We start from the raw sequence: 106,339 nt of genomic DNA on the forward strand, positions 1-106,339 counted from the left end.
ATCTCTAAGGCCAGGACAATCGGGTCAGCCAGGTGGTGCAGTGGACAGAGCACCGGCCCTGGGGTCAGGAGGACCCAAGTTCAAATCCGGCCTCAGACACTTCATAATGACCTAGCTGTGTGGCCTTGGGCAAGTCACTCATTGCCTTGCAAAAACCTTTAAAAAAAAAATGATTTTCACAGCTGAGGAGGAGGCTGTGGTAATCGTCTTGGAAAGGGGCATAGAGGGAAGACCGTGGGTAGAGAAAGAAAGAACTGGTTTTGACAGATGGTGTCGCTATAGAACTAGTAAGATTTCAGGTTCCCCAAAAGCCTTAGGCAGCTGACGGGAGCAGTGGATAAGTGTTGTGTCTGGAGGCGGGAAGACCCAAGTTCAGATCCAGCCTCCAACACTTCAGGTCACTTCACCATGTTTTACTCAGTTTCCTCATCTGCCAAAGGAGCTAGAGAAGGAAGCAGCTAACCACTCCACTCTATAGTTGCCCCAAAACCCCAAATGGGGTCGAGAAGAGTCAAACATGATTGAAACAAGTGACCAACAACTAAAAGAACCTCACATCTAGCCATGAAACAGCATACCCGTGGGGAGACATGTCCAAGAAGGGAGCTTGTGGGGACGTAGCCAGAGGGATGAGAGAAGGCTCCAGGGAAGAAGTAACCTTGACTTGAGGGGTTTGGGTTTGGGGTTTTTGTTTTTTTAGGTTTTTGCAAGGCAATGGGGTTAAGTGACTCACCCAAGGCCTCACAGCTGGGTCATTATGAAGTGTCTGAGGCCGTATTTGGAGTCAGATCCTCCTGACTCCAGGGCCGGTGCTCTATCCACTGCGCCACCTAGCTGCCCCTTGAATTGAGTTTTGAAGACAAGGAGGGGTTCTTAGAGGTGGCTGGTGATTGCACTCCATGGTCAGTCTCAGCCTGAGCAAAGGTATAGAGATGGGGGGAGAAGTGTGGACAGGTCTGGAGAACAAGAGATCCGTTTGACGGGGTGTGCAAGAGGTGAAGCCTGGGAAGACCCCTTTGAGACGGCAGAGTCCGGGAGGCTTCCCCAGGGAATGGTGGACCTAGGTAGTGGCCCAACCTAGATCTGCTTCCTAATGTTTTATTTTTTTATTCCTTTGTGTTTTCTTTGATGCTTGGTTTTTTATTCTTTTAAACATTTTCTTTTGCTGCTTCCTCCACTTTAGACTCAGATGGCTCCATTGATGCCAGTGAGTTCCTGAGGGCAAGGGGCCTGCTTGGGGTGGGGGGCATGGATGGAGAGAAGCAGGAAGCTCATTCCACTCAACCTCTGGGGACTCAACTTTCCAGGTCTGTAAAATGGGAGTAATAATACCCCTCCACTAACTAGATCTCAGGGAAGGTGTGAGGCTCAAGGAGCAGCAATGTCAGAATATCCTAAGGGTGCCAGGGCCTCCCTAGTGAGAAAGTGCTATGTGGTTTTTATGAGATTATTATTTTTTCTCTTCATGGTCATTATTCTCTTCCTGCCCTGGCCCTGCCCACAGATCTCCAGGATGTGCCCTGGCTTGCCTGTTCCTTCACTGCATCTTGGATGATCGTCCTCCTTGCTTCCCCCTCCCTCTGGTATTTTGGGTATTCCTTAACCCTGGAGAAACATCAACTCCCTTCAACTCGAGTCTTAAGCACCCTTGTGGGATCACAGGACTGAAAACTGGAAGGGATCTTGGAGATCATTTTGGCCAGTCCCCTCATTTTACAAAGGGGAAAACTGAGGCCCAGAAGGGAGAGGGATTTACTCGATGATCATACAGGTATTTTAAAATTCTTTTTTTAAATCAAAATCTGTTTTCTTTCCCTCCAACTTTCACTATCACTGAGAAAGCAAGAAAAATGGGAAAACCACTCTCAAAACTAGAAACAGTTAAGAAAAACGTATCCCCACTTTGGTCAAGTTAGAAGAAAAAGTCTCAATCTGCATGAAGCTGAGACCTTTTTGTCAGAAGTTCATATATTTTTATTTTTTTAGGGTTAGCAAGGGTAACCCCGGGTCTGTTGGTGCTTCTGCCCAGACAGAGGGGCTACTTTCTTTTTGGCCCTTTCCATATTTTCCTTTGATTTGGGTTTGCTTGTTGTTTCTAGACAATCAGATTTAAGTGACTTGCCCAGGGTCACACAGCTCGTAAGTATCTGACATCAAATTTGAAATCAGGTCCTCCTGAGTACAGGGCCAGTGCCCTATTTACTGTCACCTAACTGCCCCTTGTATTTTCCTTTGAAAGACTGCTTTTCATGTCCTTTTCAGTAAAAGTAAGGAATTTCCCCTATTAACTACACACACACACACACACACACACACACACACACACACACACACACACACACATATATTTAGTCTCCTAGAGAAGCAGATGGAGAGTCAATCTCAGAGCCCTGTCTTTGCCTCATCCGAGGCTGTGCTACCTGGGCAAGTCATTTAACTGAGCTCCTAATGAATCTATAAGACAAGGTTTTCAAGTACAGGTTGGTACCTGCATCGGCTGAGGAAGTTTCTTTACCTGATATTCCAGTACCAATGAGTTCATGTCTTTTTTTTTATGTTCATTTTTAAATTTCTTTTTTGGTGTTCAACATTTTTTAAAATAAAAAGTTTGAAATCCATTTCCAAGTATTAATTTAATGCTTACTAGATAGCATGAACTTGAAGCTATGCCGGGGTGACCAAAGGAAAAAAAAGACAAAAATAGACTGGAAGGAGAGGAAGGGACCAAGTTGGGAAGGCATTTCAATGCCAATCAGATGACTTAATGCTTGATCATAGGAGACAGAGGCAGCTCCCTAGAACTCATTGAATATGGGCTGACCTCCACTTCAGAAAATTCACTTTAGCAACGGTGGGGGAGGGGACAATGCACTGGAGAGACCAGAGAATTGAGGCAGGGAAAGTACAGAGTGGACTTTTTTTTTTAGATTTTTGCAAGGCAGTGGGGTTAAGTGGCTTGCCCAAGGCCACACAGCTAGGGAATTAAGTGTCTGAGGCCGTATTTGAACTCAGGTCCTCCTGACTCCAGGGCCAGTGCTCTATCCACTGAGCCACCTAGCTGCCCCTAGAGTGGATTTTTTAATTGAGAAAAATAATATATTAAAAATTTAAAAACAAAGAGCAACAAAACTCTCTTTTTAAAGATTAGGAAATGAATCGCCTCCTAATCTTTAAAAAGAGATGTTTTGTTGCTCTTTGTTTTTAAAGTGTTAATATTTTATTTTTCTCAATTACATGTAAAAAACAATTTCATTTTTTTTATAGTTTTTGAGTTCTAGATTCTCATCTTCCCCTCTATTTCCTCCCCCTCCTTGAGAAGGCAAGTATATTGCTATAAATTATACATGTGTAGTCGGTGTAAAACACATTTCCATGTTAGCAAAAGAAAAGAAAAAGAAAGGGAGAAAGTTTTTTAAAAATATGTTTTAATCTGCATTCAGACTCGCATCAGTTCTTTCTCTGGAAGTAGGTAATAGTGTAATAATAAGGATTAAAGTATTATAATAAAGAGAAAAAGGATAATAAAATCCTTTGGAATTGTTTGGATCATTGTATTTTTGAGTACAGCTTAATCATTCACAGTTGATCACTGAACAATATTGTTATCGGGAGCGATGTTATCTTGATTCTGCTCATTTCACGTTGCATCAGTTCATAAAAGTCTTCTCAGATTTTTTTTGATAGCATCCTGCTCATCATTTCTTAATATAATAGTATTCCATTACAATCATACCAGAATTTATTCAGACATTCCCCAGTTGATAGGCATTTCCTCTTTGCTACCACAGAAACAACTGCTATAAATATTATTATACATAAAGGTTCTTTTTTTTTTAAGTTCTCTGAGATACAAACCTAGTATGGTATTGTTGGATCAAAGGGTACACATAGTAATTTTATAGCCCTCTGGACATAGCTACAAATTGCTCTACAGAGTGGTTGAATTAGCTCACAACTCCACCAACAATGCATTAGTGTCCCAAATTTTGCTGCTTTAAAAAAAAGTCCCTATCATCTTGTAATGACTCACCCTCACCCAAAGAACTCTTCCTAGTGTCAAAAAAAAACCAGTTAAGCAAAATCAACTAAATTACTGTTTCTAGGGTGTACTGGTAAATGTTTAACAATGGGTTCTTTTTTTAAAAATGTGCTCAAGAAACATTTTAAGCTCAATTCACATTGTGAGCATTTTCTCCATCTCTTTCTTAAGTCTAGACAAATAAAGCACCACCAAAACTGTTAGCCCCAGAAAATGCCCCCATGGGAAGTTGAGCCAGCTCTAAGCATGGGGGTGGGGAGAGGGAGGGTCTCCAGCACTGGGGCAGCTTCTTCAATTCCTCCCCTCCAAATACTTTTCCCAATCTCATCTCCTCCTTCCCTCCAGCCTCAGGAAGAGTCTTTTCCTGTGCCCTAGAAGCTTTTTCATTGTCTTCCTTGAGGTCTTTACTCCAACTGTCATATCCCTCCCAACCATTCTCTTTAGTCTTATTGATCCTCTTCCTAAAAGATCTTTGTTACTTCTCAGTGATTCACCAACAAATAACCAAATACGAAAACAAACCCAGAGTCCTCCCCTGCAACCAAGGAATTGTGTTTAGCCAAACAAAGTCAGAAACACAGGGAAATGAGATATACCTATTTTGAATCCAGAGCTGACCCAAGGCTAAACAATGCTTCCTCATTGGTCTTCTAAAGTTATATTTCTCAGTTACTTTCAAACTGTCCTTTTTTAATGACTCAACCATCTGCCCACAACCAAAGCCATGTCTCCTCAATCCAAAACAAAAGAATCTTAATGTCACCCATTCAAATATGTCAAACTTAGCCCTCTCCTCCCCCTTTACACCATGATTTCTTTTTTTTTTAAATCAAATAAAAAAGTTGGAAGTTCTAGCTCATCACCCCATCTCTTCCCCCCCATCCCCATTGCAATGAGTCTTCTGTCAACCATCTGATTGAATGCTCTTTTGGAACCTTTTTAAGGTTTCTAGTGACTTCCCAGTGGCCACTTCCCAGTTGCCTTCTTCATTGCTTGTCTTCACTCATCTGACTTTCTCCTTCTCATCCTCCCCCCATGCTGGGTGCTTTCCCTTTTCCTCTCCCCATTTTCAGCTTCCTTTTTCAGTGTTGTCTTCTCCATTAGAGTGTAAACTTCCTGAGAGCAGGGGTTGTTTTTATTTGTTTTGCCAATGTTAATTTAGTATAGCACCTATCACACTGTACTAAATAATGCTCCATCTCCTTGCCCCCTCTGCATCCTTTGACACTGCTGATCACCCTATTCCTCCAGAATACCCTCAGAAACGCCATCCTTACCTACTTACCTTCTGCCTCTCTCTCAGGGAATTTCTCAGTCTCTCCCTGGTTTCTCTTCCTTTTTCTGACTCCACAAATTGGATGCTCCCCAAAGTCCGGACTCTCTCAGCTCACCCCTCCACCCCCTCAGTAATAGTTCTCCTTCCCAGGGTTTCAAAGCCACCTCCATTCAGATGCCTTCCAAATCTCTCCAGCCCCACCCTTTTAAAACTTTAAACTTTCTTTTTTCCATTGTTACAATCATAAAGAACTGTCAAACTTCCATTATTGTTTAGTTTCTCTCTTGAAACTATACAAAATTTAACAAACTACTAATTGCTATTTGTGATCCCCCCTTTTGAACAGTTTTCTTCAGTGTATCTTTTTAAATGCTTTATCAATGCTTTTTTCTTTTTCCTTCCCTCCTATCTGTCTTGTTTCCTTTTTTCTTCCTATCTTTCTTTTTTTACTCTCTGCATCTGTCATTACTCCCTAACTCCTTAGCTCTCTTAGAATAAATAAATATATAATCTATAGGACACATAAGCCATTGTCCATATTTTTACCTCTCTTTTGAGTTCCAGAAGACCACATCTGGATGCCCCACCCTTTCTGTATCTCAACCTGCAGAAGTCAGTCCCAAAACACCTATTGCTTCTTCCAACTTCCCAGTTACTGTGTATGGTACCCACCATACAGCCAGTCTTGGCTGCCCATTCCGCCTTTGAATTCTTCAGACTACAAATGCAGGCAGATAACTCAGAATCTCTCTGGAAGGACATAATCTCTAGAAGCTACTGTGTCTGAAAATGTTCTCCCTCCAGAGACTGGGGGGAGGCAGGTCTGATGTATCTCTCCCTGCTGAGGAGACCAGTCCTAGTTACAATAGAAATTCAGTTGTGGCTGGGTTCCTCCTCATAGTCACACCAACTTGGTAAGACCCATGGGCTAATGTACTCTGAGTATCCAGGATCACTATCATGCCAGGCAAAGAAATAGGCGCTTATCTCCTCCAGGAAATGTCCTAATCTAACAGATAGTAATAATCTCTTCCCTTTTGCTGCCTCCCATAGCATTACCCCTTCTCTAATGATGTCATCTCCTCTAGAAGGTAAGCCCTACATGACTTAAGTGGACATTTTCCCCTCTCAGCCCTTTTATCTAGTAAAGGGTTCTTGACTTCATCCCTGATTTTACTAATTCCCCCCCTCCATTAAAGCACATTCCAACCTCTCCTCCTTGAGAAGATGGTCATCATACTGTCATAAGATCATACTTTTGGAACCTGAAGGACCACAAAGGCCATCAGATTCAACTCCTTTGTTTTACTGATGAGGAAATAGGGGCCTGGAAAGGAAAAGAGTTTTTGACTATTGTAACAGATAATAAGGAACCGATTCTGGATTTAATTCAGATCCAGGGATTTCAGTTCAGTGTTCTTACCATCACAACATGCTGCCTGTCTGAGGGAAAATTTTATCAACACTTCATAGTCAATGAGGTTATGATGAACTTAATTGGCTAAGCTAGTCTGAAATGGGTCATTCCTGGAATCATTTCAGAACTAGAAATACTAGGGGCAGCTAGGTGGCGCAGTGAATAGAGCACCAGCCCTGGAGTCAGGGGGACCTGAGTTCAAATCCAAGCTCAGATACACTTAATAATTGCCTAATTGTGTGACCTTGGGCCAGTCACTTAACCCCATTGCCTTAAATTAAAAAGAAAAACAAACTAGAAATACTATAGGTACTGTCTAAATTGATTGTTAAATGAACTGAATATAGGCTGGGAACTAGAGATGAGTTCTGAGGGAAGGAAGAGCAGAAATTAGAAAGGGGGAGAAACCCATAGAATGGCTGATCTGGGAGGGACCTTAGAACAGAGAAGGATAGAACATAAACTATCAGAGATGGGAAGAAGCCTAGAGTGGCGGCTGTGAGGCCCGGAAGGTCCAACCTGAAGGTTCGGCTGAAGGGTCCAGTGACAGAGCTGATCTCTTTCCTCCACATAACCTCCGGGAGAGGTCTTGTTTGCCAGTGGTACACCGAACTTTAGATGAAACTTGGTCCCATCAAGTTTATTTATTTATTTAAGGCAGTGGGGTAAGTGACTTGCCCAAGGCCACACAGCCAGGTAAGTGTCTGAGGTCCGATTTGAACTCAGGTCCTCCTGACCCCAGGGCCGGTGTTCCATCCACTGCCACCTAGCTGCCCCTGTCCATCAAGTTTCTATTTTACAGAAGGGGAAATCGAGGCTCAGGGATGGGAAGGCAGTTGTCTAGGGGCAAACAGGCGCTGCCAAGGCCAGAAGTCCAAGCTGCTCGGGTGCACTTTCCACCAAGCTACACCCCAGAATCACACCCCCCCCCATTTCAGGGGAGGGGGAGGACAGGGAAGGGGGAACTGCCAATTACCTGCACAGGTGAGGGGATCAAAGGGGAGGGCAGGCTGTGCCCCGGAGGCCCTCTCTCCTCCCAGCCCCTCCGCTGGGGGACCCCTGGGGGTCGCAGCCCCTGTCCCAGCGGCCAGCCCCAGGCCCCGCCTAGGCTCCGCCCCCGCCCCAGGACACCCAATAGGGAGGCCAGCATGCAAATGAGTCTCCTAGAAGGAGCCAATGGAAGGCCGGCGAGGGGAGGGGCCTCTCTCCTTCCCCTCCCCGGGAACCTTCCGATTCATTGTGTAAAAAAAAAAAAAGAAAGAAAGAAAGAAAAGTGGGGGGGGGGGGAGAGAAAAAGAGAGGCTTGGCCTGGGCGCGAGCTCCCAGACAAGTGCAAGGTAGGGGGACCAGATGCAGGGATGCTGGGATGCAGGGATGCAGGGAGGGATGCAGGGATGCTGGGGTGCAGGGATGCAAAGGGAGCCCCTGCAGGATGGGCAGAAGGGGGTCCCGGGCGCAGCGAGTCAGGGTCCTCTACCATAAAGCTCACTCCCTCCTGTGTCCGGAACCGATTTCTCCCGGGCGGGGGCTTTTGAATAATTCATTGCAAATCCCCAGTCCTTTGCAAAGGTCGCTTAGCAGCCGGCATTGCCACTGTGCGAAGCCCTTTTTCGTTCATCGGGGTGGGGGTGCGTGGGGCGGCGGGCCCTAGGGTGACCCAGGTTCTCCCCAGAGAGGAAAGGACAGGGAGGGCGCCTTCGGGCCGCAGCCCGGGACTAACCTAGAAGGACAAGGGGGGGATGGCCTCCCAGTCTCGGCGATGGCCCAGTAGGGGGGACAGGGAGAGGTGGCAAGACATCCTGGCAGCAGGAGGACTGGCGTCCGGTTCCACCCTCGCCCTTCCCCATCGCTGCTCGGATGCTAACCCGGGGAGCCTGGGGAAGGAAGGCCAGTCCTTGGGGCCTCCCAGGCCCAAGAATTTGCCCTGAAATTCGGCAGGGGGTATGGAAAGAAGCTGACTCTGGAATGAGGAGAGGCCTGGGCATCTACTGGCAGAGCCATCCTGGGCAGCTGGAAAGCTGGAAGAAAAGAAGAGGGCATCCAGCCAGCCCCTGACTTGTGTTTGGTGCAGGAGGAAACTGAGGCTGAGAAGGAGTGACTTCCCAAAGTCACCCGGGTAAGTCAGACTCCAAAGACAACGATTTTCAATGGTGACAATAATCCTCACTCTGCTCACTTGGTAGCTTGAGTGGAGGCCAGAGCTTTATCACCCTTGTAGGCTCTGGAAATCGAAATCATTATTGATCGTAAACAGTTGAGGCAGCAGGGAAGTAGCCTTGTAGTCCTGGTGCCCCCGGTGTCCTCTTGTTGGCAAAGGGGCCTGTCTTGTCTAGGTCCTTCTGAGGGAGGGAAGTGGGCTGCTCTGGCTCTCCCCTGCTATTACCCGGCAGAGTGGTTCACAATCCAGCCCGAGTTCCCTGTACTGCTGCCTGGAAAGGAAAGGGGTTTAAAAGGTGAACGGCTCTCCTCTCTCGGTGGGGGATGCAAGGGGCAATCTGATCCCAAAGACCTCAGGCTAGGAGCTCTGGAGGCTGCAGGCTGGCTCTGGGAGCTCCCAGCTAATCCCAGCAAGTCTCTGAAGAATTTCTGGGCTTCTTCTTGGGCCTGCTGGTCCATGACCCTGCCTCTGCCAGAGATCTGGGATTGACAGGACACAGATGAGGGAAAGGGGAATGGGGAATGGGTGCTGCTGTTTAGGGAATTCAGCTCTGGAGCTACCAGCTCTGTGTGACTTCCTGCTGTTGGATCTCAATTTCTTTCCCTGTAAAATAAAAGAGGATGGGGGTAGGCAGGAGACTATTAAATAATCCCTCAGATTCCTTCCAACTCTGATATTCCATATTCTCAGTGCCCTCCCAGAGCTGACATTCTTGGTTCTACGTTCCCTCTCATCTTCCAAGCTCTGACATTGCATCTTCTTCCCGTTCTGTTCTGAGATTCCTTTATTATAATGCCCTCCTAACTCTGACCTTTCCCCATCCTTAGGTCCCTTTCAGCTCTGACATTCTCTGTTCCAAAGTCCCTCCCACCTCTGACATTCATCTTTGACATTCTTACTTCTCAGGTCCCTCCCAGCACTGACAACTTTTGGTTCTAAATCTGACCATCTCTGTTCTGTCCCCTCCCAGCTCTGACATTGCACTTTTAAGACCCTCCCAAGTTCTGAGATTCCCTCCTAACTCTGACCTTTCCTGTCCTAAGGTTCCTTTCAGGTCTAACCTTGCCTGTTCTGAGACCTTTTCTAGCTCAGACATTCCCTGATCTAAGTAAGGCCTCTCCCACTCTGACATTCTCTGTTCTAAGTGTCTACCCAGCCCTGCTAGTCGCTGTTCTTAGGTCCCTTCCAATTATGACATTCTTGGTTCTAAACTCGATCCCAGCTCTGTCATTCTCTATTCTCAAGCCCCTTCCAGCTGACAATCTTGGTTCTAGCTCCCTCCCAAGACTGACATTTCTTGTTCTATCCCCCCCCTCCCAGTTCTAAGGCCCTCCCGGCTCTGATACTCTCTGGTCTAAGCTCCCTCCCAGATCTGACATTCCCTCTCCCAACTCTGATATTCCCAATTCTAATCCCTCTTCCCCAGATTTAACATTTCCTGTTCTCAGGTCCCTCTCAGAAACTAAGTTCTAAGGCCCTCCCAGCTCGGAGATATCCCTTATTTATAATGCCCTCCCAGCTACCATCTTCCCTGTTCTAAGTCCCCTCCCAACTCTGACATTCCTTATTCTCAGACTCCTCCCAACTCTGATTTTGCGTGTTCTAAGGTCTCTCCAGCCCTGATCTCTGTTCCAAGATTTCTACCAATCCTAACATCCTATGACTCTGTAGAGGGCAATTCCTTTCCATGGACTCTACTTTCAAAGGAACTTCAGTTCCAAATGCCCCTACAAATCTGTTCTTGTGCAGGGATGTGGGTAAAGTGGCTCCATTTTTGTCTGAACTGAATCTGTGTCCTTGATGGTCACTTTCTCTCCCCGCCTGCCCCAGCCATCCTCCAATCCCTCATCATAGTCCAGATGTGAGCCTAGGTTCTAGAAGGCTCCACCTTCCAGGTACAAGTGTTGACTAATTCTCTCACAGTTGAACAGCTTGGCACTGGGGCCAGCTTATCTAAGGACCAACCTAGTGAAGTATGAAAAGCCTCACCCATAGAGGGCTGGCTCCCAAATGGGGCCTTTTTTTTTTCTTTTTTGCACATGCTGATTCACAAAGTCACCTTCTAAAACATGAAGGTTAATTTTGGTGAAAATTATACCTTTGGTGGTTCAATGGAAGACCTGTTGTATGTGTATGGGGAGGGAGGGGAGTGGATGGGTGTGTACATGGATCAGTTGGAGGAGGGCATGCCTTCTTTCCTATTGTTGGGAGCATGTCTTCTTTCCTTCTAGGTACCCACCAGTGAGTGGGTCCCATCCTGGGGAACAATCCTGAACTGACCTTTTCCATGATGGAGAAGGTGACAGGCAATGGCCCCTGTGAACACTTAGAGGTCAATGTGTTTGCAAACAGTCACTGCCAAAGTTGTTCTGAGGCCCAGGAGACTCACTATGACCCCAGCATACACCAGGTAAGCCAACCCTATCAAGTCAGTCAGGTGAGAAGGATTGAGGATGGGAAATAGGGGCAGATGACTGAGTCAGAGGACCTGGATGCCAGCCTGAGCCTATCATCTAGGGGCAATGTGACCTTGGGCAAGTCTGTGGTCTAATTTGTGTTTTCTCCTCTGCAAAGTGGGTGGAAATTGGGGAGGTTAAATTAGGTGATCACAGCAACTTGAAAAACAATTCGAAAGGAGGTCATGTAATCTACCCTCACCTCCACCCCAAATTTAAGGTCCTTGAGGGCAGAATGTGCTTGAGGGTTTATCTTTATATCACGAGACCTGTACTCTTGATCGATTGGTTGTGTGATTGACCCCAAACATCCCCTTCTAAAACATCCCTGTCTCTATCCTGTTGGCGCTCCACGTTGTCTATGATAAGGGTTTGGTCCTTGCCCATTGGAGTCTGCCAAAGTCAGCTGGCTATTGGAGCAGGAACCTGGGACTTTGGTCCCATAACTCCCTGGATTCCAGCCCAAGAGGTGGCAAACTTTGAAAAGTAATGAATCTTTTATGGGGAGGGGGGTATTTTTAAATACATCAAAAAAACCCTTAGCAGGGCACCAAGTGTAAAGAATGCCTAAAGTTCTCTCTGCTGTGGTTTGTGATAACACTTGCGAACAGATATCCAAGTTTCAGGCAAATGGCCCTTGAAGAAGAGAAATTAATCTGATTCAGGAAGAAATAGTTTCAGAGAAATTTTGAATGGAAATAAATGGATACTTTTTAGAGGGAGACGGACAGCTCTGTGTCTGAGCTTCTGCTCAAATGGCTTTGGGGAAATCTTGTAAGGGGTCATGGGAACCCAGTCAATCTCTCTGAAATCCTGGCCAGGTCTATAGGACCCTAGCAACCCAAGCACTAGGCTCCAAAGCAAAGAAGCTGAGATTTAAAAAATGGCTCAATTCTGCAAATAGCAATAACAATAATAATGTTTGCCCTTCATTCTTGGATAAGACCATGACATCAGGGAGGGGATGCTATGGCAAGTGAGTGTATTGGATTTGAGAGAGGGGTCTATACTACGAACCCAGCCTCACTATCTCCTCCAGAGCCATCTGGTCCAGGATGAATGGAGGGGGCCCTGGATGCTAGGTAATCAGGGTGAGTTTGAATCCAGCCTCAGACACTTGTCATTTAACTACCTGTGTGACCCTGAATAAGTCACTTCATCTCCAGTCGTCCTGATTCCTGTCTGGCCACTGGACCAGATGGCTCTGGAGAAGAAAGTGAGGCTGGGGACTTAGCACAGCCCCCCCTCAATCAAACCCAATTCGTGTGCTTGTCATGTCATCACCTCCCTGGTGTCATGGCCCTGCTGATCCAGATACATATTAGCACAAGAGAAGGTGGAGAGGGATGCGGGTGTTAGAAAGATGGTGCCAATGGGCCCTTGGGAAATTTGAGGAGCCCGCTGGGGCAATTTCAGCCAAAGGGAGAAGTGGGAATCAGGAAATCTGTACAGAAAGGTGACATCTGATAAGGATTCTAAGAGCTCCAGGTGAGGAGGGCGCACGCTTGAAGGGAGGAAATGGCAAGCTGAGGTTCGGAAATAGCAAGTATCAACTGATTGGATGTGGGGCATGAAGGAGGGTTAGCTTCCATAGAATTATGGGATTTGGGGCCAGATTGAGAAATTCTGCTCTAACAATCTGGGCTAAACTGCCAGTCACTAAACCAAACGGGAGATTTGAGTACAGAACATGGAGGGGAAACTGAGTCTGCCTGGGTCTTGTGGCTGCCCAGGTAACAAGTGCTATCAGTGGCAATTCTTCGCTTCCCTGGCTAGGAGGGTAGAAAGGTGTCCGAGAAGCCAGCTTCTCTTGGGGAACTAGGTCATGGCCCCAGAAGAAAGACTTTGGATTGTTCTTAGGAGGGGAGGGAGGGGAAATGAGGAGAGAAGAAGGCTGAGGTGCCAAATCAGTGAGAGAGAACTGAAGGTCAGATTGGGCATGACAGGGCCAGGACAGAAGGAGAAGAAAGGAGAGACGGTAAGAGGGCGAGCTGTGCATCTGGTTAACCTCCCCTCTGGCCTCTGGGGACAGCCTCCCCCCATTGACCTGATCAGGCTCTGATTAGGACAGTCTGTCCCCAGGCCTAGGCTCTTGTTGCCTTCTCCCCGCCCTGGAAAGGCCTATATGGCCCTCACTCATGACTGTGGAGCCAAAGTGGGTCCCAAAGAGCCAAATCTACTCTGGCATCCATGGGGATGGAAGAACCTCCCTCCTCCCCATCAGCCTCCAGGAGAATGAAGCCAAGGGGAAGGGACTGGCATTGCCCTCTTGCTCAGTTGGTTGGGCCCCACTCACTGCCCCTTCCTCCCACACTGGGAAGACCTATACGGCCCACCCTTATGATGATGAAGCCCATAGTGGGTCCCAACAAGTCGGTTCTGCTCTGGTATCCATGGGGGTGGAAGGCCCTGGAGCTCCCTCCTCCCCATCAGCCTCCGAGAGAATGGAGCCAAGGGGGAGAGGTTGGCATTGCCCTCTTGCTCAGTTGGTCTGTCACTGCTCACTGCCCCCTCCTCCCATGCTGGGGAGGCCACTGGCTCCAGCCCTTTGAGAACTGGGCTTTGTCCCCATGGGGAGCTGCACAGTGTGTATCCCTGGGCCCCTCTCCCTGCTCCCTGGGGCCCTCAGGTGAGCTCGGCAGGTGTCAAGTTCCTGCCGGTTTCATTTGCGGCATTGTTCTTGGCCCGGCTCCGGCTTATGAAAGAGTAATGAGGGCCCCTCACTCCCTCCTGGCCAGCCCCTCTAGGGTTACTACTGCCTCTGTTGGGGCTGGGAGTCAGGGCCTCGGCGTGGGGGCCTGAGCATCTCGCCCCCCGGGGGGACAAGGGCGCTGACAGCCGCCCTGCCCGGAGCCCTCCAGCGCATCTCCACCACCAAGGTAACCAGAGAAGGGGCGGGCCAGGGGATGGGCAGCCCAGGGAGGGCGGCTCTTCCCCCACTCCTCAAGGGCTTGGGGCGTGATGGGGGAGCCGAGGGGGGGCACTCCCCTAGAGATGATGAATGATGGTTCCCCCTGGCTGAGCCCAGAGCTGCCACACCTCAGGTCTGGCCCAGCCCAGGACCTGAGGATAGGAGACGACTGGACAGGATGGCAGAGGGGGACCCCGGTCTCCTGGCCCTTCACCTCCATCAGCCCTAATCTTCACACTTCCATAAGGTGCCCCCCCATGTCCCGCCCCCATCCCTCGCCCTGCTTCCATTTTTCTCTTCTGACTTTATATCACCTTTAGAGCACTCCTTTCCTTTGCCTCCGCTCCTACTGTCACTTTTTCCTTTCAGTGGTGGACTGGAGCAGGAATGATTATCCCGGCCTCTCCGAACTCGGGCCATGCTCTCAGAGCTGTGTTTCAAAGTCTTTGATTTCCCCTGTCATCTTGTGCAGTTTAATGAAGGCACCAGGACTCAGAAAGGCCTAAGAGCTCGATTCTTTCCAGCTCGGAATGCGTCTGACTTCTAGTGTTCTGTGTCCCCAGACCCCTTCCAGCCCTGGTAGTAGAGGCTTTAACATTCTCCCTTCTAGGACCCCCCCGCCCCCAGATTCAATCCGCCAATTTTCAGTTTGAAGTTCCATGCATTCCTAGCCGATGTGCAACTTTCCTTGTTCTCTGTTCTAGGGGCCTTCCCAGTTGTCGGGTTTTATGTTCCACCCTTCTTTGAGCTAGCACACCTCTCAGCTCTCACATTCTAAGTTCTTGAGTTTCTTCTAGTTCTAAGAGTCTCCACTGGGGGATTCCTCCAACTCTGACTCTGTTCTAAAGTTCTGCCTAACTCGGATACTTTCTGTTCTAAGATACCAGCTATCAGCACATGGAATACATCTCAATTATTATTTATTTGTCCCTGCATAGCCTATGTTCTAAGATCCTCCTTAGTTCTGATATTTTGTGATCTAACATTCTAAGGTTCCCGTCTCCCCAGCCTGAATTCCCCTACTCCAAGTCCAAGTTCTGATGTCCTATGTTCTACCATTCTATGTTCCAAGGTCTCTTCAGCTTTGATGTTCTCTATTTCTAAAATGCTGTTTTGAAGTCCTTCTTAGCTCCTACATGATCTATTCTATGGCCATCCCGGTTCTGACACCCCCTGTCTAAGATCCCTCCAAGTTCTGCCTTTCCCTAGTCTAAGGACCCTCCCCAATCTTGACATTTCCTATTCCAAGGTCCTTCTGTCCTCTGAACCTTCTTTTCCCTATTCCCTCCTTCTGTCCTTAATAACCCCGTCTACCTTTGGCTTTCTCTTGCCCCTCCCCACCCCAAAAACACATCTATGCACCCATAATAACAGCACACTACAAGTATCTCCTGGGTAAGAATAGCACCCTGACTTTGGGGAAATAGGAGGTAGAGTCAGGAGGTACCATAAAGACCATGCAGTCCCATCTTCTCATATCAGAGAGGGAAAGCAACTTTCCAAATATCACACAGCAAGAATCACACACACACACACACACACACACACACACACACACACACACACACAATCACTCGCACACAATGTCTCACCTTTGCTCCCATAGGAGCTAAAGCAGGGTAGGGGAACCTCTCCATTTGGGTACCTGCCCTCCACGTCTCAGGAGCTACTCCTCTCCTCTCCTCTTTCAGGAGACAGGGAGACCTTTGGGGGCTGAGGCCCCTTACTGTGACTTACAGCAAGGTTCCCACCACCCAAGGAACATCCTCTGCATCTTGACCCCCAGTTGTGAGTTGGTGGTGCCAGCTGGCCCTGGGCAAAGGCCTGAGAGGTAGGTCCTGGTCCAGAGACCTGCATATCACCATGTGGGGAGGGAGGATGCACGTCCTGCTCCCAAGTCAACTTGAACCATTCTTTGGACTGGCTGCTCTAGCCATGCCCTCTGAAGATACTCACCCTTGTGTGTGATGCCCTTCCCCATGTCCTCACCCAAGGGGTACCAGGTAGCCCTATCCTGTGTCCACATTCCTGCCATCAAAAGTGCCATACTTATCCCCCCCTTCCTCCTTGACCACTCCTTTGGGAAAGGTGGTAATATACTGAACTCTGCCCTGGGGTTCAGAGACCTGGGTTCAAATCCTAGTATCTACTTCACCACCCCTAAACCTAATCTCTAGAATAGGAAGTGTAATCTTGGTCCGCCCAGACTCACAGTAATGAGGAGGACACCCATTTTGTAGGCTCTGCAACACTCCAGAGACCTAGAGAGCTTTAATTTTCTCAGAGTAGATCTTCTCTGATTCAGGGCACTGCCCCTCCCTACCTCCACTAATGTTCTTCATGAGTTGTTGTGACCAAAACAAATCATTCTCTAGTGACAAACTTTGCTGGTATCTAGGCAACTTGAAAGGAGAGTGCTCTGAAGATCTGGGTTCAAATCCTGCATCACTCCTAAGCCAAGTCTCTTTATCCTCAGGTTCCTCAACTGAAAAATGAGGGAAGTGTGCTTCACCCCTAGGTGAAGTACCCATACCTTGTAAGGTGTATCTTGCAAGGTTCATGAATAAAATGTACATTTTTCTCTCAAAAAAAAAAAAAGAAAAATGAGGGAAGGGGCATTGGATTCAGTGGTCTTGGATCCATTTTGACTTGAGAGTTATGATCCTCCAATAAACATGTCTCCAGATGACACTGGGCTTCTTCATCTGGGTGGGACCTTTCCAATCCCAGGTTCTCTTGGGCCTTTCAGAATTCAAGGTCACCTCTCCTAATGATAAGCCTAGATAAGGCCCTTGGACCGAGAGCAAGCATGAACCTCAAGCATCCAGTCCTACCCCTTCAACTTACAGATGAGGAAACTGAGGCCCCAAGAAATCATAGGATTCTAGAGTTGGAAAGGACCTTAGATACCATCCTATTTAATTCATTTAAAAGAAGAGGAAATTGGGGCCCAGGAAGGAGATGAGTCACACAGATTATATAAGTGGTTGGAACAAAATTTGAACCCAGATTCTTTAAGTCCAAATTCTTTCTCTCACACTTCCTTGCCTCTTTTATGAGGATTGTTACCCAGTTATTCCATGGCACAGCTAAGCCTCCCCCCAACCCCTATGTGAGGGCATTTCCAGGTACAAACTCTAGACACCTGAGGTGTCTTATACAGCCAGTATCACATTTCTACATTCCCCTTACCTGGGTTCGCAGCATCAGATGGTCTCCCCCAGCTACTCCCTTTGCCACCCACCCTTGTAAGGCCCCTATTTTGGGCCGTTCTGCTGCCCAGTGACCCCCAGGGCTGAACTGTCTACTTGTTGGGTCTCTGGAGGCATCGGCTCCTTTCTTTTAGTGAATTCTAGGAACATCACTGTTGACCTCTCCTCAAACTGGAGAGTTTAATTTCCATATTCCTATCCCTCATCTGCTCAGCTGACCCCTTCCCTTTTCTTTCCCTTTCTAGTCTTTGAAAGTTTTGACTTAAAAAAAAGTGTTCATGATTGTTTTAATACTTTTGACCCTTCTCAGAAAAAGACAGCCAAAGCAAGACCAGTGGGCTCAGCCTCCATACTTGTCTGAGCAACATTTCCCATCCAGCCTCCCTAGCCCCCCCACCAAGAAAAGTGAGGTGTGTTCATCACCTTTATCTGGAACAAGATCATTTACTACATTTGATCTGGGATCAGTTAAATAGTACTTTCCCATGCTCTATTGTGGTCCCATAATACCATTCTCTTGATTCTGCTGACTTTTCTTTTGTCCATGAATTCCTCACAGTCATTATTTCTTAAGAGGTTGTGATTCCCACGATTTGGTCAGCAATTCTTAATGGATGGGCATTCACTAGGCTTATATTCTGGGGGGTTGGATTTTAGGGGGGCTACCACAAATATATTTTGCTATAAATATTGTGCTCAGTTGGGGACCTAACCTTCTATTTCTGACTTATAGAGGATATGTGTTCAGCAGGGAGATCTCTGGGTCAGAGCCTCTTAACATTTTGGTGATTTTGCTCACACAATACTCAATTGGTGTGCTGAAACATTGGGCCAATGGGCCTCTCCACCAGCAGCACAGTAGGGACCTGACTTCTCCGAAGATCTCCAGAGTTGACTATTTCCATCTTTATCATCCTAGGTGACTTAGGAGGAGTGAGGTTGCATTTCCCAGAACTAACTATCTGGTCCATTTTTTTTTTTAGGTTTTTGCAAGGCAAACAGGGCTAAGTGGCTTGCCCAAGGCCACACATTTAGGTAATTATTAAGTGTCTAAGACCAGATTTGAACCCAGGTACTCCTGACTTCAGGGCCGGTGCTTTAATCCACTATGCCACCTAGCTGCCCCCCATTTTTTTCTTATGATTTTTTAACAGTTTGCAATTCTTTTATTTGGTTGGCTTTGGGAAATTTTTTAAGGCAATTGTGTCTTGAGTGTCTGAGGCTGGATAAGATACAATTCTCCTTTGGAAAACTGTTTCGATTCTCCGGTCATTTATTGTTGGAAACTTTTGCTGTCTTGAGGATTCCATCGATATATGAATAAAGTCATCATCCTAGACTCAGAGCCCTCACCCTCATTATCCAAAGAAGGAAACTGGCAGACTGGCCTGTGAATAAAATTAATTCAGTGCCCCCTGTCCTAGGCACTGTGCCAAGCAAGAAAATACCAATGCAACTAAAAGAAAATCCCTACCCTTAAGGGGCTTACAATTCGTAGGAAACTTTTACAGATAAAATTAATAGGGGAGGACAAAGCAGAAAAGGAAACTGAAAAGAGGGGGAAGGGAAGGTGCCCAGATCGGGCATGATGATAACTGAGTTAGGAACCTAGCTGAAAAAGGAATGAATGAATCATGGCCAGCCTGGTCCTGTCCCCCAAAAATAGAGGTCCTTAGAGGAATCACTAATGGGAGAAGGGAAATGGCATGAAGGAAGAGTGAGAAGTCAGATGAATCATGGTGGCAAAATCCCCTATGAGTCAGAAACAGCTGATATAGAAGGATAAATATAATTATTTGTAGGTAGCTAAAGGGTGGGATAGAGCTTTGAGACTTTGGATTAGGAAGACCTGAGTTCAAGTCCTGTCTCAGAAACTTACAAGCTGGGGGACTCTGAGCAAGTCCTTTAACCTTTCTAAGCCTCAGCCTCCTCATCTGTAAAATGGGGTTAATTAGGGGCAACTAGGTGGCACAGTGGATAGAGCACCAGCCCTGGAGTCAAGAGTCCCTGAGTTCAAATCTGACCTCAGACACTTAATAATTCCCTAGCTGTGTGGCCTTAGGCAAGCCACTTAACCCCATTGCCTTGCAAAAAAAAAAAGAAAGAAAGAAAATGGGGTTCATTATACTACCTAAGATCAGATAAAATGCTTTGGAAATACTAAAGCTTTACAGAAAGATTGGCTATGAAATGAGAAAGTGTTAAAGGCAAGCCTCTCTGGTCCTAGGGAGTCCTCATTAACTATTTAAAAATAGGTTTTAAAAATTGTTTTAACTGCTATTTTTTATGTTTACATTACCTTGATTTCCCCTTCCCGGAGAGTCATCCCCTAGATTTTTCTTTAAGAAGGAAGAAGAGGAAAAGGGGAAAAAAAGACTCATCGAACACATCTGACCCCTTTTAAGCTTCACTATTATATATATATATATGTATATATATATATATATATATGTATATATATATATATATATATATATATATGCATATATATTAGTTTTTGCAAGGCAATGGGGTTAAGTGACTTGCCCAAGGCCACACAGCTAGGTAATTATCAAGTGTCTAAGGCCAGATTTCACTATTATATTTTAAAGTCCTGCTTGCCCCCACTAGAAAAGTGATAGAACGTTAGGCTTCAAGCCTCGAAACCCAATTCCAGTTTTGACTATGACCTTTCCTAGTTCCTTGCCCACAAGCACACCCTCGAGCCTCTATTTCCTCATCTGTCAGATGGGGGCAGTAAGATTTGCTCCAACCCACCTCACTGGGTTTACAGATGAGTAAATTGGGGTTCAGAGACGGGATTGTTTTTGAATAAATTTGAAACACAGATTTCTGGCCTCTTTGTTTCTCCCAAATCACTACTTTTTTTTGGCAAATGGGAGAGACATACAGGATCTGATTTAGAATAGTAAGGGATCCAATGAATCATTTTACTTTTTATTTTTTTTATTTTTATTTTTATTTTTGCAAGGCAAATGGGGTTCAGTGGCTTGCCCAAGGCCACACAGCTAGGTAATTATTGTCTGAGACCAGATTTGAACCCAGGTACTCCTGACTCCAGGGCTGATGCTTTATCCACTTTGCCACCTAGCCACCCCTCAATGAATCATTTTACAGATGAGAAAACTGAGGGTGAGAAACTAAATGATTTGCTCAGTCACACAGCTATTACATGCCTAAGTTGGGATTCAAACTCAGTTCTTTCTAACCCTAAATCCAAGGCCCTATCCCTTATATCACAGTGCCTTTCATGGCTTCATTGTGTCTGTCTTTTCTAGTCCTGGGCTTCCAGGGGAGTGGCCCTTGGCAGAGAGCCCCGAAGCCCAGCCTGGGGGCCAAGAGATCAGGGGTGGGGTGCCCTACCTAGAGAGCCTCACCTGCACACAGCTGCGAAACTCCTCAGAGGACAGCCAGACCAGCAGAGCTACTGCCAGCATCGGCCCTGATCTCAGCCCAGGCACCCACTGTCCTGATGGTACCAGCACCCCAGAAGCTGCGGTGAGTGGGGACAGGGAGTACTGGGGTGCAAAGTGGCCAACCCCTGTGTCTCTCCCATCAGATCACCAAGCCCAGCTTGATCTGGCTGACAGACAGGGGACCAGGGGTGAAACCTGGCCTTGGGCAAATCACTCACCCTCTCTGAGTCTTTCCTCACCTTTAAAATGGGGATGATTGAGAAGCAGCGGTAGAGTGGACAGAGCAGAAGGCAGGGAGGGGAGGAGAGGCTGGGGGCTTGGAGTTACAGAGACCCAGGTTCAAGTCCCTTCCGTGACACCCACTGGCTGTGGGACCATCGGCAGCAAATCCCATACCCTCTCAAAGGCAACTCTAAATTTCCCAAGGGAGGCTGATCTGCTTCAGGAAAGGGTGTTTCCTCACCCAGGAGTCCTCTCTCCCAGTGAAATCACAGGACCTGTGCAAAAGAAAGGATTTGTACCTCCCCTTTATGGGGTTTGGTGAGTGTAAAAGATGAGAAATGGAGACATGCTTTGAAAGAGGCTCCAGAAACATGAGCTCTTGGCTGAATCCCAGAGCCAATGGGGCTAACCTGACGGGTTCCCCTGCCTCCAGGCCAAGTTCATTCTCAGGGCGAGTCTGTCTGGTTCCCTTTGGCTTGGAGCCTTGCTCTTCAAATTAGGGGGTTCTCTCCAGTGCACAGACAAGACTTTCTTATCTGTAGACAGGGGGACAGGGGCCTGAAGCAGTGGTAGAGTGGACAGAGCAGAGGTCTGAAACCCTTGAGCAAACTCTACCTGTGGGCTTCTGAGGAATCACAGAGGGTACCTAAAGGATGATCTAAGGCCTAAACATATGGAGCAGGAAGGGGCCTCAGGACCATCTATTTACAGATGGGGAAACTGAGGCCCGACTGAATGACAAGATCACAAAGATAAAAAGTATCAGAAGTTGGATTGGAGATGAACCCAGGTCCTCTGACTTGGGCTGAGTTCTTTCACACAATGAGATGCAATCTTCAAGGGGCTTCTCAGATGGCCTCTTTTTTACCTCTCTTTTTTTAATTTTCTTCCAAGGGCATGTAAGCATTGAGAGGCCTTCATGAATCATCTTTGGTTTGTGAGAAAAGCCAGATGACCATCCTTTCATTAATTATTCACTATCCATAATTCATAAAATGAATAATTACCCAGAAAAAAAAGCTGGGAATCTATTCTTTCCAGTTTCTCATTACTTATTCATTTCATTCTTTTTTTGTAACTGGATTTATTTTTTTTAGTTTTTTTTGCAAGGCAAATGGGGTTAAGTGGCTTGCCCAAGGCCACACAGCTAGGTAATTATTAAGTGTCTGAGATCAGATTTGAACCCAGGTACTCCTTGACTCCAGGGCCAGTGCTTTATCCACTGCGCCACCTAGCTGCCCCTGGGTTTATTTTTTAATTTTTTAGATTTTAGATTTTTAATTTAATTTAATCGGCATTTCTTCTTTTATATCATCTTTATTTAAAAATATACCCCCTCCTGCATCTACTCTCCACCAAGTCATCCCTCATTAAGGAAACAGAATTTAAAAGCACCTAGCAAAACCAGCCAAAACATCACTTTAGTCTCCACACATGTCCCCCACCTCTATGAAAGATCATAGGGTTCAGACCTTAAAAACTTTTAAATATACCCCCTTCATTTTACAGATGAAGAAACTGAGGCACAGAGAGATTGTCCAGATTCATATAGCTAAATAACAGGATTAGAATTTGGACCTCATTCTTTCTGATTCTAAGGCCAGCACTCCATTGTTTTGAAAGGGAGGTGTATGATCTCATCAATTCTTAACACTCCAAAGGGCCCCAAATCTCCAGCTTAGGTCCTGCTCCCTGACCCAGTAAGAACCTGGAATCAGCTCCCCACCCCATTTCTTTGCCCCTTGTGCCCATGCAGGACTTGGATGCTGTCAACCAGCCTGGTAAACCTGGGGACTCGGAAGAGCTCATCATGATGTTTTCCAGACATCAGGAACGTGCTCAAGCTGACAGTTCCCGGAGGGCTCCATCCTCAGTGTCCAGGGCATCGGCCACAGGTGATACTCTGGGACTCAGGAGGGAAGGTAAGTTCTCCTTCTATCTCTTTCTGTCAGGGGATCCTCCTGGGTGGGGAGGATGTGCCTGTTTGGAAAGGGAAGCACTATAGGATTCCAGCTTGGGTGGGTGGTTCTAGATCAAGAGTAGAAATCTGGAGGTTCAGGGGCACAGAACCTTAGATCTGGGAAGGATGTTGGAAAACTGACCAGAAATCTCATGGCAACATCCATGACAAGTGATCACTATATCTTTGGGTTCTACAGGATTTGGGGGGGATCATTAGTTCATACAGAACTGGAAACAGAAAAATGTCAAAACTGTGAGGGGCCCTAGAACAGGGAAGGTCAGAATTGGGAAGGAGGTTAGCACAGGGAATATCAACAGGGTCTCTGCTTCCAGCTCTGACATTCTTTGTACTCAGGTCTTTTTCTCCTCTAAATCCTATGATCCTGGGACAGCTAGGTGGCACAGTGGATAAAGTACTGGCCCTGGAGTCAGGAGTACCTAGGTTCAAATACGGTCTCAGGCACTTAATAATTACCTAGCTGTGTGGCCTTGGGCAAGTCACTTAACCCCATTTGCCTTGCAAAAACCTAATAAATAAATAAATAAACAAGCAAACAAACAAACAAATAAACAAACAAGCAATTAATAAATAAATAAATAGATAAATAAATAAATGAATGAATCCTATGATCCTAATATAGAAGTCTGTAGATATGGATAACAAATGAAAGTATTGGACTCAGATCAATCTCACCTGCCTCCCCAGATAACCAACTCCAAGTCTCCAGTGATTCCAATATGTTCTAGTGGGTCTCTTCCCTGAGAAGTCAGCAGGGTAGGCAGCCCACTGCCTCACCTTGTTGTACTGTGTTTCCCCCCTCTTCTTTTTCTAGATCCTAGTCATGGGAACCAGAGTTTCAGAGAGAGCTGGGCTAAGTCTCGTGGGGAGAGTGGTTATGTCTCCTTGGAAAGGAACAAATTCGATTCAGCCCAGGCCTCCCAAAGTCTACAAAGTGGACTTAGAAGTACGTCATGGAACCCTGGTCCTGCAAAACCAACACACCATGACACACCCCAGGCCTCCTCTGTCCATAGATCCACCCAGCGAGACATAACCAGGGCCTCCTCTCCCCATCGAGCCCCCCAACGGGACAGCACCAGGTCTTCCTCTCCCCATCGATCCACCCAACGGGACACTACCAGGTTTTCCTCTCCTCATCAATCTACCCAAAGGGACACTACCAGGTCCTCTTCTCCCCATCGATCTACCCAATGGGACACTACCAGGTCTTCCTCTCCTCATCAATCTACCCAAAGGGATACCACCAGGTCTTCATCTCCCCATCGATCCACTCAAAGGGACACCACCAGGTCCTCTTCTCCCCATCGATCCACCCAACAGGACACTACCAGGTCCTCCTCTCCCCATCGATCTACTCAAAGGGACACCACCAGGTCCTCCTCTCCCCATCGATCTACTCAAAGGGACACCACCAGGTCCTCCTCTCCCCATCGATCTACTCAAAGGGACACCACTAGGTCCTCCTCTCCCCATAGATCTACTCAAAGGGACACCACCAGGTCCTCCTCTCCCCATCGATCTACTCAAAGGGACACCACCAGGTCCTCCTCTCCCCATAGATCTACTCAAAGGGACACCACCAGGTCCTCCTCTCCCCATCGATCCACTCAACGGGATTCCACCAGGTCTTCCTCTCCCTATCGATCTACCCAATGGGACACTACCAGGTCTTCCTCTCCCCATCGATCCACTAAAAGGGACACCACCAGGTCCTCTTCTCCCCATCGATCCACCCAACAGGACACCACCAGGTCTTCCTCTCCTCATCGATCAACCCAACAGGACACCACCAGGTCCTCATCTCCCCATCAATCCACCCAAAGAGACACCACCAAGGCCTCTTCTCCCCATCAATTTACCCAACGGGAAACTGCCCGGGCATCTTCTCCACATCGATCATCAACTCAACGGGATCCCATCCAACACTCTTCTACCCAACGGGACAACTCTAGAACCTCTTCTACTCAACGAGACAATCCCCGGGCTGTGTCTCCTGCCCGGCCCACCCCAAAGGACAATCCTCGAACCTGTTCCAGCCAACGAGATAATCTTCGGTCTTCTATTCGAGACAACCCAGGCACTTCTACCCGCTGCATCCAACGGGACAATCCTAGACCTTCTTCTACCCAACGAGACAATCCCCGGGCCTCATCTCCTGCCCGGCCCACCCCACAGGATAATCTTCGGGCCTCTTCCGGTCAACGGGATAATCCTCGATCTTCTTCTATTCAACGAGACAACCCTGGGTCATCCTCTCCCACACGATCCAGCCAACGGAGCAATCCCCGGACCTCGTCTCCCCATCGCACTAACCGTGACATTCCTTGGGCCTCCTTCCCCCTCCGCCCAATCCAGAGTGATGGACCTCGAGCTTCTTCTCCCTCCCGCTCTAAACAAAGTGAGGTCCCCTGGGCCTCCTTTCCTCTCCGGCCAGTCCAAGGTGACAATTCTCGGACTTCCTCTCCCACACGCTCATCTCAGCTTTCCTCTAAAACCAGCCAACATGATACCCCAACTCGGAGTTCCAGTTGCCATAGTGGCCCTCGGAGCTCCACCCCACCTCTCTCTTCTACACGTACTGCCTCCCAGACTTCGTCCCTCTCACGCTCTACCTCTCTTGATTCTCCTAACCCCCCCTCAGTTGTGTGCATTGGACACCGAGATGCACCCCGGGCATCCTCACCCCCCCGATTCTCCCAGCATGACCCTTTCTCCTTTTTTCCTGAACCCCAGGATGATGAGAGCCAATCCCCCCACCACGAACCCCCCTACATCCCTCCAGTTGTCTGCATAGGGCACCGGGATGCCCCTCGGGCCTCCTCGCCCCCTCGCCATTCCCAACATGACCCCTTTCCTTTCCTCCCAAATACCTCAGACAATGCAGAGAGCCAATCACCTCAACATGACCCTCCCCAGATGCCACCTCCTGTCTGTATTGGACACCGAGATGCCCCCCGGGCCTCCTCTCCCCCACGCCAGTCCCAGCAAGAACCTTCCCTCCTCTATCAAGATCCCCCTGGGGCCAGTTCTGAGAGCCTGGCTCCTTCCACAAGCTCTGGGCATGATCCCCCCCAGATGCCACCCCCTGTCTGCATCGGGCACAGGGATGCCCCTCCCTTCTCTTCTCCCCCACGCCACATTCAGCCTGAGCCTTCCCTTCTTTACCAGGATCCCCCTGGGGCCAGCTCTGAAAGCTTGGCCTTCTCAATGGATTCCCAGCATGATCCTCCTCAGATCCCCACTCCTGTCTGCATTGGGCATCGTGATGCCCCACTTTTTACTTCCCCCCCACGCCAGGCCTACAATGACCCTTCCCTCCTCAACCAGAACCCTTCAGGTGCCAGCTCTGAGAGCCTTGCCCCCTCCATGGACTCCCTACATGATACCCTCCAACCAACTCTCCATGTGTGCATTGGACACCGAGATGCCCCACGTGCTTCCTCCCCACCCCGTCATTGGGACCCTCCAGGTGTCGCTGGGTATTCCTCCCTCCAATCAGGGCCTTCTTGTGCCAAGGGGTCTGGCAATGGGGAGGGCAGACGTAATCTGGAACGGGAAGAGTACACAGTGATGGCTGATCTCCCCCCACCCAAAAGACTGAACCAGAAAGAAGCCATGGGCAAGCAAAACAGCAATGCCAGTGATCGCACCCGCAGCCCTGGACGAAGTGAGGTGGAGCGAATCTTTGGCTATGAGCGCAGGTGAGCCCTCAGAAGGGCAGGTCTGGCCCAACCATCTGCCCCTCTCTCTATCACCCCAAAATAGAGGTAAACAGCCCCAGGACTAACCTGACCTTTGAGGGTTGATGGGGGAACAGCTGCAATGGGAGGGCATTCTTAGTGTGGGGAATGGAGCCAGTGGGGTGTTCTCCATCCAAGCTGGATGGTATTAGATAACTTCATCCTTCTGAACCTATGAAGAGGAAATTTCATAGGGATAAATATGAAATCCTCCTCTTAGATTCAAAAAAATCAACAAACAAGTTGCAGCGAGATGGCACAGTGGATAGAGCACAAGCCCTGGAGTTGGGAGAACCTGAATTCAAATCCAACTTCACATATTTATTAGCTGGGTGACTCTGATTGTCTCCAAAAAAAATGAAGTCAGCAAGACTGAATAAAAGATGAGCAGCTAGGTGGTGCGGTGGATAGATCACTGGTGCTGGAGTCAGGAGGACTTGAGTTCAAATCCAGCCTCAGACACTTAATAATCACCTAGTTGTGTGACCTTGGGCAAGTCACTTAACCCCATTGCCTTGCCAAAACAAAAAATAAGAGAGAGAGAATAAAGGAGATAAGAGGATGGGAGCAGAGGGAGAGTGAGGAAGAGGGAGAGAAAGAGCGAAGAAGAAAGAGAAAGGAAAGAGAGAGTGTGTAAGAAAGAGCAAAGAGAGGAGAAAGAAAGGGGGAAAGAGGAGAAAGAATAATAGGTAATATTTAGATTTCACCTACTACATAGCAAACTATGTAGAGCTACTATATAACAAACATGTTACTAAGCATATAAAAATATTATCTCAACCCTGGGAGGGAGATGTTTTTGTTATCTCCATTTTACACATGGGGAAACTGAGGCAAATGGAGGGGTTTATGTTATTTGCCCAAGGTCACAAAGCTAGTAAATGAGATTAGATCTGAACTCAGGTTCTGGGTCCAGATGCCTATGAGTCACTAGTATGACAGGGTAGCCCCAAAGGCTGACTCAATGCCCGTCTTTAGAGAGCAGGTGCCCCCACCCCCACTCAGATCACAGAGCAAGCCCTGGTTAAGTTGGAGCTCAGTCACAAGTGGCCAGCTTGAAGAAGGGCCTCAGGAGCACATTCATAAGAAGATTACTCAGAAGTAGGGATGTTTCTCTGAGGGGGGTGCCCTAGGCACTGAGGGGCTTCCGATGGAAGACTTGGTCCAGGAGAGCAGAGTCAGAAGAGTGCAGTTGCAGTTGCAGATGGGGGGCTGACTTGATGTAAGGAAAAAACCTCCCCCCCAACCAAAAGTCAGAGGGTTAGGGCAGTCTATATTTAGAGTTGGAAGGGACCTCATCCATCCCATTGCCTTCATTTGACATGGGAAGGAAGAACTGGCCCAGAGAGAGGGCTCTATTTTGCTTTGATCAAGTCTTACAATTAACCAGAGAGCCCAACCAACTGGCCACGTGAGGAAGCTAGCTAGAGGGGGTGGGCTAGCGAGGGAAAGACGGATGGAGGAGGACCTCAGAGATGGTGGCTCCCCTTGGTTTATAGGAAGTCTGAAGCCCTGGAGACCTACCAGGCCCTGGAAGCTGGGAAGTCCCAGAGAGGTGGGGGACGAGCATCCGGGCAGCTACAGCGCAGACAGTCCAGCCCAGCCTTGGGCAGAGAGGTGAGCTTTTGTCCAACTTGCCCTTCCTCTCCCTGCATCTGACCCTCAAATGAGTCCCAGGCAGCCAGTAGCATCCCTGCTCTCCTGGGGATGGGGGATGGGGGATACAGGGAAAAGGGGTGACCCAGAGACATTTCCAGTGCTTGCACTGGCAACATGGGCAATCACTATTCTCTCTTTCATCCTAGAAGACCTGTATATATATATAACTTCTTCCTCTGTATAGGGCATGATACGTAATGTGGCCAAAGCTTGAGACCCTAGGGCAGCTGAGGTGGGCATGGGGCCCTGGTGAGCCCCCCCCCCATTCAGTAACCAGAGCTGACCCTTTAGGTGGTGGGACCCCTTGTATGACTGACTGTACTACTGACCTCTGTCTCCCAACCTCCTTCACCTGGTGATGCTTGCATGCTGTAGCTCTCCTGGCCAGGGGTTCCCTCACAGTAAGGGAACATGATCAAAGAATGGAAAAATCATCAAGAGATGGAGACCTGTTCCTAGAGTCAGAAAGTTCTCTTCACCACGGAACTACTTGGCCTTTGGCGATGAAATGGATGGAGAGGGTAGCACATTCACCTATTCGCTCCCACATGATGATCCACCAGCCCCCATTTCCAGTGGAATCACCTTGGGTACTCTGTGGGAACATCCCAGTGACCCTCAGATCAAATCCTACAGACCACCTATCTCAATTAAATTTAATTCAGAGTCAGAGTTATTTAGGAGATATAAAAGTTATCCTTGAAGTAAAGAAAGCCTCTGTTACAGGTTAGTTGTGTGACTCTGGTAGAGTCACTTAATCTTAGTACTCTCAAAATTTGGTTTGGGGACCCTTGGGGGTCCAAGAGACTCTTTGATACTCAAGGATAAAATGATTGTCATAATAATAATAATATGTTTTAATTATTAATACAGTATCAGTAGACCATATAAACAAAAGTTCTTGGGAATCCTCAATAATTTCAGGAATATAAAAGGGTCTTGAGACCTCAAGGTTTTGAGAACCATTGTTTGAGGTACTCTTTAATAAGTTACAGAGAGGGTGCCTAACTTTTCTGCATTAATATTGGAAGAAGGAGTTTCTCTTATAAATGGATAGATGGAGTTTCCTTACTGGGTTAGTTTCCTTATAACAATGAAATCGCAGGCCCAGTCCCTCTCATTATCCTAAATTAAAATAAAAATTAAATTAAAGTTAGCTCCCACTGAATAAGAAGATGACCTAGCGGCTAAAATGATACACCAGAAGCTTGCCAAGCGACAGATCTCCATAACTACTCCTAACTACCACAAGAACTCAGCAAATATGGTACAGGATCCTCAGCAGGACTCCAGATATGATGGTTGCTCAGATACTGATCTACTAAAAAACATAAGGACAGTGCTTTTAATAGAGGTCACCCTACCAAAGACTCAATCTCCAAGCTCACCAGAAAGAAAAGTTTTCAAAATATAGAGACCTAGTAGATGAAAGCCAATCCCGTAATGAGCAGAAGGCGGTGCGCCGCAACATCTTCGTCATCCTGTCTGCAGAGGAGCGGTCCTGAATGTGCTTTTCATTCACAAAGAATGAGCTGACATCCCAATACTTCCATTCGGTTACAAATTACCTCCATTTTATCCACTGGGCATCTGTCCATGTAATACTAGGCATAAAAGAATATTATAAGGGCAGCAACTTGTCTGGAAAAAATTTCTATGTGAAGTTGATTGAAAAAGAATGAGACAATTATGAAAATTCCCCCACAGCGTGATGGATGAAGATGACCTGGCTTCTGGAGCATCCTGATGATGGGACCCCAGAGGATTCACTCCCTAAGATTTTAAGCTGCCTATCTGTGTTGGGAGAAGGAGTTTCCTTCCCGAAGAGTCACCTGTTATACTGACATCTCAGGTCCAGGCCCCAACTCTAATAATTCTCTTAAACATCAAAGGATAATAGCAGGAGAATGACTTATCCCAGGACCAATTCTATCTGAACTCATATGAAAAATAAGGTGATGATGATGATGATGATGATGATGACTGACTGACTGACTTTTTATAGTTAAACTCTACAAATCCTTTGGGCCCTTCTCTCATTTGAACCTCAGAACAACCCCATGAGTCAGTCTCTGTAGGTCTTTCTTCATCAGAATCATCTTCATAGGGAACTCCTCAGGGAGGAAATACTCTCCTCCAATGTAAGTCAGCCCCTTTCTCTGTGCCTTGTAGTCTTGGAATTGTCTGGGGTTCTGAGAGGGTAAGTAACCTGCCCAGGGTCACACAACCACTGTGAGCCAGGGGCTGGACTTGAACTAATCAAATCAATCAGCCCTTCAACAAACATTAATTAATTCTGTTAAGTCCCAGACTCTGTTCCAGGTTTGTATCCAGGTGATAGAAGTTCAAAGAATGAAATAATCTTGAAAGGAGATTCTATTCCCAGAACCTCCTGGCTCTGCTCATGCCCCTCACTACAGGTACAATTAAATAATCATTTTAGAGATGAACCCACTGAGGATCAAACAGATAAAGTCACTTATCTAGGATCCTCCAACTCATAAGTGGGTGAGGCAGAGTTTGAACCTGGGTCTCTCTGACCTCAAGGTCTGATCCCGTCCCTCTGCCCAAGATCACATGACTTTTAAAAGGATCAAATCAGGATTTGAACCCAGATCCTGGAAGAACCTATATCCTGTTCCTGATAGGGCTACATTCAAAGGTTCTCTTTAGACCAGAGCTTCTTAATCTTTTTTTTTCTTTTCTGTCATAGACTCCTTGAGTAAAATTCCTTCTCAGAATCATGTTTTTAAACATAAAATAAAATATGAATAAGATTGCAAAGGAAACTAGTTATATTGAAATGCAATTCTTAAAAAAAATCATTTTTTAGACAGAACTCAGATTAAGAATCCCTCTCTAGACTCAGCCGGTCACCCCTTGGTTCAACACAAGAAACCTGGCTGAGTGGGGGCTTCCTTGTAATACAGGCCTTGCTAAGACCCCAGTCTCTGAGCAGCCTGGAGAAGGGCCATTTTTCTTTGTTTGTGATGCCCCCCATCTCACCTGCCCTTTTGCCCCATCCTCAGGTGACCAAGAAACCCCTCCAGCCTTCAGAACAGGCTCCAAGGGGCCGAGCGGAGCCTCCTCACACCAAGAACCCAGAGAGACGCCCCGAGGGAGACCGGCGGAGCAAGGGGGGCTCTGCACCCCCCAAGAATCTAGTCAAACTCCCAGAGAGGGAATGCAGAGCCCGGGGTCAGCTTGTCCACTCCAAGAGCCTAGACATCCCCCCCGAGAATGATCGACTAGGCCAGAGGCAATCTCTGGGCCTTAGACACTTAGGAAAGTCAATGGAGGAGGAGTGGGGTCCTCCAGAGGAACCGTCCATCTCCAGGTCTCCCAAGAGACACCTGGAGAGGGACTGGGGCGGCCCAGGCCAGGCTTATCCAGAGGGTGGGTTGGAGAGGGACCTCAGGGGTCTTGAGGGGCATTCCTGCACCAGGTTTCTGGACATGTACCCGGACAGTGAATGGAGGGGCCCCGCCAAAGAGATCGTGGGCTGCTGGCGCACACTGGCAGAGCAAGTTTGCTGTCGGCGACTGGAGAGGCTTCGTCAGAGTGGACAGCTTCTGGACTGGGAGGAATTGCCCCAGCCCAGGAGGTCTGAGTGGGACTGTAATGGCCTAGGGGAGCTCAGCCTACCCCCTGTTCCAGAAAGACCTGCCAAGGTGTCCTGGGGAAGCCTGGGAGAGCTCCCTCATTCTCAGAGACTGGAGAGGGCCGAGGAGATGGACTGGGGGGGCCTGGGGGCCATGGGCCTTCCTCGGAGGCCAGAGAGACCTTTGGACACAGACTGGAGGGACCTGGAAGAACTCCCCCGTCCTTGTGGCCCTGAGAGACCTGTGGGAGCTGACTGGGGAAGCCTGGGGGAGCTCCTCAAACCTAGAAGCCCAGACTCCTGCAAAGAGATCCATTGGGGAGCCAGGGGGGAGCCCATGTTTCCAGAGGGATCCTGGCTAGAGAACGGGGAGACCAGGCCCCCCAAAGACACCGAGGAGGCCCCAGAGAGGGAGTGGCAGAGCACCTCGGAGCCCGCTGGACTGGTCATCCATGACAGGCAGGCAGAAATGAATGGGTATGGTCCTGGGGAGCGACTACTGAGCCCCATTCCTTCAGTGGAGGAAAATGGGGCTGAGCTGGGACAGCAGGTCGGCTCAGTTCCATGGCCAAAGACAAAGCTGGAGAGCTGTCATAGGGCCTCGGAGGCAACCGGATTGCAGAAGGAAGAGGACGAGACAGCCAACAACCTTCCACCGGGCCCCCACCCATCAGAGGAGGTAAGCCAGAGACCCACAGGCCAGAGCCCCCTGGCAGACCCTTCATCTGAACCCGCCTCCCACCAAGGGTTCATCTAGGAAGCCCAGGTCATGGCCACAGGATTGGTAATTTAATTGGGTGGTCCCATCATGTGCCTCACTTTCCCTATAGACACAATAGGCTTATCATTGTCCTCTTTCCCTCCCTGGGACCTTTTTAGCACACCTATGCCAGAGGGCTTTCTTCAATTCAACAAAAATGTGTGTTTGGGGGGCTGCTAGGTGGTGTAGTGGATAAAGCACCTGCCCTGGAGTCAGGAGTACCTGGGTTCAAATCTGGTCTCAGACACTTAATAATTACCTAGCCCTGTGGCCTTGGGCAAGCCACTTAACCTCATTTGCCTTGCAAAAACCTAAAAAAAAAAATGTGTGCTTTAAAATTTTTTAATTTCTAAATTTATATATAAAATTATTATAAATTTATAATATACATTTATAAATATATAATTATATAGATTTATAACATATTTTAAAATTTTAGTTTTCCCCATCACTTTAATTTCCTGACCACTAGGTGTCACAGTGGACCAGCCTCAGACAGCTTGCTAGCTGTTTGACCCTGGGCCCATCCCTTAACTCCTCTGCCTCAGTTTCCTCAACTGTAAAATGGAGATAAGGACATCACCTACCTCACAGGGTTGTTGTGAGGGTCAATGAGATAATTGTGAAGTGCTCAGCGCATAGTAAGCAATAATGAATAAATGTTTGTTCCCTTTCTTTCCAAATTGATCCCTTCCCCTTGGAATAAAGAATACAAAACCCAATTCTGCAAAACCGACATAACCCAGTCTGGCAGAGCAGCCCACGTTCCACACCCATAGGCTCCCACCTTGACAAAGAAAGGCTGTGTTTTCTCATCCCTTCAAGGTCAAGGTCAAGCCTCATAATAACAAGGGATTGGTATTCAGAAACATTTATTAAAGGTTTACTGTGTTCTCGGTACTGGAGATGTAGACCCCAAAGAAACCGGCCCTCCACCTTCTTAGAGGAGCTATACTCTGCTAGGGAGATATAACACACGTGTGAGGAAGGGACTGTGATGTGCATTGAGTGATTGGGAGACGGCAATGATTACCGGGGTGGGGGTCAGGAAGGACCCAGGCAATGTGGCCATTGCTTTGAAGGGAACTGGAGTAGACCCTGACCCACCTGAGGATGAAGAGGATGTGGGACCTGGAGAAGAGACTGGGGGAGGCCTCATAGAGTGTTTGAAAGAGCCATTCTGGGGGGGAGGGGGTGTTTGGTTCTGCTTGACCCCCAGAGGGCAGAGGCACAGGTAGGGTAGAACTGTAGAAACAAGGATTTGGGCCGGACTTTGGGAAAAAAAACAATCAGGGTCTCCGAAAGGGAACGCGGCCCCAGGAGGCAGTAAGCTGTCCAAGCCTGGAGGTCTTTGAGTGAAAAGGCCAAAGAGCATCCGGGATTCAATGGCCCCCAAGACCCACTCCAGCGTTTTGGAAACGAGGCCGCCTTGAGATTTTATTGACATGACTCCTCACCGGCACCTGGGGAAATAAAGGATTATCCAGTAGAAAGCATTCCTGGTGAACAATTTTTAATCCTCCAGAGATGGTGAGCTCACTACCTCCCAAGGTGGCCCATTCCACCCTTGCAGCGACTAGGAAGAGTTTCCTGACCTCAAGCCTGGTGGGAGATAGATGAATGTGTTGGGGTGGGGGGTGTATGGGGGGGTATTGTATCTGGCTGTGGATCAGAGAGACAGAGAGACACGAGGAGGGGAAGAGAGGCTTCCAGTGAGGAAGAGTGGTGATCCAGCCCGTTACCGATGAGGACACCCAGGATCTCGGGCTCTTGGAATTGGGGCACAAAGGTCATCTGACACGACCTCTCATTCCACAGATGGGGAACCGAGGTTTGGACCAGAGCTCGGGAGAAATAAGCACAAGTCATTGGAGGACCCCCTTCACAAGGCCCCTGTCCGGCGGGGCTGGGGGACACACTGGGGGTCCCTGGGCTGACACTGGTTTTCTTTGCTCATTTAGCCTGCGGCAGCCGGTGACTCCCTCCTTGAGGCCGGACATCCAGGAGTGGCCACGGGCCCAGCGGAGTCCTCGGTGACTGACCAGGAGAAGGCGGACACGGTAGTTGGGGCCCTCTGGGGGGCAGAGCGGTGGAGGCGCAGGGGCCTTCTAAGGGCAGGGCTTCTTCCTCGGGGACCCACAATTTTAAAAAGCCATTTTAATAATTGTATCTCATTATCACTTGTTTCCTTTGGATTCCCAAGTATTTGACACTTGTAAAAACATGATTCTGAGAAGGGGTGCATGGGTTTCAGCAGGGATTCCTGTTGCCCACAAGGTTAAGGGTCCCTGATCCGGCTGGATGGGGGGGCAGATCAGCCCCCCAAGGTGATGATGTCAGCAGGCCCTATAAATGGGTTGTAGACAGGACCTGGTTTCCAATCCCAGCTCAGCTCTGCACCACAGGGGTGATCTTGGGCAGCCTCAGTTTCCTCCTCTGTCAGGGTCAGACAACCCTCTAAGAGGAGATTCGGGCCCCTCTGCTTCTTGTGATCATTCAGCAAGACCTGGCTAAGTGGGCACGGGGCACTGTGTCAGAGGAGAGAGTGGTTTACAAAGCTTAGGGAGACCCCGCTGTCCGCTCCCATGAAGCTAAAAGTTTCATAGGGTCTATAAGACTTCCTGAGCTCACCGAGGGCTGGGGATAGTGAACATCCGAACCCCAACCTCCCTGCTGAGCCCAGCTGCCTTGCCAGGACAGGGCAGGACTGGACCAGAAAGGGGACAACCCCCAGCTTGGTCCCACAACTAGCCGGCTGTGACCTTTCCCTATGCTGTAAAGTGAATGTCATGAGCTAGGGGTCCCTAAGCCCCCTCCCACCACTCTCCTCACCCCAAGTCATGATGTCCCTCATTCTAATCTTCTCCCTCCCAGATCTGCCTCTCCTTGTCTCTCACCCCATCCTGCTACTCTGGACTCCCCGACATCCTCTTTTGTCCTCTGTGGTTATTGCTTCACACTTCCTGGGGCCCACCTTTTGCTTGGCCCCAATGTAGGAGCCCAATGAGAGCCAAGCAGAATCTGGCTCTATGGAGTCGAAGATGTGCCAGGGAGAGGGTGACCCTCTGCCAAAAGAGAGCGCCCCTCGTCTCAAAAGGACTGTGTGGGGGCAGCTAGGTGTACAGGGCAGATGGGTGGAACAGTGGATAGAGCACCGGCCCTGGAGTCAGGAGGACCTGAGTTCAAATCCAGCCTCAGATACTTAGCAATTACCTAGCTGTGTGGCCTTGGGCAAGTCACTTAACCCCATTTGCCTTGCAAAAATAAAAAAAGGACTGTGTGCTATAGTCAAAAAGACTCAAGTTCAAATCTGGCCTCGGACCCTCACTAGTTGTGTGACCCTGAGCAAGTCACTTATAAGATCTCCCTGTGCCTCAGTTTCTTCAACTGTAAAATGGGAATAACAATAGCCCCTCCCAGGATTGTTGTATAAAAAGCACTGTAAACCTGAAACCAATATATAATGTAGGCTATGATGATTAATTATTATTATGATCATAGCAGCACCTTAATGCTCACAGAGGTCTCCCTCTGCTCCCAGCATCTGGGAAGGCAAGCAGACTATAGGACTAAGGTCAGGTGGCTCATACCTCTGCCTGAGATCCAGATTCCAACAAGGGGCTTAATTAAGGCTTAACCCCTTCAATATAATGTGGCCTCCACCATTTATAGACCTAGGGACTAGATTTAAGATTTCATTGATTTAAAGGAAACTCCCAAGCGAGGGAGCGCCTTCAACTGTTGCAGGTTGCCACTCTCTCTTCAATTTAGAAGCTTAGATCCTGGAGAAATGAGAGACTGAGGGCTGTGTCCAGGGTAACAGAGCCAGTACGCATCAGAGGCAGAATCTGAATTCAGGTCTTCCTGACTTCAAGGCCAATTCTCTATGATGCCCTGCTCTTCAATAATTTATACTATAGTGTAAATGACTTCACCAGTGCCTATCTCAGAACAGGTTCCTATCTGGTTGAAAGGACTGAGAGAGGAAGTCCCTAAGGGTCCTGAGTATTTGAAGGAGCCACCATGGGCTGGGGAAACTGCCTTTAATCCCCACTTTTTGCCGAGGGCCTCCCCTGCCCCACAGGGGAGACCAACAGAACAGATCCCTCTGGACCAACTTGACCCTGTTTGACAGGCAGACAACATCCAAACGAAGGGAAAGGCCGTGAGCCCCACCAAGGGCCGACTGGTGACTTCATGGCGCCTGCCCGGAGACCAGCCCACGCTGTTCAACCCGTTCCTGATTTCCCTGGGGGTCCTCAAGTGGCGAAGGGTAGGCTGGCCTCCAAAGGATGGGAGGGGCTGGACCAGGGAGGGGCTGGCTGCCTTGACCCTAGCATCAGAGCTTTAAAGGGGAGCTGGAAGACGGACTGCCTGGGCAGGTGCTTCAGCAACAGGTTAGACTAGATGAGTCTGAGTCGCAGGTTCCAACCCCAAATCTGCAAGTGACCTGGAGGGCAGTCACTGAAATTCTCATAGACTCAGTTTCCTCATCTATAAATTAAGAGGTGGGGGCAGCTAGTGGCATAGTGGGTAGAGCACCAGCCCGGGAGTCGAGAGGACCTGAGTTCAAATGTGGCCTCAGACGCTTGATACTTGTGTGGCCAAATAAAAACCACAAAATAACATGAAATAAGAGGCTTGGGTTAGAGGATTTCCAAGGATTTCCCTTTCACCCCCAATCAAATGGTCCTACTGCAGGTAAATCAAGGCACAGTAGAAAGAAGGAACACAGATTATTGGGGCAAAAGACCTGGGTTCAAATCCTGCCCCTGTTTATTCCCCAAGTGTGGGGGTCTCATTTTCCTACTCAGTAACATGAAGAGGCAGGGCTGGATAGGTATATGTGACCCCATATTTGATTTCCATTTCTGAGCTTCTGCTATGGCCAGTCTTTCCCTAGGGCCTCCCAGGTAGGGATAGAGAAGGGAGGGAAGACGACATGGGGTGGGGCGCCCCAAGTCGGCTGACCTCTTCACCCCTTGACTTCCAGTCAAGGAAGCCAAGTTGAGGGGGTCTAGATGGGGAGGGGCCAGAGAAGACCCAGAGGCAAGCCAGCTGATGGGATGGGGGTGGGGAGGGGGCAGACTCCAGCCTGGGTCAGGGCCAATTGCATAAACATCTGGCCTTACGTAATGGTTCCTGCCTGAGGAAGGCTGTAAACACTCAAGATGGACGGTTTGGAGTGTCCTTGAGGGAGGAGAGGGACAGGCCAGCTTTCAGGAGTTGTTTTTTCTTTTACTCATTCAACAAGGAGGGGGGAAAATGAAATCAGCCCATTTCTGGAGGCGGGCTAGCCTTGGAGCAGATGTTCGGTCCTCCTTGGGCCAGGCCTGGGCTGTTATATATTGGGTGATGACAGAACTCCACGTCCTTGGCCCCCTTCTCCATTGGGCTGCATTTAAAGTCCTCCCCAGTCTTATTGGATAAGGTGTTAAAGGCCTTTAATGGCAAATGTGTTATTGGGCACAAGTACCTGGGACAGGTTGAGGTTGATGAGGGTGTTCAATGGAAGATGAAGAGGAGAAAGAGGCGGTAGCGGATCTCAGATCTCTTGGAAGCCCTCATTTGGGGATGAGGAAGGAGAGACCAAGGTCCCATGAGATGGTTGTGGCTGTCTGAGGAGGGATTTGAATTCAGGGCTTTGGCTTCAGAGGCAGTGCCCTCCAGGAATGTGGCCAGTCAAGTTGGCTAACAGGATAAACAGGGCAGTACCTTCTTAAGCTTAAGGGGTGTCAGAGATGGAAGGGAATGGAGAGGTCATGGTATTTATCTCCTCCCCACTTACACAGGGGGAAAATGAGGCCCAGATGGGGTTCAGACCTCTAGGCCAGAATGTTTAGAGTTTGTTTCTTGACCTAAGAGGAAATTACCCTTGGTTTAAAATTGAAAGGCCTTCTTTCCAGTGTCAGCTCAAGCCCTCATTGAACTTGGGCAATGTTGTTTGTGAGCCTTTGTTGCCTCATCTGTGAAATGGGAGATGATAGGATCCCAGATTTAGGCCTAGAACGGATTTGGGAGGTCATCTAGTCCAACCCTCAGTTGTACAGAAGAGGAAACTGAGGAGAGGGAGGGAAGGTCTCCTGAAAGAGATCTCAGAGGTGCTTTTGTCCAACCTGCGCATTTTACAAAAAAAAGAAACTGAAGCCTAGGGAAGGAAGAGACTTGACCATGGTCACACGCACAGAGAATGTTGGAGGTAGGACAGGACCACATCTGGTAATGATCTAGAGTGACCCCCAAACTAGCTGGTGGGGGACTACATCAAGGGAAAGGGAGCCATCCCCCCTCCCACTCATGTGTATCTGGGCCAGAACCCCAAGTTCTAGCCCCCCAGCTCCCACCTCCTAATGCCCAGGCAGGATCACACTGTTAGATGCTCAGGGGTTCCCAGGGTTTGCTCCCCCATCCAGAGGATCTTAGCTCAGCAGTGAGCCAGAAGGACCCTGGAGATCCAAGAATGTTCCCACTCCAGGAAGGTCACCCAAGAGCACTCATATCTCCAACTCAGATTCATTAACTCCAAGGCCCTAGTGTTTTCATTGGACCTACACCTCCCATACACTGTTGGGGTGAGAAAGCCTTAAGGGTACCCACTTCCCTATTTGTCTCATAACCTTCAGAGACAGAGAGCTGGCTGGGGAAGCTGCCCTTTAACTCTCCCAGCCCAACATGCTGGGAAGTCAAAACAATCATTTCCCCTCCGAGGGGAAACTCAACCTTCTCACCTGGAAAATGAAGAAGTTGGACTGTGGTCTCTAATATCCTTCCCTTCTGGGATGTCCCCTGTTCTCAGACCCCTCCCAGCTCTGACATCCCCTGTTCTAAGACCCTTTCAGTTCTGACATTCCCCAAAGCTCCTTTAAATCTCTGACCTTAGTCTATCCTATCCGTGTGTGCTTCCACACAGATTGGCCCCCTCTTTACCATGGTAAAAGAAACTTTAGGATCAGGTCAAACAGGACTTGAAGCCCCCAGATTCATGCAAGAGAAGCCCTCAGCCTCCCCCACCACCACCACCTCCCTCCCTCTGACTGGCTTAGATCCAAGACAAGCAGGACATTAGTCCCCGGATCTCAGAGGGATAGGAGATGCCAAAAGCTCCTTTTCCTCCTCAGACTGATCTTAACTGACTTACCTGGAGTCACCGAGCTATTAAGTGTCTGAGGCAGGATTCGAATTCAGGCCATCCATGGCGCCATCCCACTGCTCTGGAGTTTGTTGTTATTCCTACTAGTGAGTCAGATCCGGGCAGAGTGGAGCCGGATCCCGGCCTCCTTATTCCTGGTGCCTAGTCTCTCACTGCAGTCCAAAGTGCACTTGCTCTTTGATCTTTCCTGTTATTCTCACATGGAGCTGGCAGTCCACTCAGGCCCCTGGGACTTTTTCAGGGCCACACTCCTTGTGCAGCCACACCTCTTCCACCTTGCCCTCATCTTACTGATTTTCTTGAACTCATCTGAAGATCTTGGTATTCCTCTTGCATTTCATTTTGTTAGCCTCCTTCCAGCATCTTGTCCCTCTCGAGTCTCCCTGTCTCTCTCTCCTAGCTCTGTGTCAACCTGCAGATTCTCCAAACATGCCAGATCCTAGATAAAAATGCTGAACAGTACAGATTTGAGCAAGGTATCCAGGTGGTTCAGTGGTTAGAGTGCTAGACCTGGACTCAGGAAGACTCATCTTTTTAAGTTCAAATCTGGCTTCTGACACCTGTGTGAACCTGGCCCAGTCTTTTAACTCTGTTTGCCTCAGTTTCCCCATCTGTAAAAATGAGCTGGAGAAGGAAATAGCAAACCTCTCCAGTACCTTTGCCAAAAAATAAAAAAATAAAAACCCAGAACCAAAGACTCATAGATGACTCAACAATACCAACCACACAGAGTTGAGGATAATTCCCTGGGACACTCCACTGGAGACTGGCCTTCATGTCATCCACCACTAATGACCCTGCTTGGGGTCCAGGCATTGAACCCGTTCTGAATCTGCCTTACTTTCTCCTGACCCATGTCTGTTTATCTTGCCCACAAAGACAGCAGGAGAGATTTTGACAAATGACAAATGGTCTGCGGTGTCTACCTCATTCCTCTGACCTACCCCATAAATAGAAGTAAATGAAGTTGGTCTGGTATGACCTACTGCTGGCTCGAGGTAGCCCCACCAACCCTGACCTGGAGCGATCACCTTAATAACATGGTCTCCATGAAACCATCCCTTTAATAACATGTCCCAGAATTCTAGGGAAACCAAGGTCAAGTTCATTAACCTACACCATGTAGATGTCATTCTTCCCTCTTCTTGAAAATTGGGGTATTTGTCCTTTTCTGGTCCTGTAGCCACTCAGCCGATCTCCAGGAACTTTTTTCTTTCTTTTTTTTAATCTCTTTTTTAATATTAACAAATTTTGCTTTAGATAAAACGATATTTAAAACCCCTCAAATATGTCAAGCAAATAGGGCAGCTTGGTGGCACAGTGAATACAGCACAGGCCCAAGAGGACCTGAGTTCAAATTTGACCCCAGACACTTAATGCATATCTAGTTGTGTGACTTTGGGCAAGTCACTTCAGCCTATTGCCTTGTAAGAACCTAAAAAAGAAAAATAGTAGAGCAAAGTAGCACCCAACAAGGGCAGCTAGGTGGCACAGTTGCTAGAGTACCAGCCCTGGAGTCAGGAGGACCTGAGTTCAAATCCGACCTCAAACACTTAATAATGACCTAGCTGTGTGACCTGAGGTAAGCCACTTAACTTCATTTGCCTTGCAAAAACCTAAAAAAAAGAGATTCTATGGGCAGCTAGGTAGGACAGTGGATGGAGCACTGGCGTCAGGAGGACCTCAGACACTAGATAGTTAATAGCTGTGTGACTTGGGCAAATCACTTAATCCTATTGCCTTACAAAAGGATTCTAAGATGAGAGTACTCCCTAAATTCCCATTTTTTTTTGGTAAGGCAATGCAAGTAGGGGGGGGGGGTTAAGTGACTTGCCCAAGATCACACAATCAGTGTCAAGTATCTGAGGTCATATTTGAACCCAAGTCCTCCTGACTCCAGGGCCAGTGCTTTATGTACTTCTCCCTTTTACTTAATTACCCAATTCTTCCTTGTTGTTCAGAGTCAAGCCCACATTCCATTTTGCCTCATTACTTCCCACACCTTTTTTAAGGATAAGCTTATCATTAAGGTAAAGTAAGAGTTTATTGCCTGGGAGAAAGCTATGACATCTCTATCACTCCCCTGTGTTTGGCTTATACCATTTTTTTCCATTATTATTTCCCACCTTTTCCTCTATTTCTTCCTTCTGCCCAGGTGGTCTGTAGTATACTCTCATTATAATTTCACTCTTACTTTCTAGGTTCACTCTCTCTGTTTCCTGGATTTCCTCAACTGGCTGGATTTCCTTAATTTTCCAGTTACTATATTATCTCTCTAATCATTCCATTCCTACTTGAGACATGTAATCAAATTTGCTCCTGGCATTAGAATCTCCAGTTCCCCTTTGTGTATAGATATTTGAGGCTTTGTATTAGAGCTAAGAGCAAGCCGGGATTTATTAAAAGAACATGATATTGGGGCGGCTAGGTGGTGCAGTGGATAAAGCACCGGCCCTGGAGTCAGGAGTACCTGGGTTCAAACCCAATTTAGCTGTGGGACCTTGGGCAAGCCACTTAACCCTGTTGCCTTGCAAAAACCTTAAAAAAAAATATGATATTCATAATGAGGAAGGCCATAAGACCCAGATGTTTAGAAAGTCATTGAATCCAATGCCTGTTTTACATTTGAGGAAACTGAGGCCCAGAGAGGCTAATCAGCTTACCCAGAGTCACACAGTGGATTGCAGGGGAGAGAAGTGGTGATTCCCAAACTAGTCAGTGCCTTTTGAGCTGATGATTTTATAGTCCTGAACCCTGGAGTCCCCAGCTGGATTACTGTGGTCTGTTCAGAGCAACCCACTTCTGGAAGGAAGGTGCCCAGGGGAAGGTGATCAGGATGGTGAGGCGTCCGGAAACCAGAGGGTGGACAATGCTGGGGATCTGGGAGCAGAGAAGATCATTTCACAGATTGAAAGCTGTTTGGTGGAAGCAGCCTTCACCCTGTTACAGACAGCCGGACGGGCATAACGGGCGCAAGCCTCAGAGGCAGCTTTTCTTAGTCTGTAAGAGCCCTTGAGTATAAGACAAGGGTTACTGGGCACCGAGGCCCCCAGAGACGAGGGTGGGGGGCACTCTGGGTGTCTCCGGCGTCCCGGGACCCTTCCAGGGTGGAGAAGGAACGATTCTGGCCTGGTCACCGCGGGGAGGGGGAGGGCTCCCGTGCCAGGCCGCAGGGCCTGGAGGCTGAGCTGTGCTTACAGTCAGTTGGGGTTCGGGGGGTCGGTGGGAAGCTTGCCCGGGCGGGGAGGCCCAGTGCGCCCCGTCCTCCCGGGCCTGGCCCTGCTCTGCCCCCGGCGCATCGAGGGGAGGGCCAGGAAATGTCTGCGAGGCCCGAGGGGGGCCGGGGAGAGGGCAGGGAGCGGGGGCGCGGAGCCCCCCGGCCTCAGTTTCCCCAGCCCCGCTCCGGGGGCGCCCGGTCCGGGGGGCCCCATTAGCCAGACTGAGGCCCGCGGGGTCTGGGGCCGGACTGGAACCCAGATCTAACGGCCCCCCCAGGCCAGGGCGGGCTCAGGCCCGCGGGGGGGGGGGGGAGGACACGCCCCGCCCCCACCGCTCCGCGCCGCCCCCCTCCCGCGGAGGGGAGTCACCCGCCGCCGCCTTCCGGCCTGCCCGGCCCGGGGCCACGCCCCCGCCGCCCCGCGGCCCCGCGCCGCCATTGGCCCGCCGCCTCCCCGCGCCCGCCCCCCCCCCGCCGCCCCGCCCCCGCGCCCTGCCATTGGCCGGCCGCCGCCGCCCCCGCCCCCCGCGCGGGCTCCTCCAATCGCCGGGCCCCCCGGGCCGCCGGGCCCGCCCCGGCCAGCGCCCGCTCGGCCCGCCCCCGGCCCATTGGTCCGGCCGGATCCTCCCAGGAAGTTTGAAAAAAAAAAGAAAAAGAAAAGGAGAAAAAAGTTTGTCGGCGGCCGCAGCGGCCGGCCCGGAGCAGCAGCGCGGGGCGGCCGGCATGCTGCCCCCCCCGGGCCGCTGACGCGGGCCCCGCCGCGCCCCGGATCCGCCCCGGCCCGGCCGCCCCCCGGGGCCCCGCGGCCGCGCGGCTGCATGATGACGGTGAGCGCCCGAGCCCCCCCGAGCCCCCCGGGACCCCGCAGCCGGCGCCCTCCGCGGGGGGAGCCGGGGACTCGAACCCAGACCCCCGCCGCGCGCCACGGGAGGGAGCCCGCGAGACGGGGGGGGCCGCGCCCCGCCCCGCGCAGCCCCGCGGACCCCCAGAAGCCCGCGCCCCGACTTCCTTCCTCCGGGACACGGGGGCGGGGCCGCCGGGCGCGTCCTGGGGGGGGGGTGGGGGAGGGGACCCCCAGGCAGCGCCCCCCGCCCCGGCACGTGGGGGGTCTGGTTGCCCGGGGGCGGGGCCTTCCCCGCCTCGGGCTCCCCAACAGTGAGAGCTCGGGGTTCAAGCCCCCCTCATTCCCCGGGGGTCCTAGGCCAGCCCTCTCACCAGGCCCCCCGCCTGCCCCTGGTGCCGCCCCCAGCCTTGGGCCCCCCGGGGCGGGAGCCGGAGGAGGGCCTGGCCTGGGGACCCCCTCTGACGCCCCTGGGTGGCCCCCAGCAAGTTGGGGCTTTTGTTGCTTTTTTGCGAGTTAATGGAGTAGGGACCTGCCCAAGGCCAGGCAGCGAGGTCATTGTCAAGTGTCCGAGGCCGGACTTGAACTCAGGGCCTCCCGACTCCGGGGCCGGGGCTCCCCACAAGCGAGTTGTTTGTCCTCTCTGGACCTCAGTTTCCCGGTTTGCAAGATGAGAGGTGGGGGCCTACCAGACCCCCAACTCTGTGCGGGGCCCCTTGGGTCAGCTTGGCTGGTTTCTCTGTGGCCCCACCCAGAAGCAGAGGGGATGGACTCTGGGGCCCGGGTGACCCCGGGGTGCCCGACACCCACGCTCCAGCGGGGCTGGGGGTGCGGAGGCCTGGCCTGGGTCCGTTTCCCCTTTTGTGGGGCTCTTCCCATCCCGTCCCCATCCCCCCCAGTTGCTTCATCTGTAAAAGGACGGACCTGGTGAGACGACCTTTGGGGGCCCCCGGCCCAGGAACCCTGCCCCAGGAGGGAGCCCCGGCCTTGCTGTCTCTCCCCATGGGAGGGCCCAGGCCGGGCCAGCATTCCTGGGTTCACTATCAGTCAGCACATTTCACCCGCTCCCCACTTCTGCTGACTCCAGGTCCAGAGTAGGGAGGGGCAGGCCCGGGGTCAGCACCAGGCCCAAGGAAAGAAAGAAAGGAAGAAAGGAAGACAAGGGACTGATTCATATCAAATCTGCGGCCTCCCGGGATGGCCGAGGAGAGGAAGGAAGGGTGGAGGCAGAGAAGAGCCAGTTTTGCCTGGGCTTACAGCCCTGCAGCCCGGGCCGGGGCAGCATCCTGGGGAGAAGAAGGGCTAGGGCGGCCAATGCGATCCGGGGCCAGGGAGGGGGCAGAGGGGCTCAGCCCCAGGGGGATGGGATAGACTCGCCTAGGACAAAAGTGGGAGCCCTGGATAGGTTCCCTTTTATCCAGTGAGGAAGTGTATTTCTTTCCTAATTGCCTTTTACTTAGATTCCCACTCATCTCGCTATGCCCCCCCCCCCCAGCCAGCCCTGCCTCATCTGTAGACTTGGGCTCTGGGGCATCCCACCAAGTCCAAAGGCTTCCCGGAATGACTGGCAGGGGTCGGTCCTGGCACCCCTTAAACTGACTTCTAAGGTACAGAAAGCCTTCAGGCTTCATCCAAGGCCCAGGATGAAGTTAGGAATTCTCCAATGATGACAGAACAAATAACTGATTTTTTAGGGTGTAGACATTATAACAGGGGCTGGGCACTGTTGGCTCTATTAGCATCTTGAAGGCCAGGATAGGCTTGCTTTTCTTCTTTTATGTTCCCAGTGATGAATGAATAAATGAATGAATGACTGATGAGCTGTTGTAGACAGGATCCATGCTTTGGGGAAGAGACTGGATAACCCCTGGCTCCCTTTTATCTGACACTTTTTTCAATCGATGCAAATCTGTTTTATCCTCCTTTCCTGCTCCCCTCCCCCATGGGTGGTTATTTGTCCTTCCTTCTTTCCGAGGACCCTGACACATCAGGGAGGTGATGTCAGGGGGGCAGCTATGGCTTGGCGGCCCTGCAGGCAGTGGGAGGCCTTGGCTTTCTTATGCTCAGCTCTTTGCCTGCTTTAGTCTGAGGCTACACCCTTCAGTGATTAAGGGTGGCTTATTACCACATTTACTTGAGGTCAACAGCAACATCAAGGTTAGGTAAGAATTGAGGCAAAGAATGGCTTTTTGTCTGGTCAAAAAAAATCTAGTGGGAGAGCAAGATCCGCAGGTTTCTGGCTAAAAGCAAAAAAAGGAGACCAGAGTACCTGGGTCCAAGTGAAAACAGGACCAGGGCAGGCTAGAGCCAACCCCTCCTGTTGGCCAGTCTTTGAGAGCCAGAGTGATTGGGTTTAAGGCATGGTCCCCGAGAAGGAAATCTAGGGGCAGCTAGGCAGCACAGTGGATAGCACACCAGCCCTAGAGTAAGGAGGCCCTGAGTTCAAATTCTGCTAAAGACACTTGATACTTACTAGCCTTGTGACCCTAGGCAAGTCACATAACAACAAAAAAAATCTAACCCATAAATCCCAAAATAGCTTGGAAAGTTCCAGAATGTAAATTGTTGATCCCCAGTGAGGAAAAAGAAAAACAACCTTTGTAATAAATGTGATGTTCTGTTTACATGAAAGGCCAGAGGCAGAGGGATGCCTCATCGGGGGCACGTCTTGGGCAGGTCTCCATGACCCATGAGGATTGAATGACCCTGTCCATCCCCTAACTCAGATTCCATTGTGGATCTCATGGGGGCACACTTGACTGGAAGTCAGATGACTTGGGTTCCAGTCTCTCCTTCGACAGTGACTTTGGGCCATCATGGGCACCCTGAAGGCCTGTTTCCTCAATGTTGTACTGGATGGTCTCCTGGTCCCATTTTTCCACCCCATTAGAACAAGAAGAGGCGAGCTCCCCAAGTTACAGTGCTCAGGTCATAAAATTCTATTCTCCATCTCACTCAGCTTCTTCTCTTAAAAAAACAAAACTTTTGTAAATGAAAGAGGTGAGTTATCCGGTGGGTGCAGGTGGTTCTGGGGACCCTGCTCTCTGAAGATCAAGGGGGCCTGTTCTTGGGGATTCCTTTGGGGAGGCTTAGGAGGATGCAGGGAGGCTCCCCTAGAAACATGACCTTGTTTTTGAGCCTGAGCTTCACTGTGGCCATTTGATTGTCTTTCACCTTCCCTTTCTGTGCCTCAGTTTCCCCCCTCTGTAAAAGGGGGGGCCTCCCAGGGCCATGGTGGAGGAAGCCCTGCATAGAGAAGGGGGTGGTCCTGGGATGTGGCCAGAGGCCTCCTGTCTAGCGCTTCCTCTGCCCGACAGAGCGGTGGCCTCTGGGAAGGAGGCAGGAGCAGGAGACCAGGTCAGACAGCTCAGGTTTCCAGCTGCCTCGGAGGTTTGGCCTGCCGGCCTGCCTGCAATTGGACACCTGGGCCCAGGCGGGCGGCGATGGGAGGCCTCCATAGGCTAGGCTCACGGCCATGGCAACAGGTGGCCCGCCTTCCCCCAGGCCTGGCACCCCGCCTCCCTGGGTGTTGGGAGCCAATGGTCTCTCTGGCAGGGAGGGCCTTCCCCAGGCTCCCCGGGTAGCACCCCGCTCCTGGGACCCACCTGCAGAGTTTTCTTGGGCTGAGGGAGGAGGCACCAGGGTCATGGTGGGCAGGATGCTCAGCCCGGCCTCCCCTTCTCAGGGGAGCCCAGAGCCCCCACTGGGCTGCTGAGGTCCCTCAGAGCCTCCCTCCCACCGGCCATCTCACCCGGTCAGAGGATGTGGCAGGGAGGACCCCCCACCCATCAAGCAGGGCTGACCCCCAGCAGCAACAGCAAGGTATGGTTTTAAACCCAAGCTGCCTCTGTCTCCTCCTCGGCCCCCAGCTCTAGGGCTGATGGAGGGATCAGGTTCACCCGAGCCCTTCCCCTCTGGGCTTCTGTCTCTGAGCTGGCTCCCTTCCACTTGGGTGCCCAATACTTCCTCCGGGGGATGGTGGTGTGGGAAGAGAGAGGGAGGTGAGCATCCCCACCATCCCTTGGTACCAGGTGAACCCCTCAGCAGAATGATGGATTTGGAATGAAGGGACTTGAGTTCAAATTCCAACGGTGTGATCAGGGGCAAGTGACTTCAACCCTCTGGGGTCCGTTTCTCGGTCTGTAAAATGTGTTGCCCTCGATGATCCCTGAGCTACCCTCTAGCCCTGTCAGGGGGAGTTCTAATCCTACTACTACCTTCAGCTCGGATGGGACAGGGAGGCAGGCTGGGGGGGGGGTATCTGCAGCCCTGAATAATAAAGGCTAGCCTGGGTTCCCTCCCTCACCTCAGTGACGGATCATGGTCTCCCTCCAGATCACCGTCCCTCTGGGTCTGCCCACAGGTCTGACACAAAAACCACTCGAGGCTTTCCGGTTTCCCCCTGGTCTCTGTATCCTGGACTGGGTGGACCCTCAGGAGCCAGGACTGGGGTTGTGGAGGGCCAAGAGCTGCGATGGCTGGCACAGCCTCCTGGCTCCCCTCTCCTTCCCAGACCCAGTCAATTTGGTTTTTATTTTAAATTAACTAGCATTTAATTTTCTCCCCTCCCTCCCCCCCAAACCAGTCCTCTTTTACAGATGTGCAGACAAGCAAAACTGATTTCCAAATTGACCCTGTCTAAAAATGGGGTTCTCATTCTGCCCCCTTGCAGAGGTGGGCATGCCAGTCAGGTTCTGCCCCTGTTGACACCTCTCTCTCTCTCTCTCTCCTCCCAGCCCGATCTCCTCAACTTTAAGAAAGGATGGATGTCCATTCTGGACGAACCAGGAGAGGTAAGAGAATCGTCATGCCAGGGGTGGGTTTTATGTGGTTTCAGGGATAGCGGGCCAGGATCTCCTCTGAACTTGCCACATCCCCCCTTCTCAAAGCCAGATGATCCCCATCTTCTTACATCAAGGGGCAGAACAATGATTCCAGAGCTCCTGTCTCTGTGTGACCTTGGGAGAGTCACTTCACCTCTTCCATACCTGTTGGGTTGGGACTCTTGAGTCTCTTCTAGTTCTAAATTTAGGATTGTGAGACCTCAGCCATGACATCTAACTTCCTTGGGCTTGTTTCCCCCATCCGTAAAAGAAGGGACATGGACCAGATGACCTCCGAGGTCCCATCCAGCTCTTTCTATATCTGTTTCCTCATCTGTAAAAGGAAGGGGTTGGGCTGAATGACCTCTGAGGTCCCTTTTATCTCTCTGTGCCTTGGTTTCCCCATCTGAAAAATTAGGGGTGCCGGACTAAATGACCTCCAAAGTCCCTTCCAGATCTTTCTATGTCTCGGTTTCCCCATCTGTAAAATAAGGAGGGGTGGACTAGATGACCTCTGAGGCCCTTTCCCTCTCTAGGGCAGAGATTCTGGATAAGATCAGGTATGTTAGCACAACCCCGCTGCGGCTAGTTCCCCTCCCCCAGCTTCCCTGGGGGGAGTGGGGGTCTGCATAACTTCCTTCACATGGTTTAAGGGAAGCTGCATCAGGAGACCCAGGATGAAGCCTCCGCCTTGCTCTTTCTGGGCCCTGGTTCTTTCCAATGGAAAATGAGAGAGTTGGCCTCAACCCTGGACCCTCTATTGATAGCAGGTTCTTTTTTTTTCAATTTTTTATTTATTTAAGGCAGTGGGATTAAGTGACTTGCCCAAGGCCACACAGCTAGGTAATTATTAAATGTCTGAGGTCAAATTTGAACTCAGGTCCTCCTGACTCCGGTTATCCACTGTGCCACCTAAGCTGCCCCTATAGCAGGTTCTTAAATGTATCATTGGGAATTCTCAAGATGACTTAGAAAACCAGTTAGACAAATGGTGCCCATAAGGTTAGGACACCCTGGTGAAGAGCCCCTGCCCCAGATACTTCCCCTTGGGGTACTACTTCCCCTCAGGGAGCTCCCCCTTGGGGAGCTGCTCCCTCTCCTGGCCTTGGCTCACCCCACCAAGAGGCAGAAGAGGAGGCTCCGGGAGCCCAGGACGCCGGCAGGTCAGGTTTAAGGGATCCATTACCTAGTCAAGGCTTTGGCAGCCAGCCAGACCCAGCAGGAGCCTTCCAGAACTAGGCTCAGCTATCTCTGGGTGGGGGGCCGTTCCTGGTACCCGAGAAGGGCCCACCTTCCTGCTCGAGGCCTTCAACTGGAGCTAAGGTTTGGAAGTGGCCCAAGGCATGGGCAGAGAGACGGGGAAGGCTGGGTGGACCTTTGGGATAAAGCCTCCAGACCTTTGCCCAGCCGGTCAGCGCCGCCTGTCTCACCTTCCATCTCCACCTCGCCCCTTGCTGCCTCATCGCCCCTTGCCTCCATAACGTTCTTCATTCCTGAAGAGAGTCCACTATTATCGATCACACTCTCCTACTGACCAGTTAGCACAAGATCCCAGGTGATAGAGCTCCTGCGGCCACCACTCCAAACCCCCTGTTGTTACAGATGGGGAAACTGAGGCCCTGGGAGGCAGGGGGGAGACCGGAAGCCCTTCTGTGCACCAGAAGGCCAGTTCTTGAGCTGTGAGAACCACTGAACTAGTCGCTTCCCCTTCGATGAGGTGGCCTGGGTTTTCCCCTTCAGGCTTTAGCTTTCTAGGGCAGGAAGTGGACTTTACGCACATTCTCTTGGGTTCTCTTCTCCTCCCCTTCTTCTGCCAGGAGACTTGAATTCGAATCTTACTCTGCTATCCGCCAGTTGTATGGTCCTGGGCAGGTCGCCTAAAGGGACCTTGGTCTCTTCCTTCTGTGAGATCAGGAGAATCACCTGGCTTCTCAGAACCTTCTCCCTCAAGATCTGGGATCCTTTGGACCTTAGTTTCCCCACCACCACCCGCATCAAACGAGGACCTCTCGGGCCCTTCCCGGCTCTTGTTCTAGGCTGCTATGGCCTTGGGGAAAGTCACCTTTCCAGACCTCAGTCTTCCTGCCCTCTGTCCCTTCCAGCACTAGAATTCTGCCCTGGGGCTTCCCCTGGGGCTTCCCAGAGGTTCTGATGTAGACCCCCTGTGTCTCCAGGTGAGGGAGCCCTGTGCTGGGAGCTGGCCTCTGGTCAGCCAAAAGGGGTTCCAGTCCATGACTCCCCCAGCTGCCCTTCCCCATAGTTCTGTCCTGTCCCTGGTTCCCCTTGCTGGCACGTTGGGCTCGGTCCTCTGCCCAGCCTAAGGCTCCAGAGCCAAGTGAAAACTAGGTTGGTTTGTTACAACCTTGACCCCTTACTGCTTATGTCTGTGATCTTGGACCAGTCCGCTTCACTCTCTAAGTCTCAGTTCTCTCATCTACAAAGAGAGGGGAGTTGGGGGCAGCGGGTAGATAGAGCACCAGCCCTGAGTTCAAATTCAGCCTCAGACACTAGTTGTGTGACCCTGGGCAAGTCACTTAACTCTTCCCCCCTCAAAAAAGAGGGGAGTTAGACCCCACAATCCCCAAGGTCTAGGACTAGAGTAGATGAAATCAGCCTCATTTCCCTCCCATTTGGCCTGTTTCTTCCAGACTCATCCCCTCTGGGTTGGGCAGGATCTCCAGTATCCCTCCAATACCCAGCCAGGAGTCCTTTCTCTTGCCTCCCTCCCGCCCCGGGTGCTCATGGATTCAGACATGGGTGTGTACACAGACACACACGTATGACCATGACACACCTCAGGACCAGCTGTTTCCTTTGTGGGAACAACTGTTTGATCACTAGGAGCCCAGAACTTCAAAGCCGGGAGGGGCCAGAGAAGGCAGAACATGGCGGCACTGGGCAGAGCCCTGGGATCCAGAATGGAGGACTTTGCCTCTGAGCTCCTTCAAACATGGAGGGGGGCTGGTCTCCCCATCTCCCGGCTCTCAGCCTTCTTCCCTCATGAGCACCCCCTTCATCCCAGGGTCCCATTCCCTCCCTGTATCTTCCCCATTGTCTCTCCCTGGGGCCTGAAAACAAACCCATGTCTCCCTGTCCTCAGAACACCCTCCCTTGATCCGACCATCCTTGCTAGCCAGTGGCCTACATTTCTCTCCTTTTCTCATCTAAACTCCTTAATAATTCCATGTTGAAAAGTGTTTTAACATGTAGTTGGGGGGAAATAAAATGCTGAATAAAAAATGGTTAAGAACAAAAAAAACATGTCTACAACTAATACCTCTGTGTCCTGACCTCTCATTTTTTTTTGAAGCAATAAAAGTTAAGTGATTTGCCCAGGGTCACCCAGCTAGTAAGTGTCTGAGGTCAGATTTCAACTCCAGTCCTGATTCCAAGGGCAGCTTCTGTCCCACCCAGCTTCTCTTCTCCTTTGTTTGTTTGTTTGTTTTTAGGTTTTTGCTAGGCAATGGGGTTAAGTGGCTTACCCAAGGCCACACAGCTAGGTCATTATGAAGTGTCTGAGGGCAGATTTGAACTCAGATCCTCCTGACTCCAGGGTCAGTGCTCTATCCATGGCTCCACCTAGCCACCCCTCTCATTTGTTTTTGAAACTAATGAAAAATCTTTTTTCTGACCCCATCATTCAACTGAAACCACTCTCTCTAATTATTGCTGATTTATTGGCTTTTTCTCAGTCCCATCCTTCTGGGTCTCTTGGTGCCCTTTGATCTTCATCCCCCTCCTCTCTCCCACTTCTCATCCCTGTGTGACTGCACCTCCATCTCCTTGGCTGGATCTTCATCCTCCCTCACCTGAGTCCCCCTGAGGACTCCATCCCAAGCCCTCTTTTCTGTTTTGTATTTTTTAGGTTTTTTTGATAAGGCAAACGGGTTAAGTGGCTTGCCCAAAGACACACAGCTAGGTAATTATTAAGTGTCTGAGACCGGACTTGAACTCAGGTCCTCCTGACTCCAGGGCCGGTGCTTTATCCACTGCGCCACCTAGCCGCCCCTAAGTTGCTTTTTTGGTTGTTGGTGTTTTCCAAGCCATCTTTTCTCTCTGTGGTCTCTAACCTAGGGCTCCCATGGTTGGTGATCCCCAGAACCATGGGTCTAGACTAGATATATCACATTGCCCGCGCTGCCTTTTGGCCATCTAGCCAGGGATAGCCCTTAGTTACCTTCAGCTCTCAACTCATCCAAAACAGGATTCTGTATTTCATCTCCTGGCTCTCTAACATCCTCCTAGTTCCCCAAGCTCCACCCAGGTGCCCCCCACCCCCACCCCCACTGGCACTCACCCCTCCTATCCAATTACTATCAAATCTTGTTTCTACCCTGCCATCCTCCATAGCCTTCCCTTCTCCCCTTACACAGCTGCAGCCCTGGGGCTGGAGGTTGTCATACGGAGATATGGGGAAGGGGAAAAATAGTGTAAGTAGGGGCAGCTAGGTGGCACAGTGGATAGAGCACCTGCCCTGGAGTCAGGAGTATCTGAGTTCAAATCTGACCTCAGACACTTAATAATTACCTAGCCTTGTGGCCTTGGGCAAGCCACTTAACCCCATTGCCTTGCAAAAAAGAAAAAAGAAAAGAAAAGTCTAAGTAGGAGACTGGACCATTGTCCTGGAGGGATCTTGAAGAGATAAGACCCTCAACAATTAGCCAGAGACTATACTTAAGTACCAAGGGCTAAGATGGGGTCTGGAGGACTGGACTTGTATTTTCATGGAATTCTTCCTTTGCCACTTGGGAGCTAGATGATCTGTTGGATAGGGGGCAGAACCACCTAATTCAAATCCAGCCTTAGACATTTACTACCTCAGTTTCCCCATCTGTAAACTAAGATCAGCGTTATTGTGAGGCTCAAAGAAGGTGCAGTTTATAAAGACCTGCAACCTTAAAGCGCTGTGGAAATGCAGGCCACTATTACTGTTGTGCCAGTAGCTTTATCCTCTCTGCTTGACCTCTTGGGAAACTGAGGCTCAGACATGGAACGTCTGCCTGGCAGAATCCACAGTCTGGCCCCTGATCCTGAGGTCCCTGATTCTCAAAGACTCCTTTCCCTACCCCAGACTCATCCTTATCTTGTAGCCCCTTCCTAGCCCCCCTCGACTTATCTGTAAAAGGGAGGGGAGGGCACCAGATCAGACCCTATCTTTCTAAGTCAATCTTGAAGTTTTCCTTAGCCCCTCCCCACTTCTCTAGTCCAGGACTCCATCCACGTGGTCCTGGCCTGGGCCTAGGAGGGAGTAAATGGCCCAGCCCGGCTCCAAGGCTCCTTCTCCGTCAGCTGGGACATTCTTGGCTCCCCCTCTCCCCATTACCCGGAGAAGGGGCTGTGCCAGGCTGCTGGGGTTCGTTCTTGAACCAGCTCTGTGGCCCTGCAGCCTCTTGCTGGGCAGGAGGCCTCATTGGGTGTGCCACCATTGCCCTCTAGAGGTTGGCTGGTGGCTCTCGGGCCAGCTGAGGCTCCAGATGGAGAACTGGAAGGGGCCTGGCTCAGGGCCCATGTTAGGGTGAAGAAGCTGAGCCAGGGGAGTGTCCTCAAGCCGGGAGGGAGGGACCTCAGAAGCTGTCCTGCCTGTCTGCCCCCCCTCATTTTCTTTTTTTTTTTTGTTTTTGTTTTGGTTTTGGTTTTTTTTTTGGTTTTTTTGCAAGGCAAACGGGGTTAAGTGGCTTGCCCAAGGCCACACAGCTAGATAATTATTAAGTGTCTGAGGCCGGATTTGAACTCAGGTACTCCTGACTCCAGGGCCGGTGCTCTATCCACTGTGCTACCTAGCCGCCCCCAGCCCCGCCCCCCCCATTTTCTAAAGGAGAAAACAGAGGCTCAGGGAACATAAAGGACTTGTCTAAAGTGAAGAAACTGAGACCCAGAAGGATGTGGATTGGCCAGAATCATACAGCCTGAGGGTCAATCCAACTCTCTGCCGGACCAGTTCTCCTCTGGAAAACTTGGAAATGCTTAGAATGACAGCTTACGCACTTGAGGCTAGAAGCTACTTGGATGAATTTGGCATTTAAAATATAGTTTGATCACTCTGGTCCAGTTAGTTTAATCTGTAATTCTAGGTAGTTTATAATTCGTTCCAAAAATAGGATTGCAAGAAGAGGGTCCTTGGCCTTCAGACTGACTGCTCAGAGGGTCCAGGACCCAAAACCACATTAAGCATGAACTTTTTTTTTTTTTTTTTTGCAAGGCCAATGGGGTTAAGTGGCTTGCCCAAGGCCACACAGCTAGGTCATTATTAAGTGTGTGAGGTTGGATTTGAACCCAGGTACTCCTGACTCCAGGGCTGGTGCTTTATCCACTGCACCACCTAGCCGCCCCAAAGCATGAACTCTTGATCTAACCTTGCCCCTCCCCTTTTTACTGAAGAGACAATTGAGACGGGGGAGATGAAGTGACTTGTCCAGGGTCACACAGCTGCTAAGTGACAGGTTTGCTCATTGAGGTCCAAATCCAGTTCCTTCTCTTAGTAAGAATGAGCTGCATTTCTTGCCCAAAAGGGGCCCAATAAAGAAGGCACCGGCCATGGAATCAGGGTCTTCCAAGGACCCAAGCAGTGACTCTGGCAGATGCGGCCCAGACCACCCACAGTGAAAGGATTCCTTCTCCGAGCTCTTAGGAGGAGAGATTTTCTAACCCAGCACAGAGGATTGAACCGTGATCTCTACACAGAATTTCCCATCTTATGGGGTCCTCGGCACATCTGCCATCCTCGGCATCCATCCACATCATGCCCCCACCAACACTCCTGAACATACTATGTCAGGGCTCTAGGATCTTTGGGCAAGCTGGTCTCCCCAGGCCTCAGTTTCCTCATCTGTAAAATGAAGGATTGAACCCAATCAGAGTTGTTTAACCTGGGATCTGGGAACCTGTGTTGGTTTGTTTTTTAAATATACTTTGATTTCTTTTGTAGTTTAAAGTATCTTTATTTCATGCATTTTAAGACATTATTCTGAAATGGGGCCCCTGGGCTTCACCAGACTGCTTGCTAGAGATGGAAACCATGATACAAATAGGCTTATGAACATCTGACCTCGGTTCTGTGACCTCTCTGGGCCTCAGTTTTCCCTTTAGCCCTGTGACCCTACTCTCTGACCCCTCTAGATCAGATTTTTCATACCCATATTCTGGGGGAGAGGGGAGGGGGAGATTCTAACTCAGATCTCCTGACTCCAAAATCCATGCTTTGCTTTTTTGGGGTTTTTTTGGAGGCAGTTGGAGTTAAGAGACTTGTCCAGGGACACACAGCTAGTAAGTGTTAAGTGTCTGAGGTCAGATTTTAACTCAGGTCCTCCTGACACCAGGGTGGTGCTCCATCCACTGCCTCCAAAGCCATGCTTTTCCTCCTTGGCTAAGGATCTTTGCCTTGCAATCAAAGCATCAATCTTGAGCACTGAGAAGCTCATTCATTCATTCATTCTCTCATTCATTCTTTTACTCAGAGTAGACCTTAATTTACTAGAGATTCCTCCCAGCTTCCTGCCTCCTCTTTCTCCCCCTCCCTCACTCCAGTTCCAGCCCCCAGAGACCTCCCAGCAGCCACATCCCCCTCTTCAGCCTTTAGGGGGATCCGGTCCATGGCTAACCCCCTGCCTCTCCCCTCTCCCTCCAGTGGAAGAAGCATTGGTTCGTGCTGACTGACTCCAGCCTCAAATACTACCGGGACTCCAATGCTGAAGAGGTAGTGTGGGCTAGGGTGGGGTGGGAGCACCTCCTGGTGAGCCCCCCTTGACTTGGGAGCTTCTTGGGACTTTCACTGAGAAACAAGGAGACTACAGTCTGCCCCCTCCCCTTGTGGCTGAAGTGGGGGATTCTGTATGGGGGCAGCACTGCCTGTAATGGCAGATTGAATTGATGTTTCTTAGTTTTGCTCAGTTTCCCCCTCTTGTTCTTTCTTTGTTATAAAGGGGTGCCTCTCTGGAAAGGAAGTGGGGGGATATGCTGAGAAATGAATATTTAAACATATTTAATAATTTAAAAAATAAAGATAATATAGTTAAACAAAAGATAAAAACAAATACAGGATCAGGAAAATGACAAAGATAGAAAGGTACTGCCAGGCAGGTTTGGCTGCCTTGGCCACCCCACTCTTGGGCCAAGACTTGCAAAGATGGTTCTTGCCCAGGTTGAGGCCATAATTGAGAAAGTGCATATTTTTAGGAGGGAGGCCCATGATGGACTATTTGCCCAACCTCCTCCCCTACTTGGGGCACTGGGTCAAACAGGGTCTGAATCAAGTGTTTATGGGGGGGGGGGGCAGCTAGGTGGCACAGCGGATGGAGCACCAGCCCTGTAATCATGAGGATCTGAGTTCAAATGTGACCTCAGACACTTAATAATGACCAAGCTGTGTGGCCTTGGGCAAGCCACTTAACCCCACTGCCTTAAAAATAAGTATTTATGGAGTTGAACAAAAGAAGGGAGAAGAAAGGAAGGAAGGTGGTGAGGCTGGGTCGGGCTGGGAGCATTCTGACCCTGACGTGTTGTTATTCTGTCTCAGGCCGATGAACTGGATGGGGAGATTGACTTACGCTCCTGTACAGATGTGACGGAATTTGCTGTCCAACGCAACTATGGCTTCCAGATCCACGTGAGTGTGGGAGAGGGGACCCAGACACTGCAAATTCTGGAACCCTAAACTAGGAAGCGACTGCCTTTGGAGACTCAGGACCTGTGTTCAAATCTCACCTTTGATGTTTGCTATGTGTGTGACTTTTGGATTCATTCAGAGCCTCAGTTTCCCTCTCTTTAGAATAAGAAGTCTAGATAAGATGACCTCTAGCCCTAAATCTCTGGTTATTTGATCTTTGAACAAATGCCTTCGCCTCCAGATCTCCGTGTCCTCTTCTGTAAAGGGAAGGGGTTAGATGATCTCTGAGGTTCCACCTCTGAATCTGTATCCCTCTGGACCTCTAGGGGTGACCTCCCACCTAGGATGGGCAGAGTGGGGGGGGTCAACTCACCTCCCCTGGAATATCTCTGGTATTTGAGAGCTCACTACTTGATGAGAAGCCCAGCCTTGGACCTCGTGATGGTCGGCAACCCTTGAACTTCCTTGGGACTCGGTGCCTTGAGCCCCAGGCTTTCTCTGTGACTACTCTGGAAACCCCACTGACTACTTGCTCTTTCATTAGCCTCATTTCCTAAGCCTAGCTGTTCCCTGGGCACTGTAAGGGATCCCCGGTCCTCCCCACTCCATCCCCCCTTCTCCCTGCCGGTTGTCGCCTCCTGTAACCAGATAGCAGCCTTCAGTGAACGCTTCCTCCTCCCTTTCCCCACATGCTCCAGACTGCAGAGGGGAGAGAGCAGAACTGTTACTCAGGGCAGGTTGTTGGAAGTAGCGGGGAGTGGGGAGGCACACTGGGGGGTGGACAAGAGATCCAGAGGGAGGGGGGCCCAGGGGTCAGGACTGGAGGAGACTTCCCAGCCGTGTGTCCTCGGTTAAACCCCTTCTCTGGCCTCCCTTCCCAATCTGCTTTTCTGCCCTCCTTGGTTTAGACGGGAAGCTTTCTATTCCCTGGCCCTGCTTTGTTTTTCAATCGTGCCAGTTGTGTCCGACTCTTTGTGACCCCTTTTGGGGTTTTCTTGGCAGAGATATTGGAGTCATTCATCTGTTAGCTCATTTTACAGATGAGGAAACCGAGGCAAGTAGCATTAAATGGCTCACTAGTTAGTGTCTGAGCTGGATTTGAAGTCAGGTCTTCTTGACTCCAGGTCTGGTGACTTCACCGTCTAACGGCCTTAGTGTGGATTGACTGGCTGATTGCTTATTGCTTGCCTAATATTGAACCCAAAAGGTAGAAGAGGAGAAATGGGCCTCGAGGTGATCTCTCCCCCGCACCCTGAGCTCACTCAGCTGCCCTGAGGAGACACCTTGGGGGAGCTGTCATTCCTCTGGCAGGGGGAGGGTCCCGGGCTTGGGCCAACCTGCTCATCGGGGTCTCCTTGCAGACTAAGGATGCTGTCTTTACGTTGTCGGCCATGACTTCGGGCATCCGGAGAAACTGGATTGAGGCTCTAAGGAAGACTGTCCGGCCAGCTAATGCCCCAGATGTCACCAAGTATGTACCAGGGCTCAATGGGACCAGGGTGGGGGGCCACCCCGAGGTCTAAGAGACCCCCATTTGTAGCCGGATGCTCCAAAGGCGATGGCGCACTGGCGAACCCTGGGAGCTAGAGGCAGGGATCTGTTGTCCCATTTCACAGGGTTGAGGATTGAACCTGTGATGGGTTTGGTACTCCAGGAGAGGAAGCTCCCTCCACCAAAGCTTGCTGGCACCTCTGGGGGGATTTACCTTTTAGAAAGCTGCCTGGGACTCCTGCCAGTAGGGTGAATGAGTTGGCCAGGGTCACACAGCCAGGCTCTGGCAGAGGCAGGACTGGCACCATCATATCATGCCACTCTCTGTCCTTTTCATTGATCACCAGTCACCAGCCAGTTTGCTCAATGGTTAGAGCAGCGGGCCTCAGATCTGACCTCAGACCTTTGCTAGCTGTGTGACCTTATGTGAGTCACTTCACCCTGTGTGCCTCAGTTTCCTCATCTGAAAAACAACCTGGAGAAGGAAAATGACAAACCACTCCAGTATTTTTGCCAAGAAAACCCCAAATAGAGTCAGTCAGACACAACTTAAAAAACTGAGCACATAACACTTTAAGCTGGCAAAGTGGCCCTAGTAGATTTTTTTTAACAAGGCAGTGGGGTTAAGTGACTTGCCCAAGGTCACACAGCTAGGCAACTATTTAGTGTCCAAGGTCAAATTTGAACTCAGGTCCTCATCTATATATATGTGTGTATGTGTGTGTATACATTTGTGTATGTGTGTGTGTGCCTATGGTATGTGTATATCTGTATGGACACATGCATGCATGTGTGGATACATGTATATAATATTTTATTTTCCCCCAGTTCCATATTTAAATTTTTTTAAGCTTTTTTTTTCCCCTCTTGACAGATGGGAAAACTGAATCTCAGAGAGATTCATTCAGAATCCCACAGTAGGATTTGAACCCCAGGCTCACCCACTCCAAAGCCAGCATTCCCCCTGGAAGAGAGTGTAGAGATGATACATTATGCTTCCCCTCATTTTATAGATGGAGCAGCTGAGGCCTGGAGAGACCCAGGGGTTTGCCCAGACCACCCTAGCTGTAGTTTGTAGAACAGGGGTCTCTATTAAGCTCTTGCCCTGGACACGGGTCTAAGTTGGTGTTGCAGGTGCAAAGGCAGAACACAAAAACAGCCCCTGCCCCGGGGAGTTGCCATTCTCCTCGGGAGGGATCATATACAAATAACAGATAATAGAATTTGAGGGTTCGGAGAGGTCGGGGGGCTTCCTGGCAGGGGTGGCCCTGGAGCTGAGCCTAGAGTTAAGTTAAGAGTGCTAAGAGGTAAAGAGGAGGAAGGAGGGCATTTCAGGCCTGCTGGGCACAGCCTGGGCAAAGGCCTGGGGCGAGAAATGGAGGGCCTGGTTCAGGGAACAGATTGTTTAATCATATTGTCCAAGCTTGTGCCGGGCCCCCTGACCACCCCCTCTGCTGGGACTGTGCTCATTCCCCAGACTCTCCGACAGCAACAAAGAGAATACCATCCACAGTTACAACTCCCAGAAGGGCTCCTTGAAGTCCGAGGAGCAACGTCCAGCTTCAGAAGTCATCGGCCGGGGAACCAACCGGAAGGTAGATGGGCAGCGTCAGTCCTTCGATTATGTGGAGCTCTCCCCACTAAACCAAGGCTCCCCGCAGCGACGTGGAGGGAGCATCCGGGGCTCTGACCGAGGGGCCAAGCAGGACGAGCTCGAGAGAGACCTGGCCCATCGCTCAGAGGAGCGCCGGAAATGGTTCGAGGCGACGGACAGCAGGGCTGGCGAGCCCGGGGCGGGCGAGGGGCCCCGCAAGGTCCTCGGGGGCCCCCTCACCGAGGACCAGCAGAGCCGGCTGAGTGATGAGATAGAGAAGAAGTGGCTGGAACTGGAGAAGCTGCCGTTGAGGGAGAACAAGCGGGTGCCCCTTACGGCTCTGCTCACCCAGAGCAAAGGGGAGCAGAGGGGGTCCTCGGGAGATGTCACAGAGGCTCTGGAGAAGGAGGTATGGCTTCGTCTGGCTCCTGGTTCTTTGGGACCTGAGGAGGCTTGAACCTCCTGACCTCCAGCGTCTGTCTGAGCTTGCTGATGAATCAGCAGGGGCTTGCTTCTTTCCCCCTCAGGGACCCCCCCAGCACTGACCACCCCACTCTTCACACAGGTCCAGTCCTTGCGGGCTCAGCTGGAGTCCTGTCGTCTCCGAGGGGATGGTTCCCGGGACCCACCCAAACCTCATGAGGATGGCCACATTCCCCGGGGCTTTATCTCCCAGGTAAAGGGCAATGGGACCTGACCAGGGCATGGATGGGGAGAGAGGCCCCTCGCCAGCTCCTCTCTTTCTGGCCCCACTAAAGAGAGCATCTGGGTAGCCTGATCCCCGTGGTGACAGGCCGAGCCAGAGGAGCAGCCAGACACTTGCTGGGGCAGGGTTCTTCTGGGCTGGGGGGTGGGCAACAGAGACTTGGAATCACCCCACCCCCCCCCCCCCGAATAGCATCCCAAGGCACGGCAGCTCGCCCAATCAGCAGACATTTTAAAAGCAACATTTGATACAAGATTCTGAAATAACGATAACAAGGTGATATCTCCTAGGAGTTCAGGATTTTAAAAACATTTTTCAGACACTCCAGTTTGATCCTTAAAACAACTCTGAGCTATGGAGTTCAGGCCTTACTGTCCTCAGCTTTCAGAAGAATAAAACTGAGGTGGGGCAGCTCGGTCACACAGCTGACAGAGTACCACCCCTGGAGTCAGGAGGACCTGAGTTCAAATCTGGCCTCAGATACTTTATAATTTCCCAGCGGTGTGACCTTGGCCAAGTCACTTGACCCATTGCCTTAAATAAATATTTTTTTTTTTAAAAAGACAGAGATTAACACTGAAATGAAGTGACTTGCCCATGTCCCCACAGCTAGTAAGGTGATGGGATTTGAACCCTCATCTCCTAATTCTACACCACACCGAGAATTACAAACACTAACCCACAGTCTCGGCCGTAATTTATTGCTTTTCAGTCTCGGTTTCTCATCTATAAAATGAGGGGTTTGGGGGTTGAACTAGAATGATAGGAGTATAGATTTAGAACTGGGCAGTTGCCTCATTTTACAGATTAAAAAACCTGAGGATGAGAGAGGTTAAGCCAGCTGCCCAGACTCACTTGGCTCCTATCATTTGTCTTCCTGACGCCCAAGGCCACTATCCTATCACTGGCCCACACTGCCCTCCCAACTAACCTGAGTTCCCTCAGCTCTGAAGTGGGTGACCTCGATGGGTCCCTATTTCAGGAGGGATTCATCCCCTCCCAGATTGCTATTTTTTTAAACTAGGTAAAAGAGGCCATTCTTTGCCTCCTTTCTTCCCTAGCCTTAATCACCGAATGGGCATGGCCTCAGTCAGACTGAAGCTGGGGAAAGACAGTAACTTGAAAAAGCCAAGGTCTCCCACTATCTCCAGGGCCAGCTCCATTCATCCTGATCCCTGTGTGGCCCCTGGACTCAAAAGAGGACTCGGGAGGAGAACATGAGGCTGGAGACTTGCCCAGTCTTCCCTCATTTAGGTCCAGTTCAGTCCCAAGCCATGGTATCGCCTCCCTGATGTCACGGTCCTCTTCAAGAACAAAGAACAAAAAAACAAATTTAAAAAAGAGATGGACAAAGGACAAAAAGCCACGACACCATCAGATCAGGGAACTTGATTTGGCAACCCCACCCCAAATTTTCCTTTTTCTGTGAGGTCAGCACCATTGTCTCAGTCACCCACATGTTCACCCAAGGAATCATCCTTGACCCTTCACTGTCCATCACACTGGCTCTCCCCACCTCACCTCCAAACAGTGACCAAGCCTTGGTGATCCTTCCACTAGCTCAGACCCTTGTTCCCTTCCCCCCGGACCATTATCACCATCACTTCCTTCCTAATTGGTCTCCCTGAATCCAGTGGCTCTCTCCTCTACATCGTCTTCCACCCAACTGTCAAATGGATTTAGTTTTTAAAATATGAAACGATGATTCTCTGTTACTTGTAGCTTCTTTGTAAAATGTCTATTAAATTTCATAAGGACAGTAACAAAACAGCTCTCTCTGCATCCCCCCAAACTGATTTCCCTGAAATGCAAATCTGACGTCACAAATGGCTCAGAACCTTCACCTTCGAGAGTGTGATTCTCACCTACCTTTCCAGCCTTATTCCATGTCTCTCTCCTTCAATACTCGACTCCGTCACAGTGGCCTTCTCATAATTCTTTCATACTCAAAGTCCCACCTCCTAGCCTTTGTTCGGCCTGGGATTCCCTCCCTCTTTCTTCTGCCTCTCAGAATCCCTAGCTTCCTTCCAAGCTCAACTCAGATGTTGTCTTGAGCCCTCCACTGTATCAGAGCTCTCTCCTGGTTAGAGTTAGTTTGTATTCTCATAATATATTGTATTTATTTTTACCTGTGTTTGACTTCCCCAGTAGAATGGAAGCCCCTTGAGGGCAAGGGTCCTTTGTTTCTGCTTCTGTATCCTCAGGGCTAGCCTGGAGCAGGCCCTTGTAATAAATGCTTGTTGAGTGGAGTGGAGTTGAATTGAATTTGGAGTAAGCAGAGAAGACTGGAGTCAGGGAGGATAGTTAGGAGGCCACGACCACAGCCTGGGGTGACAAGTTGCTGCTCTAGGGTGGTGCCAGCCGAATAGGCTAAAAAGCACCCCTGGGTGAGCTACCCAAAGGGACAGGGTTTGGAAACAGAGGACTTAGAGACCACTGGGGTTTAGAGGTTTGGGGATGGGGATACGGGATCATTAGCAGGAAGAAGGACCATGAAGTAGGAGCAGGATTGAGGGCTTTTTGATCCATCATTGACCTGTGGTGTGAGACAGGTGCTCGGGGGAGGTGGAGGCAGGAGCACAGAATTGCCAGCCTTGGAAGGGACTTCAGGAGCCCACTAGCCCAATGCACATCAAATGAGCCTCCCTTCTACGATGTACTGGACGAGAGTTCTCCAACTGCTGATGGAAGACCTCCACTGATGGGGATCCCGCTGCTTCCACTTTGGGACAACCCTCGTTGCTGGGAAGTCTTCCCTTTCATAGAGCTTAAATCTACCTCCTTGTCTCTTCTACCCAACTCTCCTTGCTTTTTTCATGTGACAGCCTTTCAGATACTCGATGATAGCTATCATGCTTACCCCGCCACCCTGATCTCTTCTCCCCTTCCCCCAGATTTTCCTTACTGAACAGATATGAACATTTCCTTACACAAAGAACAGAAGAGGAGGATTGTATAGGAAACTGAATCTCCCATTACCTATAGATCATTTCTCTAGGCAAAATAGACCCAACACCTCCAGCTGTTCCTTAGAAAAGCCAGTCTTCCATCCCCTCCCTAGCCCTGGTACCTTCCTCTTCCTCCTTTCTTGTCAGTGGCCATCCTAAAATACAGCACCCAAGTGTGACCTGGCTAGGATGGAGGACCCTGGTAGGTCTGGGCAGGACCATCACCAGCTTTGGTTTTTGTAAACTCTGCAGCCAAGAGCCCCCTGAGTCTTCAACAAATCCCAGGAATCTCTCTCTCTCTCGCTCTGACTATTTGGTAAGAGATTACAATTGGGGTCAGTGAAGAAGGCCCCCTTTCCTATGAGTATAAGATGGCCTTGGCTTTCCTGGCAATCATCTCACTAATCAAATGAGATAATATCTATAAAACCCCCTTAGCATGCCACATAGGAGGCTCTTCATAAATCCTCATTCCCTCTTCCCTTCCCCACCATCGACTCATTGAGGATACAGTCCTCTGAAACCCATGGGTCTTTTCATCAGATACTAACTCCTAGCTATATTTTGATCAGTCCCAAACCCATCAAACCTCTCTATCACTCACGCTCCTTCCATCTTGTCCACAAGAGGGTGATTTTGTTTCCAGTTTCATTGAAAGTCAAGGAAATGCTGCAAGAGATGGCATAATTGGGTCTTTCCCCTTTTGGAACTTAAATTTGTCTAGTATCACTCACTTTTTTTTATGTTTTTTGCAAGGCAAATGGGGTTAAGTGGCTTGCCCAAGGCCACACAGCTAGGTAATTATTAAGTGTTTGAGACCGGCTTTGAACCCAGGTACTCCTGACTTCAGGGCCGGTGCTTTATCCACTGTGCCACCTAGCCGCCCCATATCACTCACTCTTAATGAAGCTCCTCTGGCTTACGGTATTCCTCGTATCTGGAGCCATTGTTCTAATTAATATTAACACTACTTAGGGATGGGGGCTAAACTCGTGATAGTTCTGCTATGCAACCAGTGCACATTGGCATACCCCTGGAGCTCACATTCTCAGGGTACATGGCCAGAAGTTGAACCCCCAGTTTTGAGACCAACCCCAACAACTACACCATGCTTCTTACTCTTAGTCATATCTAATAGCATTAATCCTCATATTATGCCAGGAAAAGATCTATCAAATTCTACAGCATGTAGCATTTTAGCATCCACCTTCTGCCCCTTATGCGATGACATCTGCCCTTCTCCAACCCCTCGGTCTTTCTCTGGTTCTCGGGGATTCCAGATAGTGGCTTGGCAATCACATCCGCTTGTTCTTTCCATGCCCTAGGATGTAGTTCATTGGGACCAGGTGACTCACCTGGTGGAGGGCAGCCAGGTATCCTCTTACCGTCTCCTGCTTATCTTGGGTTGAATTCCCTCATTAACCCCTTTTCATTCAGGTCTTTTTAGTGTGAGGATCACTCACCTCAATGAAGGAAGTTAGGAGTGGAAGGGTGTCATTTTTCTATCAGTTTATCACTACTGGTAGTTCCATTTACCGCCAGTCATGGTCTTGACCCCTCAGTTGGTCTCGTGTCTCCAACAAAGTTTGAACAAGACCTTTTGGTTTGGTATCTGCAAAAGCTGTGGGTTGGCCTGGGCTACTGGTGCCATCCTGATAGGATTCTGGCCCTCTTTTGTATTCATTCTTGGTGCCATGCCCCTGCTACTGTAGCTTATAATCATTTTTTAAATTGATATTAACTTCATTTCTGAGTATATTCCTCTACTCCTACCCCCTTCTCTACCGGTGATCCATCTCATGGTATAAAATTTTTTTTAAAGAAAGGAAGGAAAAAAGTTTGTTAAGACTAACCAATATGCATTCAATATATTGGTGTGACAGGCACCAATTATTCTGTTGCTAATTCTCTATCATCACAAAAATGTATTGTCATGAATATTTTAAATTTTTTTTTTAAGGCAATGGGGTTAAGAGTGACTTGCCCAAGGCCACACAGCTAGGGTAATTATTAAGTGTCTGAGGCCAGATTTGAACTCAGATACTCCTGACTCCAGGGCTGGTGTTCTATCCACTGCGCCACCTAGCCACCCCTTAGGTGATCATTATTAAGTGTCTAAGATCGGATTTGAACTTAGGTCCTCCTGACTCCAGGGCCAATGCTTTATTCAGTGCACCACCTAGCTGCCCCTGCCATGAATATTTTGATGTAAATGGAACCCGTTTCTGTCTTGGCTTTCTTTTGGGGTATGTCTCTAGAAATGGGCTTTCTGGGTCAAAGGGTGTGATTATTAGTCCCTTTCTTAATATAGCTTTCCAGTGTGCCTGTTTTCCCAAAGCCCCTCCAACATTTTATCTTTTTTGGTTGTTATCAAAATTGTCCAATTTCCTGGATGAATGTGAACCATCAGAGTTCTTTTAACATGTGCTTCTCTTAGGATCCCCTTATGTACAGCATTCTTTCTTATGGTTCTCATGGCTTCTTTGGAAAGTGTTAGTGCATATCCTTTGCCTGCTGGAGAATTGCTATTCAATGCTTGTATCAGTTCCTTACATATCCTGGATAGTCAATCTTTGTCAGAGATATTTGTTGCAGAGATTTTTTTCAAGTTAACTGTTTTTCATCACATTCCAACAGCATTGGCTTTGTGCTTGGGAAAAACCCTTCAATTTCATATAATCAAAATTTATATATCTCTTTCTGGATGTCCTAGAGACATCCTCTAATTTTGGGGGGGGTCTTTATTTAATTTTATCTTTCATTTTTTTAAATTTTTGAGTTCTAAATTCTCTCCCATGTCCACCCACTGAGAAGGCAAGCAATATGATATTAATTATGCATATGAAATCATGCTAAACAGATCTCCATATTAGCCATGTTGTTAAAAAAAAAAGCAAGAAAAATAAGGAAAGTAAGAAAATATGCTTCAATCTACACTCAGAGTTTTAGCAGTTTTCTCTCTCTCTCCCTCTCTCTCTCTCTATCTCTCTCTCTCTCTGGATTTAGAGAGCATTTTCCATCCTCAGTCATTTGGAATTGTCTTGGATCCTTGTATTGATTAGAGGAGCTAAGTCTTTCACAGTTAATCATTGTTATAGAATAGACATCTCTAATTCAGCATGTCCAATATGGAGTCCATTCCCCCAAACCTACCCCTCCAACCATTTATTCCTCCAAACTTCCTTGTTAGTTTTGAGAGCACCATCTTTCTAATCACCTAGGATTCATCCTAGGAAAGATACTTCCTCTTTCCTACTCCCTCCATCCTATCCATTCCCGAATCTTACTCATTCTGCCTTCCTGGCATCTGTAGTATCCATTCCTTCTCCATGAGAGCCACTCTGCCTGAGGCCTTTATGATATTTCTTCCTCCATCATCTCTTGGCTGCACTATTGCAATAGACTCCTGAGCTCCCAGCTTCCTTTTCCAATCCATCCTCCAGTTGTACCTTGAGTGAACCATCTCTTATCTTGGTTCCTTTGTACAGACTGTTCCACATGCTTCTAAGGGAACATGATAGATATAAAAAGTATTGTATAAAAATGTGAACTATGCAGAAAGATGTTGTAACAATCAAGATTTCACACTGTTTTTATTAATCATTTTTATCATCCTTTCTCTTTTATATGTGACCCCCTTGGGCAGCCCTTTCTGAGAATCATACTTATAAATGTATAAAATAAAATATGTACAATTTCAAAAGAAAAAAAGAATCATTTTCATCTATTTCTAAATTGTAAACAGCCAGAATCTGTTTATAAAATAAGCAGTTTACATAAAGGGTAGACTGTTTATAAATAATAAACCGTATTTATAAATTTAGCATTTCTTGCAGGCATGTAATCCAGGACAAAGGCACCTCACCTCCCCCCAGAATTCTAATCCATCTCCTTCTGGAAAACCCAAAGGGTCACTTACCAGCCTCAATGATCCCTCAATGACCGACCCCTCTGCTCTGGCCCCTGCAGGAAGCCTGTGAACAGAGCCTCGCGGAGATGGAGTCATCCCACCAGCAGGTGATGGAGGAGCTGCAGCGGCATCACCAGCGGGAATTGGAGCGGTTACAACAGGAGAAAGAATGGCTTCTGGCAGAGGAAACAGCAGCCACGGCCTCTGGTGAGAGCCCCCTCCTCAGCCTTTCCAGCCCTGGATGGGAAACCTGGTGAAAGCTTGTGGACTGAAAGGGATTCCTACATCCATAGACTATCAGAGTAGGGAGGGGACCTCAGAGAGATCATCCGGTCTGAGACCCTCACTTGACAGGTGGGAAAACTGAGGCAGTGGAGGGCAGAGCCAACAGTACTCCACATCCCCCATCTTGCCTTTCCTCATTGAGTTAGGCCGTCTGAATAGAAATCATCATGGAGAACAACTCCTTCATTTTCCAGAGAGGGAAACTGAGGTCTAAGGAGGACATAGATTCATACATACATAGGGGAAAGGACCTCAGAGGTCATTTGGTCCATCTCATATCACAGTGGAGAAACTGAGGCAACTAAGATCAGTTGCTTAGAGAATCTTAGATTTAAAGTTGAAAGGAACCATAGGGGGCAAGGATCCAACCTTCAATTATTTTTCCATTTAAGGAAACGAAGGCCTAAGAAGTTTGTAAGCAAAAAACCTTCTGAATCACTTCTTTTCCCCCAAATTATTTCTTTATTATCTAACCCTTTTTAAGCCTTCCTTTGACATTGTCAAATTGGACAATTTTGATAACACCAAAAAAAGATAAAATGTTGGAGTGACTTTGGGAAAACAGAGGAAAGCTAGCTCAGTGCCAGAGTAGTCCTCACACTTGGGCTCTGATCTGTCCAACAGCCATCGAAGCCATGAAGAAAGCCTTTAAGGAAGAACTCAACAAGGAACTGGGAAAGACCCGGAGTCTTCAGCAAGGTCCAGAGAGCCTCCGGAAACAGCACCAGTAAGAGGATGGGCGGACTCAAGTGGGGTCCATTGGTCGGTCTAGCCAAGCTTCCGTTGGGCAGCCCAGTGGCGGCTCTCTCTGAGCCACTAAGCAGGGGTGTGCTAGTGAATACTGAGCATCCAGTTCCCCGAGGTGGGGGGGGGGGCAAATTAGGCAGAAGACCCTCCTCTGAGTCCAGTCTGCTGATTTCCCCCATCTAGACGAACAAGCGCTAAATGCAGCCCTGGTTTGGAGGATTTTCTGATTTCTGAGCTCACCCCTGATTCTTTTGAGCCAACACAAAACCTTGCAGGACTAGCTACCCCTCCCCCATCTTCAGAGACTCTCAGACCCAGCCTCTGCCCTTGCCCCATTTCACCAGCCCTGAGGGTGCTTTAACCTCCCAACCTCAATATTTCCCAAATTTACTACATCTGAGGATTTACAATGGCAATATCTCACTTTACCAGTATAAATGTCAAGACCCACTGTGGATGCATAAATTCATAGTGTCAGAGCTGGGAGGGGCCTTAGAACAGCTGGTGTCAAGGCTGGGAGGGGCTTTAGAAGGGGGATGTCAGGGCTAGAGGGGCCTCAGAACAGGGGTGTCAGAGCCAGGAGGGATCTAAGAACATGAACTAATCCAAGGGTCCTTAACCCTTTGTGGTCATCCCGGCCCCCTCTAGCTGTCTGTTGAGGCCCATCAGCCTCTTCTCAGATTAATGTTTTTAAAAGCATAAATAAAATACAGAAGTTTGTTAAACCATAGTTAATAAAATAATTTTAAGGACAGGTTCCTGGAGCCCAGGTTCGCCCCCTAATCTGGTATGACTCTTGTCTTACAGATGAGGAAATAGAAGGTCAGCAGGACAGTAACTTGCCCCAGATAGGGTGAGCTGTAGTTGGAACCTCAGTTTCCAGCCTCTAGCTCTGGCCTGGGGCTCTGCAGGGGGTGGGAGGGTTGTGGGATGCCTTGGGCTTGGTGGAAGCTGGGCCAGGGGAAGGAAGTGCCCTTGATTGTCCAGCCTGACCACCTCCCCAAGGACCTCTTGAGGGTCATGAACCCATCCCCTTCTTCCGAGGCCTCTGAGCTCTGACCACTAGCCTTAGAATGGGGAGGCCAGGCTGGCCAGCAGGTGGGAGCTGACCCCCCACCCCCGCTTTTCTCCTTGCCCTTTCTCCTCGGGTGCTAGGTCTGATGTGGATTCTCTGAAGCGAGAACTGCAGGTTCTTTCTGAGCAATACTCCCAAAAGTGCTTGGAGATCGGAGACCTGACGCGCCAGGCCGAGGAGCGGGAACGCATCTTGCGGCATTGTCAGCAGGAAGGCAAGGGGCTCCTGCGGCAGAACCAGGTAGGAGCTGTGATGGGGGGCGGGGGGGGCTGTCCATGCCCAACTCAGGTCTCCTCAAATCCTGGCCTCTGGTGGGAAAATCTCTTGCTAACGGGGAGACGGAACTGAGCCCCAGGAGATCCGGGGTCAAGGTGAAGACTTGTTCTGGGCATCCTCTCCCTGCCCTCAGTCCCTGCAAGCTCCGAATGCCCACAGCCCAGGGGGGAGCAGACCAGCCTCTTGGCTCGCTCCCTGTGGGACCCTGAGCAAGTCACTTAAGTGTCCTGTGCCTCAGTTTCCTCTGATGTGAAATGGAGTTGGGGGAGAGGGCCTGGGGTCCCTTCTAGCTCTGGAGCGTTGGTCCTGTGGTTTCCAGGAGCTTCACTCTTGCCTGTCAGAAGAGATCAGCCGGCTCCGGAACTTCATCGCCTCCCAGGCCTCCAGCGAAGGCTTAGGACGCAACAATGAGAGGAGCTCCTGTGAATTGGAGGTGAGAGACCCACCCCACCCCCCACTGCTGTGCTGAGTGGAAAGAGCCCCGGTCCCAGGCAGTCAGTACCGCTTTTGTTCAGTAGGCATTTATTAAAACCCTACTGTATACCAACATGACCTTGGGCAGGTAATTTCATCTCCTTAGTCCTGTTGGCTCATCTGTAAAAGAGAGGGTTGGTGCCAAGGTCTCTTCCATCTTTAAAAGCAAAAGCTCCTAGGAATCCCACGCTTCTCTACCTGGGGGACCCCAGAACCTGCTGGATGTGTCCACTCCCTTCCTCTGAGGGTCTGCCCAGCATCCTATCAACCAGCCTAAAACTGAATGAAGAATCCCATCAAAATGTGCCGATCATAATTTAGTAGTAAATGTTAAAATAACAATAATAAGAATAATAACCACTGACATTTGTCCAGCACTTTGCATGGGTGTGAAGTCCTGCCTCAGTTTACCTTTGTGGCTTGGGCACCTTCACCTATCAGGCCCCAGTTTTCTTGCACTAGATGACCACTGGGACTTGATGAGCATCATCACCCTTATTTTTAACCGAAATGACTTGTCCAGGCTCACACATAGTCAAGGAGGGGGAGGGGCGGGATCTGCCGTGTTCCCAGCCTTGTCTAGGCGCAGGAGAGGGAAAAGAAACTGAAAATTGTGTCTCCGGGGCTCAGGGCCCTTCCAAGATTAATCCACAAACATTTATTAAACACCTACTGTTTGCCAGACAAAGCTAATGCTGGAGACCCAAAGACACAGAAGAAAACAATCCCTACTGGGGCAGGCCCCTCCCTCAGCATATGGGGCCTGCACCTGGGGAAATGGGACCAGCCCACCCTGCTCTGGCACAGGTGTGCATTCCACACCCGGAGCCCAGTTAGAGAAGCCTGGGGAAGGCACAGGATCCTAGCTCTGGAGCTGGAGGGCCTGGGGCCGGCAGGACCTGGGGGGGACCAACCCATTCTTATCATCATTGATGTCAACTGTCATTTATATATTGGTTTCAGGTTTGCAAAGTACTTTCCAAATAGTACCTCATTTGACCCTCACAGCCCTGGAGGTGGAGGCTGTCATTATCCCCAATTTACAGTTGGGAAACTGAGGCAGAGTGGCAAAGACATTTGTCCAGGGTCATGCCACTCATTAGCAGCTGGGATTAGGGCAGGATTCAAACTCTGACCATCCTTACCTACAGAGAGAGAAAAAGAGGATGAGGAAGGAGAGAGAAAGTAAAGAGAAAGGGGGAAAGAGGGGGAGCAAGAGAAGAGAGAGAAGGGGAAGAGGAGAGGAAGAAGATAGGAAAGAGAGAGGAGTGGGGAAGGAGAGAGAAGAGAGGGAGAGAAGGGAGAGAGGGTATGCGTGGGTCCTCCATCACTTGGGGTAGACACAGAACAGAACTCCAGCCTCCAGTGGAGGCCATAGGAAGCAGCCTGGGCCACGAGCCCTGGCTTTGGGGTCAGAGAACCAGTGAGGATGAAGTCTGCTGGGGAAAACAGTGGAGAAACAGGGAGTTATGTAAACAGAGAAGTTCCCACTAGTGAAGAGGGAGGCAGAGCTGACTTGCCAGCTGAGGGACCTCCCTGGGCCTCAGTTTACTGGAGGGTTGGACCCGTTCTAGCAGAGAGGGGGGAGATGGCGGGGAGATGACCCTCCCCTGGGGTGTGGGGGATTTTGCCTGATCCAGCACTGAAGCCTCTGGGTGGGCTTTCGGAGAGGAAAACCCTTCAGAAAGACAGGAGAAATGGAGGTGAGGCTGAGCCAGGGTGTGAGTGACATGTATTTTGGGAGTCGGGGAAGCCCTGCCTTTGAATCCCACTTCTGCTTTACCTGGAACCTCAGTTTCCTAATCTGTAAAATAGCTTTTTTTCCCCATGACTTTTTGTCCTTAAGGCAGTTGGGCAGGGGAGGAGAAGGTGGGGAATAAGCCTTCACTTACCCCTGATCAAACTCACCCTTGCAAGGAAGAGAAGCAGTTAGGGGGACATGGCATCCCAATGCCTTCACACCTACGTCACAGGTGTGTTGTAAGGGAGAGTCATTCTGCAAACAAGCGTGAGAGATTGTGTGTGGCGGCCTCCATGGACCTCCCATCCTGCCAGGGGCTGATTGGATATGGGTATCGTTTGTGGGCCACATTTGGTCAAACATTGAATTAATGCACCCTAAAAGGCTGCCAGATGTACTGAATTTTGAGGTCCGCTGCAGTTACTTTGGCAATGCCCACCAATAAGGCAGGTTGTGGGGGAGGTTCCCCACCCCCCAGATTAGAGCCTCAAAGGCCGAGCAGAGATTTGATTCCATGCCGGGCTGGCTCGGGGGCATCTTGCCCTCTCTCCCAAGTCTGGTTGTCCCCAGAGCCCCTCCCAGACCCGAATGCCCTCTGTCCTCAGATGCTGCTCCGGGTGAAAGAGAACGAGCTGCAGTATCTGAAGAAGGAAGTTCAGTGTCTCCGGGATGAGCTGCAGATGATCCAGAAGGTGAGGCCACGGCTGGAGCCCAGGGTGGGCTTGGGGGCTGGCCCATGGGGGAGGGCCAGGAATCCTTTGCCACACTCCCTCCCCCATTTCCTCCACCTCCACCCAGTACGTGGATACCTGCTGTCTGGCACAGACATCCTTGGAATGTTTGATTGAGAAGCCCGTGAATACCCCAGCATGGGTGGGTGTGTTGTGGGTGTAGGGTGAGGGTGTGTTACAGGTGAAGAGGAAGTCAGTGAAGATGGTGTGGGTGGGGTGGCGTGTACTAATGAGTATGGGGCGGGTGTGTGTGAGGGTGTGTTGGGGTATTCTTAGAATGCCAGAGCAAGGTGGACCCCAACCGTAGAGCAGCAGGGAGGATATGGGGGAACCCCCAATAACCCCAACTCCCTAGAGTGTCTGCTTTGGAAATGACTGCAGATGCTCAAGTTTCTAGGTCTGCTGGTAGGGCCCAGGGGAACCCTCTGCCTTTGGTACCTCCAGTCTTCCTTCCAGCCTGGCATCCCCAGCAACTCTAGGGAGGGAAAGGAAAACATCCCCCAGCTAGGGGTGGGTCTGGGGTGGAATTCTTGCCTCCACTTCTTTACCTGTCCCAAGATATCCTCAGGGGCAGGGATTGGGGGGGGGTTGGGGGGGGGCTGTTGCAAGGATTAGGGATCCAGAGCCTGCAAGGCTCCAAGACCTCCTAGCTGAAAGACTGAGGTCTGGGTCTGGGCCGGAGGTCTCCCAAGACACTAGACCAGTGTCCACTGTGGCAAACCAACAATCCTCAAACGTTTTCTTCTCAGGATTCCTTTATCCTCTTAAAGATTTCTGAGCCCCCCCACCCCTAAAGAGCTTTTGTCTATGTAGCTTACATTTGTATTTGCTGTATTGAACACAAAAACATCTCTGGATTATGAATTAGGATGTTTTGACCTTGGGGCTCCCAAGGTCCCCAGATCCCCCCTTTGAAAACCTCTCTGTTGGAAGAAGACGGGGGAGGGGGGATGTTAATTGATTGATGATGATCCTAATCATAGGTTAGACCTGGAAGAGGCCTCAAAGGCCATCTGGTCCAAATCCCTCAATTTTATGGAGGCTTTAAACTTGGAACCCGTGCATCCCATTGACCCCAGGCAGGGCTTCTGCCCCCAGCCTTCCACCCCCGCTCCTCCTTCCACTCACCTCCTTCCACTCCCTGGGCAGGATAAGCGCTTCACCTCAGGGAAGTACCAGGATGTCTACGTGGAGCTGAACCACATCAAGTCCCGGTCCGAGCGGGAGATTGAGCAGCTGAAGGAGCACCTGCGTCTGGCCATGGCCGCCCTCCGGGAAAAGGAGTCGATGCGGAACAATCTGGACAACTAGGGGTGAGCTGAGGGACTGGGCAGGAAGACAGGGCCATGGGGGGCTGCTCTAACCGCTGCACTGCCGGCTGCCTCCAGATCAGGAGCCCCAGGGGAGAAGTCCCCACCTTGGGTGGGCTTACACACTGTTGGGGAGACACCTTGAAGGTACAAACCGAGAGAAAGAGGAGATGGAGGGGAATCTTGGGAGGAAGGGTCCATGGGAAAGTCCTTGGGGGGGGGGGGGAATCAGAGCTGAGTCCTGAAGGAGGGGAGCCAAGGGGAGAGGGTGCGCCAGGTGTGAGGCAGAGCCTGGACAAAGGCCCAGACAGTGGAGATGGAGGAGTAAGCATCCTGATGGACTTAGTCATTGTATTGTCAGCTCCTTCCCAACCCCACACAGTATTTGGCCATAGAGAACATCTATTGATTAACTGATTAACATGCTGCTCTGTGACCCTGGGCAAGACATGCGGCCTTTCTGGGCCTCAGTTTCTCTGTCAGGTTGGTTGATCCATAAGGGTTTTTCAAGGTGTTTCTCCTCCAAACCTCCTTCCCTTCCAGGCAGATGGGACCCATTTATAGATGAGAAACAATGGGGGCCCAAGGCGGAGTCTTTGCTGCCCGGGGGATGCTGTTCCCCTCTCTGGGCCTTGGGTTCCTCCCCTGCCAAATGAAGGGCACGGCTTGGCGGCCCATCTAATGGCCCCCCTTGTCTTCTAGGTTCCAGGTGCTCCATCCTCTGTTGGACCTGTCCAACGGAGGGAGATGGGGTCTCTCACCACTCCCGAGGAGACCCGAAGCCAAGCTTTCTCACCACGCCTTCACGGGCAGCCGTGCATACTCACACAGACACAGACACACACACACACACACACACACACACACACACGCACACAGATACCTACACTAATATCCATACACACCATACACACCACATACACAAATACACTTATCTACATCCACACGTACCCCACACACCACACACACACACACACACACACATACTCTCTGCAGATCTGAGGGCGCCCTTCACACTGGGTCTTAACTTGCACCTTCTTCGGGATTTTATATGTGAAAAGATTTTTATATAGATTTTTTTCCTTTCTCCCAAAGAAAAAACACTTTTTTTTTTTTATTAAGAATGCCTAGGACTGAGCGGGCTCTCTCCTGCCCCCTGCCCCACCCCAAGCCACAGCCTCAGCTGGATCCAGGGGTAGGCCTCCCTGTGGCTCTGGCTGGAGGAGAAGAGTCAGCTTTTCCATCCCCTCTCCCTCTGCCACCTCCCACTCCTTCGCTGCTGCTTGCTGTGGGCCTCCCCCAAACTGAGGCTGGCTGCCCCTGCTCCTTGGGGCCTGTGGATGGATGGACGGACAGATGGACAAAGGGAGGGAGGAGCACAGGACCTGCCACCTGGAGTCCTGAGTCGGACCGTGGGAGCCAAACAGTGAAGGCGAGGTGCTCCCCCTGCACAGCAAAACTGTTAACTTAATAAAATATCCTAGTTAGCTCTGGGTCCTTGGTCCCTGGAAGAGGGAAGTGGACATGGGGGGGGTATTGGAGGTGAAGGGGGGGATGTTTTTTTGCCCCTTTATACATTCCAATGATAGCTTCAGAGATTCAGAGTTGGGAGGGATCTTGGAATCCATCCAGCCCATTCAACAGAAGAGAAAACTGAGGCCAGAGAGGACCAGTGACTTGCCCAGGTCACCCAGTTTGTGATGCAAATGGGATCTTGGTGATGAATTTCCTCACCCCCATTTTGCAAATGAGCAAATTGAGCCTCAGGAAGCTTGGAGAACTCACAAGCTTTCAGTGACGTTTGAAACAATTTTACTTTTTAAGTTTTCTTGATTGAATCCAGGGATTTGGGTTTTGTTTGATTTTTACATCCCAGGTTCAGGCATTTTCCCTTTCTGTAAAATGAGGCAGTTGGATGGGATGACCCGTTTGTGTTTTTCAGTTGTCCCTCCTCCAAACCTCCCCTTCCAAACAGAAAGGGCAGATGATCAGACCCATTAACTAGAGGAGAAAAGAGTGGAGACCCAAGTCAGAGCACGGCTGTTCAGCCAAAACTGAGCCCATCCGCTGGGCTGGGCAGCAGTGTCCATTAGACTCCAGAGATGCCCACCTGTCCAGCACCTAGCTCTGGTTTCCCTCCCAAAGGAGCAACTAACATTTGGGTGACATTGGGAGAGTTAGCTAGAAGACTGACTCCCCCCAGAGCTGCCTACAGTGAGGCTTCAATCCAGACAGGAGGAGACCGCATGAGCCGACGCATGGAGAATTGTTGCACACAGAATCCATTCATCAGGGTGGGGAGGCTGCTTTGGACTGGACGGGTGTCCGAGATGGGATGGAAGCTGGTCTGAAAGTCCCGGGCTCTTGGGTGAGGGACCATGGACAGAGCTCAGAGGGACCCAAACCCTTCATTTATATCTGAGAACCAAGCCGAGAGGGCTGGGCCGGACAGGGAGACAGGGATAGCTAGCATTGGAACCCAGCTCCTGCTCTGTGGGGATGGGAGAGGGTTGGAGGAGCCCCGCCTCGACTCAACGAACATTCAGCACCAGCTGCTCTATGGGGACACAGAGACTAAAGGAATCCGATGAATGGAGACCATGTTAATTATTATTTATATAGACTATATCAATACTGTATAATTATATATTATATTTAGTTGCCTCTAGTTTATAAAGGCAACTAAAGGTGCTGCAGGAGAGTCCTGGGCTTGGGATCAGGAAGACATCCTTGTGAGTTCAAATCCAGGCTTAGATATTTGCTAAGTATGACCCCGGTCAAGTTAATTCACCCAGTTTGCCTCAGTTTCCTCATCTGTAAAATGAACTGGAGAAGGAAATGGCAAACCATTCCAGTATCTTTGTCGAAAAGACCCCAGAGGGAGTCACGGAGACTCAAACAATTGAAAAATGAGAAAAAATAATCGATAATAATCATATGGCAAAGTCCTTTACAAATATCTCCCTCGATGCCACCCGACCCTGGGAGGTAGGTGCTGTCATTCCCATTTTACAGCTGAGGAAACAGATGACAAGAGTATCCGACAGTAGATTTGAACTCATCTTTCTGACCTCCCAGGAGTGGGGGCAGTAAGGAAGGGCACCGGGTAGACAGGCTGGAACCAAATATGGAAACCCTGAATGCTAAGCTGAGGATGCCAGATCATAGTTGACTGGCAATAGGGAGTCCTAGAAGGTTCAAGGCCAGGTAAGTGATGGCAGATTGGAAGTGGAGAAGCTCCTTGAGAGGCTGGTAAGGATTCAGGTGTCTTAGCTAGCGGACTGGGAATTGGAGAGAAGAGCTCACTGTCTCTGGGAGGACTGGCAGGACTTGGTGATCACTGTGGGATGAGAGTTGACCTGAAGACGGGTGTCCGAGGTCATGAGACATTGCAGAAACTCGGGGCAGTGACCGTGCCTCTCCCTCCCTGACTTTGCATCCACTCTGCAACGTCCACCTGGCCTCCACTGCAGGGATGGTGAACTCATGGCGGCCCATTCCCCTGGGGGTATGATCCGTGAGCCTGGTTCTGTTCTGGGGGCCAGGTGAGAGCCAGGCTGATCGTGGTTTGACCTGCTCTTTGAGGACTTGAAGGAAGCTGTCATCTTCCTTAGGGGTTGCGCTAGCTCTCATTTGCAGTCCCTTCTTTGTGCTGGTAGCTCTCCTCTGGGATTGCTCAGGGCTTTGTCAGAGTCTAAGCTGCTAATTGTCCAGGTGAGGGCAGAGAGTCAGAGGGGACTTCAGATCATCAGGGTCAGTCACCTCCTTTAACAAAAGAGGAAACCAGGGCGGCTAGGTGGCGCAGTGGATAGAGCACCGGCCCTGGAGTCAGGAGTACATGAGTTCAAATCTGACCTCAGACACTTCATAATGACCTAGCTGTGTGGCCTGGGCAAGTCACTTAACCCCATTGCCTTGGGGGAAAAAAAAACCTTAAAAGAAAAAAGGAAACTGAGGCTTAGAAAGAGGAAATGATACATTCAAGGTCATACAAGGATTAAATGACCAAGCCAACCTTTGGCCCTGAGTTCTCTGACATCCAATCCAGTGCCCTGGCTCCTGGGGGAGGCCCAGAGCTGAGATGGGCAAGAAGGGAGGGAAGAAGGCAAAGAGCAAGGGAGGGGTCTGAGAACAAGGGATGTCAGGGCTGGGTGGGGTCTGAGAACAGGGTGTCACAACTGGGAGGGTCCTTGAGGGCACTTATATAACAAGTTCAAGTCCCACCCCATTTTATAGAAAAGGAAGCTGAGTCCTGGGGGGGTGGGGGTGGATGAGCTGCACTCAGCTCAGGCTCACAGTCTGGACTCCAATCTAAACTCCTTCGTGGGAGACTGTGGGTCCCTTACAGCCTTCACCTCCAGTTCCTTCCTCAAGCAGGGTCAACTGCATTTGTTCTTCTGGTGGAGTCAGTAAGCATTTATGAAGTGCCTACTGTACACCAGACACTGCTAAGCTCCGGAATACAAAAAGGCAAAAGATAACCCAGCTGAGGGATCCCCAAGGTCTCGCATCTCTGTGCTGTGTGAAAGCAGTAGACCTGAGTTCAAATCCAACTAGCAGTGTTACACCATCTGCCTCAGTTTCCTCAACTGTAACATGAGGCTAATAACAATAGCCCCTACCTCCCAGAATGCTTGTGAGGATCAACTAAGGTAAAAAGTGTGACACAGAAAGATTTGTAAACCTCAGTTTCTTTTTTTTTTTAGGTTTTTGCAAGTCAGTGGGGTTAAGTGGCTTGCCCAAGGCCACACAGCTAGGTAATTATTAAGTGTCTGATTCAAATTTGAACTCAGGTCCTCCTGACTCCAGGGCCCGTGCTCTATCCACTGTGCCACCTAGCCTCCCCTAAACCTCAGTTTCTTTATCAGACCAAGCTAATATTGCAAGGGGAAAAAGTCTTGACTTTGAAATCAGAGGACATGAGTTCAAATCCAGCTCTGGCAGTTACCACCAGTGCTCCCTAGGCCAAGTTCCTTATATTCTCTAAGCCTCGGTTTCCCCATCTTTAAAGTGAGACCCTTGGGCCAGATCAGGAATTCTCCCCCTTTTTTTTACAGAGGTGAAGCCCGAGAGGCCCTGCCCAAGATTGTGTTTTCAAAATACAACATAAACTACATTAAATAACAAAAGAAATCAGAGGTTGGTGTCCATAAAGATAGAACTGATTTATTATCTTCCCCATCTGGGTCCCCAGACCCCACAGGGCCCCTGGTAGGAATCCCCAGACAAACTCCTCTCTGCTCTAACCGGTTCTCCCAGGAGTTAATTAAAAGATGCCAGAGGTGGGGAAGCCACTTGTCTCTAGCCTCCATTTTCCTTAATTGATCTGGGCCAAAGTGAATTGTTCAGTGCTCATTCCTCCCTTTCCCTGGCCAGGGACCTGGCCTAAGGAGTGGAGCTGGGACCACTTGGGGAAAGAGGCCGGCTACTTACCCATGAGAGGAAGATCTCAGGAAGGACCCTGGCTGGCTGTGTGACCGGGGACACATCCCTCAATCTCTCCCAGCCTCAGTTTCCCCATCTGTAAAATGGAGTAATAAACAGCACCCACCTCAAGGATTACTGGGGACCACATGAGTCAACAGCTAATCAAGTTCCTTTCCCTGACCTTGTGTAACAAACCTCCCCCCCTGCCCGGATCCTTCTCCACTCCCATGTGGATAACTAACAACCACCGCTCACTTTGACTAGAGCCCTTGAAGCTTTATCTCCTCGAATCTTCACAACCACCTTGTGAAATGGATGAGATTATTACCCCATTTTATGGACAGAGACACTGAGACTCCCAAGGGTGAGATGACTTGATTCCAAGCCCTGTCCAGGCCTAGGGCTCTCGGGGCAGATGCTCTGCCTCACCTGCTCCTGACTCATCCCCTCTGCCCCCTCAGTTTTCCTATAAACTTGTAGCACCAAGCCAGGCCCTCCACCCAGGAAGGGCAGGAGGACTGATGAATGTTGGTCCAGAGCTTTGAGCCAAACATATAAAAGACCCTGGATCAGGGCCCAGCCCTGATTACCCTCTTTAAGGTGAGTAATTAAGGTCTCAGTGTTTTGTAATGACTCTAATGAGGGGGCCCCATCTGGAAGCTGAGGGAGCTCAATCTTTTTGGGATCCACCCTCTGGTGAGGTTTCCTAAGGGTCAAGGTAGCCCTGAATTGAGGTCCAGTTCTATTTTTGCTAGAAAGGATTAAATCACTCTTTCCAACCCTTGCCTCAGTTTTGCCAGTGAGTTAAATAAGACCCACTTCTGGTGGTACTGTGAGAATTTGTCAGAGGAGCTTTATGGGAGTCCAACTCTTGATATAATGTGAACATTACCCTCTCCACTATCAAGGAGACTTGGCACAATATAGGTGTGTACCTTATTCAAAAGTAACAGATGAGATAAGAGGGAATCGCATTCTATCTTAGGAGATATACTCCAATGAGGAAATGTGAGGAGAGGTGCTGCCCAGTAGAACAAATGGAAAGGAAGATTGATTGAAAAAGTCATTGGTGAGTGCTAGAGTGGTGAGTAGAGGACCACTGAGCCAGAGGGAAGGAATAGATGAGGGCAGAGAAACAGGTCGAGATATCATGGAACACTGCTAGGGACCGACAGATCTGAATGGCTGTTGGGACCTCTCCATTTGACTTACCTCAATCTCTGATCATTTCATTCCTGGTACTGGAGAAAGAGACTTGACTCTGGAGTCAGAGAACCTGGATTCAAATCCAACCTTTTTCACATATTGACAGTGTGACCTTGGACAAGTTATTTAACCTCCAAAGGCCTCTTTCTTTATCTGTATCAATTAGATTTGTTAGCCCCTGAGATCCTTTCCAATTCTAGAGCTTTGAATTTATGAATTCTCTGAACCTCAGTTTTCTTCTCTGTCAAAGGAGGGATTTGGCTTGAATGGACTCTGAGGGATCTCCTAGCTATAGGTGTAGGATGCTCAAAAGTTGTATAACACACACAAAAAACCCTTTTATTCTAGACACGGTCCTGGCCAATAAAGAAGTTAGAGAAGCATGATACACAGGGCTTAGTGAGTCAGGACTGCAGACATAATAGCTGAACCCTGACCCTTGATCTTTGGAAGAGCAGGAAATATGAGGGATTGATTTCAGGCAAAATTCTAGGACGTATTATTAAAGGAATTAAAGGAATAGTCTATGTATCTGCAGAAAAGGGAAGTGGCAACAGTAAGATCTACATTACATCATCCAGAACAAGCCATGCCCGACTAACCTTTTTTTTCCTTTTTTGATAGGGTTACTAGACTGGTTCATCAGGAGAATCAGTCAAATGTAGTATGGTTGGAATTCAGCAACACATTTGACAGTCTCTTTTGTCATCCTTATGGATAAGATGGAATGACTTCACTTGGATTCCATATAATAAGGTGTGTTCAGAACAGATCAAATAGGGAAACCCAAAAGAATAATCATAAATGAGTAGATATCAAAATAGAGGGTGACACCTACAAGAACATTCTTAGTATTTCTCTGTGGCCTAGAGCTGCTGTCAGACATTTTTATGAAGGCACAGATGGCATAATGATCATATCTGGAGATAACACCAACCTAAGGGGAATAGTGAGCATTGGACAACAGGATCAGTTTCCAACCAATTACAACCAAGGATTCAATCAAATCAGTCAAAAGGTAATAGGAATAAATATACAGTCCTGTATGGATTTTTAAAAAAATCAACTTTTCCCTTACAGGATGGGTGGGTTGAGGTCAAGACAAGAGTTCATATGACAAAGATCTGGGTGTCTTAGTAGACCATAAGCGCAGTGTTTGTAGCAGCCGAAAAGTTGGTAAGATTTTAAGCTGAGTTATCAGAGTCAATGTTTAGAAGGAAAGATATGATGGTTCGACTGTTTGTGCCTTAGTAGGACACAGCTGAGGGATTGCATTCAGTTTGGAGCACCATAGTTTAGGAAGGATATTTCTAAGCTGGAACAAATTAAGTTGCTTAAGTACTTGGAAAGAGGAACTGGATTTGTTCTCTTTGATCCCACAAGACGAAAGTCACCAGGAGAACAATTTAGATTTATTATAACAAACAATCCAAGCTCAACCCCAGGGAAACAGGAAGCTTTCTTATATCAAAGGATCATGGATCTAGAGCTGAGAGGGATCAAGTCTTCATTTTACAACGGAAAAAATCCGAGCCTGAGAAAAGCTAAGAGTCTTACCATACGCTGCACATTTGAGGTGGGATTCAAACTCAGGTCTTCTCTCCTCCAAGCACGGTGCAATATTCATTGAACCATCTAGTGGACATCCCTTCGGTGGACACTTCACACAGAGGCTGGAAATCTATTTGTCAGGATGTTAATAAAAGAAAAAGGATGTTGATGAGACTGTTCTGAAAAGGAGTTGGACTAGAAAAAGGGCCTTCATGAAATAGAAGAAAAGTCAGGAAGTCAAATTAACACTTGTCACCTGAGCTGTGTGATCCTACAAAATTCATGTAACTCAGTTTCCTCATCTGAAAAATGAGAGAGTTGGACTCTACAGCTTTGAATATCTCTTTCAGTTCTAAATCTATGGTTCTAAATATGTCCCTGTGACCTTTTAGTTCTGAGAAAAGGTAAGGAAACCCAGTACTTAACAATTATCTATCAGGACACCAGGATCTGCTTGTGATGCGTGATGGGCATCTGGATACTTACCCTTCTGTTGGTTTATACTGCTCCATAAGGGCAGATTGTCTTTTGCCTTTCTTTGTCTCCTCAGCACCAGCACAGAGTAGATGCTTAATATTGCTCATTGACTAATTGAATATAATATATATACATATTAATATATTAGTTAATTTATATAATATATAATGAATAGAGCCTAGCTTAGTAGTCAGGAAGACCTGGGTTTCAACCTTACCTCAGATACTTATTAGAAACAAGTCATTTATTTCTCTCTTCTACAGATTCCTCTTAAGTAAAATGATTTCTACCACCACCATCACCCCCCAAAATAAAATGAAGACCTCCACACAAGCAAATTCTTCCCCCCACCCTGACCTTACAAAACCACATGGTGGAGAGGACAAGCAGGGAGCATCCTCTGCATCAATCCATGGCGTGTCATTTTTTTGGAAAACATTTTTCTACATTTCCAATTATTCGAACTCACCACTTGAGAGTCATCTTTTGCTTCATTTGAAAACTAATCATAGCCTTTGAACGTTCATCAATTGGGGAATGTCTTGTAACCATATAAATTTGATACATTTCTCTATTTTAGAAATGAGACTTTGGGGTGGCTAGGTGGCGTAGTGGATAAAACACAGGCCCTGGAGTCAGGAGTACTTGGATTCAAATCTGGTCTCAGACACTTAATAATTACCTAGCTGTGTGGCCTTGGGCAAGCCACTTAACCCCATTTGCCTTGCAAAAACCTAAAAAAAAAAAAAAGCATAGAAATGAGACCTTTATCAGAACTCCCAGTGATGAAGATTGTTTCCCAGCTTTCTGCTTTCCTTCTAATTTTGGCAGCATTGATTTTATTTTTGCAAAAACCTTTTTAATTGAATGTAGTCAAAATCATTCCTTTTGCAGTTTATAATGTGCTCTAATTCTTGTTTGTCATAAATTTATCCCCTTTCCTTAGACCTGATAGATAAATTATTTCTTGGTCTATTCATCTATGGTGTCACCCTTTATGTCTGAATCCTGTACCCATTTTGAACTTATTTTGATATAGGGTTTGAAATGTGGGTCTATGCCTAGTTTTTGCCATACTATTTTGCAGTTTTCCCCACAATTTTGTCAGATAGTGAGTTCTTATCCCAGAGGCTGATGCCTTTGGGTTTGTCAAGGTGCAGATTGCTGAGGTCATTTACTGCAGCTTCTTTTGAACCTGTCCTAATCCACTGATCCATGACTCTATTTCTTAGCCAGTTCCAGGCAGTTTTGATGACTGATGTTTTATAATATAGTTTTAGATCTGATAAAGCTAGGCCACCTTCCTTTACATTTTTTTCATCAGTTCTCTTGCTATTTTTGCCCTTTTGTTGCTCCAGATGAATTTTGTTACTATTTTTTCTAGCTTGGTCAAATAATTATTTGGTAGTTTCATTGGTATGGCACTGAATAAGTAATTTAATTTGAATAGAATTGTCATTTTTATTGTATTTGCTCAACCTAACCATGAGCAATTGACATTTTTCCAATTATTTAGATCCAATTTTATTTGAGTGAGAAATGCTTTATAATTGTGTTCATACAGTTTCTGGGTTTGTCTTGTCAGGTAGATTCCAAGTATTTAATGTTGTCTATAGTTACTTCAATATAGCTATATTAAATATAGATATAGTAATTAATATATATATATCAAGTATAATATAGTTATAGCTCTATCTCTTGCTTTGGGGCATCGTTGTTCATATATAGAAATGCTGGTGATTTATGTGGAAATAGTTTATATCCTGCTACTTTTCTGAATTTCTTAATTGTTTCAAGGAGATTTTTAGATGATTTTCACAGGTTCTCTATATACCATCATATCATCTGCAAATAGTGAAAGCTTTGCTTCCTCATTGCCAACTCTGATTCCTTCAATTTTCTTTTCTTCTCTAATTGCTACAGCTAGCATTTCTAATACTATATTGAATAGTAATGGTGATAATGGGCATTCTTGTTTCACCCTTGATTTTATTGGACAATGCATCAAGTTTATTCCCATTACAATATAATATTTGTTGATGGTTTTAGATAGATACTATTTATTATTTTAAGGAAAACTCTATTTATTCCTAAACTTTCTAGCGTTTTTAATAGAAATGATATTGCATTTTATCAAAAGCTTTTCCAGCATTTTATGAAAGGCTTTTTCAGCATCTATGGAGATAATCGTATGATTTCTGTTGGTTTTGCTATTGATATGTTCAATTATGTCCCTCCCTACCTGGTATAAATCTTACCTGATCATGGTGTATTATCCTAGTAATAACTTGCTGTAGTCTCATTGTTAAAATTTTCTTTAAGATTTTTGCATCAATATTCATTAGGGAGATTGGTACATAATTTTCTTTGTCTGTTTTGGTTCTTCCTGGTTTAAGTACCAGCACCACGTTAGTGTCATAAAAAGAATTTGGCAGAACTCCTTCTCCTATTTTTTAAAATAGTCTATGGAGAATAGGAATTAATTGTTCCTTAAATGTTTGGTAGAATTCACTTGCAAAATCCATCTGGACCTGGAGATGGGTTTTTTTTTTTTTTATGGTTTCTTCAATTTCTTTTTCTGAAAAAGAGTTATTTAAGTATTTTATGTCCTCTTCTGTTAATCTGGGCAGTTTGTATTTTTGTAAATATTCATCTGTTTCCCTCAGGTTATCAAATTTTGAGGCATACAGTTCTGCAAAGTAGCTCCAAATTTTCTCCTCATTGGTGGTTAGTTCACTTTTTTTTTTTGGTTTTTGATACTAGTAATTTGGTTATCTTCTTTCTTTTTTTTAAATCAGATTAACCAAAGGTTTATCTGTTTTATTGGCTTTTTCATAAAACCAACTCGTAGACATTCAGAGAGGAAGGAAGGATGTATTTGTGTGTGTGTGTGTGTGTGTGTGTGTGTGTGTGTGTGTGTGTGATATCCCAGGTACTAGGGAGGTGGAGGCAGAATAATAAGAGGGAGGGGGAGGCATAATGATAGGACAGCCAAGCATTTCACAAACACCTCTCAGTGACTAATAGTTGCTCCAGGTGCTGCTTCTGGCCTTACCTTGCCCACTTTACTTTTCAAAAACAATATGGACCCACTGAACACAGGTTTTGACAGAGTCCTACTGGTTAGAACACTGGATCTAAAGCCAAGACTGGGATTCAAATCCTTCCTCAGACATTTTCAGGGACATCTAGGACCTATTTGAGCAAAAGGAACCCAACCCCAGGAAGCCAATGGACACATGTATCATCACAAGGACATATGCCTCCTGAAACCTTTCCTGTGTACTTTGTGAAGAATGCTGTGTAGGGGTAGGTGGCATCTGATAAATGTGAGCTCACAGAGGTCAGGGGCTATTTGCTTTTGTCTTCATTTTCCCAGTGCAAGCCTCATAGTAGGAATCTGAATAAATGTTTCTTAACTGACCTCTGTTTGTGGGACACTGCATCCTTGTGACCACATCTGAAACTTAAATCATAGAATCATCAATGACCTGGAAGATACCACTTAGACCATATAGTCCAACTCTCCTATTTGACACATGAAGAAACTGAGGGAAACAAAGGAGAAATGACTTGTCTGGAGTCACACAGCTGTAATTATCTAAGAAGTAGGATTTGAATCGTTGTCTTGGCTCCTGGTCCAGTGTTCTAACCATCTCTGCCTGTTTTTGTGTGTTCATGTTTGGGTATGCACAAAAAGATAAGAAAAAGAGAAGGAAGAAATTATCACCAGCAACAAAAGAAGCAAGATTGCCCCTTTTTTGCAGATGATTCAATGGTTTACCTAGAGAACCCTAGAGAGTCAACAAAAAAATTAACTGAAACACTGAATAACTTCAACAAAATTGCAAGACATGAAATAAAACTACATAAATTATCAGCACTTTTATATAATCCCAATAAAACCTAGCAAGGAGAGATATAAAGAGAAATTTCATGACTATGGAATATATAGAATAGATAGATGGATTAAATATAGAATAAATAAATGCAATTACAAATCACTGTTTACAGAAATAAAGACACTTAAATAATAAGAAAAATATTAACTTCTCATGAGTAGTTTAAGTCAATATAAGAAAAAATATCTTTAAATCAGTGTATTTATACAGTTCTATATCAATCACCAAAGGATTACTTTACAAAATTGGAAGAATAATAACAAAATTCATCTGGAAAAACAAAGGATCAAGAATCTCAAGAATAGGGGGTGGCTGGGTGGTACCCAGCTCAGGAGGACCTGAGTTCAAATCCAGCCTCAGACACTTAATAATTACCTAGCTAGGTGGCCTTGGGCAAGCCACTTAACCCTATTGCCTTGAAAAAAGCTAAAAAAAAAAATCTCAAGAATAATAAGGGGAAAAAGAACAGGACCCAGTTTGACCACCAGACTCAAACTGTCTAACAAATTAGGCATTGGTTTCAAAAATGTAGCTATCAATCAGTGGAACAGATTAGATGAACAATTTCCAGATGCAAATATACCTTGTAATCCAGAATTTGCTAAAATACAAAGACCCCAGGGTTACTAGGATAAAGAATCCCTATTCGATTTTTTAAAATAAACTGAAAAAAAAAAAAGAAAAAAGAAAATAACTGAAAAGAGAATTGGACAGATATGAAAGAAATTAAGTTTCCACCAACTGTTCATACTTAGGATAATAAGCCCAGGCCTAAATAAAAAGGGTTATATCATAAATGAGAGAAATCAGGAAGGTAGTCTCTCTCTCTCTCTCTCTCTCTCTCTCTCTCTCTCTCTCTCTCTCTCTCTCTCTCTCTCTCATATCTAAATAGGTTCCTGACCAACAAGGGATTAGAAGACCATAAAATAAAGAGTTTTGATTACATAAAATTAATTTAAAATGTTTTTGTACAAATTCAATACTCCTTTTAGTTCTAAGTATTTTCTCTAGCTCTCCCCACATCTCAAAAGATCTCCCTTCTGACTCTTTCCTCTCATCTCCACCCACTGGCTTCACTGACTTCCTTCAAATCCCATTTTCTGGCTGCTTTTTCCAAACCCTCTTAATCCCAGAGTCTTTCCTCTGCTAATATCTCCTATTTTTCCTGTATGTGAAATGGTTTGCTCATTGTCTCCCCGGTTAGTGAGCCCCTTGAGGGAAAGAACTCTGCCTTTTGCCTCGTTTTGTATCCCTAACATAGTGTCTGGCAGGTATAGGTGTTTAATCAATGTTTAGTGACAATAGAGCTAAATTTAGAAGGGAAATAATTTGCTTAGGGAAAAAATCTTTGCAGCAAGTTTCTCTGAAAAAGATCTCATTTCCAAAATCCATAAAGAACTGATATATATATATATATATATATATATATATGAAAATAAGGCATTCTAAAATGATAAATAATCTAAGGCTATAGACATAAAATTCTAAAAAAGAATAAACCCAGGGGGTCTATAGTCATATTTTTTAAAATGCTCCAAATCCTAATATTGAGAGAAAAACAAATTAAAGAAATTCTGAGATGCTGTCTTGTATCCATTAAAGAGAATAAAAATTGAAAATGACCAAGGTTTAGGGTAACTGAGGGAGGGAGGGAGGAAGGAAAGAAGAAACACAGGCATTGTTTGATAATTAATAACAGTGAGGACATACTCTTTGATCCAGGTGTTAGACCTGAACCCCAAAGAGATCAAAGAAAGAGAAAAGGTCCTATTTATTCAGAATTATTTATAGCAGCTCTTTTTGTGGTGACAGAAACTAAAACAAGGGGAGTGGCTGAACACACATTGGGGTTTATAAATCTGTATATGTGTGTATATATATATATATATATATATATATATATATATATATATATATATATATATATATGTATATATGTTTTATACACACACATATGTAATGACAAAAGGTATGGTTTCCTAGAAATCTGGGAAAATTTGTATGAACTGATGAAAAGTGAAGTGAAAAGAACCAGAATAACTTATAAAAAAGGTTTGATAATTGAAAAATATATTTTTAAAATTTTAAAACAATTTCAGAGAATCTGAAGGATTTGTATAAAGTGATTCAAAAGAAAATTCTGATGTTTGTAAAATCAATATTAAAAAACAATCAATTTTGAAAGACTTAAGAACTCTGATTAACTAAATGATGATAAGCATGACTTCAGAGAACTGACAAAGAAAAATGTTCATCTTCTCATGGCATGAGACTATGGACTAATATACAGAGTAAGAAATGTGTTTTTGGTTAGAACCAGCATGGAAATCTTTTGCTTGTCTAAGCTCATGGCATTTTGTAGTTTTTCCTCCCCCTTCCCTCCTTTTCTCCTCTTTCTCCTTCCCTCTCTTTCTTTCCTTCCTTCCTCTCTCCCTCAGTTTCTTCCTTCATTTTTCCTTCCTTCTTTCTTTCCTCCCTTGTTTTATCCCTCCCTTTCATTCTCAGTTGCTTACTTCTTTCTTTCCTCTCACTCTTCCTCCTTCCCTTCTTCGGTTTTTCTTTCTTTTCTTCCTTTCTTCTTTCCTTTCCCTCTTCCTTGTTTTCCAGTCAGTGGAGGAATGGAGAAGGGAGAAAAAATGCTTGATAACTGAAAATTATATTTTTAAAATTTTAAAACAATTTCATAGAATCTGGAAGGATTCGTATAAAATGATTCAAAAGAAAATTCTGATGTTTGTCCTTCATTCTCAAAGAAGACCATGACTCCAAGGAGATGATGCCATAACAAGCACATGAATTAGAGGGGGGCTGTGCTAGGTCACTAGTCTCACTTTCTCCTCCAGAACCATCTGGGTCCAGTGGCCAGATAAGAATCAGGATGACTGGAGATGGCCCTGGATGGGAGGCAATCGGGGTTAAGTGACTTGCCCAAAGTCACATAGCTAATAAGTGGCGAGTATGAGGCTGGATTTGAATTCCAATCCTATTGACTTCAAGGTCAGTGCTCTATCCACTGTGCAACCTAGCTGCCCTAGGAGAAGAAAATAAACAGAACCAGAACTATTTATATATCAGCATTATAAAGGCAAATAACTTTGGAGGATCTTATAACCCAAGGCAATGCAATGATTAAGCCTACTCCAGAGGATCAAAGATGAAGCCTCTGGACCGAGACGGGATGGACCGGAGCAGCAAACTCTGACCTCCATGTCCAGACACTGCCAAAATTTGTTTGACTTTACTATACATATTTGTTACAAAGGATTTTCCTCTTTTTTCCCAATGGGAGGAGGTAGATAGGAGAGAGAGAGAGCAAGATCAGCCATAGGGTTTCCAGAGAGAGAGAGACAGAGAGAGAGCCAGAGACAGAGACAGGAAGAGAGAGAGAGAGAGAGAAAAGACCTCCACTGAAGCATTTTCAATACACAGGAGAAAGGTCAGAAAGAAACAAGTAGAAAGGCTGTGAAAGTTTTATATTGAATTTATCATATGCTTAGAAGGAAAAATGATCTGAGCACATCAAAGATTGTGTTTCATGTCGTTATCTTCTTTGTTGCATTTTGTACATGAAGATGCTTACTTGTCTGTTATGTTTAATTTTTTTTAATTCAAAGCTCATCCTCAGACAGCTTACATTCTAGTGAATATTGCTGGCTTCTGTTTATTTATTTAGATTTGTTGTAAATAAAAGATTGTTTGAGATACCTACAGAGAGCTGGAAGGTGACCTCAAAAGAGAAGGCTCGAGAAGCTGGGAAAGGGGGGGAGGGTCAGAGACGGGCCTCTCAGCAGAAGTTGCTTCTGAGCTATCATGGAGAAAAGCATCCCACACCTGGTCTCCAGGTACATCCTGTACCTCCACCTACAACACCAAGGATCTTTTTGCGCGCGCACACACACACACACATACACACACACACCTCCCAGAGTCCTGGCTGAAGAGTCCTGTCTTATGGGTTCATGTCCCAGACCTGCTCTTAAATCACTTTAGATATTTGAGCAAATTCTTGCCCCTCTCTGGCCTCCATCTGTAAAATTGCAATTTTGACAAGGGGATCACAAAGGTGGCTCCAGCCTGGGGTGTTCTAGGATGCAACAACTCCAGTCTCAGGAAGAAGTTTGGAAAAACCAGTCTGACCACCAGACCCTGCTCAACCAGCAACTCTGGCCTCCTTGCCCTTTATTCAGTCAACCAGAATTTCCTGTGCACCCACGGGGTCTGGATTAATTGGCTGTAGTAGGACTGAAGGCTCAAGTGCGCCCAGTCCTTGGAACACCATGAATTTAAATTTGTAGACTGTAAATTCAGGTTTGCAGGGAAATCCCCATAGGGTCCAGAAAGAGACCTTTCTTCAGGTCTCACCTAAGACCTGGGATGCCAATGACCCAAAAGGAAGTCTGGGGATGGAATGAAACTGTATAGAATGGCCCTTAGACCACTGGATGGCAGAGGCAGGAGGGGCCTTAGCACATTTAACGCCAGAGATGGGAGGGACCCTAGAACAGGGAATAAGATGGCTGGGAGGGGCCTTAGAACCGTTCTTAGTTAATTTTATATATCATATAAATACCTATATTAATAAAACATACAAATAGAAATGAAAAGACAATGAGATAAAAATGAAATAATATTTAATCCCAGAAGTAATAGGAATTCATTGAAATGTGTTGACTTTGTGGTCAGACTTGAGTTGTAGGAAAATCACTTTGGCAGCCATGTGATGGATGGATTGTTGTGGGGAGAGTCTTGAGGCAAGGGGGTAAATTAGTTGAGAAGGATGTCACGCCCAGGGGAGAGGAGAGGAGCAAGGTGAGAGAGTTGTGATGGACAAGACCTGACGATGGATTGGATGGGGAAGGAGGAGGGAGAGTGGAGAAGCAAGGATAAAGCGGAGGTTGCCAACCTGGGGAAACCAGAAGGATGGTGTTGAGTCTCCCTCAACAGTCACAGGGAAACTGGGAAGAGTGGTGGGTTGTGGCTGAAGATAATGATATCCTGATCCACATCTCAACCCATCCAAAGCTTGCTCTGCCAGAGTGATTCATTCTGTCCCACCCTAACTAAAAGGGGGTGGGAAGGCAGAGACAAGGCTCTGACTCAAGAAGGTGCTCGGGGTTGGCAGGGGGTTTGAGCCACATTTTCCCAGTGGCACCTGCAGTTGCTATGAGTAACCATTAATTCAAATTATAATCACCCTAAGGGGCCATCATTGAACTCAGAAGGGGGAATGGGGAGATAGAAGCTTGCCCAACAGAGGGAGAGGGGGGAGCGGAGAATTGGGAATTAAAGGTAGAGGTGGTTGTCCTGGAGACAAAAGTCGAGAGTGAGATATGACCTCTTTATGATTATTGATCACATCCAGCATCAAGCCACTTTGAAGACCACTGTTTTAGGATAAGAAATCTTAGAAGAGAGAGGGCCCTTAGAAGAGGGAATGTTGGGGCAGCTAGGTGGTACAGTGGATACAGTCCAGGCCTGGAGTCAGGAAGACCTGAGTTCAAATCCGACCTCAGACACTTAGTGTTTGTCTAGCTGTGTGACCTGGGCAGATCACTTAACCCCATTGCCTTAAATTTAAAAAAAAAAGATAATAAAAAAAAATTTTTAATAAAAAAAGAAAGAATGGAATGTCAGAACTGGGAGGGACTTCAAACAAAGAATGGGAGCTCTGGGAGGGACCTCAGAATGGAAGACAGATGTGACTACCGGAGTTAGGGGGATGGGAAAGGTATGACAACTTTTCTCATAAAATGGCCTCTGGGAATCAGTTACTAGTGGGAAAAAACATAATTACAAAATGAGGTGGGGCATTAGACTTCCCTAGAAATGGTAGAGTTATAATATCATATTTTTAAAAAATTTTGGCAAGGTAATTGGGGTTAAATGACTTATCCAGGGTCTCACAGTTAGCAATAAATGATTTTTAATTTATAGTGCCAGGCAGCCCCTGGTTACCTCACACCCAAAAACTCTATACTGCCGGTGTATTTGGGTTATGTGGAGGTTGGGAAGGAAAAGGGCATAAGAATCAGAACAGGAAGTGAGAATCCTTACCGAATTGTGATAAATCTATGAAATGTTGTTTAAAAATGATTTTGCATTTCAATTTCTGGACTGAGTAACCTGGGCTGAGGGAGTGGGAGGCAGGCTTCCAAAGAACTTTGAGTCTCTCAGCCTCTTTGTATTTCTTTGCCCGAGGCCCATTTGGGGGCAGTGATATCAGCATCAAGAAAAACTTACTCTACAGCGCCCAGGCCTCCCACATGGAGGTGCCCAGTTCAGTCTATATAAAGAAGTCAAGTCAAGTTCACCTCATTATTACTTGAAGACTCTACTCTCTTATTTGGAAATCGGGCCAACATCTGGAGCTCTTTGGTGTTGACTTGGCCATCCTTGACTATGGACCAACATAGAGCTCTAGTCAGCTCTTTCCCTTCCTGAACGTGGAGCTCATGTGAACCAGGGGTTCTTAAGTTGGAAGGTCTGTAAACACGTTGGGGTTTTTAATAGTTTGGTTACTCTATTAATCCACGTAATATGATCCCTTAGCAATCCTCTCATGTATTTTCATTGATGTCTCTAAAATTATAATACTAAGGAGTCCCTAGAATTGATTATGACACAGAAAAGGCCAAGAATCCCAAATGTAAAAGATCATGGGTTTGCTGAGACAAACTCCTTGAAAGCAGCTACATACATATTCATGGATTTATCTCTGTTTAACTTCCAGATCAAGTCCCTATTTGCCATTTTTCTTTTGTGCTTCCAATTCAGAGAATTTTCCTCCTTAGCCAAGAAGACAGAAGCCAAATAGGGGTCTTCCCTTGCCTTCCCCTGTCCTCTGTTATCCTATGGGCATCTTATTTCTTCCCCCGATATAAGGGACTTTAAATCAATTTTGTTGTATCCTCAGACTCAGTGCATTCTGAGTTTTGTTTTTGTTTGGGTTTTTTTTGCAAGGCAATGGGGTTAAGTGACTTGCCCAAGGCCACAGCTAGGTAATTATGAAGGGTCTGAGGCTGGATTTGAACTCAGGTCCTCCTGACTCCAGGGCCACTGCTCTATCCACTGCACCACCTAGCCACCCCCGATATTATTCTTAATGAATTATACTAACCATATAGTAGGTGTTTAATAAATCTTGACTGTTCTTGTGTGTGCCTATTGATTCTCCTCAATAGAATGCAAGCTTCTCAAGGTTAAGGATGGATACATTTTGTGTGTATATGTCTTATGTCTGTATTAGGCACTTAATAAAGCCATCTTGTTTGATTGATCAGCTCTTATATCTCCTTGCTTCCATCTCTTAAAGTCAGTCAGCGTGCATCCATGGTTTCCTGTAGCTTTGCTTCTGAATTATTTTTCTTCAGAATGCCATTCTTAGAAGCTTCCCATATTTCCTGAGCTAACTCCCCCTATTGAATTTGAGTCCATGGGGCCTTACTTCTCTATCATTTCTTTGAAACACAATTTTTCCCCAATGCAAAGTCTATATCAGACTACACCTAGCCTCTCTCCACCCCAAGTCATCAATCCTAAGACACAGGTCTCACTGTGCCTTCTCTTTCCCACCATTTCCACCCCCCAAAATCAGTTCCTTTGTTGCATGGTTGGATTTCCAAGGAGGAGAAAGAAAAGGAAGATATTTAAAATGGAATCTAATATAAAAGCAACAAATGTCAATGAAATATATACACACATGTGGATAGATGAATAGATGGATATGAGAATGGATATGATTTTGGATGGATGGATGGATGGAGGTGAGGATAGATAGATGGATTGAAGGACAGATGCATGCATATGTATATTTCTGTATATGCAAATCTATTTATTTTAACTTTAACTGGTCCTGTTTGTGCAGAAAATCATAATCTAGACATGGGTCCAACCTCACTGAACCTCAGTGAGATCTGTCAGGTCAAGCAGACTTCCTTGCAAAGGATTCCCAGTTCATCTTACTTGTACCCAGGCCTTCTCCATTTGTAAGCAGACACTTGGGGCATGGAGTTTTATTGGTTTCTTTTGTAGATTTGCTCTCTCTCTCGTACATTTGGAGACATTTTTGTTGCTTTTTCTGTTTCCCAAGATCCACCCCCCATTCTTGTAGACTCCTAAGCTCAGAGGCAACCTGGAATCTTCCTTCTCCCCCCATCCTCTTTATCCAGCATTCTTGGAGCTCCCATCAGGTGATAGAAGGGAAGTCATTTGCCAAGCCCTGCCAGGAAACAGAGGAGGTGAACTTGTTTGTATTTTGTTTTCCACAAGGTGAAAGGTCAGGACTTTGTTTACTCTGGGGTCTTTTCCTGGAATGCCTCCTCATTGTGACCCTTCTTCCTTCTGCCCACCCTGGTCCTCTTGGGGCCTCTTCTTATCTCTTTGTCCAAACCCAGCAAGGGCTATGGCCTTGACTGATAGGGTAGCATTGACGCAGGGGAACCCCATGCCGATTGTTTGGAAAAGGAGCTAGTGTTTTGAACACAGGAGATTGGCTGCTGAAGAAGGTTTGGGAAGTGGGGGCCGGGGTTGGAGGGGCTCTTCTGAAAAAAGAAAAGTAACCAGAGACCCTAACTCCTAGTTTTACTCAAGATCCACCTGAAATGGGTGTGAAAAAGAAGAGTTCGGCTTAACTGAGTTGAAATCTTGTGTGACCCAGGACAAGTTAGGGAACCTCTGTTTGCCTCAGTTTGTAATATGAAAATCTGCAAAATGGGAATAACGTTATTTTTCTAGTCTAAAGCCCAAGACCCACTTTTTCTTCTCTTATTTATAGTCTTACAGAATTTTAAATATACTCCCAAAGTTTGGAGGGATGTGAAAACGTTAATTAACAGTCACCACTTATGGAGCTCCTCCCTTGTGTCATAGAGCCCTGCTAGATGATGGCCCTATATAAAGAAGAAAAATCTCTATTTGCCATGAGCTGATACGCCACTGAGAAAGATGTTCAGTGCATGAAAATTCATATAGCATAAATATAAGGTCACTATAACACATACACAAGCAATGTAGTTAAGTATAAGGTAGGGCACTCACATTTGGAGAGACCAGGAAAACATTCATTGACAAGATGGTGCCTGAATTTCATCCTTTTTTTCTAACTGAGGCAATCAGGGTTAAGTGACTTGTCCAGTGTCACACAGTCAGTGAAGGTCAACTGTGTTGGCTGAGGTTGGATTTGAACTCCAGGGCTGGTGTTCTATCTACTGCACTACCTAGTTGCCCCTTGAGTTTCATCTTAAAGGAGGATGTGAGGAAGACTGTAAAAACATAGAAAGTTGGATATTAGAGGAGTCTTAAAGTAATATGGAATGTCAGAGTTGGAAGGGCTTAGAACCTATATGAATGGAATCTTAGAACTTCGGATATCAGAGATTGGAGGAACCTTAAAAGATATAATGTAAGATCAGATGGACCAAAATATTTATAGTAGCTCTTTTTGTGTCAGCAAAACAAAACTGGAAACAAAGAGAGTTGGAAAATCACGTGGACAAATTCTGAAATTCTGATACGATACAATGTAGTTAGACTTTAAGAAATGATGAAGGAGGCAGCTTTCAAGAAGCTTTTAAAACTCATATGAAAATAAAATGAGAACCAGAAAAACTAATCAGAAAATTAACAATAAGGTAAAGACAAAAACAATCTGAAAGCCTTCAGAACCCCAATTGATATAATCCCACTGCCACAGTTCCAGAGGACTGAAGGAGGAAGCAAGCCACCCACAACAGATGAGGCATGAATTTTAGACATGGGCAATGTGGGTTGTTGACAGGTTATATTTATGATAAGGTTGTTGTTTTGCTCTCCCCCAGTTGGAGAAGGGGGAGGGGAGAGAAAACAGTTGTTGATTCAAACATTATTTGAAAACATTCCAAAAAGGGAATTCCAGAACTCAGATGAGCCTGGAATTTTAGAGCTAGAAGGAACTTGAGAATAGCTGATTTCAAAGTTAGGAAGGACATTCACAAGATGATGCTTGCCATGGATATCAGACCTGGGAGACCTTTTTGAGCTAAGGTCTTTCCCAGGCCTGTTTGTCTGAGGCAACACCTATTCAGTGACTAAAGGCTAGGTATGAATTGAGGCAAAAGATGGCTTAGTAGACTCCCTGCCCCCAAAAAACGGAGAAGATCCTGAGAGTTTCTGGCCTGGACAAAAGCAACTGCCATTTTTTTTTTAGGTTTTTGCAAGGCAATGGGGTTAAGTGACTTGCCCAAGGCCACATGGCTAGGTCATTATGAAGTGTCTGAGGCCGGATTTGAACTCAGGTACACCTGACTCCAGGGCTGGTGCTCTATTCGCTGTGCCACCTAGCCGCCGCCTAACAACTGCCATTTTAATGGAGATAATAGTGATGGTGGCCCTCTCAAAACAAATCTGGAGTGTGGATGAAAAAAAATCATAGTGAGGAAGACCCTTTTCAAGTCTCACTTCTGACACATAGTGTGTGACCTTGGACAGCTCATTTAATGTTCAGTGATTCAGGCAGCTTTCAAGACCAAATGGGGTATTCCCTACACCAATAAAATCAAAAGTCTAGTTTTCAAACCCCATTCACCACCTGGCAAACTCATAGCATAGAAAACGCTCTGTAATCCAAGAATTATGATGGTTTGAAGAGACTTATTCCTGACCTTATGGGCTCTATTCCAATCCTCCTCCCCTTTTAAAAGTTGACAAATGTTCTTACCAGTAGCTTTGCATGCAATCACCTTCCCTGGAAAACAGATCCTCAAGTTGAAGAGAGCTGGTAATATAGTTGCAAATTCAGCCCAGCTCCATAGAAATGAAAGGAAATTGGGGGAGGAAAAGGAGCTATTTAAAGGCTGATGGAAGTAAGTAATAGAAATATAGACATTCATTGTCATGGAAGATAATGAAGAGGAAACAAAGGGAGACCATGCTGTTTTCTGATACAAAGTGTACTTGGACATTTCTTCTAATTTTTTTTAATTTTTTTAGATTTTTTTGCAAGGCAAAAGGCCACAGCGCTAGGTCATTATTAAGCGTCTGAGACCAGATTTGAGCCCAGGGACTCCTGACTCCAGGGCCGGTGCTTTATCCACTGCACCACCTAGCCACCCCTCTTCTTCTAATCTTAATCATTATTATCATTATTATTACTCTGCCAGACTGACTGAAAGTGTCTATTCAATACTTGCTATCCAACAGGCATTATGTTAAGCCCTAGTGGTGCAAAAACACATACCTAGCTCTGGCCCTCAAGGAGCTTCCATTCTAATAATAATGTAAATTGCTTTATATAGCTAAGACGAGTAGATGATTAATGGAAGGTAATTTCAGAGCAAAAGGAATGGGGGTGGGGGAGGGAAAAACCATAGAACCACATGTACAAAAATATTCATAGCAGCTCTTTTTGTGAGTGCGTGCCCATCCGTTGGGGAATGGCTGAACAGCTGTGGTACCTGAATGTGATGGAATTCTAATTTTTGATTGAAAAAAAAGTCTGGAAAGACTTGGTTGAACTGATGCTGAGTGAAGTAAACAGAACCAGGGGACCACTACATAGCAAAGGCAACATTGTGGGATGATCAACTGGGCTACATGCAGCTCCTCTCAGCAGCTGAGTGACCAAGATTTCAGATGCGCTTTGAAGGAAGATGGGGAAGCTGCAAGACAGGAATGAGAAGGGGAAGTATTTCAGGCACGAGGGACAAGCCAGTGCAGAGGTCCAGGATGGAGATGGAAGAGCAATGGGTCGGTATCAGAGGAATCCCAGCGTTCTTGGAGGGAGCTGACATATACAAGTCAAAAGGAAGGAAAGGATCGGGTGCCAAAGGACTTCAAATGCCAAATAGAGGATTTGATATTTAATACTTACATTTATTTTTGAGATAATCGGGAGCCACTGTTCAATCATTTCAGTTATGCCTGACTCTTCATGATGCCATTTGAGGTTTTCTTGGCAAAGATATTAGTTTGCCATTTGCTTTCCCAGCTCATTTTACAGATGAAGAAACAGAGGTATCCAGAGTGAAGTGACTTGCCCAGTAATTTGCAGCTAGTAAATGTTTGAGAATAAACTTGAACTCAACAGGATGAGTCTTCCTGATTCCAGGCCCAAAACTTAGCGCCACTTAGCTGCCCCAGGAGCCACTGTAACTTGATTCAGTCAGATCTGTGTTTTGGAGGATGGATTAGAGTGGAGAAAGACTTGAGACGAGGAGACAAGAAAGCTATTGCAATCAGGAGAGGAGGTGTGAATGTCTGTACAAAGATGGTGGCTATATCATCAAGAAGAAGGGATCATATATGAGAGGGTTGAAGGAAGACTTGATAATAAATAACGTAGGTAGGTAAGTGGAAGTGAGGACTCAGGGATGAGCCTGAGGCTGAGGACCTGGGTGACTGCAAAGATGCCAGTACCATCCACAGTAATGGGGAAATTGGAAAGAGGGCATGGTTTGGAAGAAAAGATGAATTCTGCACTAAACATGTTGAGTTTGAGATGCCTATGGGCTCTTCAACTCAAGATGTGGAAAAGGCAATTGATCCGGTAGCTTCTATTGTTTTCTAGTAGAGAGGGCAGAGACTGATTCAGTTTTATCTAAGTATACTAGAAAAATGCTTTTTCATTGAATTGAACCAGAGCCCAAAATTTTAGTCAGTAATCTTGGTATGAGAGAGTGTGCATCATGCCTTAGACTGGTCCAAAGAAATAGCTCTGTTGGGGTCAGAGTCTTTCTTGTTTATTAGTGAAGGTTTCATGGAAGTGTAGACCTCTGGGCCAGGCTTGAAAGAATGGGTAGGGTACTCAAAGATGGGTACTAGAAGGAAAAGAAAATCAGATTGTAAAGAGGAAACACTGTAATTCAAAGTCTATGGTAAAGAAATAAAATTGATGTCCACTGGCCGAGACAGGGCTACCTGAATGAAAAGGCAGTGACTAGAGGGCCTGGAGTCAGAAGGACAAAAGTTCAAATCAGCTAGCTCGTTAGCTATGTGACCCTGAACAAGTCGCTTAACCTTGTTTGCCTCAGTTTATTCGTGTGTAAAATGAACTGGAGAAGCAAATGGCAAACCACTCCACTCTCTTTGCCAAGAAAACTCCAACTGGGGTCACAAAGAGTTGGACATGAGTAAGCAACAGCAACCAAACAATTTGAACATAATGGAATATTACTCTTATGTAAGCCGTAAAGAATGATGCTGAACTGGGAAAGAGATTAAAATCATCTAATCTAAGAGTTGCTAACCTGCTTTGTGACATTGGGTTACCGAAGTCTTTGGTAGTCTATGATCCCTTCTCAGAAAAAATGTTTTTGGGGTGGCTAGGTGGTGCAGTGGATAAAGCACCAGCCCTGGAATCAGGAGTACCTGGGTTCAAATTCTGTCTCAGACACTTAATAATTACCTGGCTGTGTGGCCTTGGGCAAGCCACTTAACCCCATCTGCCTTGCAAAAACCTAAAAAAAAAAGTTTTTAAGAGTATAAAATAGAATTAATTATAATTATCAAAATCTATTTTAAAGTATTCAGAGTTTGAGTTATAGAGAGTGAATCTAAAGCTCAGAGTAGGGAAATAATTTGTCCAGGGTCACCAAGCTAGCAGTTAGCAGAGTCCACATTGTCCCCCTGCTCCCTGCTGATACACATATCTCATTCTCCCACAGTTTCTGGTTTTTAGGTGTTCTTTGTTATTTCAGGAACTGGTCCTGAGAGAATGAAAGCTTGATGTTTCCTTCCCTGATAAGCTCAAAGACACAGGGAGTCCCCCCCTTACTCTAGGGCAGTGATAAGGAAAAAAAAACAAATGCTTGAAGGAGAGATCTAGAAGGGATGGTCTAGGCAGATCCAGAAGACAGGACCCAGAACTTTGCACCTCTGTTTTTTTTTCACCTGTCATATCAGGGTAATAATGCCTGTGGTCACTACCTTACAATTTATTGTAAGAATCCAGTGAGCCGGTGAATGATAGAACTATTAAGGCTGTCAGCCTTGGCTCAATCTCATCTCCTCCTTCCTCTCTTAACACACCCCTTAATAAAACACTCAGCTCTGAGCTGAGATCGACTCCCTGATACCTGAAACCCTTATTAATCCTTAATGCTCAAGTTTCTACACTGAGTATTCGCCTGACCTGTGATCCCCAATTCCTCCCAGTCTGAGAAGAGATGGGAGGGGGGGCAGTGCTCATACCCATGAGGAGTATGGGTAGTAGCTGATCTATCCGAGGGTATTTTAAAACACCCTCAATCTTTAAAAGGGGCCGTTTGTTCCAGTGGTCTGCAGACTTGGAGGTGTCTGGACCAACAAATCTGCCAACCACGGCTGCAGGGATCTACAAGCCAATGAGACAGGACCAGTTCTGTTGTTACTGAGAATGATCAAGTTGCTACCTTGAGAATGGCAACTTTCAGGTCCATGAAAAGTGTGGGGAATCCCTGGCAAAGGTGAGGGCATGCCCTCTCATTTTGTGAGAAGAGGGTGAGGAGGGAGGAAGGGAGGCAGGAACTACCTTGTGATAGCCTTCTGAGTATGTCTAGTTCTTGGGATTCATCCACACTCTGTCCATCCAAATCAAATAATAAAAATAATCATCCTTGACTCACGTAATTCTTTTTTTTTTAAGTTTACAAAGGGCACTTATACCCAGCATCTTATTTGATCCTCCCAGCATCCCAGTGAGGGGTGATTTTTATTCCCACTTTACTGATGATGAAAATGAAACCCACCCAGTGCCAAAGGTGAGATTTCAAACAGACCTTCAGAATTTTCATCCCATTCCTTCCTCCAACAGATCTCCCCCTCTGTCACCCTCATTCTTCCACTTTTTTTCAATCACTCCCCCTTGACCGACTCATTTCCTATTGTCAACAAACATACGCATGTCTCCCATTCTGCAAAAAAACTTCCATTCCCACTAGCTACAAATCTATATCTCTTTTGCCCTTTGTGGCCAAAGTCCTTGAAAAGACTACACTTTCCTTCATTCTCTTCTTAACCCTTAACAATTTCCACATTCCACAGAAACTGCTCTCTCCAAAGCGCCCAATGATCAAATCCAATAACCTTTTCTCAATTCTTATTCTCCCAAAACTGTCTGCAGCCATTGATACTTTTAATCACCCTCTTCTCCTTGATATTATTCTCTTCTCTTTGAATTGTGGTGACACTCCCTCTCTCCTAATTCTCTTCCTCCTTCTCTGATTGATTCTTCTCAGTCTTCTTCTCAGGATCCTCTTCCAGAGCCAAAGATGTCCCATAGGGTTCTGTCCGGGGCCCTCATCTCCTCTCTCTTCATTCATTTCACTTGGTGATCTCAACTCCCAAGGACTTAATTACCAACCTCTCTGAGGATCTCCAATCCCACATCTCCAACATCTCAAACTAGGATGTCTAGTGGACATCTCGAACTCAACGTAACCAAAAAGACACTTATCATCCTTCCCCTTAAACCTTTCACGTTCCCTTTTACTGCCAAAAGCACCATCATCCTCCCAGTTCCTCAGTCTCAGAACCTGGGAATCATGCTAGATTCCTCATTCTTTTCACTTCCCATATCCAATATGGTGCCACTTGTTGGCTCCACCGTCAATTCATTTTTGGCATATAAAATTCTTTCTCTCCTTTGACACTCCGATGCATGCCTAAATCTCCATGAACCCAGACTATTGCAATAACCTACAGAAGGCTGGCCCACCTGCCTCATCTCTCTCTACTCCACCCCAGCCTCCATTCACTCAGCCACTAAATTGATTTTCTGAAAATGAAGATGTAATTCAGAAACACCACTATTGGGGTCTACTTCCCGGGATGATCAAGGAAAAAGGAAAAGAACACGTCTCTTCTAAAATATGTGCACCAATTGTCATTGGGATGTCAAAGAACTGGAAACTGCGGGGTGACCATCAACTGGAGAATGACTGAAAAAATTGTGGTTTATGATCATGATGCTAAAAGAAACAATGAGCTCTATGATCCTAGAAAAGCACAGAAAGACTTGCATGAAATAATGAAGAGTGAAATAAGCAGAACCGAGAGAATAGTGTATACAGTAACAACATTGTTTTAAGAATGACTTTCAGTCACCAAGTCTTTTTGACAAATATAAATACCCAAATTACGTACAAAGGATCTATGAAGAAAGATGATATCTGCATCCAGAGAAAGAATTGATCAAAAAATGTATAATATGGATTTAAATATTTGTGTGTATAATATATAAAATCAAATATATACATATTTGTCTCTAATGACAGCCATCTGGGGAGGGGAGGGGGAAAAGAGAAATTTACAGGATGATTTTATTATATAAGTAAAAGGAAAAGCCAATTGTACTTGATAGATTTGCAGTCTCATGTGCAAAAAATAAAAATAAAGAGGTCTACCTGCCTTCTGTGGGGGGGTGGGGGGACGGAAGTAAGATGGGGAGGGGAATTGTAAAAGTCAAAATAAATAAAATCTTTAATTAAAAAAAACAAAGAGACCTACCCAAGTCCCCCTTACTCCCAGCTCACACAGTAAACTCCAGTGCTTTGGGAGCAAATACAAAATGTGGTTTGGTATTCAAAGTCTCTAGTAAGCCAACCCCTTCTCTTCTTTCCAGACCTCCGGCGCCTTACTCCCCCAATACTCCTTCAATCTGGTGACATTGGCCCCAGATGGCTGGTGTCGAACAAGACCCTCCATCTCTCACTCCTCTGCTCCAGCCACTGTCCTTCCAACTGAATTTCATCTTCTACATGAAGCCTTTCCCAACTTCTCTAATTCTAGAGCCTTCCCTCTCTCAATTATTTCCTTTCAAACCTGTATTTAACTCGTTTGTATATAGTTTGTTTGTTTGCTGTTTTCCCATTGAATTATAAGCTCTTTTGAGAGCAGAAACTTTCTTTTGCCTCTTCTTAAGTCCTGAAGGCTGGAGTCAGAAAGATTCATTTTCATGAATTCAAATCCAGTTGTGTGGCCCTGGATAAATCACTTAACTCTGCCTGCCTCAGTTTCTTCACCTGTAAAATGAGCTGGGGAAGGAAATGGCAAATTACTCCAGTATCTTTGCCAAGAAAATGTCAAATGGGATCACAAAGAATTGAACTGTACAACAAGGATAAGTGTCTAGTGCTTAATAAAAATTGATTGTTTGTTATTAGAGGCAATTATGCGGTTCGTTGGGTGGAGTGCTGCACTTGGAGTCAGGAAGACCTGAATTCAAATTGTCTCACATGCTTGCTAGCTGGGTCACTCTGGGTAAGCCACCTAACATCTCAACCTCAGTTTTCTTGTCTATAAAATGGGGACATAATGGAAGCTCTTTCCCAGGGTGGTTTTTAGATCAAATAAGATAAGACTTGTTTTCAATAAAACTGTGGTTTTTAACATTCTTTTCTTTTTTCAATTTTGAGTTCCAAATCCCTCCCCCATGTCACCTCAGTTTCTCACACACCTTGAGAAGAAAGAAAAAAAGGAAGGAAGGAAGGAAAGGAAAAGGAAGGGAGGAAGGAAGGAAATGAAAAAGGAGGAAAGGAAAGAAAGGAAAGAAGGAAGGAAAGAAAAGGGGAGGGAAGAAGGAGGGAAAGGAAAGAGGAAAGGGAAGTAAGAAATGGAAGTAAGGAAAAAGAAATGGGGATGAAAGGAAAGAGGAAGGAAGGAAGGAAGGAAGGAAGGAAGGAAGGAAGGAAGGAAGGAAGGAAGGGAGGGAGGGAGGGAGGGTAGGAAAAAGAAAGGAAAGAAAGAAGACAGATGACTTTGCTCTCGGTTCTTCGGTTCTCTGAGTTAGAGGGCAAGAGGGCATTTTGGAGGTGATATTTGTAAATGCTTTGCCTGCCTTAAATCACACTATAAATGTTAGCTATGATTATTATTTTCTCAAGGAGAATAGCCACATCACCAGATCAGTTCATGACCCTGAGCTGGAAGGGACCTGAAAAATCATACAGCTTAATGTCTTTATTTTACAAAGGAGTAAACTGAGACCCAAAGAGGGGAGGTCACTGGCCTTGAAATTAGTGGCAGAGCTTGGAATCAAACAGGGGTCCTAAAATCTGAGCATTTTAAAACTGGTTAGGACAACTAAGTTTATTTAGTAAGTGTTCATCTGGCATCTGTGACCTTTTTTTTAGGTTTGGATAAAATTGATTTCCTTCAAAATCTTGTTTATTTTATGCATTTAAAGACATGGTTCTCTGTGGAGCACAAAGGTTTCACTAGACTGCAGAAGGGGTCACAAAAGATTAAGAACTCCTAATTTAGTCCAATCTTATCATTTTCTAAAAGAGGAGGGGCCCAAGGGAGGAGACCTGCCCAAGGTCATCCAGCAGACCCAAGACTAGATCTAGCCTTTTTCCATTATAGCTGCCTCTTAATAGAGGCAATTATTCCTTATTCTAAGACCCTTCAACTCATCTGTAGAGTCCTGGCGTTTTTAGTGATAGACAGTCGGCCTTGAAGAAAAGAGGAGCCGGATTTCAGTCCCACCTAACCCTTACTGGCTGTGTGATGTCTAGGCAGCTCTGGAAGACTATCAGCTACAGAGAAGCTGCTGACTTGCATTTGTGGAGGGAGTGTCCTCACCTGGAAGTTCCCTATAGTAATCAAATCACAACTCTCCTTTCCCTTCTTTTATTTTTTTATTAATATTATCCTGATTATAGTTCTCCAGTCCCCAAGATGGTCACTCCAGTTCCAAGAGCTTGCTTATTTTGGTGGCGTTGAGAGTAGGAGGAAGACATGGCATTGAGTGGGTATTAGAAGAAGGAACCAGTCTCTTCCCCTTTTCCCTGTGTTCAATACAAACAGTGAAGTGTTCATTCATTTAACACTCAACGTCAGCTGTTCAGTCCAGTCTGACCCTTCCTGGTCCCATTTGGGGTTCTCTTGGCAAAGATACAGGAGTGGTTTACATTTGCTTCTCCAGCTCATTTTACAGAAGAGGGAACTGAGGCACACAGGGTGACGTGCCTTGCTCAGGATCCCACAGCAAGTGTCTGAGGCTGAACTCAGGTCTTTCTGACCACAGACCCGATGTTCTGTCTGCTCTGAAA

The 106,339-nt window shown here is 47.5% G+C and overlaps 1 protein-coding gene and 1 long non-coding RNA gene across 2 annotated transcripts; one reads left to right on the forward strand and one right to left on the reverse strand.

The window, feature by feature from the left end:
- The first annotated feature begins 11,180 nt into the window (after positions 1–11,180).
- Positions 11,181–75,643, forward strand: TRIOBP (TRIO and F-actin binding protein). The gene is made up of 27 exons (XM_074221076.1): positions 11,181–11,300; positions 13,668–13,809; positions 13,976–14,052; positions 14,094–14,225; positions 15,949–16,088; positions 20,748–20,967; positions 22,864–23,002; positions 23,903–24,120; positions 24,289–24,845; positions 25,017–26,792; positions 28,331–28,448; positions 31,520–32,770; positions 34,813–34,911; positions 36,987–37,124; positions 48,796–48,852; positions 56,507–56,575; positions 57,395–57,484; positions 58,846–58,955; positions 60,453–60,978; positions 61,135–61,245; positions 68,193–68,340; positions 69,043–69,145; positions 70,321–70,480; positions 70,836–70,949; positions 73,337–73,423; positions 74,612–74,775; positions 75,475–75,643. Exons 1-26 carry the CDS (start codon positions 11,181–11,183, stop codon positions 74,771–74,773), a joined length of 6,864 nt encoding a protein of 2,287 aa, XP_074077177.1. The 3' UTR covers positions 74,774–74,775; positions 75,475–75,643.
- A 1,649-nt stretch (positions 75,644–77,292) lies between these two features.
- Positions 77,293–98,116, reverse strand: LOC141515380 (uncharacterized). The gene is made up of 4 exons (XR_012476316.1): positions 98,029–98,116; positions 82,963–83,086; positions 80,206–80,293; positions 77,293–78,537 (listed from the first exon to the last, which is right to left on the reverse strand). It is a non-coding gene; the product is annotated as an uncharacterized LOC141515380 (long non-coding RNA).
- Between the last annotated feature and the right edge of the window lie 8,223 nt (positions 98,117–106,339).

Source organism: Macrotis lagotis, chromosome 2, assembly GCF_037893015.1.
Source record: "Macrotis lagotis isolate mMagLag1 chromosome 2, bilby.v1.9.chrom.fasta, whole genome shotgun sequence".
NCBI classification, from domain to species: Eukaryota; Metazoa; Chordata; class Mammalia; order Peramelemorphia; family Peramelidae; genus Macrotis; species Macrotis lagotis.

Excerpts from the sequence above, each read along its gene's own strand:
- TRIOBP (XM_074221076.1), top strand. The coding sequence starts at position 11,181 with ATGGAGAAGGTGACAGGCAATGGCCCCTGTGAACACTTAGAGGTCAAT. Across the intron at positions 11,301-13,667 it reads ATGACCCCAGCATACACCAG|ACCTATACGGCCCACCCTTA; the intron begins GTAAGCCAACCC and ends CACACTGGGAAG. Across the intron at positions 70,950-73,336 it reads GGAGCTCCTGTGAATTGGAG|ATGCTGCTCCGGGTGAAAGA; the intron begins GTGAGAGACCCA and ends CTCTGTCCTCAG.